Consider the following 144,179-nt stretch of genomic DNA (forward strand, 5'->3'; position numbering starts at 1 on the left):
TAAAAACTTCAAAGGCAACTAATTCCAGAAACAGCAACTGGGTGGGGGGAGCCCTACACATGCACAGATTAAAAGATAGATAAAATGGTTCTCATTTCCTGTCTTGAAATCTTTGTTTTAGGATTTAGCATTGTCATTACAAGTTTATAAAACATTAAGACAGTTGTATTTGGTCACACTTGGATTTTGAAGCTCTATATTGGGGCAGTCTGTTTTCCTGACATTCCCTTGGTTTTTAAGCTGACAACTACATGCATCTCATTCTCCAGTGATTGCTGGAGGAGCATTAATCTCAACCCAGTCAGTAAATTGCAGTTCTTTTAAAAACACAAGCATAACTTTTTTTGGGGGGGGCCCTCCTCTCTTGCGGCTGTTTGTTCTAGAAAAGCCTAATTTGACAGTTTTTGCCGTTAGAAAAGTGTGTTACTTTCCCCCCTCTTTTGGGGTGGGGTGGGGGGTGGAATGATGAGTTGAGATTTTTTACCAAATTTGTGAAGGAAGATTCTGGAGGGCACAGTCAGCAACTGAACTCACAAGAACTTAAGTCTATAAAAACAAGTATATATTTAGAGCTCATCCTCTCCTCTTCCACTGTCTCTTATCTCCCTCCCTGGACAGCCCCGTGTCAATAAGCAGCCCCAAGTTGTTTGCAATCCAGGCGGCTCTCACATTGTTGCAGGGGTGAGGAAGTGAGGTGGGGGCAGCGTGGAGCACCGGCTGCATTTGACCCGGCGGGAAGTCTGGGAGAGGCTGGAGACAGGCGCCCGCTCGGCTGCCGCCCCCTCCCCCCTCCCCACACACATGGTGACTGGCTGCAGCCTGCTGCTAGTGCAAGCCGAGGTGGCGGCGCAACTTAGGCTGTAGAGTGAGCGGAGAGACAAGCTGCTGGCCACTCACTCAGCCACTGCTGGTGTGGTGTGTGCTGCTGCTGTTCCTCCCCCCTGCCCACCACATGGCGGCTAGTTGCTGCGGTGGGAGACTGCCAAGTGGGTGCTTGCCTCTTGCAGTGGTGGCACAGCTGCTGCCAGCAGAGCCCATCCAAGCGTGGGGCCTGGGGCGATCGCACTGGTCGCCCTGCCCTAAGGATGGGCCTGACCCCACTCTCCAGTCATGAGTGCATTTGTCAGTGTGGTGCAGTTGGCTTCTGGAGTATGGGTGTCCTTCCCCTGGCCCCTCTCTTGCCATACGGCTCTCTATAGTGGTGGTTGTGCGGCTGTGCAGCATGGTAAGAGAAAAAACAATGGCTGATTGCATGGGGGAAGGTAAAAGCACTTCAGCCCTCCCCCCCCGCACCCTCCCTGATCCTGGGACCAGGGGCATAACTATAATAGGGCAAGGGGAGACAGTTGTCTGGGGGCCCACTGCCTTCGGGGGACCCCCCAGAAGCAAGTCACATGACTCACTCCCCCAGCCGCGCATCCGTCCACGCTTCCTTCAGTTGTATTCAGTGAGGGGGGAGCATTTTAAAATTTTGTCTCTAAGCCGACTCCAACCTTGCTATGCCCCTGACTGGGATAAATGGCTGTGTGAATGGCCTTCTTATGTGTTACAACTTCTGACCGACAGCTAGTAATCAGATCAGACAGCCAGGGAAATTTTATGGATCTTTGAATCATAAAAATTATTAACAATATGAAGGGTTTATATAGTACCTTAGAGTGTTTCCACATCTATACCCAGTCACCTAGGTAAAATAGTGCAAATAGTGTCAAAGATAAAAAATATATGCTGATTTAGAAGGTGGTGGGATGGGGCAATGGCTAGGAAAAGCCACAACACAGTGAGGCTCTCCCCACAAGCAGTGTGGAGAGCCAGATGGCATTTGGCAGATGACCTTGCAGCCCTCCCTGAGTGGCCGGATTTGCTATCCACACAATAGCCAGCTCCGGAATGGAGCCGGTTGGGGCTATGGAGATCGGGGGCTACCTGGCCCCCAGAAGTCCTAGAATGCCCCGCATGAGTGCACGGGGCATTCTGGGGAGACCCCCGAGGCCAGGAGACTTATTGTAGCCTCCCAGTTGGGGGTCTCATTACGAGTCACGGAGCCGCGCTGTGGCGACACACAATTGAGAAAATGGGGTTAGCGAAGTGCTCGCTCCACTAACTTTGTGTACGGGGAGGGCTACTTTGGCGGGCTAGCTGCCATTGAACCACTGGGCTCGCCCACAAGTCCGGTGGTTCTCACAATGGGGGATAACTGGGATGGGCTTCCTTAGCCTGGTTTTCCCCCTTCATGAGAATAGCCTCAATATTATGTTGGCACTAAGCATATGTTCCTCATGTAAAGTTACCTTTCTCACATAAATGCTGCAGTAGATCCCATGAAATAACGCACTCTTAAACGTTCCTGCCACTATTGCCTTTACTGCACCTATGTATCATGGCAAAAAATAAAACTCAAAAACCATTATCGTTGAACCAATAATGTAAACCCATGTTTTCAAAAGGCAATAATTGGGATTATATCCGATCCCAGTGCTCTTTGGCCAGGAAGCCCAGGTTCTAAACTTGGGCTAAAAGTGAGGGGGGGAGGATGTGCATGCACCTCCTTTCTCACTCCTGGCTTGTGTGGGCAGCCATTGAAATCATAGAGGCCAGGGTAAGGAGTGACCCAGCCCCCAGAGTTTCCACAATGCACCGTTTTGCTCACATGGTGCATTGTGGGATATCTGGAGGCTGAGCTTTGTTTTCCCAGCCTCAAGATTGCTGCACCACTCGCCGCAGTGGCCATTGTGTGCACAGGCAAGCGGTGTGGCTAGGAAGAAGCAGGCAGTCCTGAAATTTTGCCTTCCCTCCCCATCCCCCACCGAAGTGGTCATGTGAATAGCCCTATTGTCTGAATAGCTTGGGCCCTTGTTTTACCAACACTGCAGGCTTAGTACAAGCTTCTGACTGTTGGAAATTTCTACACTTTAAAAAGAGTTATACTGGGAATCAAGACAGGGAAACAGTTGCCTGTTTTTTAAGCTTTAGAATTTAGAGAAGATTTAAGACTTCTTTGCACCAATAGGAAAAGAAGGACTGTTTGAAGTAGGACCTATTTGATTCAGGGGCTGCCTTGGCATTTTGGAGGGGCCTTTCTTCAATTTGCTATTTTGTGTGGTCATTCATATTCACGTTGGGGTGAATTTTGTGGGGTCATTCATATTTTGTGGGGTCATTCATATTTTGTGGGGTCATTCATATTTTGCTATTTTGTGGGGTCATTCATATTCACTATTTTGTGGGGTCATTCATATTCACTATTTTGTGGGGTCATTCATATTCACTTTGGTCCAGTCCAAAGGGATTCCTTTAAATCAAACAGAAGCTTTGGCCCTTCCCTGCCACTCTCCCAGCCTGTTTAGTCTACTTATCGAAAGCAGTAGGCCGTACTTTATTTCCAGTGATGGAGCAGCCACTTTGCTGGAGGTTTCACTTTTGAAATGACTTCAGACAGGGTTTTAAAAAAAGGTTTTTTTCCATTAGTCCTGTTACGGCACAGAGTTTCTTGTAAATGGTAGTCTTACAATGGCCATAGCCGGGGTGTAGCAAGCTTGGTAGCATGCCCAGGGACAGACCCCACCACCGCGTTTCTCTTCCTGCCATCCCATTTCTCTTCTTTCCCTCCCTCACCACCCTGTTTCTCTCCCCACCTCACTGTCCAGGGCAGCATTCCTCCTGCTACCTTGTTCCTCCCCCTGGAAGGAACTAGGGCCACACTACACACACACACCCCTGCATCCTCGTGGTCAGTGCTGGAAAGGAAAGCCTGCCATCTCACCCCCTTCAGCCCATGAGTCACATGCTTCATGCCAGCTGGATGAAAGGAAGCATCCACCCAGTGTGAAGCAAGTGTTTCATAGGCTGGAGATGGTGCAGAGGATGTAGTGCCAGCCTCCGCGATGGGGGTCAGGGAAGTGTGGCAGGGAGAAGAACAAGGCAGTGGGGGTAGGAGAAATTAGGCCAATGGAGTAGAGTGGTGGGGGAGCACTATGGTGGCCCTCTATGGCCCTCCTGCACAAGGACTCTCATCCCCCCTTGCTCCATTGTCTCAATGCACCTGGCCACAGCCCTAGAAAAGACAACAGTACCCCAGAAGCCCTGTACCTTTCCCTAGACAGCAGGGTTTAAAAAAAACAAAAACTCTGCCCAAAGTCATTTTAAAAGTGAAACCTCCGGTAGAGTGAGTATTTGTTTATTTGTTTATTTGAAGCATTTAATATACCATCCACTCCAAAGACTACAGGCGGTGTACAATCACATGCATATAAGATAACATTAAAAAGTACAATCAAAAATTAAATTAAAAAGTAGCTGTTCTCTTGCAGAGTAGCTGTTCTCTTGCAGATGGAAATTTCATTTGATGGCAGAAGTGCGAGAAAGTGCTTTGTCAGCTCTGTGAGACTTTAACACGTACCAGTGAAGGGGCACAAAGCATTAGAAAACACATTCTACTTGCAACACTAAACGTATGTTGACCACGCAATCCTAGCCTCCCATGATTGCACCAGTCTAGTTCCATTCGTCATTATAATTGAGTGGAATCTTAACACTCCACATAAAAGCTGAGCAGAAAAGAAGAACAGACCCCCCCCACCACAAAGAGAAACAAGACCAGAGCTGCTGAATGGGTATAAAGCAGATGGTGGTGCTTGGGCACTTCCATGCAGAGAAGTTGAAGGCAAGAGCGAGTGGTGAATCTCTTTCCCCTCCTGTATTCGTTCCCTCCTCCGATTGCTTTCCTCCTGGTCAAGCTCTGAAATCAATAGGAAGTCCCTTTTGAACAAAAGTGGCTGGAAGAAGGTGGTGGAGGAAGTGGGGGAAGGATTCAGGACTCCCCATCTGCCTGCCACTGCTCTGTTTTAAAATGGTACCATGCTGTATACCTGTTTGTCAAGCTGCCAAGTACCCAGGTCACAGGACCACAGCAAATACCTGCTTCTTCTCACAAGCCTCAGAGGTTTCAGGGTTACACCACAAGAAAGGGGTTAGTTTCAATCACACAACCCCTACTAGTGCTCCTTTCTGGTTACTCTGAGTCATAGGATATTCACCAGCAGCACAGGCTCTCCTCGGTTACTGGCTCCTCATCATTGGCCTGTTCAATCTTAGATAGTTGCTGACAGCAACTCTCAAGATTTTGGCCCCAAATGAGATCTCATTCCAAGATCTCATGAGACTTCAATACCTTGTAGCAACTGCTATTGGACAGGGCCATTCTGGAGGACGGCTGACTGCAGCCTCACTGCTACTGCCATCAAATTGGGCAGCTACACAGGGTGAGCGGTATGATGGCTGGGCTCTTCCCTGGACAGGGGTAACTTTTTTCACATTTTCCCGCTCCACGCCTGTCATGTCCCTACACTGTTCAGCACAATCTGCATTCTAACACACAGTGTGTGCTGCTAACGCATTTATGGATCATGGCTACAATGAGCCAGTGTGGCTCACACTTCTGCCATCAAATCAAGGTGATGCCCAAGATATCGGCAAGCCTCTCTCCCTCAGCCCCTCATTTGTAATATGGAGATAGCTACACTGACCTATCTTAAAGTAGGAGAGCATAACATGGGCCCCCACAGAGACCAGCTCTGGCCTGTGAGGACTGATGGAGCACCCAGGCCAGGGAGCTCTTGTCCTCAGCTCCTGAAAAGACCAACAGCCTGAGACAACCATTTTAAATCTTCTGTAATTTGCGTCTTTTATAGGGTTGTGTGTTTTGTCTTTTTTTCTGTTTTGTTTTTGGCTCGAATCCGAAATACCCCCGTTTTGTTCTTTGTTCGAAACCAGCCAATCTGAAACACCCCAATTTTGTTCTTTGTTCAAAATTGCAAAATCCGAATCTGAAACGTTTTGGATTTTAAAAAATAGCCCCAGTGAAAAACTAGTGGGTGGGGGTGGTAGTGCCCAGTGGGTGGAAACTACCACCCAAATTTCAGAGGAATTGGGCAAAGGGCTGGGTTTTGGTGAATTTTTGAAGTATTGGATTTTTCCCTTAGGGAAGAATCGAGGTTTTAGCAAAAGTATAGCTTCATGTTGGGGGGGAAGGCGTGGCCCAGAGCAGAGTAGGGTGGGTGGTAGTACCCAGTGGGGGCAAGGAAGCTGCCAGAATTATTTCAAAGCAATTGGGCAGAAGGATGATTTTTAAAGATGTAATGGAGTTGGCGTGTCTGTAAAGTTCTTCCCCATAGGGAATGATGGACCTCCATAATTCCTGCTCCATAACTGCACTTGGGGGGCACCAGGGTGGCCCAGAGCGAGTGGTGGTGTAGACTACATAGGGTGCCAACCACCCCCATGGGTTGCTAACCCATGGGGTACTGGGTTCTGTTGTTTCTGAGATGTTTTGAGTGTAGATTCAGATTCTCTGGTAGCATATGAGAGTGGATTCATGGTTTGTCATTGAAAATCTCATATGCTACCAGAGAATCTACACTCAGAACACCTCAGAAACAACAGAACCCAGCACCCCATGGGTTAGCAACCCATGGTGGTGGTTGGCACCCTATGTGCACTACACCACCATTCACTCCCGGCAATCCCAGTGCCCCCCCCCGGTGGAGTTATGGGTCTTCTGAAACCTCCATTATTCCGGGGGGGGGGGAACCTTAAAGAAGCGTAAACTTCCAACAATTCCTAAGAAATCAGCCCTTTGCCCTATTCCTTTGGAATCTGGGTTGTGGCAGGCACCCCTTGGGGCACTGCCACCCAACCCACTGTTTTGCCCCTCAGGCCCCCTTTCTGCCACGAATCTGCCCCAAAGACATGTCAACTTCAGAAATTCTTTAAAAATCAGCCCTTTCCCCAATTCCTTGGGAATCTGGGTGGCAGCAGGCACCCATTGGGGCACTACCACCTGAACCACTCTTCTGCCCCTAAAGCCCCCTTTCTGCCCCCAATCAACCCCAAATAACATCAACATCACACATCAACAACAGCAGAGCTTTGGAAAAAATCAGGCAGATTTCCAAAGGTCATGCACATCCACATCCCTCCCGCCCAAAATGCAATTGATCTACACACAACAGGGTGAAACAACAACAATGAAATGCACACTGCCCCAATGGCCAATGAGGGTAAAATTTACCCTTAAATTTGCTTAAAAGGAATGAGGCAGTTGCTAGCAGATCAGCCCATGCTTTTGCTGGACAATCTGCGGGCTGGAAGGGCTGGACATTCAAACAAATGACAAAACTAAAAATGGAGACTAAAGGAGAAAGACTTTTTGCGATTGCAAATGGAGTTCCAAAACAGCCGAAACAACAAAACGTTTTGCATCCGAAACAGGAACGTTTTGTTTTGCCTACAAAATATTCTGTTTTGAGCATTGGGTGTTTTGTTTTGTATCCGAAACAGCCGAAATGTCCTGTTTTGTTCACAAAACATTTTGTATCCGAAATGAAACGCACATCCCTAGTCTTTTAATATTGTAAACCACTTTGGGTGCCTTTGTCAAGGCAGAAACGTGGTATAAAAATGTTGTAAATAAATAAATAATAAACTATTACTGTAAGTATTAACAGAAAGATAATGGGTTGTATCTAAGGTAGGTAGTCATAACGTATCTCCCCTTGATGTCAATGGGACTTAGTCATCATTGTGTCATTGATTTTAATAGTGCTTGGACATGATTTTAATTGGATAAACCTCACTGAAGTGCTCTGTAGATATAAATTATAGCTGAACAACTGTATACATTATTAATTATTATTATTTCTTGTTACACATTTAGACAGGTGTTATTGACTGGTTTGTTTTATCTAGACATTGAGTCTTTCCCAAGGACCTGGGATGGCTGAATTTTATTAACAATGTTGTTGCTGTTATTTTTATAGATATTGTCGCAAAATATAGGCTGTTCCCAGTAAAGTTGCTTTTTGTAATTGGCTGATGGTGATTTCTGTGTCCCCTATGGTGTTGAGGTGCTCTTCAAGGTGTTTTGGAAATGCACCTAGGGCGCCAGTTACTACTGGGATTACAGGTGAAACTCGGAAAATTAGAATATCGTGCAAAAGTCCATTAATTTCAGTAATGCAAATTAAAAGGTGAAACTGATATATGAGACAGATGCATTACATGCAAAGCATGATAAGTCAAGCCTTAATTTGTTATAATTGTGATGATCATGGCGTACAGCTCATGAAAACCCCAAATCCACAATTTCAGAAAATTAGAATATTACATGGAACCAATAAGACAAGGACTGAAGAACAGAACAATATCGGACCTCTGAAAAGTATACAGTGTACTGTGCTTGATTGGCCAGCAAACTCGCCTGACCTGACCCCATAGAGAATCTATGGGGCATTGCCAAGAGAAGGATGAGAGACATGAGACCAAACAATGCAGAATTGCTGAAGGCCGCTAATGAAGCATCCTGTTCTTCCATAATACCTCATCAGTGCCACAGGCTGATAGCATCCATGCCACGCCATGCCACATTGAGGCAGTAATTGCTGCAAAAGGGGCCCAAACCAAGTACTGAATAAATATGCATGCTTATACTTTTCAGAGGTCCGATATTGTTCTATTCTTCAATCCTTGTCTTCTTGGTTCCATGTAATATTCTAATTTTCTGAGATTGTGGATTTGGGGTTTTCATGAGCTGTACGCCATGATCATCACAATTATAACAAATTAAGGCTTGACTTATCTCGCTTTGCATGTAATGCATCTGTCTCATATATCAGTTTCACCTTTTAATTTGCATTACTGAAATTAATGGACTTTTGCACGATATTCTAATTTTCCGAGTTTCACCTGTATTTTGGTCTTCTTCTGCCACAGCCTTTCAATTTCAGTTTGTAGATCTTTGTATTTTGTAATTTTTTCTATTTTCTTTTTCTTCTGTTCTGCTATCCCCTGGTATTGCTATGTTGATTATTTTGTCTTGTTTTTCTTTCTTCTTGACTACAGTTATATCTGGTGTATTGTGTGGCAGATGTTTGTCTGTTTGTAGTCGGAAGTCCCATACTATTTTTGCATCTTTATTTTCTACAACTTTTCCAGTTTTATGGTCCCACCAATTTTTGGCTACAGGTTGCTTGTATTTTTTTTCCAGATGTTCCAGTGTATCATCCCTGCTACCTTGTCATGCCTTTGTTTGTAGTCAGTCTATGTGATCTTTTTACAACAGCTGATTAGGTGGTCCACTGTTTCATCTGCTTCTTTACAAAGGCAGCACTTGCTGTTTGTTGTTGATTTTTCTACTTTTGCTCTTATTGCATTTGTTCTTAGTGCCTGTTCTTGTGCAGCCAGTATTAAACCCTCTGTTTCTTTCTTCAAGTTGCCATTCTTAAGCCATTGCCAGGTCTTGGTGATGTCTGATTTTCCTCTTATATTGTGCAAATATTGAATATGCAGTGGCTTATTTTTCCATTTTTCTGCTCGGTTCTTGACTTGTTCTTTCTTGTTGTTGTTGTTATTTCTCCAGAAAAATTTCTCCAGGAAGGTTATCACACAGATACCTGGATATGGAGTCCACATCTGCTCTGTGTCCCTGGCAACCCTAGTAATTAAACATCAAGCCCATTTTATCTGCACAGAGCTATCTAAGGTTCTGTTTTGTGGTCATGCTAGTCTGTGACAGTATTTTGCTACCACAGAGAGAGACTGAAAATCATATTTCTCTGGGAGATACCAGAGGGCATCCAGAAGAAGAAGAAAACATCTTGATGAAGATCAGGCACTGACAAGTTCATAAAGGAATTCTCACGCTAAGCTGGCACAAAGAGGTTTCTGGTTTCCAAAATTTTCAGAACAAAATGTTATCTGGAACATGTCTTTTGGTGCTCCTCCAGCATATTTTGCTTTTGTTGGCCTGAGCCAGGACTTGCTCACGTAGTCACTATCGGTCTGGACAGTACAGAAACCGCTAGCCTTGTTCAGTGTCCAGGAGGATAACCGTAATAGCGAACTACCCAAACAAAGTTAGGCATGCTGTTATCAGTGCAGCTTATATGCAGAATGGCATGCAGTTTTACTAGATTATGCCGTACTGTAAAATATTTGTATAATGAAGCTATTCACATGACCACATGAAAGCAGGCTAATGCAGCCCAGCCTGCTTTGACGCAGTCGTGAGAACCACCAGGCTCACGGGTGAGACCAGTAGTTCTCTGGTGGCTAGCCCGCCTAAAATCCCCTCCCCTTAACCCACGTTAGCAGAGTGAGTGCTCCACTAACCTGGGTTTTCTGGATGTGAGGCACCGTGCCACCGCGACTCGCGAGGAGACCCCTGACTGGGCAGCTCCATCAAGCCTCCCGGCCTTGGGGGTCTCCCCAGCATGCCCCATGCACTCATGGCGGGCATGCTGGGACTTCCAGGGGCTGGGCAACCCCCGATTCCCACCGCCTCTACAGGCTCCATGATGGAGCCAGTAGTCGTGTGGGCGGCTGATCTGGCTGCCCAGAGTGAGTGCACCGCTCTTGTTCGAGGAGAGCGGGCTAAGCCAGCTCTCCCTGCACTAACTCTCTTGGCACTTTACACTAATTGTGTGAAGCGCCTCAGTATGTGTGGTGTTTTTTTTAAAAAGCTGAGTTTTGACATGATTTTTAAAATTGGTGTCAATAAATGCAATAAATTTGCATTTCAAACATCCTGAGAGTGACAGTCTCAGTTTTCACTTTTTATTTCTTTTACCACAAGTCCTGGCCTGACTCGTGAGCTTACTTGTCACAACAATATCCAATATTGAGCCCTATCTCAATTACGAGCTGTAAGTATTAGAGTATTGCTGTATCTAATCTGGAAAATGCTTGAGGCAACATTGCAAACATGTCCACAGAAATTATGAGTCCCCAAACATTTTTATTAGGCTGCTTTTCCAGGCATACCTATTTATGTCAGTATTGATACAGTGACCATCTGAAAAAAGGGCATGGGGACTGACTTTCAATTTACTAGGTTTTCACATGAAGGAGAGTCTTACTTCGCCAAAGCCACGCAGGTACATGGCTGTTGACAAGTCTGGTTTGAGACTAGGATGGTGGAGATGAAATTAGTTACACTGAGAAGCTTGAGAACCTGAGATCCAAATTAGATGTAATGATTATGCTGGAAGCCACATTTGCTAAAGCAAAGGTCTACTTTGTTTCAAAAAACAAAACAAAACTGGTCTTGTGGTGGCAAGCATGACTTGTCTCCTTAGCTAAGCAGGGTCTGCCATTGCATATGAATAGGAGACTTGATGTGTGAGCACTGTAAAATATTCCCCTTCAGGGATGGAGCTGCTCTGGGAAGAGCATCTTTGCTTTGGGAAGAGCATCAGTTCCCTCCCTGGCTTCTCCAAGATAGGGCTGAGAGAGATTCCTGCCTGCAACCTTGGAGAAGCTGCTGTCAGTCTGTGTAGACAATACTGAGCTAGATGGACCTATGGTCTGACTCAGTATATGGCAGCTTCCTATGTTCCATATGAGAGGATCTGATTTTTACATGAAAAGAGGCGCATAATTGCAGAAGTGCAGCTACAGTTGAACAAGGTGGGGCTCTAATGTCCCTGAGCCCCTGAGGCAGGGAGGGGCTTGTTCTTTGCTCTCCCCTTTGGGTTTCTCTGAAGAAGAAGGTGGAGGGAGGGCAGGGGCCCATATTCTACTTTTGTCCCAGGATGCATGCACTCAACCCTTGCCATGCTCCTGCATGGTTGAATAGCTGAACCCTCTTCCTCGTCAACCTTTCCTCTTGGTAGGCCATTACCCCAGGACACCTTTGTCCCAGCCAAGCTCATTATTAAACAAATGATTACAGTTTATTTGCCCCTTAGAAAAGCATGCAATTTCTTAACTGTCCTTTATGCTTTTTATTTATACTTTCATTTCTAACAGAAGCATGACAGTGAGGAAATATTTTGAAAAAGCTTTTGTTAGCTGTGGTTCAGTCTGTTGTGGGGTTTTATATATGGCGATAAGATGTATTTTTGTACTTCCTTTGCAAGTATAACCTGATTGCTAGATAAAGCTGTTCAGGTACTCTAGATTTTGAAAAGATTAATTTATGCAGCGATCCTTCTCTTTCTTTTTCTGTTTCCACTTGTACTGCATGCAAGGGGACTATGAGTTTGAGCAGGTTTCTTTTCTAGTTTGCTGTCTCTTGCTTCAAGAAGGCAGGGCACCTTTGCTTGGGAAATTCTTGATCTTCTGGTAGTTGCTTCAAGCAGTGGGACTGTCTGAGCAGGATTATTTTCTAATGATTTACCATGTTTTTGCCTGGCTAGACATTTTTGCTCAAAAGAGCCTTTCTCATCAGACAGCTGCTTACTTTGACACTGCAGTTAAGTGTCCTGCTGGAGAGTAGTGATGGTGGTGAATTAGGGAACTTCTGCTGGCAGCTTCTTTCCTCTTTCCCAAACTTATCAGTGGTGGTGTGAGTGAGGAGAGAAAGAATCAAACAGCAGATAAGACTGGTGAACACTGAGAGCCTATCTTAAGCTCCCATAGTTCCTGTCTGCAATGATGGCTTCTGAGCCTACAGTATTCAGAGTCTTAATTTCCAAAGGGAATGTTAAGAACATTGTTTCTCTGTTTCTGAGGAGGAATAAAAACAACAGTATTTTTCCTCAGGAACAGAGAAACTTTAATACACCAAGTTTTCAACAGCAATAGAGGTTCTGAGTATGCTCTCAAGCTGAGGTGTTGCTAGGTACTTAAAAAATCTGGGCCCTGGACCCACAACTCTCTTTTGATAATTAAACTCTATCATACTCTGCCACCCAAGAATAATTTAGAGTATCTAATACAATAATACAGCACCTATGAAGGTGAAGCAGCAGAGAGCTAGGTACCGCTAGGAGCTCATGCTCTGTGCAGGTGCCTCTAAATGCTGGTTTGGAAGAGGTCATGGAAGAGGAGGGAGGTGGCTGATGAGTTTTGGGGCTCTGAGCAATTTATTGGGGGGCTGTGCCCCATAGGCCACATTCTAATGATGCCCCTGCTCTGAAGTCTTCACTGCAGACAAGAAGCAGGGGAAATAGGATGACTCCTCAGCGTTTGCCAGTTTGGGGAAAGTGGAGGAGCTCCCCTGAGCTTGATCTGTCTTGGAAAGATTGAGCCAGTTACGAAGGGTGATGAAGAAAAATTGCCTGCCATTTCTGGGGAGAAGAGAAGCACAGTAGAAGCAGCAGCTGAAAGGGGTTAGATACCTCACCAACAGATGCTCCCCTCTGCACTGCCTAGTCTTTCTGAAGCAGAGAAAGAAGATCTGTACTCTCACTATCACCATCAGAATGCGGGAACAGCAAGACTGTTTAGAAGCAACACCTGTTATTTTGTATGATCTTTCAGGATTACGAGTTAGCATGGCTGAGGTTTTCTTCTTCTTCTTCTTCTTGAGATTGATCTGCTGTGAACAATCTACCATTTCCTGTCAACCTTTTAAAAGTTTGTGGTCTTAATGTACTTAGTGAAAAGGAAGGTTTGATCTGATTATGGGAGATAGGGCAGTGATCTTTGATGACTGTCCCTCTTGTTTGCTCTTGGTGAGAAAAAGAGTATAGTACTTAGTTTGGTGGTAAATGTCTGCCAGGTTGGAAGTTGGCTTTGCAGCAGTTCTGTCTATCATTTTTCCTTTATGAATAACGAAAGTGTTTTGTTTGGTTTTGTTCTGCTAGTTAGTGCTCTTTTTGAGCTAAGACGTGACAGTAATTAAAAGGCCTGTGCATGCTCAAAATAATCAGATCTGATCCAACCAGACCCAACAGGGAAATTGTTGAGGGACAGACATGAAACCCCCCCCCCCCAAAAAAATAATAACCACTCACCTGTCAGGGTTGGTCAGGTCATTTTGGGAATTTGATGATTTTCTGGCATTTGCTCAAGCCCTCCTGCCCTTCTCCTGCTTTCCACTGCCCTCTCCCCATCTGTTACCTAGGGATGTGCACAAAACCGGTTTGCCCGGTTCGGTTCGAATTCGAACCAGGTTCGAACCAGGAGGGGGTGGTTCGGTTTTGGTTTTGCTCGAACCTCCCCCTGGTTTGGTTCAAATATGAACCAGTTTGAACTGGTTCAGACACCCAAATATTTCTAGGATGGTAGCTGGCACCCAGGGGTACCTGCCACCCAAACCCTAAAGAAAGCGGACACTCGTACGATTTTTTATGAATTTTTGAAATTTATTTTAATTTTTTTCTCATAGGGTTAAATGAAACTGGAACCAGCCCATTATTCCATATTGTGGAGCACCCATGGGTGCCAACAACCATGCAAACCCCAAAGCAATCAGACACCCCTATGATTTTTTATGAATATTTGAAATATTTTTAATTATTTTTCTCATAGGGTATAATAGGTCCCAAACCAGCCCGTATCCCCTATTGTGGAGCACCTAGGGGAACAAAAGTGGGGCAGATGGTAGACAACCAGGGGTGCCTACTATCCACAAAGTTCCAAGGCAATCAGACACTCCTCTGATTATTGGTGAATTTTAAAATTATTTTGGAATTCCTCATAGAGAATAATGAGGATTGCAGCAAATGTATAGCTTCATGTCAGGGAGAAAGGGATGTCCTAGAGTGGAGTGTGGTGGGTGGTAGTTCCCAAGGTGGGCAAGGAAGCTATCAGAATTATTTGAAAGGAATTGGGCAAAAGTGATTTTTGAAGTTTACGTGACTTTAAGTTTTTTCTCCATAAAGAAGCATGAAGGTGTCAGCAAATGTATAACTTCATGTTGGGGGGAAAGGGGTGTCCAAGAGCAGAGTGTTGTGGGTGGTAGTGCCCAAGGGGAGCCAGGGGAGCCAGGTAGCTATCAGAATTATTTGAAAGGAATTGGGCAAAGGGCTGATTTTTAAGTGATTTTTGAAGTTTATGTGTCTTTAAGGTTAGCAGTGAGAGTGGATTCATCATTTGTCATTGAAAATCTTATATGCTACCAAAGAATCTACACTCAGAACACTCCAGAAACAACAAAACACAGTACCCCATGGGTTAGCAACCCATGGAGGTGGTTGGCACCCTTGCTCTGGGCCACCCCAGCACCCCCCAAGTGCAGTTATGGGGCTGCTGAAACCTCCATTCTTCCCTGTGGAGAAAAACCTTAAAGCCACTTGTGGGGTGCTGGGGTGGCTCAGAGTGAGTGGTTGTCTAGTGCAAAGAGGGTGCATCACTATTACATAAGTTTTGAAAATAAATGGAGAATTTGACTTTTCCCAGATACTTTGATAATAATTAAAGGATATGGAGAATAAACTGTGTCACTGTTTGGAATATATTCGAGTATTTCAGAAAGACAGTTAAAATGAGAGAAAGAGAGGAGGAAACTCCCAGTGGGCCTTAATACTAAGGATTTCACACTGATTCAAAGACAAACTCACCATTAGTAGCCATATTATTAAGACATCACATTTAACTCACTCATCACAAGAAACAAAGTAAGAGCAAATGAATACAATCCTAGCTCATAAGCTTCAGCTCATTATTCAGAAGCCCTGATTCTCTGTACATAGTGCGAAACTGAATATGTGTACAGTGATTTATATTATATTGAATTAAAAATAATACCTGCAGTCCCTTTGGAGGGTTTCCTAAAGGCTGTTGGGGGGGGGGTCTGCAAAGGTTCCCCCTCCCCCCGCTGGTTTCTAGGGCCTCGCAGGGACCATTTTAGCATGTGTCGTGGCCTTTAAAAAAATTTTTTTTAATGGCCGCTAAAAACAAAATGGCCACCACGCATGCTCAAATGGCCTCTGCAAGGCCTGGCCTAGGGCCTCACAGAGGCTATATGAGCATGTGCAGTGGCCATTGTGTTTTCAGCAGCCATTTTTTAATTTTTTAAAAAATTTTATGAAATGGCACCCCCCTTCAAGTAGCTCCCGGGGCACGTGCCCTGCCTGCCCCACCCTAGATATGCCCCTGCTGTTAGTCAAGCATTTCCCTGTTGCATCATTAGGTGGCTTACAAGGAGTCTAAAGAAAAAATGCAGTGGGTATTTTAAACCAGAAGCTGAAGCAGGACTTGCCTTAAAAGAACTATGATTCTCACAATCTGCTGTGCCTCCCAGGTCCTACAAAGAGCTTAAAGGGAGAAAGGTAGCTTAGCTTTTAAACCAGAAGATGTGTGGCTAGCTCCAGAGTTCTGAGGGAAGTGAAGAGGACATCTTGCTTCAAATGATTTTTAACTACTAGACTTGTTAAAGAATATTCTCCAATATATTTAACAGAATGGGTAAAACAATTCTCCAAAATATTCTCTCCTATGCTAAATAATGCAGGAGAATAGTCTTTTACAAGTCTAGTCTAGTCTACATGAAACCACAGGATAAGGTCATCTGGAGCATCGTGTCATCAGTGTGCTGATAATATCCATTGTCATTTTTCCTTTCTCTGTTCAAGTATGCACTGACTTGACTTCTTTGAATGGCTGAGCTCAATAAGGGACTGGATGAGGGCAACCAAACTGAAGCTCAACCCAAGATGGGAATTGTGATGCGGGGCAGTTCTGTCACACAGAGAAATGCTGGCTTTTGGTGCAGTACACTGCGCCTTAAAAAGCAGACACACAGTTTAGAAATGCTTCTGGATATGGCACTATTTTGGAAGCTCAGATGCGGCTGTGGCCAGGAATGCCTTATCAGCTTTGGTTAGCACAGCAGCAGCACCTTTTCTTGGAGGTGAAAAGGATCTGGCCGCTGGATAATGATGGTAAACTCTGTCATGCTTCTATGAAATTTGTTATTGTGAACCACTCTGAGTATCTTCCAGGTGGAAAAGTCTTATGTAGGGTCAATAAAAGATGATGACAAATTCAGAGAGGGTGTGCAAATTCATACAGACAGCACTAGGCAAGAATCAATGTGATTAAAAGAATTGAGCCTTCTGGTCAAGACGGTGATGTAACCAGTAGCACTTCAGCATGCTCTGGAGTCTCCTGCCTGATTTTCTTAACCTGAACTGTTTTACATCTTCACAACAGCAGAGACTTGCTCATTAAACAGTAGATTATTTCTCCTTTTCTATTGGGGGAGTCCCACTGGTGAGTTTCATAATGGCTTTAAAGGGAGGCAGAAATAAATAAATTTTAGCCTCTCTATCTTTTCCTCCAAAAAGGTTTCCAGAGGAAGAAGGAGATATTATGAAGTTTCTTAAAACTATGTCTGCTGACTTAAAATCCGACTTTAAAAACATCACAGCTTTGATTACTTCACTTCAAGCCTCTGTTGGCACCATTACTGCCAGATTGGGGGTGTTGGGAAGCAAAATCTCTCACTTATCAGATAAAAGTTCATCTGCTGATTCTGCTTTGGGCACATTACAGATAGTCAATAAGAGCCTACAAGCCAGGGTGTGTACCCTGGAATTAGAATCTCAGCATTCGGATTTGCTAATTTGAGGGATCTCAGAACATCTGGGAAAGACTGACTCTATTAACTTCATTAAAGAATTCCTTCACAAAGTATTTTCCCTGCTGGAGGAATATGAATTGGAAATCAAAAGACCTTATTGTATAGCTGTTTCTCCCTCATGTGCTACCAACAAGCCTTGTCCATTTATTGTAAAGTTTTTATAATCCACGGTTAATGATGATCTTTTGAGGCATGCTCAAGAAGTAAAAGAGTCTATGAGGGATAACTCTCGAATCAATTTCCCCCCAGATTTTCCTAAAGAGGTGGCTGATGAACGTTGTTACTTCCAAAAGGCTTGTCAGATGTCTAGAGAGAAAAACCTACAATACCATTTTCATTTTCCAGCAGTGTTTTTTGTTTATTATGAGAATAAATTGATATCCTTCCATGATTCTCTAACTGCTGAAAAGTTTATTTCTACTCTGAATCCTGCAGGAGCAAAATAATTGATTTGACTACCTCTCTCCCATTCATGTTTGAACATCTGACAATGTGAACTCTTTTCTTTAATTGTAATTGGTATCTCTGTGTAGCTATTTCAAGGTCCCTGTACTAAATCCTGTTTTGCAGTCTTTATCCTGAATTGAATTGCTTTTTTTTACAGGGGTTCCACTGGAGTGCGCTGTGAGCCATGATTACCATGCTAGACTCCAGTACAAATGGGACTCCCCACCCCTTTCCCCATTCCATTTCATCTTTTTCTTGTTTGTTGCTGTATTTCCCCTCTTTATTGGGTTAATTGGTTTTGGTATTAAGTTTTGCCTATCTATCTATATAATTCTAAGACGTACCCATGGCTAATCCCATGTGTGGCAGCTCTTGCAAGAGATTGCAAGTGAGCTGCCAGGAGGAGGAGAGGAAAGCGAGAGTGGAAGACAGACAGTCATGGAGGGTGAGAGAAAGTGTCAGAGAGAGAAAGCAGCAGCGGCGGCCAGGGAGAGGGAGATAGAAAGTGGCGGCGGCCAGGGGGAGAGAGAGAGAAAGCAGCAGCAGCTGGGGGGAGAGAGAGAGAAAGCGGCGGTAGCCAGTGGGGGAGGGGGGGGAGAGAGAAAGTGGCGGTAGCCAGATAGGAGAAAACGGGGGAGAGCTGAGAGGGAAGGAGGGAGGAATGGGAAAAACTAGAAGCACAGATGCTTTGTGCCTGGGCCAGCTAATTAATAATTATATACTGGAGCATTAGCTCCCTATTAAGCTTTATTTACTTACCTCCTTATTCTTGCACATATTTATCATTTTCTATGAGCCAGTTCAGCCATCTAATGGTGCAGCAGGGAAATGACTTGATTATCCAGCCAGAGGTTGCCAGTTTGAATCCCGGCTGGTATGTTTCCCAGGCTATGGGTAACAACTATATCAGGCAGCAGGGATATAGGAAATATGCAGAAAGGCATCATCTCATGCTGCATGGGAGATGGCAATGGTAAACCCCTCCTGTATTCTACCAAAGATGACCACAGGGCTCTGTGATTGCCAGGAGTCGACACTGACTCAACAGCACACTTTACCTTTACCTATGAGCCAGTTCAGGTTTCTGCTGTTTTAGCTCTTCGTGGTGATATTTTTAGCAATTATGGTAGTTTCCATGGTCAATAGATGGCATCCGCCTTTGAAGCTCCACCAGTTGTTGGCCAAGTTGGGGTAGATGGCTATTGAGGTGTTCTCTTTTTTTCTTTTTTTTACAAGGAACCCATATTTTGCCAGTTGGCCAGGTTGGGGTAGATGGCTATTGAGGTTTTCTTTTTCTTTTTCTTTTACAAGGAACCCATATTTTGCCAGTTGATAAATTGCTTTTGCAATGGGCATGGGTAGGGAACATCTATGCAAGTGAAAATTCTATTGGGGCAAAAGGTGTGGCTATTTTAATTCACAAATCGTCTAAGTTTTGTTGAACAGGAAATAATAGATGATTAAGGTCACTTTCTTATACTTATTGCTAATACGGATGGTCAATGCTTGGCATTAATCAATTTGTATGGTCCTGTCACGGAGTCCCCAGAATTAATACATAGTTGTGTTGAACATCTACATTCTTTGACATTTGATCACTTGGTTATTGTAGGGGATTTGAATCAAACTCTTGATCCCTTTCTTAACCATAATACCTCCCACCCCACCCCCCAATCTAGGCTACATTCTCGAACCACACTTAACAACAACAACAATAACAAATATTTACATACCACTTTTCATCAAAAGTTTTAAGGCCTATATATGTTTGATTTAGTAGATATTTTATTTATTTATTTAATTGTTAAATTTATACACAACTTTTCATTAAAAACAATCTCAAGGAAGTTTACAGAAATTAAAAAACATAATAAAAATGACAGTTAAAAGTATTAAGCTAAAAATATGACAACCAATCAGATTTAAAATATATAAAATACAAACATAAAAACTGTACATGGATAAAAACACACAGAAGCAGCAATAAAACAGAGCTGGTCTTTTGGTAGCAAGCATGACTTGTCCCCTTAGCTAAGCAGGGTCTGCCCTGGTTGCATATGAATGGGAAACTAGAAGTGTGAGCACTGCAAGATATTTCCCTCAGGGGATGGAGCCACTCTGGGAAGAGCAGAAGTTTTCAAGTTCCCTCCCTGGCTTCTCCAAGATAGGGCTGAGAGAGATTCCTGCCTGCAACCTTGGAGAAGCTGCTGCCAGTCTGTGAAGACAATACTGAGCTAGATAAATCAATGGTCTGACTCAGTATATGGCAGCTTCCTATGTTCCTATGTAAAGACCTGGATAAAAAGCCAAGATTTAACAAGCTTTCTAAAAACTGTGATGGAGCCGTGATGGGTTGGACGTAGGCCAATAAACTGAGACTGAATCCAGACAAGACAGAGGTAATGTTGGTCAGTAGGAGAGGCAATCAGGATTAGGTGATTCTATCTGTTCTAGATGGGGTTGCACTCCCCTTGAAGGAGCAATTATACAGCTTGGGGGTATTACTGGACCCGGCTCTGCTTTTGGAAGCTCAGGTGGAGGCGGAGGTCGGGGTGCCTTTGCACGGCTTTGGATAGTGCACCAGATGCGTCCCTTTTTCGAGAAGGCAGATCTGGCCACAGTTACCCATGCCTTAGTCATGTCATAGCTGGATTACTGTATTGCACTCTATGGGGGGTTGCCCTTGAAGAATATTGTCATGGCCCAGACCTCTGTGTCAGAAGAGTCAAAGGAGGAGCGGGAGGACTTGGGTGGGAGTACAGGCTCAGAGGCACAGCAGTAGGATTGGGCTGTGAGAACAGACTCTGGAGCTGAGCTGAGATGGCAGCAGACAGAGCAATCTGAACAGCTGGCAGAGATGAGGGCTGAGGAGACTGATCAGGAGGAAGCTGGAATTTCACCAGTGTTAAGAAGACGTCTCAAGAGAAAGGCTCAATGGGAGACACTCAAGCGCAAGATCTCACAGGAGAGGCAATAGAAATGCTGAGTCAAGAAAGCCTGGTTGCCTGCCTGTTATCTCGAACCCTATATCAAGCCGACACGGTTTCTAAGTCAACACTGTAAGCAACATTGCCTATCCCAGACAGTGTCCATACTTAAGACTTATTCAACCTTTCGTGTTTCAGCCTGTCCTTGTTCTGTTCATTCCTTGTTCTGTTGTTTTCAGTTATTGCTCAGTTTTTGTAGAGCGGGGTACCTAGTTTAGTTAAAGGGGCTTTATTTTGTTTATGCTACTTTTGTTTGTGAGTCATTTTTTGCTTTCGTTCCTGCAGCTAGGCTGCTATTCTTATCTCCAGACTTTCTGTTTGACTCACAGAAGTAGAGCTGAAGGGATTGTAAATCCTGTCAGGTTAGCCGAGCCAACAGATTTACGACAAATATCCGGATACTGCAGCTAGTGCAAAATGCAGCAGCTGGGGTTCTATCTGGAGCTGCCTGGTGTGATCATATCACACCTATTTTGAAAGAGCTGCACTGGTTACCAGTGTGTTTCTAGGTCCAATTCAAGGTTCTGGTGTTGACCTTTAAAGCCCTTAATGGTTTGGGCCCCAGATATCTGAGGGATCGCCCAGATATCTGAGGGATCGCCTGCTTCCTGCTTCGCCCACTTGACGAGATCATCTGAGATGGCTCTGCTCCAGGTGTCGACAATGAGAGAGGCTCGCTGGACAGGGCCTTCTCTGTTGCTGCCTCCAGACTTTGGAATGCTCTCCCAGTGGTCATTCGCTCCTCTCACTCTTTCAAGAGGAGTGCAACCCCATCCAGAATAGGTAGAATCACCTAATCCTGATTGGCTCTCCTACTGACCAACATTACCTCTGTCTTGTCTGGCCTCTCCTACTGACCAACATTACCTCCATCTTCTCCCGATTCAGTCTCAGTTTATTGGCCTACATCCAACCCATCATGGCTTCCAATCACCGATTCAGGACATCCACCGCCTCCCTAGGATCAGGTGATGTGAGATAGAGCTGAGTGTCATCTGCATATTGCTGACAACTCCGTCCAAGTCTCCGGATGACCTCTCCCAGTGGCTTCATGTAGATGTTAAGCAGCATGGGGGACAAAACCGAACACTGCGGGACCCCACAGGCCAATGGCCATGGGGCTGGGCAGTAGTCCCCCAGCACCATCTTCTGGACCCTCCCCCCAAGAAAGGAATAGAGCCACTCCAACGCAGTACCTCCAATTCCCATACTCAAGAGGAGGTCCAGAAGGGTACCATGGTCGATGGTATCCAATGCCACTGAGAGGTCCAGCAGAACCAGCAGGGACGCACTCCCCCTGTCCAGTTCCCAGCGAAGTTCATCCACTAGAACGACCAAGGTAGTTTCAGACCCATATCTGGGGCAGAAGCCAGATTGAAAAGGGTCCAGATAATCCGTATCATCCAAGACCCTCTGCAGCTGAAACGCCACCACACGCTCTATCACCTTGCCCAAAAAGGGTAAAGTTAGATACAGGTCTATAGTTGTCCAGGTTGGAAGGATCAAGGGAGGGCTTTTTAAATAATGGTCTTACCACTGTCTCCTTGAGGCATGGTGGCATCCCGCCCTCCCTTAATGAAGCATTAATGATCACCTCCAACCATTTGCCTGTACCCTCCCTGGCAGCTTTTATTAGTCATGAAGGGCAAGGGTCAAGAGCGCACAATGTCACCTGCACACTGCACAGGATCTTGTCCACATCCTCAGGATGCGCCAACTGAAAAGAATCCAACACAATAGGACCGGATGGTACCAGAGGCACGTCTGCCGGAACTGCCAAAACTCTGGAGTCCAGGTCAGCACGGATGCAAGTGACTTTATCTGCAAAGTGATAAGCAAACTGATCACAACGGGCTGTAGATGATTCCTCCCCCATAACCTGTGGGGATGTGTGGAGCAATGTTTTTGTTCCGTTGGTCTGCACTGAGCAGATGCAATGGAGGCGGAGAAAAAAGAATTCTTTGCTGCCCTCACCGCCACAGAGTAGTCCCTAAAATGGGCTCTAACCCGTGTTGGGTTGGATTCGGCACGACTCTTCCTCCAGCGTCATTCCAGCTGTTGTCTAAGTTGTTTTAACACCCTAAGCTCAAAGGAAAACAAAGGAGCCGAATGGGCTCCACCAAGCCGGAGAGGGCATTTAGGAGCAACTGTGTCAACAGCCCGGGTCGTTTCTCCACTCCAGAGATCAACCAGGGCCTTGACAGGGTCAGCAGCTCTGTAAACTCCCTGAGGGCCATCTGGAATCCAAGCGGATCCATAAGCCTCTGGAGGCGGACCATTCTAATCAGTTCACCACCCCTGCAGAGGGCAGATGGAGTAGTCAAACTGAACCCCACCAGATGATGATCTGTCCATGACAAGGGAGTTAACTCAAACTCTCCCATCTACAGATAATTTATTCCCTGGTCAGCAAAAACCAGATCCAGAATGTGTCCTGCCATGTGGGTAGGGTCCGATACCAACTGAGACAGGCCCATGGTTGCCATGGAGGCCATGAAATCCTGAGCTGAACTTACTAGGGGGGCCTCAGCATGGACATTGGAATCCCCCAGAACAATAAGTTTGGGGAAACCCAAGGCCACCTCCAAGACCACCCCCGCCAGCTCAGGTAGGGAGAGTGAAGTGCAGCAGGGTGATCGGTACACCAACAGAATCCCCAGCCTATCTTGGAGGTCCACCCTCAAGGACAAACACTCAAAATTCTGAGATTGCCTGACCGGGCACCTGGAAATGGGGAGGATCTCTTGATAGATTACAGCAATGCCCCCTCCCCAGCCCTGCAGGCTGGGCTGCTGCATGCTCAGGAAACCTGGAGAACAGAGCTGAGAGAGACCAACCCCACCCAGCTCATCCAACCGGGTCCCCATCACACATACCAGGTCAGTATGCTCATCCACAATCAGATTGTGGATGTATGGCATCTTCTTAATCCCTCTCAACAGAATATACTATTCTTTCTCCTGTTTATAAAAATTGTATTGGGCTGGATTATTTGTTGACATCTTGTTCTCTAGTATCTCGAATTCAGGCATGCAATATTGACGCCATAGCAATTTCAGATCATGCCCCTGTCATCTGGAAGGTTATTCCAGCATTTAGGTGGTATATGAATATATCCTTGCTGAATGATCTATAATTTACTAGACAAGTGGAACTGGAGATGGAAGATTTCTTTTTTCTTTTTTCATTTTAACAGGTGCTCTACTACATCATTATCCCTGATTCTGGATACTTTTGAAACATTTTTGCAGGACCAGATCATTGCTTATTCATTATATTATATTATATTATATTATATTATATTATATTATATTATATTATATTATATTATATTATATTATATTATATTATGATATTCTCTGTATTATAAACAAACAAACAAACATTTTAAAATGCAACAAAGAAATGGTATCTCTTGAGAAGCAAGTTAAGGATGTATTAAGCTTATATGCATTACATCCTTCTCCTGCGTCTTATAGAACCTTACTTATGGCTAAATATGAACTTCATAACTTATACTCCTTAGAAACTGGATTTTTGTTGAATTGCATTAGGCAAAGATATTGGCAAAGTGCGGGGATCTGGTAAACATTTGGCTTCTAGACTAAAGCAGGTTAAACTGTGTAATATTATAACTTCTATCTATAATACTCAAGGTAATGTCTATTCTGATCCTAAATGTATAAATCAGCATTTATTTATTTTTAGTTTTATTCCAAGCTATATAGTAGCAATATATCTAATTCTGATGGTGACAGATAGTTTCCTGCAAAAGGTGCATCTTCCACGTTTAACACAAGATCAGATCGACCTTTTAGCTACACCTCTTTCTCTACAGGAATAAATAAATCTATGTAATCCAGAAGGGCCCCAGGGCTCAAGTGTTAAAAGACATATTCATTTTCTGTCTCCAGTTTTATTGGAGTTTTATAATGATGCTTTTGTAAGTAAGTATTTCCCTCCTTTTTTCAATGAATCTTATGTAACTGTTCTCCTTAAGCCCAGTAAATATCTTTTGGAGCTAGGACCCTGGCAGCATCATTGTCAGCTGCAATGTCTCAGTGACCATTGGGGGGTTTTAGGGTCATGGATAATAGTGATGGGCTCCTACCCTCTTTGTTCTTCCAGTGTAGTCTCCATTTTGTCTCTCCAGAGATGGCTGTTGTTGTTTTTTTGGTCTCTCTCTTCCGTCATGAGCTACAACTGAAAAAAGCTGCAGAGTGCAGACTTTTTCACATTTGTTTGTAACCTTTTCTTTAAATAAATCCTTGTAGTTCTTTAATACAAAAGAACTATCTCAAGACCTCTTGCTTTGCTGTTTTCTCACTAAACTGTTTTTGCTTTGCTATTTGGGGACTGAAGTACCATTCTTCTCCTACAAGATCCTGGTTAATGCATTAGCTATGGACTCATCTCTCTGTTAAATGTTGATGTTAAGATATTGACAGCTACACTGGCACATAGGGTGCAGGCTTTGCTCCCTACCATTATTCATCCAGTTCATTCTGGGTTTATATCTTGCCACAAAGGATCAGATAATATTAGATTGTCGATTGATGTATTAGCCTTATCCTTGGAGAAACAAGAACTGGTCGTTATAATTTCTTTAGGTGTGGAGAAGGCATCTGGGGTTTTTGAAACATGTTGTGATTATATTTGGATTTCCCTCAAGCTTTTTGACTTGGGTTACTATGCTATACATGGCTCCTTATTCATGATTTGTCACCAATGGGCTGTTGTCTCTTTCGATTAGGCTAGAACGGGGCACACTTCAGGAATGGCCTCTATCTCCTCTTGTTTTCAATATGGTGTTAGAACCCCTGGCTTGTGCTATTAGAGAAGCAGACAAAGGGTATTACACTAGTGGGATTGAGCACAAATTGGTTTTATATGAAGATGACATTTTATGTTTTATTGATAATGCAGGGGTCCCAATTCCTAATCTTGTTTATTTAGTTCAAAAGCTTGGTAATTTATCCTGTTGCTCAATAAATTGGGACAAATTAGATTTGATGCCTTTAGGTTCAATAGATTTTCCTGATGACTGTAGGGTTTGGGGTTTTAGCTAGTGTCCAGTCTTGTCTATTTAAGCATAGTAATTTCTAGGAAACTCTCTCAATTAGTAAATTTAAATTTTTCCAGGCTTTTGGTTCAAATGAAAAATGACTAAGATTGGCCGGCTGCAATTCTGTTGAGTATTGCAGCCGGCCCTGGTGGCGCAGTGGTAAAACTGCCGCCCTGTAACCAGAAGGTTACAAGTTCAATCCTGACCAGGGGCTCAAGGTTGACTCAGCCTTCCATCCTTCCGAGGTCGGTAAAATGAGTACCCAGAATGTTGGGGGCAATATGCTAAATCATTGTAAACCGCTTAGAGAGCTCCGGCTATAGAGCGGTATATAAATGTAAGTGCTATTGCTATTGCTATTGCTATATGCCCCCCCCCAAGGGGGGGGGGGTTAAGATGCATTAATGCTGAGGCTCATATATTTTAAGAGGTCTTCCAATTCTCATAACTTTGTTGTATTTTAAGCAAGTTTATAAATTAGTCAATGACTTATGGCAGGGACACCTGCCCAGATTTTCACTTTTTAAATCTCAACTACCTGTTGAAGAATTGGGCATTTATTCTATCTTCCGTCTTAGCATGGAAAAATGAGAACCAGGTTTGGTCATGCCTTGGGCACAGCTTAAAAATTGTTATTTGATCCCGTTGAAATCTTGGCAGGTGTTTGTTTAATCATTTGTTCACGGATCTAGGCCATTGCTGGTGGTTAAAACTTCAAGGCATATATGGAGAACCTTGGGTTCTAAACATGGTTTTGATCCTTTCCAGCATAAAAAGCTTATGCTGTGGAGAATCCTTATTTGAAAATTGCTTGTAAATCTTTTTATTGGGCTCACTGTGCCTCCCACAATGTCATCACACTAGAGAGGTTTGTCACTTCTGAAGGTGTTTAAAAATCTTTTGACATTTTGAGTGCTGTTTGATATACTCTCAAATGCTAGCTGGCAGTTTATTCAGCTAAAACATTTACTATCACGGCTCTTTGGTCCTGATGCAATTGCAGCTTCGAAACTCCAATTCTATTATTAGACCTGTAAAATCTATTGGATGCACCTCAGCCTGTAACCTTGCTCTATCAGAAGCTTAAAGTTATTGATACTGATTGTATCCGAAATCTTTGGAACAATGATCTTGAATTTATTGAATCAATGGTGAGTTGCTTTGAAGGCAGTGAAACATACATGTCTCTTTAGATCTCAAAATGCAGCTAATACAGCAGAAACTTTTATTTTGCGTTTAATGGACACCTAAGAGAATGTTTAACAAGGATGGCTGCAGACTTTCTAGATGTTGGAGGTGTAATCTGTACAAGGGTATACTTGCTCATATGGTTTGGTCGTGTCTGGTTATTATGCCATTTTGTCGTGGAATCCATAAGGTTGTTAACATGACATTGCAGCAAAAATTGCCTGTCAAGGACAGTCATGTTTTGTTGGGGTATATCCCCAGCATATGGAATCTAGCATTATATCAAGCATTGTTCATTCTTCAGGCTTGGGGGGTTGCCAAAAGGATTATAATACAACACTGAAATTTACTCCTGAATTGCAACTTTGGATAACTGACACGTGTTCCCTGTAAGCATTTGAACTGGGTTCCCCCCCCCCCACCCCCTGATGGAAAGGTAAAGAAGAGGAATTTTCAGCAATTTGGCCGAATTTTAATGAATTGTTTATGCTTTGAAATGAACATTTATATCCAAAGAAAAAGAAGGTCCCATCCCACCCCACTTCTTTTTCTTCTTCATTGGTTGTATCTTATTATGTTCAAGTTATATTTAAAGGATTTTCCCCCCAGTTATACTCACATATATTATTACTATCATCAGTCATGCTTTATACACTGTTGTGATCTCATTGCAATGAAAAGAAAAAGAATGGAAGAAGGACCTTGCAAATACTGTCTTAGTTGAGCTACTCTCCCTGTTTGTTTCACCCACTTGTAATATGGGGATAACACCACAGGCCTGCCTTACAGGGTAATCATGCATAATAATATGCAGAAATAAATAAGGGCTTCCCCATCTCTTACAACTTTTAAAAGGGCAGTCAAGACACATTTGTTCACCCAGGCTTTTAATTAGATACTACTTTAATTGTGTTTTAATTGTGTTTTGACTTTTTAGTTTTAATTGTTGAAATGTTTTAATCTTTTATTGGCTGTTTTTGTTGTTTTGTAAACCACCCAGAGAACTTGCGTTTTGGGTGGTGTAGAAATGTATTAAATAAATAATAAATAAATAAATTGTTGCACTGCAAATTGTATGGAGTAACAATGGCATGGGAAAATATCATGTGATGTGTTTGTGAAATAGGTTTCTATTTATGTAATCAATGTCACATCTGATGAAAGCTGCTAGCAAGGTGGCGGTGGGGCAGGCGCCTTGGAACACTAAATCAAAAAGAGTTCAAGATTATAAGTCAAGTAGTGTCACCTACACCTGTGGTTTTTCTAAATGAACTATACATAAAACACTTACACTCAACTGAAGTGTACTGCATTTATAGGTATAAGTGTCCCAAATCCATCCAAAAAACTTAGTTACATCATCATCAAATACTTAATAATTCAAAGTTATGGATGTGGAGTGTTCAGACATACAGAACGAGCATGCATATGCCTAAACCCTAAAGTGCTATAAACGTGGACAAAAAATTGAGTGCAGGGCTTGATTCTTCACTGTTTCATTACTAGGTTTACATGCTTACTCGCCTGTGGGTAGTCACTCCAACTGAAAGGCATTTCAGTTGCCAGCCCTGAGCTAATAACTAGTGCTGCTCCTCTGAAAAACCACCTACACTTTAGATACATTTCACAATGATCCCACAGAAATTGCCAGGTTGCAAGATTCGAAAGAAGATTGATCAAGAAAAGTGCTCTGGGGTTGTTTATATTTTGGAAAATGAAATATGGATCTTATCTCTGGGACAGTCTGAAGTACTGTGATGAGTCAAAAATAATACACAACCGTATGTGTTTATCACAGGAAATCAAAATAATAGAAACTTTCCTGTAACAGGACACATCACAGCACAGTTGTTTCAGCTCCAGGCAATCTTTTTCAAATGCAACTCCAGAACCCCCAAGTTCTGTCACTGAAGAACATAGGAAGCTTCCTTTTACCGAGTCAGACCCTTGGTCTACCTCTCTCAGTATTGTCTACATTGACTGGCAGTGACTCTCCAAGGTTTCAGCAGGAGCCTCTCCCAGCCTTACTTAGAGATGCCAGAGAATGAACCTGGGACCTTCTGTACACAAGCACTTGATCTACAGTCCCATCCCCAAATGGAAATCTCTTAGAGCAGACAGCATTCACATGGTAGTTATCCATTCAAATGCAGATCACAGCAGACCCTGCTTAGCAAAGGGGGCGATTCAGACCAGCTCTCCTCCCCACCTGAAACAAATCCTTCACGCTTTACATTTTTTTCATCCTTCTCTTTCTCATCATCTGGTAATGGATTTTGCATCAGCAAGAGGGAGGGCAGAGAGAGCACAGTAGTGAGGGCAGAGAGCAACAGTGATGCTGCTCTCCACAGCAGGAGGCTGGAGGTGGCATTTGAATCCCCTCCCAATGCAATGCTCCCCAATGTAGCATAATTTTAGAATGTCATTATGTTTGGGACAATGCGTTGTAGGGGAATAGAAATGGCAGCTCTAGCCTCCCAGCAATGAGAAGGCACCCACTGCTCCTTTCTTGCTGCTATGCTGCTGCATGGTAAGGCCACTTGGGTCACCCACAATATGGGGTAGGGATGGTGGTACCAATATAGGACATGGTGTCCCTGGGCACGTGAATCCCTCAAACTTGCCACAGAGTTATATTTAAGGTGCTTCCAGATGCAGAAATCTCAACCTATGTTCTCCATACACAAGCAAGCATGCAAAGCGGGGGGGGGGGGAGGAACTGGGTATGCAGTAGAGTCTCATAGTATGACATTAATTTTAACAATCTAGAGTCTAATACACTTAGCCTCCTTTTCTTCCTTAGGGTTTTTGGGGACACAGAGAGAACACAATTCTTAGCCAGGCCTCATTGTTCCAGTTGGCATTGCCTGCTAGGAGTGGGGAAGAGAAAGAGTCCTATTTACTTTCCCAAACTTAAATGTACTTTGATTGATTGATTAAGTGCCATCAAGTCAGTGTCAGCTCTTAGCGACCACATAGATAGATTCTCTCCAAGAGGATCTGTCTTCAACTTGGCCTTTAAGGTCTCTCAGTGGTGCATTCATTGCTGTCATAATCGAATCCATCCACCTTGCTACTGGGTGTTCTTTTCTTCTCTTTCCTTCAACTTTCCCCAGCATTATGGACTTCTCCAGGGAACTGGGTTTTTGCATAATGTGTCCGAAGTATGATAGTTTGAGCCTGGTCATTTGTGCCTCGAGTGAAAATTCTGGATTGATTTGTTCTTTGATCCATTTGCTTGTTTTCCTGGCAGTCCATGGTATCCTCAAAAGTCTTCTCCAGCACCAAAGTTCAAAAGTGCCAATACTTTTTCTATCTTACTTCTTCAAAGTCCAGCTTTCGCATCCATAGAGTGTCAAGGGAAAAACCATTGCCGAAAGGTTCTAATCTTTGTAGGTGTAGACACATAAAGGAATCTAAATATCCTTTCCAAGTTCTTCATTGCAACCCTACCAGGTGCTAGTCTGCAGCGTATTTCTTGACTGCTGGATCCTTGATTGTTGACGGTCAATCCTAAAAGGCAGAAGCTATTCACCACTTCAGTGTCTTCATTGTCAATTCCGAGGCTGGTTGCTGTAACCGTTGTCATTAGTTTAGTCTTCTTTACATTTAGTTGTAGTCCCATTTTTTCACTTTGCTTTTTGACTTTCATTACTAGAGCTTGCAGATCATCTGCATTCTCAGCTATCAGAGTGGTGTCATCAGTGTGGTGCAAGTTATTGATGTTTCTTCCTTTATTCTATTGAATAAAGAAGGAGAAAGTATACAGCCTTGTCTTACTCCTTTGCCGAACCATTCTGTTTCATCATGTTCTGTCCAGACTGTGGCTTCCTGTCCTGTGTATAGGTTTCTCATGAGAACAATGAGATGTTCAGGGACGCCCATTTTCCTAAAGATATCCCACAACTTCCCATGGTTGACACAATCGAAGGCTTTTCTGTAGTCAATAAAGCACATATTGACTTCTTTTTGGTATTCTTTGGCGTAACAGTACTTTATAGTACTTTATAGCATTGCAAAGGCAAAGGCAACCCACTCCAGCGGTTTCTCAGTGCACTAAGAGGCATTCACAGCTGGTTCTCATGCATCCCTGAAGTCTGAACAAGTAGAAGATACCAGTCAACATTGAGCTGTGTTTAAATACAATCAGAAATCACAAGGAGCCCTGGAGGTGTTTTTGTTTGTTTGTTTGTTTGTTTTTAACAACTCACAATATCACCAGTCTAGGAGAGTTCAGTTTATTATCTTGTTCCCAGAAAGGAAGATGCAAGAAAATTTGGATACAAATAAATAGTATACTTGGAAAATTTGGATACAACAAGTTAAATGAGCTGTCCTCCTGAGCTGCCTAGGAGGCCCGTTGGCCCTTAGGGCACCTAGAGTGAGGAACATTGAAGGCAACATGTTCTTTGCAACCACCACTCACCCTCATTTGTGCACCACCACCCCAAAAAATAATACGGGGTGGGAGATGGGAGGAGGCAGAGGAGAGGAACTGGATATATGCCATGCAGTAGAGTCATACTCTGTAATTTATCAGCAGTCAGCACTCACTGCAGATTCTTTCAGTCAGAGAGGATTCACCTAGCAAAGTCCAGGGTAAAGGCAAACACCACATCAATGATGCTGAGAGGACTACTGCTCCTCTCCAGACATTCCTTGAAGAGGCTGACTGCTCTCTCCGGTTTAATTACAGGCAGCTGTTTGGGCTGGCAGCTGACTTCCCTCCCCTTCAGGAGAGGGCAATGTGGTCGTGTCGTGGTGGTTCATTTTTTGATGCCCATTAACCCTTGATGCCCCTTGTCAAGGCCAATCTGGCCACTGGCTTGAACCGGCCCTGCTTCAGTTCATTTCCAGGCACATTTACTTAAGAGTAAGCCCTGTTTAACTCAAACTTACATTTAGATAAGCCTATGCTGATGTAAAAAGGTAAAGTTGTGCCTTCGAGTTGTGCCTGGTGCCCACAGAGCCCTGTGGTTTTCTTTGGTAGAATGCAGGAGGGGTTCCCCATAGCCTCCTGCTGCACAGTGTGAGATGATGTAGTGCATCAGATATGTTCATAGTAGTGCCACTGTGTGAGCAGCAGCTCTTTTGGGGTGGTTTGTTTATTTTTGCTGCATTGCAAAAGGCCACTGCAAACCCACTCCCTTCTTCAGTGCTCCCCAAAGCCAGCTGTGGCTTCAGTGAGCTGCTGTGCATCTGTGAGGTACCCAGTGATGAGCAGCAGCTCTCTTGCTCAAGCAACAGAAGTGCAGCCACTCTGCCAGCAGGAAGAGGGAGCTTTGTGAGAACTGGGGAAGGTTTTGTTTTTGCACGGGGGCATCTTCCTCATTTAAAGGAGAGAAAGAAGATGAGAAGGAGTGGTGGGGAGACTGCTGGGAACAGCTGACCCTTCAATTCCCTGGAGAGGATTGGGCCAAGTGAGCAACTCCAAAGGAGGAGGCGGAACTGAGTGGCTGCAAATCCTCCCCTTCCAATTTGAAGAATTTGGTGTGGGCTTGCCACAATGAACTGGTGATCCTGCATGGTTACCCTGAGCAAGACTGCCATAGGAAGAGAATCCTGTAAGACATCTGATCAAGTGGCTCTAGCCCATGAAAGCTTATGCTCTAATAAATTGGTAGAGAAGGCCCTGAGAGCAGTAGTGGCAGAAGTTGATTGTTTCGGTCAGCCACACCATCTCTCCACCCAACTGCAAGTAAGGTGAGTACGGGTCCAAGATGGGGAAATGGTGGCAGCTTCAGGGCAGTTGGGAACTTCTAGTTCGCCTAGTGCAAAGCAGCAGAAGCTGTCAAAAGCAAGAGAGAAGATGCTGAGAGCAGCAATGATGAGAGCCTATTGTCTCTTATCAGCTACAGTATCTTTTCACTCACCTACAGCAGTGGGGAAATGACTTGGTTATCAAGCCAGAGGTTGCTGGTTCGAATCCCCACTGAAACACCTATATTGGGCACCAGCAATATAGGAAGATGCTGAAAGGCATCGTCTCACACTGCACAGGAGATGGCAAGGGTAAACCCCTCCTGTATTCTACCAAAGGCAACCACATGGTTTTGTGGGTGCCAGAAGTTGAAATCAACTCGACAGCACACTTTACTTACAGCAGGGAAGATGAGTCCTGGCCTGAGGGGGGAAGGACAGGAGTTGGATAGTGACTGGAAGCTTCTGCATGGCCCAGTAAAAGGCAGATGGTGCCTATGTTGTAGATGTGCTAAGATTGTGCTTAGCAAGTTTTCTTGGAAACCACAAAGAATCATTAAAGACAAGTTAGGAAGATAAAGAAAAACAAAGCATTATTTTCTGGGTAAGCGAAAATAAGAATGAACTGAAGAAAAAAAGATGAGTGAGATTTTAAAATGAACGAATCAAGTGATTAGGAATGCTAAGAACACACTCAATCCATTCCTAGATATCAAGGAACTATCCCAAATTATTAATACAAACTTATATAGCTGGTTAAATATAATGGCTGGATATAACATCTATATGAATTTGGCATCCATGTGGGCTGAGCTAATAGAAGTCATTGGAAACTGACTGAATTAAAGCGCAGACTTTTTTAAAAAGAGGGATTTATTTAATTTTATTTATTTATTTATTCGATTTCTATACTGCCCCTCCAAAAATAGCTCAGGGTGGTTTACACAGAGAAAAATTAAATAAATAAATAAGATGAATCCCTGTACCCAAAGGGCTCACATTCACAATATAAAAAGAAACATGAGATAGACACCAGCAACAGTCACTGGAGGTACTGTGCTGGGGGTGGATAGGGCCAGTTACTCTCCCCCTACTAAATAAAAGACAATCACCATGTTAAAATATGCCTCTTTGTCAGGTTAGCAGGAGTTATTAAGAAGAATAAGATAGGCTGGGAAAGTCTGCACTGATACTGGAGAACAGTTACTGTTTTGGAATGGACTACCAGTACTAGCAAATTACTGTTTCATTGAGTACTACTGTGAATGAACTTGAATTAATATATGTCAGGATCACCTAAACACCAAGGATCTCCTCTCAAGGAAATTGTTGTGCAAGGCTTCTTTAAGACACATACCAGAGCTTCCTTTAGTCTAAACATCCATTTTGAGATTGTTTGCCTGCACGTTTGCCTTTTTCTGTGCATATATATATTCTGTGTAGGGCTGTGCAATGTTGGATTGGGAAATTTGACAAGTTCTCAATATGGGCTATTTCAGAGGATGTTGGAGAAGTTCCTGATCTGACCCATTTTGGTTTGGACTTCTCTGATGTGTTTTGGAAAAAATCAGAGCTCTGCGGATTTCCAAATGGCTGTGAGAGTTTTCTTTTTTTCCCTTTGTTGTGATTCTCTGATGTTAAATCACTTCCCCTTAGATTCTCTGGTGTTAGTTTACTTTTCTTCTGGGTTCAGTGATTATCCCGGTTACTTTTAAAATGGATTTAAAAGTTGGTCTGATTCTGACTCTGACTCCAATCTCAATATTCAGAAGGGTACAAAGGACCCTTGTGGGGTCAAATCCAATCTTAACATTTGTGTTCATGCACAGGTCTAATTCTGTGCCTTACATCGCCTCTTGTCAATCTTTGGTGTGTTCCCCTGTGTCAGAAAACACCTCAGCTGCTGCTAAGTATTAAGCCATCATGCAAATAGATGCTCCCATTGCCTAAGGATATGCCACTATCAGAAAGCAACATCAAGTATTTGAATTTGGTGTTCTAAGGAATTAGAATACTATTTGGCCAGGATGTCTGCTCAATCTAAGAGGATGTTTTTCAGTTAGATACAATCTAGATACTGTACATCTAGATACAACCTCTCCCATTTAAAAGAAAAAAGAGTTCAGCTTTTGCCTGGTTTTGAATTTTTCTTGTGTGCTCCTGAGATGACTTGTGCCATGGTTTTTCCCCCTTTCACCTTTGTTTTGGGCTCTTAGCTGAGTGCACTACATAGCACCAGAGAGAGTGTGCAGAGTGCTGCACTGCCCAGCTGGGTAGAAGAAAGCTCCATTCATGATGCAAGCTTTTTATTTCTGAATTTCAACATACCAATCAGCATTCTTGAACCTCCTGTCTAGTTTCTTTCTTCCTATTTGGTGTTAGACAGATATAGGTTGATAATGATATATTTTGAATATTTGCCTTTTTATAATACCTTTCACAAGTGTAAGTAGTTTCTCTTAAATCTCTTTGAATAAACTAGACTTTGGATTCCTTGAAACACGGTCTGTGCTGGAAAATGCTCAGTTCTGCCTCCCCATATTGCCTGCTTAGGCTCCATACTTCAAGAGTTTTGAGGCATTTTTGATATTATTTTGAAGTTTCCTCTCACCAGAAGATGGTGGCAGCGATGCTGAGAGTTTTCACGAGCAGAGTTGTGGCCAGGGTATGCAAAGTCAGCACATAACTCCCCCCCCCGCCCCATTCATCACAGAGATCCTCTCAGAGGAGAAGGAAAATGACATACCCATGCCCTCAACTCTTGCCTGTAGGCTTCCAGGGGCATCTGGTGGGCCACTGTGTGAAACAGGATGCTGGACTAGATGGGCCATGGGCCTGATCCAGCAGGGCTATTCTTATGTTCATCCTCTAAAGCTGCCCCTGGAGCAGAGGCAACATGGATGAAGCTATGGATGAACTCCATCACCAGAGGCCAACTGCTTGCCTGGGTGCTTGTGGCCTTCCTCCCAATGGGCCTGACCAGGAGGAGTAGTAGGGCAGCTCAGGCTTTTGCTCTGAATGAAGGCCAACAGGAGATCCAGGGCAGGGTGGGGCTCCTGGCTGCACTGTAACTTCTCCATTTTCAGCCAGCCTTTGCTGCTTCAATCACTGCTTTTTTGAACTCTTGCCACTGTATTGGTATGGACAATATAGGAAGACTATCAGAAGAAGATATAACTAATGGGAATTAATTGGTTACTAATTACAAATACTACAGTATTTGACTTAAGTCAAATTAAGATGCGGGGATAGATAGATAGATAGACAGATAGAAAGAAGCAACAAGTTTTCATCAGGTAGCATAGAGCCTAGGTAGACTTTCAGTCCCATTGTAACCAAGAGGGCTTAGTCTGGATGCTGCCCATTATGTGCAATGTTACAAAAGAATTGTTTTAAGTTATTGAGCCAAACTGTTTGAGACCACAAAGATGTATAATCCTTTATGCTGGAAATGTAATTTGGAAGTAGGAACATTTTGCTACCTGTACTAGACTTGACAGTATGGCCAGAATTACTGGACAGAAAATAGAAATATGTGTTTATAGGATTACAGACTGTTATATTACAATGGATCGAGACATTTATGTATTAAGTTGTACAAAGAATATTGATAAAACAATAACATCAGTGTTCCCTTATTTGATTTATTTAGCAATAACTGTATATGCCCAATGTCAGACAACAAATATGGTGCTGCAGTTAGAAGAATGGGAAAGCTGCAGTTAGAAGAATGGGAAAGCTGCAGTTAGAAGAATGGGAAACAAACCTGAATGAATATAAAGTATTGACAAAATTACCAGTGGGTATTTGAATAAAGGAAGGGAGACAAAATGGTAATCTTTTAAAAAGAAAGAAAATTATTTATGTTTTAACTAGAAAACCAAAACATGTGCAAAGGTTAATTATGTACATGCTTTTGAATTGCTGTTAACTGTTGTGATAAGAATAAGAATGAAATAAAAATGTGTTAGTCCTTAAGGTATCATAGGATTTTTTGTGGTTTTGCTGCAACACACTGATATGACCACTCCTCTAGGTGTATTTATTTATTTATTACATTTTATACCACCACATCCAGAGGCTCTGGGCAGTGCACAACAACAAAGCAAAAATCAGCAAACAATCATTTAGAACAATCAACTTAAAACAATACAAAAACAAAAAATATGAGTTTCAGAGAGCTAGCTAGCACTTGCATGGTTCAGTTTCCCTCTAGGTTTAAGACCTATGTGATAAATACAATAAATAATACTACTTTATTTAGTTCATCCTTTGTATTTCATTCCTGTTAATGATTTGAAGAGCATTTTTGGTCTCGTTTAAAAATTCTATTATGGTTCCTGTATTAGAATGCTTACACGTTTCCAGACAACGTATGCTCTGTGAAAAGAAAAAATATAATTTTATGCATTTTAAAAAGCAAATATATTTATATTTATTTATGTAACATATTTATATACTACCCAAAACTTATGTTTCTGGACAGTTTACAACAAGACAATAGCAACTGAAACAAAATAAAACATTAAAACATTAAAACAATTTAAAATTTAACACAATGCTAAAAACTATAAGTCTAATTAAAAGCCTGGGTGAACAATTGGTATGAAGATGAAAGATCTGTTGCACGGTGCAAGTAAAGTGCCTTTTTAACCTTTCTAGGTTAGCAAAAGGTAACAGAAAAAGTGTAGTGTGGTAGTGAGGAGCTTGGGTTATAAGTCAGTTCAAAGCTCAGCCACAATCTTTTTAAGTGGCTTTAGGCAAAACACTGTCTTTCAGTCTCAGACAACCTCCCCGCTCCCCTGACCACTGTCCCATTGACGAGCATGGGAAATGATACCTCCTAGAACTAGGAAAAGCCTAAATTCACAGACAGAAGTGGTTAAGCTGCTTGCAAACTACAATCCCTCACTGACTGTGACATGAAACTCCCAGACCAAACCATGGAAGATAGAAACCTGCTGATTTTGCAGGTAAGTTCCGGATCTCACCCAGGCTTCCAAAAAACCTAAACCCTGGGAAACCATCTTAATGCCCTGGAAATGTAGAAAAGATCTCCAACTGGGAAGCATGAGGAATGAGACCTCAGAGACATAGGAGCAGACTAGAGTCACATAGTGGTGATGGCTCCAACAGGGCCGTGAGGGTGGGTGGGGGGAAATACCTGCAAAAAATGGTGAACTGCTGGCACCCAGGATCCTGCAGTAAGCGCAGGGGCCTGAGGGGATCCTGTGGGGAGGCCACACTGTCCCCCCTACTGAGCTGCTATCTGCAGATGTCTGGCAGCCATTTGAATACAGAGCATGGCACTCAACTGCCATGCTGACTGTTCAAATGGCTGCCACATAGGCATGGACGCCGTCTGAGCAGCCAGGTCGGGGTGGCCTCCCGGGCTACCCACCGGATGGCAGGTGCCACCAGTGCTGACATTCTCACGTTTTAACAGGTATTTCCCCTTGTCCTCACGGCCCCCCACCACTGCTGTCACTGTTGGAAGGTTTGCAAAGTGCAAGCCATTTTTACTAGTGCGTAGTAGTAGGTTTTTTTAGTAGTAGTATAGTAAATTATTTGTCAAATGCTTTTTTGCACACATTAGTGGTTTCTAACTTACTTGGCATTTGGGGCTTCTGCTTATTTTCTGTTGCCTTTCAATAACCTTTTCAAGTTCTTGACCGCACTTGGAGCACGGTTTCTTGCAATTCTTTCTAATATTTTCAAATCCTTCCTGAAGGCATGACCATTTACAGCTTATCTGATAAAAAGCATATTGCACGTTAATATGGAAACCAACTGCAGTATGATTGCCTGTATTTTAATAGGAACGATAAAACACACACAAAAAGTTGTACATAAATATTTATTTATTTTTATTTTACATTAAGTATTTATTTAATGTAAATTTATTTACTGAAATATTTAAATATTTATTTTTATTTTACATTAAATAGTACAACCATTTGTTGCAAAAGTGTGGTGAAAACTAAGAGGGAGATCTAGCACTTTTTGTTTTAACTAGCTTGAAACCTTTCTTAACACTTAACATACAGCATTGCTATATTTGGTTTGAAATTTTTAGCATAGACTCTATTGTAAAACATTATCCCATTCTTGTTAACATTGTTATTCACAGTCACACATTGGTACTCATCGTTATTTCAAAAATGGATTCGAAGTCATTCCGAATTGTTAACTTAGGGGAATGGGCAATTCACAGCAGAATAACTTTGACCATGACCTAATGCTGCTAATTACAGCTAATTACAGGTTAAACAGTAGAGACTGGATTTGCAAGGATATAACATGACCATCTGACCAGCACTTTAGGAAGACCAGATACCTAGATATTATTGCAGACACCTTTTTTGGATGTCCAATATCCAGTACATGAATATAGATAATATTCAGCCTCTAATATACAGTAAGCATCTAATATAATAGAATGTTGAGAACAAAAATGTGATATAAATTTATCTAGCCTGAATAAATAATTTTAAATAACTCTCTAAACCTGAATAAATTTAGGATGTCAGAAATATGACCTTACCCATGTGGTAGGAAAAGTTGTATTTTCCTGAAAAGAAGAAAATAGCAAAAATTAAAAGTCAGTATCACTAATGATGTTCTTCATATGTAAAAAGAATTTGAGGAAAAGCTAATTCACTTACAAATTCTCTGGCCATACAGCTTGCAAGATCATTTTTCTAAAAGAACAATATTGCAGCAAATTTGTAACTATGACCATGCTATACATTCAAATCATTTTTAAAAATACAAATAATGGCAGCAGCAACAACATGTATATACTTACTTTAGTAAGGTTAGCTATTATTCTTGTCAGCTCAGAGACCGTGCATTGTCCTCTGACCTGTACCAAGATCAAACAACAGAGGAGTACATAAGAAAGCATTGTGAAGTTCAAGTGCTACTACAATGATGTTGGCAAAATTGCTGGAGAAACTCCTTTAAAGACTTGCCCGAAATTCCCTTTATAATGGGGTGACAGGGGGAAGAGAAACTGGTCATGGAACTAAGTGCCCACTTTCACCTCTTTTGCGTCGAAAGTACATTTTAAGTGGAATTAAGTCTGAAATTCAGTCATCTCTTTTGTGGTTTTCTTTGCATGGGAAATTCAAAGATCTTTACCCAAGTGATTAATTTGGCCAATATTGAATAGTAGGAAACAATGGTGAATGATTTTCTATGAGGGCTGTTTTGCTAGATCTAGTAGATTCTTCCTTTTGTAACAACTGAAACTTTCCTTGAATACCAAGAAAGTATTGCATCTGCATAGTTGCATTCTGAAGATGTAACTTCCCCCTTGAGTCCAATATACTTCATGACTTCATGAGATTTTGTTGAGAACATAAGTGGAAAACCCATGTAATCTGACATCTCGGCTTGGCAGGACTGCACCTTTGATGTCTCTGAAGCTTTCAAATTCTGTCTTGTGGAACTTTGATCAGATCTCAGGTCTCAAAAACTTGATTGATGTAGTATCATCTTGAAAAGGTCTAGCATTTTGATTAGACAGCCCATGTGAATAAATGATAGAAGACATTGTCTAAAAATGAGCCAGTGTAAATCCAGAGCAATTATGGTTCCTTTAAAGATACTCCCCGCTCCATCACCAAACTGCACATGCTGCTTTGGATATGCTGTAGAATCTCTCCTTTCTGTAGAGAGGAGTTCCTTTGCTCCTAAAGAACCATTTTGTTATCCCAGGTCCATCAAGCTGCTTGAGTTACAGTGTACGCTGAGTGGAAACTTCCTGAATTTTCTTGAAGACAAAACTCATCAGCCACAACTTTTTCATCGCCTTCCTCTCCTTCAAAACTCCATTTGTCATTCCTTAAAGGTGAACACTGTCTTCTTCCAGTTTCTATAGCTGCCTCACACCTAAAGAATGAGCAGCTTCCCTGGGGTGGAGCAGGGAATCTACCCTCTTCTCCTAAGGATTTTGTTTGTATGCAGATATGATGATAAATCTGTGAAGCATGAACTCTCAAAACAGGTCATTCCAGTGTTGTTATAGGCAGTGATATATTTGGATCACTCAAACTGGTAGCAATATCCTCTGCATACAACATTACTTTATGGTTATACCATAACTAGAATTTCTTGAATAGTAAACTTATCTTTCTGATAAAGCGCCAGGTTAAATGGTAACTCCTGCATTGATTCTTTTACTGATTTAAAGTTCTCAGACTGCTTTCCACTAATCATAATTGTCATGTTCGAATGTTAATGGTAGGGCCAATGTTAAAACATGTTGGGACTTCTAGAAACACTTTTCATGCTTATCACATGCTTTTGATGTCAAGAAAAACTAAACTTTGTTCCGAGTTTCCTCACAGAGGATTAAAAAAAACTGTTTGTAACTGTATGCTTTTTTTCAAACATGCTGAATCACCACCTTGAATGCAAAACCTGCATTCTGAACTTGCCTTAATACAGATTACAAACCTCCCAACCACAGCCTATCATAATTTACAATGTACAAAACTACTATCAGTAACAAATGAAAACAGAGGAATGGACATAGTGTAACAAGCTAGAAACTAAATGGAGGGTGGAAATTGGAGGTGGAAGTGAGAAAGTGCTTTGTTTCCACTAGGACAACTGCAAGTTATGACTCAAAATTTGATTATCTTCAAACATCTCAGTGGGTTTTAGTTCATCTATGTTGGAATCCGACATTAGCTTGTGCAGTTTTCAATGCCCTCCTCCTTTAGGAATCTTATTTATGACATCATTCCCAGTGTATTTGCCACCATTGTCAGTGCAGAGGATCTGTGGCTTTCTCCCAGACTTGTTGCTCACTCTTGCAACATTTTCTTTTAGTCTTTCTAGTACTTGTCCCTTTTCACATAACGGGTATGTATATGTGTAGCTAGAATAGTCATCAATGAAAGTAGGAACACATTTATTTCCTCCTGATGCATTAACTTGCATAGGTCCACAAACATCACTATGAATCAGATCCAAAGGATGCTGTGTTTTTGCATGCAAGAAAAGCAGGTTGTATTGCCTTTGCAGCATGTACACTTTGATTCCATGCTGCAGGGAGCTATTTTTAGATCCTTTACCAAATCCAACTTTTCAGCCTGACATATCATTTTGGCATCTCTATGGCCTAACCTTCTGTGCCACAAATTCAGACATCCTTTGTGTGTGCATTACTTCACAGTTTTGGCCTTTTCAGTTTGGTCTATGACAACTCGCGATGGCCAACTCACCATGACCAACTCACCGTGGCCGACTTGCCACTGGTCAATTGGACGTGGCCAATTTGCCACCAGTCAAATGGATGTGGCCAACTCACTGCCGGTCAATTGGACACAGCCAACTCGCTGCAGGGAACAATGCCACTCCCCCTGCCCGCAAGCCCGTCCTGTCAATTTGGCTTTCGATCCAGAGGAGACAAGTGGGAGGGAGGCGAGAGGAAGCTAAATTTCCACCTACCACCCACCAAAGCATGTCTTTCATGTTCTGTAGTGGAAGGAAGAATCTCTCTGCATTCCTACCTGTGGGGTTGTGTCTCATGAGAAGTGAAATGTCAGGTGCGAAGCCTGCACCAGAGCTTCAGAGCAGGTGAGCTGCCATTTCCCTCCGCACATTGTCCCTTTGCAGGTCTTCCCAAAGCAGCAGCAGACCTTGCTGCTGAGTTCGCTTATTAAAGCAGACTACCTCACGTGTATCCCAGAGATATTAACAGAACACTTGGGGGATCTGGTGTGTAGTTGAATTTTGAATTGTTTAGCAAAACTCTTAGGAGGAGATTTCCTGACCAAGTTGTGTGTGCATGTTGTATTGTTGTTTTTTAATTCTCTGCAGGAAAGTACAACTCACCGCACCTTATGGCCCAGCATAAAACTGCTTACATGGCAGAGAAGATATCAAGATGCCATGCCAATCGTTCTCTCTGCAGGATTGTGCAGACTGTTAGGCTTTTATCTATTAATTTATTTTTGCATGAACAAGAGACTGGGCTGTAGTCTGGGCTGCATTATCTGCATGTTGAAAACTGGCATATCTCCTAGCATCCTTCCCATATCACTTATCTCACCTGGGCCGCATTATCCGCATGTTGAAAACTGGCACATCTCCTAGCATCCTCCCCATAGCGAATATAGCCTCTTGTTGGACACTGTGGGGTTTCAAAATAACCACACAGTTGTCAAAACATGCTTGTATTTGGTGTGGTGTTAGACTGTCTAAGAATCTCTCTGCATTCCTACTTGTGGGGTTGTGCCTCATGAGAACTGAAATGTCTGGTGTGGATCAATTTCCCCACTCTGTTTCTGGGCCCAGCCCTGTACAACTGCCAGAGCTTGGATAAGTTTATACATGCTCAGGCTTCTAGATGTCTGCAAGTCCACAGTATAATTGTTACTAACTCCAGAGTTCATATTTGTCACCAATCTGAATTATTTATCATCTCTGGAGAGGTGACCAGAATGCCATATTGGATCAAAATAGCCCCTTTTTCATATTTGCCATCAATCTGATCTATTTGTTACTGAGCTGGATTGTTAATATCCCTGGGATACACGTGAGGTGGTCTGCTGCTGCTTTTGGGAGACCCGCAAAGGGGCAATATGTGGAGGAAAATGGCAGCTCGCCTGCTCTAAAGCTCTGGCGCAGGCTTCGCACCTGACTTTTCACTTCTCATGAGGCACAACCCCACAGGTAGGAATGCAAAGAGATTCTTCCTTCCACTGCAGAACGTGAAAGACATGCTTTGGGTGTGGTAGGTGGAAATTTAGCTTCCTCTCGCCTCCCTCCCGCTTGTCCCCTCCAGATCAAAAGCCAAAGTGACAGGACGAGCTTGAGGGGTGGGGGGAGTGGCATTGTTCCCTGCAGCAAGTTGTCCCTGCGGTGAGTTAGCCGCATCCAATTGACCAGCGGTGAGTTGGCCCATTCCCTTTTCAGTCACACATTCTACTTCAAACAATGCATTCTCTTGTAAAGCTGCTTTTGTAAGCAATTCCTGTTTATGAGTAATGGAACAGTGCCCCCCTTTAAATTTTACTCAGTAGCCGCTTTCTGTAGCATATTTTACAGACATCAGACTTGTTTCTAGAGGAGGCACATACAAAGCTTTTTCAATTTTTAATCCAATGGTTTTTCCTTTCTCCAGTTTGCAGAGCAACTGTGCAGATCCTTTGCTTTCTGCATACATCAGTTTTCCATTTGCCAAATATATAGGGATTTCACAACTTGTATGTAGGTTAGGGATGTGCGAAACATTTCGGGTACAGAATGATCTGTACCCGAAACAGTGAATTTCGGGTGATTTGGATCCAAACCGAATCACCCACGAAGAGCCCCGAATAATTTTGGATCCAAAACGAATCACCCCTGTTTCGCATCCGAAATATTTGGATGTTTTGGTCCTCCATTTTGTGGCCAATAGATCCCCCTCCATTTTGAGCAATGACGTCTATTTGAATTTCCCGCCTTTTTGCCTCCCATTGATTTCAATGCAAAAAGGTCTGATGTGATGTCTGCTCAAATTTCGGGTCCCAGGGGCAAAATAGTGGGGTGGGGAGGTAGTGCATAATGGGTGGAGGTTACCACCCCAATTGCAGAGGGATTGGGCAACGGGCTGATTTTTGGTGAATTTCTGAAGTTTTAGTGTCTTTGGGGCAGATAGGGGGCATAACGTGGGATCTGGGCCAAAAGAGTGGGGTGGTAGAGCCTAATGGATGGAGGCTACCACCCCAATTGCAGAGTGATTGGGCAGAGGGCTGATTTTTGGTGAATTTCTGAAGTTTACGCGTCTTTAAGGTTTCCCCCCATTAGGTATAATGGAGGGTGTATCGCTTCACGTCGGGGGGAAAGGGGTGGCCTAGAGCGGTGTGGGGTTGGTGGTAGTGCCGGGTAGGGGCAAGGAAGCTACCTGAATTTTTTCAAAGGATTTGAAGAGCACCTCAACACCATAGGGGCCACAGAAATCACCATCAGCCAATTACAAAAAGCAACTTTACTGGGAACAGCCTATATTCTTCAACGATATCTAGAATAACTATCTATAAATAAATATCTATAATAATAATAGCAACAACACTGATAATAAAATTCAGCCATCCCAGGTCCTTGGGAAGGACTTGATATCTAGATAAAACAAACCAGTCAATAACACTTGTTTGACTGTGTAAATAAATAAATAAATAAATGGCTCCTGAACTGTGGGAAATGGAGCCATGCTTGCAGTTGGCCAGGAGTGAAGAGTTGGCTTACAAAGCTGACAAGCTTTTCGGGCATCTCCCAACCTGCGGTTACCCTTCCCTTGGGGATTTCTAAGGTAAAGCTAGGTGAGGGACTCGCCAGTCAATAACCATCCCTGTCCATAGGGTAGGTTGACTCGGCAAGTTGATCAGGCCCATCCAAGAAGCAATGGACTGAGCAGTGGCTGGCTAAGGTGGTACAAGAGCATGGGGTGTGGGTTGGCTGGATGTTAGTATTAGAGGCTTCTCCCCTTTGTCCCACGTTGTCCTGAATTCTTACCCATGCTTGAGAAGTGGCTGAAAGACAGGAAACAGAGAGTAGGTATAAATGGAGAGTTTTCACAATGGAGGGAAGTAAGAAGTGGGGTCCCTCAGGGATCTGTACTGGGGCCGGTGCTTTTTAATTTATTCATTAATGATCTAGAAGCAGGGGTAAGTAGCGAAGTGGCCAAATTCGCAGATGATACCAAACTCTTCCGGGTAGTGAAATCCAAAATGGATTCTGAGCAGCTCCAAAAGGATCTCTCCAAACTGGGGGAGTGGGCGACAAAATGGCAAATGCAGTTCAATGTTAGCAAGTGTAAAGTGATGCACATTGGGACAAAAAACCCCAACTTCAAGTATATGCTGATGGGATCCGAGCTGTCGGTGACTGACCAGGAGAGGGATCTTGGGGTTGTGGTGGACAGCTCGTTGAAAGTGTCGACTCAATGTGTGACAGCTGTGAAAAAGGCAAATTCCATGCTAGGGATCATTAGGAAGGGGATTGAAAATAAAACAGCTAACATTATAATGCCCTTATACAAAACTATGGTGCGACCACACTTGGAGTACTGTGTACAATTCTGGTCACCACATCTTAAAAAGGATATTGTTGAACTGGAAAAGGTGCAGAAGAGGGCAACCAAGATGATCAGGGGCCTAGAGCACCTTTCTTATGAGGCAAGACTACAACACCTGGGGCTTTTTAGCTTAGAAAAAAGACGACTGCGGGGAGACATGATAGAGGTCTATAAGGTCATGCATGGTGTAGAGAAAGTGGAGAGAGAGAGATTCTTTTCGCTCTCACACAACACTAGAACCAGGGGTCACTCCATGAAATTGATTGTCAGGAGGTCTAGGACCAACAAACAGAAGTACTTTTTCACACAACGTGTGATCCACTTGTGGAACTCTCTGCCACAGGATATAGTGACAGCCAACAACCTGGATGGCTTTAAGAGGGGTTTGGATAACTTCATGGAGGAGAGGTCCATCAATGGCTACTAGTCGGAGGGCTGTGGGCCACCTCCAGTCTCAAAAGGCAGTATGGCTCTGAGAACCAGTTGCAGGGGAGAAATGGCAGGAGAGAGGGCACGCCCTCAACTCCTGCTTGTGGCTTCCAGCAGCATCTGGTGGGCCTCTGTGAGAAACAGGATGCTGGACTAGATGGGCCTTGGGCCTGATCGGGCAGGGCTGTTCTTTTGTTCTTATGTTCTTAAGTGTGATGCAGCGGTTAGAAGTTTATTATTATTATTTATTTACACAGTCAGACAGGTGTTATTTATTTATTTTTAATTTATTTTTACATTTCTATACCGCCTTTCATTAAAAAACAACCCCAAGGCGGTTTACTGGTTTGTTTTATACAGAAATCGAGTCCTTCCCAAGGACCTAGGATGGCTGAATTTTATTGTCAATGTTGTTGCTGTTGTTATAGATATCGTCGCAAAATATAGGCTGTTCCGAATAAAGCTGCTTTTTGTAATTGGCTGGTGGTGATTTCTGTGGCCCCTATGGTGTTGAGGTGATCTTCAAGGTCTTTTGGAACTGCACCCAGGGCGCCAATTACCACTGGGATTATTTTGGTCTTTTTCTGCCACAGCCTTTCCATTTCAATTTGTAGATCTTTGTATTTTGTAATTTTTTCTATTTCTTTTTCTTCTATTCTGCTATCCCCTGGTATTGCTATGTCGATTATTTTGACTTGTTTTTCTTTCTTTTCGACTACAGTTGTATCTGGTGTATTGTGTGGCAGATGTTTGCCTGTTTGTAGTCGGAAGTCCCATAATATTTTTACATCTTCATTTTCTTCAACTTTTTCAATTTTATGGTCCCACCAATTCTTGGCTACAGGTAGCTTGTATTTTTTGCAGATGTTCCAGTGTATCATCCCTGCTACCTTGTCATGCCTTTGTTTGTAGTCAGTCTGTGCAATCTTCTTACAACAGCTGATCAGGTGGTCCACTGTTTCATCTGCTTCTATAAAAAGGCGGCACTTGCTGTTTGTAGTTGATTTTTCAACTTTTGCTCTTATTGCATTTGTTCTTAGTGCCTGTTCTTGTGCAGCCAGTATTAAACCCTCTTGTTTCTTTCTTCAAGTTGCCATTCTTAAGCCATTGCCAGGTCTTGGTGATGTCTGATTTTCCACTTATATTGTGCAAATATTGACCATGCAGGGGCTTATTTCTCCATTTTTCTGCCCGGTTCTTGACTTGTTCTTTCTTGTAGGCCTGTTTTCTTTCATTGGTGTTGAATAGTTTTGCATTATTGACCATTTTAAGTGCATCTTCTTCACTGTCCTTGATATATTCTTCAAGGCCTCTTTTCTCCTCCTCTACTGTTTGATAGACTTGCAGCATTCCTCTTCCACCTGAGCTGCGAGGGAGGTATAGCCTATCGACATCATTGCGGGGGTGCAGACCATGATTGATGGTCATGATTTTCCTGGTCTTACGATCTAGCGTCTCTAGCTCTGCCTGGGTCCAGTCTATTATTCCTGCACTGTATCTGATAACAGGTATAGCCCAGGTGTTTATGGCTTGTATGGTGTTCCCGCCATTGAGTTTGGACTTGAGGATTTTTCTAACTCTCCTGATGTATTCACTTCCCATTTTTCTTTTAACTTCAGTGTGTGCGATGTTATCAGCCTGGAGAATGCCCAAGTATTTGTAACGTTCTTTCTCTTCCAGGTTCTTGATCTTGCTTCCATTGGGCAGTTCTGTTCCTTCTGTTTTTGTTATTTTTCCTCTTTTCATTATTAATGCACCACACTTGTCTAGTCCAAACTCCATTGCTATATCGCTACTGAATATAAGGACAGTGTTTAGCAGTGATTCGATTTCTGACTGGGACTTTGCATACAACTTCAGATCGTCCATGTACAGCAGGTGGTTGATTTGACTTGATGTTTTAGATGTTTGGTATCTGAGGCCTGTTTTGTTTAGTATTTGTGAAAGTGGGGTCATGGCAATTACAAACAATAGAGGGGATAGTGAGTCCCCTTGGAAAATGCCTCTTCTAATGCTAACCTGTCCAAGTGCCTCGCCATTGATTGTTAACTCCACATGCTCATTGCTTTTTAAATAAATATCTGAATGTTTTTGCTGACACCAGTTGTTTCTAAACATTTTAGTATCCATGTGTGAGGCAATGAATCGAAGGCTTTCTTCTAGTCAATCCATGCAACACTTAGATTGGTTTTTCTTCTCTTGCAGTTTTCTAAAATCATTTTGTCAATCAGCAGCTGGTCTTTTGTGCCTCTGGTGTTCGGGCAATTTCCTTTCTGTTCAACTGGAAGCTGTTTGTTAGTTAATAAGTGTTGCATCACTTCATCTGCTATTATTCCAGTTAATAATTTGAACATGGTTGGCAGGCAGGTGATCGGTCTATAATTACTTGGAACTTCACCTTTTGCTGGGTCATTCATGATGAGATGAGTTTTCCCAGTTGTTAGCCATTGTTCAATATCACCGCCTTTCATAATGTGATTGAACTGTTTTGAGAGTTGTTTATGAAGGCTTGTTAGGTCTTTAAGCCAAAAGCTATGCAGTTCATCGTCACCTGGCGCAGTCCAATTTTTAATTTTCTTTGCTCTTTCACATATTAATTCTGGTGTTATTATTAGATCTTGCATTTGTTGGTTACATTTTTTGACCTCTTTCATCCAGCCTGCTTTTTTATTATAATCTATTGGATTGTCCCATAATTTCCCCCAGAATTGCACTGTTTCTTCTTTATTTGGTGTTTCTAGGTTATTTGGCGTTTCTAGGTTTTTGACCCGGGCGACGACCGATCCGGTATAGATTTATTAAAGTTACATCTCACCATATTGTTGATGGGAGAGGCACTCTTTGTCTGGCTCCTCTGGTGAGACCTGTCCAGTATGGTTGGACCTCTGGCATAGCTCTCCCCTTCCTCAGAGCACACAAGCCCCACAACCACGCCAAGGTAGTGCCTCACTGGGGGTGTATTATTATTATTATATTATTATTATTATTATTATTCCCTCTGTTTTAAACCCTCTGTTCCTTTCTTCATACTCATCAGAAGAAATACTCTGAAGAAATACTTCTGAGAAATACTCAGAAGAAATACTTTCAGAAAGAAATACTCTTTGTCCCCAGACCCCAGGCAAAGACGACACCGACACAATTTGTTGGGTGAATTGGTCATAACTTTATTACAAGAATCAACTGTGAGCAAGCGAACTTGACAGTGATGTTCAACCACCCAGACAGTGCGGGGCCTAGCATTGGCCAGGTTTGGACCCCGAGTCCACCCCTGACCATGCTTGGGCGACACACCCTGGCTCAGGAGAGCATCAGGCACTGTCCTGATCCGTCTCCTTTCAACCAACCCCCAATCGAGGGTCTGGAACCTTCTAGGCTTTGCACACCCCGGACCGCGCAGCCCAAGGATCTGCAAAGTCCTGAAGCCGGTTCATGGCAAGTCGTCCTCCCTGGGCCGCACAAGCCACAAGGGAGCGACTGACCAATCACCAATTAACTCGTCCCAAGGGTGCTCACCGAAGTTAAACCCAACTATTTCCCACCAAAACCCGCACTGTCCCTGCCACACAGGGAGGTCAGCCTAGCTTGGCCTTCCTGCCCCACCACTCCCCAACAACTTCCCCAAGCCCCCTCTGAATATTGGATAGGTACAAATCGCAGCCCTGAACAGACAGGTGGACCCCGTCAGGCCTAAACAAGTGCGGCAATGAAGCCGACAGGCCGGGCTGTGCCAACACCCAGCCCCCATCCTCAAGAACGAGCCGGCCAATAGCCTTAGACGCCTTACGTCGAGCTCGTTCAACCCCCCTTAGAGAGTGCACCCCGCGCCAAACTCTGCGCTGGAGCCACTCGACCCACACAATCCTCATCCCTGGAAATCTATCCCGCAAGGACCCAAAATCAGAAGAGGCTTGTTGAATGATGGAGAGACCTGATCGCTTGCCCAAGTCGTTCTCACCCAAATGCACGACCAAAATATCCGGACAGGAACACCTATCAACATAATCTAACAGAGTTGGGAGTAACTGTCCCCAAAGCATCCCCCGCATACCCAACCAAGACACTCTGGACTGCTGTCCCAGACCGAGTTGGGTCCCAAAACGTGAGGCGCTGGCCCTCTTGTATGCCCAAAACACCAAGGAATGGCCACACAGGAGTACTCTCACAGGAGCCGCTGCCCCGCCAGCACCTCTCACCGGAGCCGCTGCCCCGCCAGCACCTGTTAAAAGAACAAACAGGTAACAAACAGCCGCAACTGTGCCGCTTTAGTGCACATAGCGTAAAAAAGCATCAGACTTCCACCGTCCAATCCTCTGCACATCCCTCGCCTCCAAACCCAGGCCACTGGCTGTAGTAGCTGCCCCAATTCTAAAGGAGTGCAGGCTAAACCCCAAGTCTGACACACCAGCACAGGCCATAGCCTTCCTCAGAACAGCCCATAGCTGATACTGGGTTAAAGGATCCCCCCTCTCATGGACAAATAAACACCCAGATGCCTTGGGACCACCTGCTACACACTGCCGTAAGGCCATCACTGGACACATTCCCGGGTCCGAGGCAGCATGGAGCCTAATCACCTGCCCCTTCCCCTTCTGATCAGTCTTGGAGCTACGGAGTAGCAACGTGACTCCCCTACCCTCAAACGACAAATCCCCAAACTGCAGGCAACGCCCCACAGGTGAATGCCTACCCCGTGGCAAAACTTCACTGGGTCTAAAAGCCCCAAAAAAGTAAACCAAGGAGGCAGCCTTCATTAATGTAGCTTCCCAAGGGGAAGAGCAACAGACAGGTAAATGGCGAATCAGTGCAGCCACCATGTCCAAGGTTAGTAGCCTCCTTTTATCCGGGCCCCTGGGCTGCTGCCGCGCCCACCCCTCCAGCATGCGTTTAACCCTAGGATCACCTGTAGTGTCCTGCACCCCCTGCACTTGAGCCTCGAAGGCCAAAGCGGAGACGTAGCCTCCCATGGTCGAGACCGCCTTACCTGCCCTAAAAAGAGACACCAGGAACTGCATAACATGTTCCACAGGCACAGGCCATGCTTCCACAAGGCCCTCTTGTCTCTTAAACGTAGAGAATGCCCCTACCTTCGCCCGATAACTAACCCTGGTACTAGGCGCCAAGGAGGCATCGATGGCCTGCCGCGCAGCTACGCGCCAAGCCTCCACAGGGCTTCCGGCATGACCTCCGGGTCCCGCATAGCCTCCGGCACCAGTTCCCGAAACCTGTCCAACTGAAACCGAGACAGGGCATCAGCGATGTCATTCTGAAGCCCTGGAACATGTCGCGCCACAAATAAAATGTTGGCACGTAAACACTGCAAAACAAAAGCTCTAACCAAGCCCATGACCCGAGGGGACCGTGACGTCTGTGAATTGACAACCTGCACTACTGCCTGATTGTCGCACCAAAACTGAACTGTGGAGTTAGAGAACTCCCCAGCCCAAAGGTGCACTGCCACCACAATGGGGAATAGTTCCAAAAAGGTAAGGTCCCTAGTGATACCGGCCCTCTCCCAACCAACCGGCCAACACCCATAACACCAGCGCCCACGAAAATAAACGCCAAACCCCGCTCCCCCAGCCGCGTCTGAATGGACCTGCAGCTCTGCCTCAACTAGCTGCTCTGCCCTCCAGAATGAAACACCATTAAATTGCTCCAAAAACGTGCCCCATACTGCCAAGTCTGCCTTAACCCCCTCCGTAAGCCTTACCCTATGGTGAGGAGCCCGCAAACCGGACATCAGGTCGCAAAGGCGCCTCAAAAATGCCCTCCCGGGTACCACCACCCTGCAGGCGAAATTCAAATGACCAACACCACCTGCAGCTCCTTAAGGGAAACCTTCCGCGCCACCTGCATGGCCCCAATAAGACCCCACAGCGTCGCCAACTTCTCCAACAGGAGACGCGAACACCCAACCACCGTATCCAACTCGATACCCAAAAAGGACAGGTGATGTATGAGGCGGTACTCGCCTGGAGCCTTCTTCGGGACAACTCCCAACGGGGAAACCCTCAAATTGTCAAAGGGGGGAAGATCGAAAGGCCCAGCCACCCTCCCGGCAGCCACCTCCTTACCTATCTTCCTGGCCACTACCACCTCCATCCCTTTAACCGATTTAAGGTTATCGGCCATAAAGGCCACCCTATGAGATAACGTCGGAATCCTAAAACCTTCTTTAAACCCTGAACTCAACAAGGCAGCAGCCTCCCGATTAGGGTAGCCTATTAACAGCTGCTCCAAAACGTCCAGTCTAACTGGGCTGGGCCCCTTTACCCGAAGGGGGTGCGGGAGGGCCCCCCTTCTTGCCCCCATCGAACCTTGGCTTAGATCCTGCCTCGAAGCCACGAGCCCTGGGGCACGAAGAGCTCGGGTGCTTGGCACCACAGATGCTACACACGTGTCTAAACTTACAGGCCTGTCTTCCACAGCGGCCACTGCGATTATACTCCCAGCAAACCGACTGGGGTTGAACCCACGGCTGGCCCGCAACAGCGGGAAAAGACAGTGCCGCTGCCTTGGATAACAGATGCCCGCTGTCCGATCTCTCACCGTCCACTGGCCGCGTCGGCGACATGATGAGAACCCACAGCTCCAAATGAGGCGCATCCCATGGCAGGGATGGATCCAAAGCGGCTCGCATCCTAAAATTCTCATCATATCGGACCCAAGCATTGCCAGCAAAGTCCGACACAGCCCGATGGATAATGTCCATATACTTAACTAACACCAGGGCTCTGGCCGGCTGTGCCAGAATGACCACCCCCATATAAATCGTAAAACCCGAAAGCCAGTTATTCCAGGATTTCTCAACTGGCTTACGCTTCGTCACAGCGTGGTCTTTACACGACTCACCCTCCTTATGCTTTACCTCGGGTTCCCTAAATAACAAGGAGAATATGTCAACGTATTCCCCTTTCAAAATCTTCTCCTTAGTGGCCAGGAAAAGGTGATCCCCCAAAGGCAACCCCACTGCCCCATACGGAGAATGCTGAGGTGTAGGCATAACCCCCCTAGGATACCAACCTGCACCCTGCATGGGTGGCAACCCAGGTCCACTGGAAGCAGGCACGACCCCTTGCCACACCTGCTCAGCCACCCCTTGCGTACTCGGCCCCACCCCTGGCAAAGGACCCACCAACCCACCTGGGTATGTATGTGTGACCCCCCAGGGGGCAGGGCCCCAACCCCCAGCGGCTGGCATCGGCCAGGGAAACCACGACCACTGGCCGGTACCGCCGTGTGGTGCAACAGATCCAGGCTCACCCGGCTGAGCAACAGCCGACATCTCCACCACCGCCGAAGACTCCTCCTGCTGCAACGCCCCCGGAACTGCTGCCTCATCCAAAACTACCACTGGCACATCACTCGGGCCGCTTAGCCTCTCCTCCATGGCCTTCAGTCTGACAGATAAAGAATCAATTAACTGAGTCCTTGCGGCCCCCCTCGTCCGAGTTCTGCCCCCCTTACCAGAAGGCCCTGCCCCCATATCTGATGGCAGCGCCTTGGCCCGCTCCAAAGCCTCCAGCCGCTGTATCATCCCCTTAATGAGGGTCATTTCCCCATCATCCTCATCCGACGATGAAGACTGGGGTGCAGGACGCTTAGGAGGCTTGATCGGCTTCCCCCCGGCTTTCCCTTTTGCCTTCCTGGGAGGCATGACCACTCTACCCTTATTTGATTTTATTACGTACGAAATTGTTCAATACTCCTTCTGTCTCTACTGGTTTGGTGGTGTTTTTTTTTAATTAAATTAATAAATTATTTATATATTTATGTATTTACTTAATTATTTTATATCTATCTATTTATTTTTAATTAGATATATCGACTAATCCAAAACAAGCAGCATTCCCACTGATCACACCCCACAGTGCTAGGCTACACTCCTCCCAGGCAGCCATACCCAGAAGGCCCAACAGAGACAGAGGGAAAAAGCCTTAAGAGCTGTCAATCACCCGGGCCTGTAAGAGCTGTCAATCACCCGGGCCTGTCAGCCCGGCAACAGCCTCCCAGGGAGTCCCTAGCACCCCCTAGTGGGCTCGCAGCCCAAGCAACCAGCAGCCTAGAACAATCCCCCCACCCGGGGGCCCCTCCAGGCCAATCAGCCCAAATACCGGCCGGACGGCCCCCCCACCGAAGGCTAGATCGCCACTGCTGCCCCACGTGGCTGCAGACTCGGCCCAACACCCACAATGCTGCCGCTGCTGCCGCCGTCAACCCCCGACCCAGCCTCCCCACAGGCCGAATCGGCCAAAAAATGCCACCGCGGCCGCAGCCGCCGACCACCAACCCAACCGCCCGGGTCCCCACTCCCCTACGGTCCGAGTCCGGACCGCCTATTAGGGCCGAACGGGGCCCCAGCAAACCACTGAAAAACTCAAACGTCAAAAACTCGGGCAGAACTGAAAAGGAAGGGCGGGGAGACGCCGATAACGGCCGTCAAGCCCCGCCCCTCCGGCCCGAGAACCAATCAGTCGTCTTCCTTGCCTGTTGCCGGGGCTGGGACAAATCGCCCTCCCCAGGCAACGGGCCAGAGGAGGGGCATTCTTCAGTATTAAACCCTCTGTTTCTTTCTTCAAGTTGCCAACAGTATTGATGATAAAATTCAGCCATCCCAGGTCCTTGGGAAGGACTCGATGTCTGGATAAAACAAACCAGTCAATAACACCTGTCTGACTGTGTAAACAAGAAATAATAATAGTTATTATTATTTTACATATTTTTATACCCCCCAAAACATACGTCTTTGGGCAGTTTACAACAAGATAAAAACAAAAGTAAAACAGTTAAAAACAAAAACAAGAAATTTAAAACATAACCATTTAAAATTTTTAAAACAATATTCTAAAACAACTTTAAAAACAATAAAAACAGTATCAGTTAAAAGCCTGGGTGAACAGATGCGTCTTTAAAGACTTTTTAAAAATTGTCAGCGATGGGGAGGCTCTTATTTCACTAGGGAGCACATTCCAAAGCCTCAGGGCAGCAACGGAGAAGGCCCGTGCCCGAGTAGCCACCAGACAAGCCAGTGGCAAATGCAGATGGATCTCTCATGATGATCTCAATGGGTGGAGGGGTTCATAACGAAGAAGACGTTCCCTTAAATACCCAGGGCCCAAACTGTTTAGGGCTTTATAGGTTATAGCTAACACCTTGTATTTTGCCCAGAAACATATTGGCAGCCAGTATAACTCCTTCAGTACGAGAGTAATATGGTCTCTCCGAGATGACCCAGAGACCAGCCTGGCTGCCACATTCTTAACCAACTGTAGTTTCTAGACTACATAGAGTGCATTACAGTAATACAGTCTGGAGGTTACCAGCAGATGTACCACCATAGCCAACAGTTCTGCAGCACAGTCTAGGGGTAGCTTCATGATGGGATCTAGGCAAATTTAAAACTACTGTACACTTCCCCCAAGCCAAGTTGTTAAAGGCAAACCCTCAAATACCTGCTAGAAATCACAAGTTGTAGGAAGACAGGGGATTCTTTGCATTATCCCTATCATGCATATTTTATGTGAGCATAACAAATTCTAAATTACCTGATCTGTTATCATTATCTCTTCCTGAGGCTAAAATTTATGAGGCAGAATTACGGTTTCCCTTTTCTCTCTGTCACTGAGTTGTGATCTGTCTATCTCATGATTGGGGACATGAAGGAGCATGTTTCATTTCCTGTTCCAATGCTCATTCCCAGTCTTCTAATGATATGGAGGTGGGGTCCAAATTGCCCTCTCACATACAATCTATTTCAGAGAAGAAAAACGTGCTGGGAAGGGGAGCGAGATGTACTTATGCATGTCGCTAATTCAGCAGTAGGTGGGCCAGCATGGGCATATCACTCAAACTGGCCCCAAATCTATTAATTTCCCTCCTGAGGTATTTATGCCTCTTCCCCATAGCCAGTGCAAACATGGCTGTAAGTAGCCCTGGAAAGATGGAAAGGAGGAACTACTCTAGCTGGAATCTCTGAGGCAAGCAATGTTTTCTCTCTGGAAGTTTTCCAGATGGTGATTTTTGGCTGCTTCATTACGGTTTATATTTGTTTATTTATCATATTTATATACCACCTGATATGTGTATCCATAGGTGGGGTACATAATTTAACATGCAGCAATTATAAAATAGGATAAAACAATTTTACAAAATTAAACAAAACTGTTTAAAATTAACTAAAAGCCTGAGAAAACAGCTGTGACTTAAGGATCTTTCAAAAAGCAGACAGAGATGGAGAAGTTCTTATTTTGACAGAGATTGTATAGCCCTGGGGCAGCCACAGAGAAAGTCCAGTCCCTAGCAGCCACCAAACAAACCAGTGGCAACCTTAACCAGACCTTCTCAGATTATCTTAAATGGCAACAAGGTTCATGACAAAGGAAGCATTCTTTTAAATACAGTGGATCCAAGCCATTCAGGGCTTTCTAGGTAATAACAAGCACTTTGTATTTTGCGCAGAAACATTTCAATAGCCAGTGCAGTTCTTTTCAAGTCGGTATTATATGGTCTCTTTGGCTTATCCCAGATACCTGCCTGGCTGCCGCGTTCTGTACCAATTGTAGTTTCTGGACTATGTACAAAGGCAGCCCCACACAGAGTACATCACAGTAGTCAAACCTGGAGGTTAGCAGTAGGGATGTGTGAGCTGGCTCGCTTCGACAAAAACACTTCAGTTTCTGGGCATTCTTTTCTATAACCATAACATCTGTGGGTCCTTTTCTTGGGGTCCAAGTCTAGAGTTTTGACTGTGCTTCACCTGTGGACAGGTAGTAGACAAGTTTCTTCTCTGGGTTCTACTCTGAACTTGTTTGTTCCCCAGGGATAATTGTGCATTCATCATTTTGCCTGCCTGGGAATGCATATGGCACAAATAAAAATTTTGATATTTGTAGCTGTTGTCATTCTTTGGGAAGCCCATCCTCACCTTTAAGCTTACAGCCCACAAAATGGAGGGCAGAAGCAGGGGGGGTCACCTGGTGTAGGTGACCTCAAAATGGCGACATAGTATCTGTTTCTGAGCCACCATTTTGAGACCCGCTTCTGGGGAGCTAGCTATTGCAGATGCAATCCCTGTTCCATTTGTTAGGGGATGTGAGCTCTCAGGCAATCAGTGGGTGGAATGGACAGGTGGAAGAAGCAGGTATATAGTTAGAACACTGTGCGCAAGAAGCTGAGGCAGATTTTGGGTGTACTGCCTGCAGTGGGTTTTCCCAAGTGCATATCAGTGCCCAATCCAAGCATTTCTTCCTGTGCCTCAGAATAGGGAAAATGTATTATGAAATTTTTTTGTATACATAGCTTGTGCATTTTTAGGGTGCTCCAGTTTCTGTGCATTGCTAATACTTTCATTGCCATTTAAATCTGAATTGTAAAAATGGACAAGCCTCTCCGTCACGCTTTCTCCCACATGCAAGACAAATACAAACTCAGCTAATATTTTTATTTATTTATTTATTTACTTACTTTATTTATTTATTTATTTACTTATTTACTTGAAGAATTTAATATACTGCCCACTCCAAAGACTCTGGGCGGTGTGAAATGACATGTAAATAAGGTAACATTAAAAATTACAGTCAAAAATTACATTAAAGATTGCAAACTAAAATATATAATGGAAAGGAAATAAAGTAGACTACAGGGCAAATGCCCTGTGGAAAAGAAAGGTCTTCAATAAGGATTTAAAGACTGGTAAAGAGGGGGCTAGATGAATCTGAAGGGGAAGAGAATTCCAAAGAACTGGGGCCCAAAGAAGTGGAACCCAAAGAGGCCCTTTCGTGGGTCCTAGAACGCCGAACCTCTCAAAAACCAGGCACTGACAAAAGGGCCATCTGAAGTGATCTAAAAGGATGGGATGTAACTGAATAGGAGAGGCGGTTCTGTAGGTAAACAGGTGCCAAGCCCCACAAGGCTTTGAAGGTCAGAACCAGGACTTTGAATTGAATTCAGAAGTGAAAGGGTAACCAGTGCAGTGACTGCAGGAGAGGTGTTACCCTATCATATCTTTTGGCACCATAAGTAGGCGAGCTGCTGCATTCTGGACCTGCTGAAGCTTCCTGATCGTTCTCTTACATTCCAGATGAAACAAGAGCTAAAAAAAAATTTTTTAATAGTCTATGCAGATAGCAGGCTTTATTTTAAATGAATGAATATTGCAAGGATGCTCTTGGGGGCTAGTTGCTTCTGGGCTACTACACCCATCCAGCAGCAGCTTCACTGGTTACTAGTTTGCCTCCATGCTAAAGTTCTGGTTCTGACCTTGAAAGCCCTATACGACTCTGGAATGGCCTTCCAGAAGAGTTTTGCCATGCTCTCTTCCCCCAGGGTTTAAAAAATAATAATCTTAAAACTCATGTATTTCAAGAGGCTTTTTAATGGCTTTTTACTGCAGCTTGTATCTGATGGGTTTTTAAAAAATGGTTTAAAGACCATTTTTGAGTGTGTTTTATTTGATCTATTAATTTTATACTGTTTATGTTTTATCTGTTTTACTGTTTTGTTTTTAACATCATCATACTGTTTTTATTGTTTTCTCTATTTTACTGTTTTGCTATTGTGGCAAGCTGCCCTGAGCAGTATTGCATGGGAGGGGTGGGGTAAATAAATCTGAAATAAATGTCTACCACCACATTCTATGAGGAAAAGTCAGTCAGCTATGATGCAGACAAAAGCTGTTATTGGTGATGCTAGAATATTTGAAAGGGGGTCTTAATTCCTGCCACCCCAAATCAAGATGGGAAGGATGGAGTGCCTGGCACCAGAAAAAAATTCCACACATTGTTGTGGTCCTGTACTGCCTTATGAAGCACTTGAGCCATACTGTATTGCTAAAGGAAGTCCCATTATGTTGCAGTCTTAGATCCAGAGTATAGAACTCTCATGGCATTCAGCTCTGGGCAATGCGGTCAGCCTCCTGGAGTGCCAGCAGAAGCTTCCTTGCCTGCAGTGCTGTGTGACCCCCTTTGCCCATTGGCACAGTGTCTTTCTGCTCCTCATCCCCGCCCCCACCCCCCATGCTCTGAGCATCAGCTGGTCTTTAAAAACAAAACCAGAAGGGAGTCCAGTGTTCCTTCTAAGGCATGTGCATGCACACAAGGTTTTTAAAAAAATGTCCACTCAGTTAATTTTAGATCCCACTCGGGCTGAATCAGGAAGGCCCCACTTTTAATGCTTTTGTGCACATACTCTGCCTTGATACTTCTGCCCATAACACAACTCATTCTGCACACAGAAAAAATTAGAACGCTGGGACCATAGACTATATAAGATGCTAGTGACTCTAGCATCTTCAGTAGTCCATGGGACCATAGATTTTAGAAAATGCTACAGTGTTTAGCAGATGTATAGTCTAGCAGATGTATAGTCCCTTCTGCTTTGCTTTCTCTCCCTTGCACTTCCTTTTTAAAGTCCCAGGGCCAGCTGGCACACAGAGCACCAGAACAGGAAGAGGAGAAGGAGGATACTCAGGGACGTAGCAAGGTTGGAGTGGGCCCAGAGACAAGATTTTAAAATGCGCCCCCAGCGCCTCAAAGTCCAGGGCCTCCGGACACCCCAGGCCCCCAAGGATTTAAGTCTGATATTCCAAAATAAGTATGCTGCCTGCAAATACATTTCACTGAATACACACACGCACATGTCACAATATATAGTGATATACATTGAGTACTATACATTTGTATTACTTTTAATGCCTAGAACACACTAGAAAGATGAATTATTAAAATGGGCCCCTCGCTGCAGATTAGCAAAGGAGACTTTCAACCATGCAGGGTGAACCTATGTTTGTTTTCCCAGAATTCTGAACAAATTCAGTCAAGTTTGATTGCAGGAGGTTTTTCACAGGAGGCTTTTAAAGCCCTTTAAGACACATCTCCTCTGGAATGGAGGTGCTGCATTCACATGTTGGCCAGATTTACCCTGAAGTCCCTGCAAGTTATTGGGGAGCAGTTCACACACAAGAAAAATAAAATAAAAGCACCACACATGCTTCACAGTTCTCACTCAGACCTTCTGGGTTGCAAAACAACTTGAACATAAGTGCATTTATAAATGAATGAATGAATAAATAAAATTAATAAAATACTGTTCCAGAAGTTTTTGCAATTTTCTGCCATGAAACAAGCCACTTATAGGACTTTTTAGATAGGTTTTTTTAAGTCAGCAAATTTTCCAAGCTGTTTCAAAATAAATATTCAGAGACTTCTCGGTCCCTCCTCCCCCCCCCATATCCAAGCCCTATGGCAAGCAGATCCCTATATATGGGGGGGGGGGCGGGAAAGGTAACCACAAAAAGGAGTTCACACTCTACCTGGCAAATGCTGGTCTGGGTTAAGCAGGGCAGCAAGGGGTCTTCTGCTGCCGAGAACACTCTGGCTGCCTCCTCCTTCCTGGCTTGCTTGGGCCCTACTCGAGTTCAGGCTTCACTGCGGCCTACACGGAGGCCTCCCTGGAAGCTCCGCCCACCCGCTGATCAGCTGAGAGGCGGGAGAAAAGGAGCTCTTTGCAGCTTGCCTGCTGCTTCCATTGATTGCGGGCCAGGAGAACAAGCAGGAGAGACAGCGAAGAGGGCAAGTGGCTGAGGGGCCTTGGGGCTGGGCAGGGGGCAATGGGGAGTCACGTGAGGTGCCTCTGGGGTGCCCCTCCAGGCAGTGGGGCCCCCAGACAACTGTCTCCCCTTGCCCTATCATTGTTACGCGCCTGAGGATACTGATAGAAGAGAGGCAAACCAGTGTAGGTAGGTTTCAAAAAACTTTTTGTTGTGAGCTTAAGACTGTTCAACCTGACCTGCAAGCTAATGTTGTAAAGCAACAGACAGGTATGGATCAACTCACAGGATAATTCTTCCAGCAGTGTTGCCAGCCTCAGATGCTTCATTATGTAGTAGAGGGCCAAGGCAATGTGGAGTATGCCAGGCACTCCATCTTCCCCATCTTCTGTTGGGCCTCAGAGACCAAGGGAAAGCATGGATACATGGAAGACAATCTGTAAATGAGCACATTTTGTTACATTGCACAATATCATTACCAATCATGTGGTACAATTGTTAAGGCATCAGCCTTAGGTTTCAGTTCCCCAGCTTTGTGGAGCTTGAGCTAGCCTTAACTCTGGAGAGTCTTTCTTTGGTGTTTGTTTGTTTGACATATTTATATTTATGTCTAAAACCTATGTCTCTGGGTGGTTTACAACAAAACAGTACAAATTACATTGGAATCTGGGGGTTATTACCAGCATATGTACCACTGTTCTGAGGTTGTTTATCTCAAGAAACAGATGCAGCTGGCGTATCAGCCAATGCTGATAGAAAGCACCTCTGGCCATCGCTTCAGCCTGGGACACCAGGGAGAGACTTGGATTCAGAAGCACTCCCAGACTGCATACCTGTTCCTGCTGAGTAAATGTGATCCCATACATAACCAGCACATCAAAATCGTCTCCCAATTTCTGACTCCACACAATCAGTACCTCTGTTTTATCTGGATTCAGTCTCAGTTTGTTCTCCCTCATCCAGCCCATCACCACCTTCAGGCAGGCATTTAGGGAGGCCATGCCTTCTCCTGATGCTGTTGACATGGAGAAATAGATTTGGGTATCATCACCATACTGATAACACCTTGCACCAAATCTCTTGATGATTTATCCCAGCAGATTCATGTAGATGTTAAAAAGCATTGGAGACAATATGGGGCCCTGAGAGACACTATATAAAAGCTCACATTTTGTAGGGCAACAGTCTCCAAGTGACACCATCTGGAATCTGTAGGTAGATTCCAAGCCACAGCCTACCCGAAAGCCAGTTTGAAATTGATCCAAATAATCAATTTCCTCCAAGACTGTCTAGAGCTGGGAGGCCAGCACCCACTCAGTTACCTTGCTCAACTACACAAATTTGGAGAAAGGCCTATAGTTGATTAACTCTGAGGGATCCAATGCAGGCTTCTTCAGAAGAGATCTAATGATTGCCTTCTTAAAGTAAGGGTGCATCCTGCCCTCCTTCAGAGAAGCATTTATAATCTCTACCAGGTCTTCTACAACAACCCCTCTGCCAGATAGTATCAGCCATGTTGGTCAAGGGTCAAGAGAACAGGTGGTAGGCCACACCATTCCAAGCAGCTTGTCAACATCCTCAGGAGTCACAAACTGAAACTGATCCAGCCTAACCACATAAGAGGAGTTTCTGGGCACCTCTGCATCAGACATAGCAGTAATTGCAGGGTCTGAGTCTAAACTGGCATGAATATGAGATGTTTTATCCACAAAGAACTCATTAACAACGTCACAGCAGGTAACTGATGGTTCCAAATTCTGATTCAAGGGAAGAGGGGAATGTATTGGTTGCCTCCAGCTGGACTGGGCCACATAGGGACGGGCTTTCTCTGTTGCTGTCCTGAGACTCTGGAATTAGCTCCTTGCTGAGATAAGAGCCTCCAAATTTCTAACAACTTTTAAACTGTACCTACAGGCATATCTCTTCTCCCAAGCTATTTAATTTGACTGTGGTTTTAAACTGATTTAAGGTGTTTATCTTCTGTGTTTTAACTGTTTTATGTTGTTTAAACTGAACCAGAGACAAAGGTTTGGGGCAATATACAAATTTGATAAATAAATATGCCTAATACCTGTAGCTCCTACTACTAAGAATGGAAACAGTCTCACTGAGATACATGCATACTAATAATCATGTACCATTGAGTACATATACTTCATGATAAGTTGTCTAGTATATGGACCAGGATTAATAAATGTCACTGTATTAACTATAAACCATCAGTGGCATGTAACATAAGCAGAAACTGAAGACCCTTGCAAACTAGGCTCCAATGAATGATTCAACAAAGAATAACAGTTGTGAGTATGAGTTGAAGAGCGGAAATATTTCAGTTAACACTACCACAGAAAGGCAAACATTTCCGTTAATTGTGATTTGTGCATGCAGGTTTATGTAGCATGGCCTTCTTGACAGGGCAGATCCCTGTAACACACTTTACTCCTAGGAGACAGCACAGAAAAAAGACACTCCTGGGAGACAAACTACGCACCATGTCAGAGACACCATAGGACCTATTGTGCTTATTTTATCTATCTATCTGTCTGTCTATCTATCTATCTATCTGATTGATGGTGATAGGGATTGGGACTGTGGCAGGGGCAAAAGGCTTAGGTTCCTCTACCCCCACATTGCAATCCCAATCTGGATCAGGTCTGCCACAGCCCCTATTTAGGGGACACACACACACACACTTCAGAGCTAATAGTATGTTTGATGTAACATGTAGTTTGGCCTGCAATGCCTGGAAAGACATGCCACAATATATGTTGTTCTAGAGCATGTGGACAGTTTGGAGTTGTAATTTTACATATCACCTTCTTGAGCCTTTCACCATGATTTGTGCCTCTTTGTTCTTCCTCCTGCAAGTGCCAACTTTCTAAGCAGTTCCTTAGGAGCCAGACTTCTTGTCTCCATTTCTCGGTGTTGCTATTTCCATGAAGACTGAAACTTGGAAATTTCTACCCTTATAGAAATTTCTACCCTTATACATTATTTCCACCTGTAGTCAAAGCTGGGAGAAAACCTGCCTAGAGAGCAGGAGGCTGTTGGTTCGAATCCTCGCTGGTGTGTTTCCCAGAATAAGGGAAACTCCTATATCGGGCAGCAGTGATATAGGAATGGGCTGAAAGGTATCATCTCATAGTGTGTGGGAGATGGCAATAGTAAACCACTCCTATATTCTAGCAAGAAAACCACATGGCGCTGTGGTCACTAGGAGTCACCACCAACTCGAAGGCACAACCTTTCCTTTAGTGCTAACATATTCAAACCCAACATGCAGATTCTCATACGATGTATAAAGCTTTCTTTAAAAAAAAAAAACCAACCCCACACTGATTTTTATCTCTCTCTTTTTAAAATTATGCACATGCCACCTTTCATCCCTGCATTGTTTTCCTTATTATTTGTACGTTGCATGATTTGCACCTGAAAAGAGAATGCAGGAGCACCTGGGTCATGCAAATGGCCAGTGTGCATGTGTTGGCCCAAAAAATGGTTGCTGCATTCACGCAGAAGGCCAAAATGGGCCGAACCGGTCCAGGGAGACTTGAGGAGAGGCCAGTGGGGGAGGGGGAGCTGCCGGAGATCCCCTCCCTGTGGTCGCCACAGCAGCCCCCCCCCTGCTGACGCAACCCTCGGCAGTTGTAGGTCATTTACTTTTAAAACTTAATTTTATCCCCCCACCACTCCCCTCAAACCAAGTCCAAACTGGCTTGAATTCAAACCGAACTGGGTCCAGCTCCAGGAGGTACTAAAATTGAAGATGCCCAGTCCAGTTCAAATCCAGTTCAGATTTGAACCGAACTGGGTAAAGTGGTTTTATGCACATCCCTAATAAGGATCCACATTTGTGTTTGCTCTTTTTTTTGTTTTGTTTTTTTGTTTAAAGACAATGTTCTAAGTCTACCTACAAGAATGGAAAAACCAGCACTGTTATCAGATGAAATGCGTTCTTATTATAGAGACATTGCAGCACTGAAAGGTCATGCTGGAAAGTCATGCTGCTCCAGGATACTGCATAAAGGCAGCAGTGGCCAGCATATTGAAACATTTCAAAGAGTAGCTACGTGTACTTAGTCACACTTTGCACATTATCATACACACGTTTTTCCTAGAGAGACTGTAGGACAAGTGTATTGCTCATTAGCTGTGGCAATTGAAAGGCAGTATTCCTTTCAACTGCTTTCAGGTTCATCCAGTCCTCATGAATGCCTATAAAATAGTGACTGAGCACGGGCAAGTTGTGCTCTGTATACATTTCTATAAATGACTAAATACTGCTTACTCCTCTGCACTAATCCCCTGTCTAGGAACATAATTCTGCAAAACTACTGTAATAAATCACTTCCTTATAACACATTTTCATCAACACCTTGTGGTTAGGCTGTATTTAGTGATCAGTGGTTTCCAACCTGTGGGCCTCCAAATAAAAGGTAAAGTGTGCCATCAAGTTAATTTTCAACTCCTGATGCCCACAGAGCCCTGTGGTTTACTTTTGGTTGAATACAGAAGGGGTTTACCATTGCCTCTTCCTGCGCAGTGTGAGATGATGCCTTTCGGCACCTTCCTATATCGCTGCCGCCCGATTTAGTAGCAGTGGGGATTCAAACCAGCAACCTTCTGCTTGTTAATCAAGCATTTTCCCGCTGTGCCACTTAAAGTGACTGGGAACCTCCAGATGTTGCTGAAATAGAACTCCCATCATCCACAGTCACAATAAATTGTAGCTGGGGCTGATGAGAGTTGTAGTTCAGCAACATCTGGAGGCACCTAGGTTGGGAACCACTGGTTTAGATAATTTTAAAAGGGCATTAGACAAATTCACAGAAGATAAGACTATTGAGGAGGTGGTATGCCCCTGTACACCAGGTGCTAAGGAATAGCAGCAAGAGGGGACAGTTGCCCTCTTTTCCCCATTTGCAGGTTTCCCAAATGCACCTGGTTGGCCACTGTGTGAGGCAGAATGCTGGACTGGATGGGCTTTTGGCATGATTCAGTGGGGCTTTTCTTATGTTCTCCAATGATTCATTTTGGAGAAAATGTATCAAGTCCATAACTATTAGGACTACGCAAAAGAGCCACCCATATCTTTGTACATATTAAGTATGTAGTACATTGCTCTGAGCTCCTTGGAGGAAGAGCTGAATATAAAATGTAAAAATAATAATAATAAAATAATATCTTTGGTGGCTGCTTTGGCACTTTGGGGCTAACTCTCAGAAAAGCAAGGAGCTTTGTACCTTAAACATCGGTGATCATAAGACTTTTATTTATCCATCCCTCTTACTGCTTCTATTCTATTCTATTCTATTCTATTCTATTCTATTCTATTCTATTCTATTCACTATAGGCATGCTTCCCTCACATCAGTGCTTGGTAGGATTGCTAATTAGTAGGCTTTGATCTGTTAGAATTAAACCTCTCTTAACAGTTATATATGCAGTTACTTCCATTTCAAGCAAGCCTGCATTTCCAAAATGCAAACAAAACAAAAGCCTTTGAACATGGTATGAACAGTATCTATAAGCAACTGTATTTTTGTATAAACCCAATTTCTGTGAAAGTATCATAGCATCTATGATTGATTTCCCTTGACTTGGAAAAATTGTTGTATATTTTGTGTCTTAAGTGTTTTTGCCATTAGAATTTTTGTTTCTTTGCTTTAAGAAATCTTTTGCTTAAATGTGGTCTTTTTATAAAAATGATTTTGCATTCAGATCACTTAATTATTTGTAATAACAGAAGTCATTCGATCTGCAAAGTGATTATTTCATACCCTAGAGTGTTATGTTTCATTCCTTGCCTCCTGGGATCTGGTTGCCATTGTGAATGTGAATCAGCATAGTGTTAAATCAGCATGTCTTAAAAGTCAGGAAATTATTTAGGAAGATATGTTTCTCACATGTTGCTGAAACAAAAAGCACGAGCTTTTCAAAATTAAGCACATACAGAGTCCATTTATTTCAGCTAATTGTTAAAGGCTTACTTTAACATCTGTTGAAATTGATATGTAAAAGTGATTAACATTGGCTAGATCATGCACCAATACATTTTAATTTTTTTCCCTTGAAATTTAGATCAGGTTTTTTTAAAAAAATATGTGCAATGATTAAAGTTCTTCATTGAGTCTGTTGTATTAGTTGGTTCTGCTGTTACTTACACCTTGTAACTAGTTGGGATCGTTAGCAGAGACATGGGGCCAGGAGAAGGAGAAGGCAGTGAGGGGCCTATTGGACCAAACAGAGGATGTGTGTTTGTTTAGATCTGAATCAAAGTTTCAGTGGTTGAATTGCACCAACTCTTTTCCACCCTGAATTGGCCACCAAAGCTTTGCAGAGTCCTACCAACTATATACCACATTGCTGCTTTTTGCTATGGCATTCATTAGCTCCTTTCCACATCTTGGAGGGTAGTTTCTTATGCTCCTGCGGTTCCTAAAATCTTTGCCCCCACCTTCTGATGAAACTTTCAATGGCATTCCTGCTCAGGGTCAGCCTGTCCATTAGGTGAACTAGGCAGCTGCCTAGAGTGCCAAGTGGGGAGGGGCACAGGCAGCCTGCATCACATGCCACCTGAAGACCGCCCACCCACTTGCTCATTCAGACAATGGGTACTGCCCACCCTTCTGCCCACCCGCTTGGATGATGGGAGGTGCCCTGCCTGTACAGGCCAAGGGGATGGGGGTGCCAAAGCCAGGCTTTGACTGGGGCACCAGCAATTCTTGGGCCAACCAAGTTCCTGCTGAACCTGCTCTGGGACACTTCTAGAACAGTGAAGCCTTAGCTGATATGTCCTGGAAGCATGAAAATGCTTCATGTTGCATATGATGTAAATTCACTTTTTATGTTAGTTGCTGTGTTTTCTTCTTCCCCAAATGATGTTTCTTAATATGCAAAGAGTTAAAGAAAAACCCTCTTTGTGAAGCTTTATATGCCCAGGATGATCATCTGTTAATACGTAAACTATTGGAAGAAACATTAATAGGGTGCATCTTTAGTGTACCATGCTGCTTCCACCCTTGGATTAATGTTCAGACCTTGTTCCTGAAAAAACAAGTTGGCCTGCCTTGAGGAAAATTGAAGCTCTGGATAACTATGAAATTATTAAGAAGTGATTACAGCTCTCCTGATACTTGTAGGTTAGGACCTCATCTGCAACTGCAACCCCATTGCTCATCTTTCATATAAAACCAATGTTGCTGCAGTTACTTAATGGAAATCTGCAGCAGCAGATTTTGGATAATAATAATAATAATAATAATTTTATTATTTATTGAATTTTTATACCACCCCTCCCAATTTGGACCAGGGCAGTTTACAAACAAAACAAAAACAGTCAAAATCAGCCATCAACAACAAAAAAAAAATCCTAAAATGCCATAAAACAATCAGTTAAAAAACAATTTTAAAACCCTTTTAAAAACCAATCATTAAAAGCCCCTTACAACAATTTAAAAACCCTGGAAGGCCAGGGCCAGGCCAAACAGATACAGTGAGGGAAATAAGTATTTGATCCCCTGCTGATTTTGTCCGTTTGCCCTCTGACACAGAAATGACCAGGCTATAATTGGAATGGTAGGTTTATTGTAGCTGTGAGAGACAGAATAACAACAAACAAACCCTCAAAAGCCCAGTGCCCAAAAGTCAGCGATGGATTTGCAATGTAGTGAGGGAAATAAGTATTCGATCCCCTATCAACCAGCAAGATTTCAGGCTCCCAGGTCTTTTCACTATATGCAGGTAATGAGCTGAGATGAGGAACACCCTCTGTAAGGGAGTGCTCCTAATCCCAGCTTGTTACAGTACCTGTAGAAAAGACACCTGTCCATAGAAGCAAGCAATCACTCAGCTTCCAAACTCACCACCATGCCTAAGACCAAAGAGCTGTCGAAGGATGTCAGGGACAAGGTTGTAGACCTGCACAAGGCTGGACTGCGCTACAAGACTATCGCCAAGCAGCTTGGTGAGAAGGTGACTACAGTTGGCACGATAACTCGCAAATGGAAGAAACACAAAATAACTGTCAATCTCCCTCGGTCTGGGGCTCCATGCAAGATCTCACCTCGTGGAGTTGCAATGATCATGAGAACGGTGACAAAGCAGCCCAGAACTACACGGGGGGAACTTGTCAATGATCTCAGGGCAGCTGGAACCATAGTCACCAAGAAAACAATTGGTAACACACTACGCCGTGAAGGACTGAAATCTTGCAGTGCCCACAAGGTCCCCCTGCTCAAGGCAGCACATGTACAGGCCTGTCTGCAGTTTGCCAATGCACATCTGAATGATCCAGAGGAGAACTGGGCGAAAGTGTTGTGGTCAGATGAGACCAAAATCGAGCTCTTTGGCATCAACTCAACTCGCCGTGTGTGGAGGAGGAGGAATGCTGCCTATGAGCCCAAGAACACCATCCCCACCGTCAAACATGGAGGTGGACACATTATGCTTTGGGGGTGTTTTTCTGCTAAGGGGACAAGACACCTTCACCGCATCGAAGGGACGATGGACAGGACCATGTACCATCAGATCTTGGGTGAGCACCTCCTTCCCTCAGCCAGGGCATTGAGAATGGGTCGTGGATGGGTATTCCAGCATGACAATGACCCAAAACACACAGCCAAGGCAACAAAGGAGTGGCTGAAGAAGAAGCACATGAAGGTCCTGGAGTGGCCCAGCCAGTCTCCAGACCTTAATCCCATAGAAAATCTGTGGAGGGAGCTGAAGGTTCGGGTTGCCAAACATCAGCCTCGAAACCTTTCTGACTTGGAGAGGATCTGCAAAGAGGAATGGGACAACATCCCTCCTGGGTTGTATGCAAACCTGGTGGCCAACTACAAGAAAGGTCTGACCTCTGTGATTGCCAACAAGGGTTTTGTCACCAAGTACTAAGACATCTTTTGTGAAGGGATCGAATACTTATTTCCCTCACTACAATGCAAATCCATCGCTGACTTTTGGGCACTGGGCTTTTGAGGGTTTGTTTGTTGTTGTTCTGTCTCTCACAGCTACAATAAACCTACCATTCCAATTATAGCCTGGTCATTTCTGTGTCAGAGGGCAAACGGACAAAATCAGCAGGGGATCAAATACTTATTTCCCTCACTGTAAGTCCTGAAGGTCAATAAAGAGTTCAAATTACGGATTTCTGCAGGGAGCACATTCCACAGCCCAGGAGCAGCTACAGAGAGGGCCCACCTCTGAGTTGCCACCAGACGTACCGGTGGTAACTGGAGACGGACCTCCTCAGATGACCTTAACATGCTGTGGGGATCATACAGAAGAAAGTGCTCTCTGAGGTAACCTGGACCTAAGCCATTTAGGCTTATATTGTATTTTGCCCTGAAACATATTGGCAGCCAGTGCAACTGTTTCAAAACAGGAATAATATAGTCTCTCTAAGTTGCCCGAGAGACCAATCTGGTTTAGGTATTTTGAACTAACTGAAGTTTCCAAACTACCTACAAAGGCAGCCCCACGTAGAGTGCATTGCAGTAGTCGAGCCTGGAGGTTATTACCTGGTGCACCACTGTTTTGAGGTCGTCCTCTTCAAGGAATGGACGCAGCTGTTGAATCAGCCGAAGCCGATAGAAAGCACTCCTGGCCATGGCCTCCACCTGAGATACCAGAGTGAGGCCTGGGTCCAGAAGTACTCCCAAGCTGCGTACCTGCTCCTTCCAAGGGAGTGTAACCCCATCCAGCACAGAGAGATCTAACTCATCTCTCAGATTCTGAACCCCTACAATGAGCACCTCCGTCTTGCTTGGATTCAGCTTCAATTTTTTATCCCTCATCCAGCCCATTACTGCCTGTAGGTAGGCATTTAGGGAATGAACAGCATTTCCTGATGATGCAGATGAAAAAGAGAAGTAGATTTGGGTGTCATCAGCATACTGATAACACCCAGCACCAAAACTCCTGATGACCTCACCCAGCAGTTTCATGTAGATATTAAAAAGCATTGGTGACAGAATGGAGCCGGGGGGGGGGGGGCTTTATATAACAGCTCCCGTTTTGAGGAGCAACTTTCACCAAGCTCCACCATCTGGAATCTATCCGAGAGATAGGAACGGAACCTCCTATCTCCAACTCCCCCAGGAGACCCAGAAGGATACCATGGTCGGTGGTATCCAACGCCACCAAGAGATCCAAGAGAATCAACAGAGTCACATTCCCTCTGTCGATTCCCTGTAAAGATCATCCATCAGTCTGACCAAGTCTGTCTCAACCCCATAGCCCGTTCTAAAGCCAGTTTGAAATGGGTCTAGATAATCAGTTTCCTCCAAAACCACCTGGAGCTGGTCAGCCACCACCCTCTCAATCACCTTGCCCAACCAAGGGAGATTGGAGATTGGCCTATAAACTATCCATTGCTGAGGATCCAAGGAAGGCTTCTTAAGAAGAGATCTAACTATTGCCTCCTTCAAACATGGAGGCACCCTACCCTCCCTCAGTGATGCATTTATGATATTAACTAGGTCCCCTCCAACAATCTCTCTGCTAGATCGAAACAGCCAATTCGGGCAAGGGTCCAGAGAACTAGTGGTAGGCTACGCTGCCCCAAGCAGCTTGTCCACATCCTCAAGAGTCACAGATTGATACTCACCCAACCTAACACTGCAAGAGGGTTTGCTGGACACCTCCTTCATAGACCCTGCAGATATAGTGGAGTCCAAATCGGCCCGAATACAGGAGATTTTGTCAGCAAAGAACCCACCAAAAGAGTCACAGCAGACCACCTCCGGGTACTGATTTAAAGCAGAAGGAGCAGAAATTATAGCTCAGGATAGCTCTGTCAGACACGAACCCGCAGAGGCAATGCGTGCTGACCAAAATCCCTTTTTTGCTGCATGCACCGCCACCACATAAGCCTTCGAATGGGTCCTGTACAGCATCCTGTCAGATTTGAGTCCAGTTCTCCTCCACTTGCGTTCCAGTCGCCTACCCAGCTGTTTCAGCCCTCACAACTCCTCAGGGGGCCATTTTTGAAGCAGGTCTGGAGGGACACTTAGGAGCAATCGTGTCTACTGCTCTGGTGAGTTCCCTATTCCAGGTTCCCACTAGGGCATAGACAGAATCACCGGCCGCATCCACTTCAAAACCCTCCAAAGCCTTTTGGAAACCTACTGGATCCAGCAGCCTTTTTGGGCGGACCATCCTAATAGGTCCATCACCCCTGCAGGGGTGGATTGTGGCTGTGATACCAATCTTAACCAAGTAGTGGTTTGTCCATGACAATGGGGAAACCACCGGATCCCCCACCCAAGGAACACCCCCCTGATCCAAATAGAAGACCAAATCGAGTGTGTGGCCGGCAACATGAGTTGGTTCAGAAACTAATTGGGATAGGCCCATAGTTGTCATGGCCGCTATTAACTCCTGAGCCACACCAGACAAGCCAGCCCCAAAGTGGATATTGAAGTCCCCCAGCACGAAAAGCCTGGGAGACTCCTACACCAACTCCGCAACCAGCTCCGTCAGCTCAGTTAGGGAGTCAGTTGGGCAGCGGTGTGAATGGTACACCAACGGAATCCCCAATATATCTCTCGTTCCCAGCCTCAAAAATAAACACTCAATATAAGTCAACTGTCTCACATGGGCCCTGGTAAGGGAGATGGTATTCTTGTGGACCACAGCCACTCCACCCCCCACCTCCGCCCTAACCTGCTCCACAACAGAATAACCTGGAGGAAGAAGCTGAGCCCACACTGGACCACTTGCCTCCCCCAACCAAGTCTCAGTTATACCTGCCAGGTCAGCTCCCACGTCCATGATCAGATCATGGACAATTTCGGTCTTATTCTGAACTGACCTGACATTACACAGGAGCAAGGCCAGGCTCTGTGGGTAGTTAGTGTTTCTCTCTAAGGCCTGAAAGTTGACAGAGCAGTTGGAAGTGAAAATAGTTACTAAATTACTAAATTCCCTTCCCCTGTAATGTCCAGCTGCTCTGCCAGCACCAAGTCTTCTATCCCCCACCACTACAGCAATAGGCTGCCGGATGCACCCACCGCACCATCCCACTCAGGAGAGCCCAAACACATCTCATCAGATAGGCCTGGCACAACTCAGGATGATAAAAACAGCCCTCTAACCCAAAACTCCACCCACCCACGATATAGCCTCCCCCCCGCCCCACACCAAAGGCCCAGCCCCAAAGTCTGGTCCTCTTTGGCGGCTGCCTACAAGCAGACCACCGGCCATGCCTCAGGTGTGGCTTCAGTGATTCATAAGCCTCTGGCAACCTAGCAGCCCTTCCTGCCATGAAGTACTGCTGGGCTAACACAGCTGTTAGATATCAGGCTCTTCTGAAGGCAGCAGCTGGAACAACGCCACAATACCTGTGGTGAGATCAGTAAGGAGTCCCACAGTTGCTTGTGGTGGTTTCACTATTCCCAAACTGAACCTTAGTGCAGTTTCAGTTTTAAATCACTTACTGGAACCTACTGGAATAAGTGGAGAAATCTTTTAGCACCGTATGTGATCTGATGTTTTGTTTCCATGCAGAGGGAGAAAGGGTCTGGTTTGGTCAGGCTGGCACCATTGGAAGCTTGTTTCCAAAGTAAATTGGAAATTGGGACTGTAAATTGGGGAAAGCATTAAAGCCCTCTACTCCTCCACCATAGTTCTGACTGAGACCCTGCTTGCACATGCTGTGTGTGTGTGTGTGTGTGTGTTTCATACAATGGCCCAACAGATGCCTCGGGGAGACCATAGGAAAGAGCTGAGTGCATGCCCTCTCTCCTGCTGTTACTCCCCTGCAAATGGTATTTAGAGGCATCTTGAGCCCTGAGACTAGAGGTGCCCTATAGCCCTGAGACTAGTAGCCAAATATCTCTATCAACTTTCTGCATCCCATGCACAATTATATAGACCTCTATTAGGTCTAGGTCCAAGTATACAAGGAGCCGGGTCTCACGATCAGTGAGACCCGGTTTGGTGAGCTGAGCGGGAGAGCAGGCTAAGCCCGCTTTCCCCGCAGACAATCAGAGTGAGAGCCCTGGGCAGCCAGATCGGATGCCCACATGATGGAGGCGGCAGGGGCTGGGGGGAGCAGGGGCCAATTGGCCCCCAGAAGCTCCAGCACACCCTGCACAGGGCATGCTGGCGAGACCCCTGGAGCCGGGAGGCGGCTTTTCATCTCCCCTCCGGGGGTCTCCTCATGAGTAGCTGTGGCACGGAGCCGTGCCATGGCTACTCACAAAAAAACCACCCAGGTTTGCGGAGCACTCACTCTGCAAACCCGGTTTTAGGGGAGGGGTACTTGAGCAGGTTACCTGCTCTAGAACCACCAAGCTCACAGCCGAGCCCGGTGGTTCACACGATTGCAAAAAATCGGGCTAGCGGAGGCAATCGTGTGAATAGCCTCTATGTCAACTGGAATGCCTTTATCCACACACCTGTTGACACTGCCATTACAAACGAAAAGGAGGACTGTTTGGGACCATCTCTGAGGTACAGCCTTTATCTTGATTCTTTCCAATCTTTCCTCATCTGATACCGCTCACAATGAAATTGATTCAATGACATTACAGATATTAAGTTGTCTTAGTGACTTCACTCTAATTTAGAAAGCTGATTTTGGCTTGGCTTGTAGAACCTGCCTCCATTACACCAAAATAATCCTGCGAAGGCCAATTTGACCAAAGTTTGAAAATTGCTATTACTTGGTTTTGTATGCCATCCTCATCTGGAACCAAGAGGAACCAAATAAGAGCCAAATAGGACCTGAAAACCTGCAAGGGGGTCAAATAAGTTGCTGATTAACTACTAAATTCTTCTTCTTGATTTACTTAAAGTTAATTACAGATTTTATATTTCATATCTCATTCAATGTAATAAACCATGCTCCACAAAGTAATACATTACGTATAAATTATAAGAAGGCAAAAGCATTTTTAAAAAAGTAAAATAATCTTATCACAATCAATTACATTTGGAACAAAAGAAGTTGAAAGTCTCTATTTTCTTCTTAAGTTCTTATTGCAGATGCTAGACAGGTTACTTTGTCATGCAAAGCCAAGGAAGAATTTTACCAAATATGAAATGTGACAGGAACTTTGCAAAGACTTCAAACTTCCTTAGGTGAGAAATTATTTTCCTTGCTTCTTCAGGCTAGATGGCTGATCATGGATGGATCCCAGACAAAGCAGGTTCACTCTTGCCACACCAATGAAAATTTTTGATCATTGCCAGATTACCATGTATATTTGAAAATACTCTTCAGCATTAAGTGGTAGATTTTGGACAAAAAGAGTTTGGTAATAGTTGATTTGTAATTTCAGCAATTCAGCTAAATCCATACAAGATCAAAAGTTACTCTCCACAAACATAAAGGTCTCTGGTAGGATGAAATTTCTTCTGTACATATTCTGGTAAGTGGCATCAGTTTAAATCAATCCAGGCTGTGAAGTTGATTTGGCTCAGCAAGTAGCAGTGATGGTCAAGTGCGGGAGATTGCTTTGGAGAAACAAAAGAAATAAACTGCCAGTAAAAACTATAGTAAAGGTTGCATAGAGACAACTAAATTTCAGACTTGAAGGCAGTATTGTTTAGCTGCTGTTGACTTTGTTTAGTTGTGGTCCCCAAAGGAGTAACTCTGGGTCAAATGGGGTGGGATATGCCATGTTTTGGTCCACAGACCGGGTGATGCTCCAGGTGATTTTCAGTAGCAAGTATTTTATTCTGGCTTCAGCAAACAGTTACTGTGCCACCTCTGAACCCTTTCTCCCATTCCCTCTGGGCAGCCAGGGTCTTCCTTCACAGTTGCACCACCTTACCTCACTTCAGGGCCAGGGTCTACAGAACATCACATTGCATCACGGTGTACATCACATTGCAGGTGTAGCCCCACCTAACTCTGCCCCTGAACCTCCTAGCAAACTCCCTCTGCAAGCATCTATGGGCCTTGGCTTTCCCTATCTATGAGACCTATAAATGATAGGCATGTGCACGGACCGGTTCGGAGGCCATTCTAAAGGCCTCCAGACCGGTCCGGACACGCGTGGTTTTGGTTCAGGTGGGAGGTTCTAACAAAGTACGGGGGGCTTTACTTACCCCCCAAAGAACGTCACCGTATTCTTTTGAGTAAGCGGGTGGCATACCTCCTTGCCGCCTGCTTCATTCCCCCTCTGGCGCGGCTGTTCTCCTTTAAATTCTCAATCGGGCGGCAGGGTATCTTCCAGTCCCTGCCGCCCGGCTCTTCATCAATGTCCCCGCTCTGCTGCCCCCTGTGCAGTCCCAAGACCCCTGCCGCCCCTTCCCTTCCCATTTCAAGGGGTCAGCAGGAGAACTCCCCTGCCGACCCCGTCCCCTTCCCCGGCTGCGCTGCAAATGGCTTCTAGCAGCCGGGGAAGGGGACGGGGTTGGCAGGGGAGTTCTCCTGCCGACCCCTTGAAATGGGAAGGGAAGGGGCGGCAGGGGTCTTGGGACTGCACAGGGGGCAGCCGAGCGGGGACATTGATGAAGAGCCGGGCGGCAGGGACTGGAAGATACCCTGCCGCCCGATTGAGAATTTAAAGGAGAACAGCCGCGCCAGAGGGGGAATGAAGCGGGCGGCAAGGAGGTATGCCGCCCGCTTACTCAAAAGATTATGGTGACGTTCTTTGGGGGGTAAGTAAAGGCCCCCCGTATTTTGTTAGAACCTCCCACCCCAGTGCCGGACCGCAGCTCCGCGGTTCCGTGCACACCTCTAATAAATGATATTGAGCTGATCTCACTTGGCAGGTACCCTCTTGCTCCAGATACTCCATGGGCTCTTTTCCCCACTCATAGTGCCGTGTCACCTGAATCCCAGCAGACTGGTCTTGGCCAGGCATCACCCTGCAAAGGTGAGATATCACCCACCACCCACTCTTCAGGCACATCGCTCACTAATAATAATAATAATAATAATAATAATAATAATAATAATGGCAATAAAATTCAGCCATCCCAGGTCCTTGGGAAGGACTCGATGTCTGGATAAAACAAACCAGTCAATCACACCTGTCTGACTGTGTAAACAAGAAATAATAATAATCGCAATTCCAAAACAACTTGAAGAGCACCTCAACACCATAGGGGCCACAGAAATCACCATCAACCAATTACAAAGAGCAACTTTACTGGGAACAGCCTATACTCTGCGACGATATCTATAACAATAACAGCAACAACACTGGTAATAAAACTCAGCCATCACAGGTCCTTGGGAAGGACTTGATGTCTGGATAAAACAAACCAGTCAATAACACCTGTCTGACTGTGTAAACAAGAAATAATAATTCAATTTCTATACTGCCCTTCCAAAAATGGCTCAGGGCGGTTTACACAGAGAAATAGTAAATAAATAAGATGGATCCCTGTCCCCAGAGGGCTCACATTCTAAAAAGAAACATAAGATAGACACCAGCAACAGTCACTGGAAGTACTGTGCTGGGGGTGGATAGGGCCAATTACTCTCCCCCTGCTAAATAAAGAGAATCACCACAGTAAATGGTGCCTCTTTGCCCAGTTAGCAGGGGTATTACATACACATTCATTTTGTGTGTGCCACCACTCTTTCCCATCAAATTGCTTTTGCAAGTGTTGTAGAACTTCGTTCTCTAGAAAAGACCTAGCATGGACAGCCCTATGCTGCTGCAATAGACTTATTGGATAGTGCCCATGATGAGTAAACTGTTCCTGACTCCATGACCAAAATAGTGTAACTTATTTTTCATCTGCAAAAAGATAAATGCTTCTTCACAGTTGTTCATATAGCTCTTTAAAAAGAATAAAAGGACACAAGACTACTGTGTATCCATCTCACTGGAATGGCCCGCACTTTAATAAATTTTTTTTGTCATCTGTCAGTGAACAGTAAACTGTGACAAGCTGATTAGTGTATAACCACAACTGGTTAATGCAACCCACCTCCCATGGAAACTAACAACCACCACATGGAACCAGTGGGTTTCACCCACTGACAACAATCCAACACAGAGCTAGTAGATTTGCAGCCTGATTTTTGTATTTGCTTTACTCATATGTAAGTCCCTGTGAGTTCAGTAGAGCTTTCTCCAAAGTAAGAATGTATAGAATTGCAGCTCTTACTGGTTTTACATTTATTTCAGTTCTATGTTCGGATTGTGCATGCCAGCCATGCTAAAGTCTAAATTGGGTTATGGCCATGTTGTGGTAGAAGTATGTTCTATTGGTTTCAAGGAAATAAGATAATTGCCTGTTTTTGAATTGTATGAACTCCTTAGTTTCCAGTAAGAGAAGCAGTGCTGGCAGCTACTTCTTGGGGCTGTGGGAGAGGCGGGGGATGGAAGGGAGCCAGGGTAACCATGGCTAATAGTAGGCAGGTCCAACCCTAAGTTAGAAAGAACCAGACCATGGTTTTCTCCATCTGTCATCTGTAAAGTTTACTTGTCTCAACCAAAATCTACATCATCCACACCAGCACGTGGCAGCTGGCTATTTGGTGCTAGTTTAGTGCTAAATTAGCCCCTTGGTTTGCTGTGAAGAAAGAAATCCTGCCCTTAGACTGGTTAATTGTAGGGGAAGTAGCAATGCCCTCTCAAGCCCATGCTGCCTCTTCTCTTCAGTAGGTCCACCCGGTCTCCTATCAGCATTGCCTCCATTTCTCCCCCTCCTTGCAATTTCAGCCCTCTCCTCCTCACCCCATGTAGGACTAGGCTAAGAAGATCAACCAAAGTGTGTGTTGGGGGGTACGGATTGGAGTCTTGAGTGCCTATTTGCAGGTAGCACCTGCATACACACATTTCACACCACTTGAAATTATCACAAAGTATTTGGCCACACACAGAACTTTTCTTCCTTTCTTCTCACAAATATGCACACACAGTAAATTCTTTTTTTTTTTTTTTAAGCTTTATTTCACCCTTTCTCACCCTATAAACATTTCTGGAATATGTCCTTGGGATGCAATCCTATGCACACAGCAGTTACTTGGGAGAGAGCCCCAATGAGTCCGTAAGGCTTTACTTGGAATAAACTGTATAGGATTGGGCTGCAGTTCTGTGCAACATTTACTTAGAGAATCCTTTATCAGATTTGAAAATTAAAACATATAAATCATTAACCTGTCCTAAGAACTTAGGTTGAGGACCTCTTCTTTCAATACTACTACCACTCACAAAAAAATAAGAAACACAAAAATAACCAACCAACAGCAAACAAAATCAGGCATAAGGACTAGAGCATGCCTGCACAAGGGGCTGGATCCTGCAGGGACTATTTTACCGGCCCCCAGGTAAGAATATCTTGCAGCAACACAGGAGCTGGAAACTGCTTTATAGTGCCATCCTATGCATGTCTACACAGAAATATGTCCCACAGTGTACCCAGAGAGGCTTACTTCCCAGTAAGCATACCTAGGATTGCAGCCAGAAAGCAGTTTAGGGAGAGGAGATGGCATTTGTTTGGGATTGGCATGCACTCCAGGGAGCCCACTGACTGAGTAGGGCCAAGACTTATTTTCTGCTCACTATCCTTGGTTAAAACTATGGATCCCTTGACAGGGGGAATAGATCCAAAAGTAACTAATAATATTTTTAATATAATATAAATATTACATTAAAATTGACCTCGGCCCCTGCACGACAAGTTGTGGTGGGTTCCGGCCTACCAGGGCATTGGAGTTGTGCAGCCCTGGACTATAAAGTGGTGGAGCTACTTGATTATTTTGGACTGGCCTGGTTTCCAAATTGTTGCCCATGAAGAGAAGGTAATAATCTCAGAATTCTAAATTATTAATATTATTTTTTTAAACTGCATTAAAGACAAACACATTTCAAACAGGATAAGTCTGAAATTGTTCATTTAGTAATTTCAGTTAAAATGCCTTTTTAAATTTGGAAGCTATATCCCCCTGCCCTCTCCTTCACCCTCAAGAGAGGTGTTTGCTTCTTAGTAAAAGAACTACCCAGAGGAAGTGCCAGTCCACCATTATCTCCCACTTGCCCCCTCATTCTCGAGACCTCTGATCGTTGCCAAGATCTGCTAGAGGTATTTTTAAAAAGAAAAAATCTCCAAGCAAATGCTGGAGAAATCCAGTGCCTCCTGAGGGCTTTGTTGGGGTGCTGAGTGAGGAGAAAAGGGCTGGCTTCGCTCTGGAGAAGGGGAAGGTGGAGAAAGATAGTCAGAAGTCCTACCTTTGGGATTCCATTTGTTTGCAGCCTGAGTGCTCCCATTTTGTACACAGATCTCCAGAGAGTCTCCTCAACTTGCCTAGAAAAATCACCCTGCCTGGAAAATCAGATGACTGGGCTGGCCTTGTTTTTTGGCTATTGGTCAGAATAGGTGCCTGTAAGCTATTCTGACTTCTGATTGGTTGGGGTCAGGGCAAGCCTCTGCCCACCCTTTTGGGGGTGAGAAAGGCAGATCCTGATTTTTGGTGGGGCACTAAATATGTAATTTGGGTAGTGACTAATCACTTCATTTGGGGGCAAAAGGATTTCCCTCCCCTAAGAGGAAGGAAATGGCTTTAGAATGGAATTTAGAAGAAAGACCAACAGCTAAGGCCATCTACTGGCAAGCAGTGAAAATGCAAAAGCAACATTCAAGCAAGAGAGACACACAGAGAGAAAGAGAGAGAGGAAGAGATGGTATGTGTGGTGAAAGAACTTGGGGCTGGCAAGGAGGGTGGCAATGCTTCCTCTGCCCCAAATGAGGAGCCTTCATTAAGGAGAAGATATCAAGATAGAAGATATTATTATGAAGCTCACCTGGAATTCAAGGATTTGTTTCTGCTTGTTCTCTTAGGGCTCTGAGTGAAAGTTCATATCCAAGAAACATAGCAGCACTCATTGGGAATCCTCGCACTGCATTCACTGTGAGGCCCTTGAAAAAGACCTGCTCAGAACAGGAAAGGAAAGTTAAGGTTAGCAAAGGCACCTATCAGTTGGTACAGAAAACACTAGTGTAAGTAAGATGGACTTGAAAACAATGGCTGTTGCTAGAACAGCCTGTTTGGGGGCTACAAACAGTAGGGATGTGCAAACAGGTTCAGAAATGAACCTGTTCGACTACGATGGCTCGATATCAGACTGAACCCCACCCCCCGGTTCAGTTAGATATCGAGCTGACCCCCTCTCTGGCCTGTTTGGTGGGGGTTTCTAAGTGTTTTTAAAAAAACTTTTTACTTTTGTAAAAAGCAGAAATAGAACTCGCTGCTGATGCCACTCTCAGGGCTTCTCTGAGGCCGCAGGGTGTATGTGTGTGTGTGTCTCCAGAAGTTCCCCATTCCCCCGCTGGCCTCCATTATATTCCAAATCACTTGGTTCTGGTGGTCCATGCAGAGACCCATTGGACATGCACGGTGGCCTCCAAAATGGCTCCTGCTGTAGGGGTGAGGCCCAGAACAGGCCAAAGACTGCCAAACTGGGCAATTTGGAATATAATAGAGGCCAGCAGGTGGAGGAAGTTCTGGAGGACAACCGCCCCCACCATGTAGCCTTGGAGAAGCCGAGCAGTGAGTTCTATTTCTATATGTATATGTATATGTATATATACCTATATCTATAGATATCTTCGCAAACCCCATGAACCAAACCAGGGGAGGGGGTTTCAAGGAGCAGGAAACTGAACATGTCCAGTTCGAGTCCGGCCTGGACTCAGACTGAACTGGGAAACCTGGTTTTGTGCACACCCCCAACAAACAGTACCCCACTATGTGATTTGGAACTGCAGGCTATCAATCTCAATCTCATATTTGGCAAAGCTCTCAAGTTGGTTGCTTACATGAGCAAACATGGGGTAATTCTTACCCAAGGTAACAAGTGACCGTAAGGTATGACCCTATGGCCCCTCTCTAATCAGAGAAGGAAGCTGGCTAAGCAGACACAAGTTAAGGAAATATACTATTTCTCAAGAGAATAGTAAAACTCCCTTTTCTTGGCATAAAGAATTAGTTTTGCTAATCATTTTTACAGGAATTCAAATAAGGCTGAGCCCTCCCACACTATCGCTGCACTAATGTTCTGTCATGGACCAGCAGGAATGGTCGTTAGTTCTCAAAAAAAAAAAAAAAAAAAAAAAGGTCGCTAGTTCTCCAAAAAAAAAAAAAGCCTTGAGCTCGCCCATTCACTCCAGCCCATACATGTTGTTCAAAAACTTTCAATTTATTGTTCATTGAAATCACACCTACATCAAATCAAGCAATATGAATTCTTTTGTCAACCACAGATGTCAGCCCCAGAATCAAGGAAGTGTGATCCATGGATGGCCCAAAGGCATGATTTCCCTATTTCCAGCTCAAACACTAACAAATAGTGTGTGCGCGCTTTAGCTATAGCCATAACATCAGCTACAGCTTTTGCTCCAGCCTTGATTCCAGCTTGGATCCTAGCCTCCAGTTTGGACCTGTCTCCAGACCCAAATCACACACCACGTTTGGCTACCCTAAAGAATCGGACCTTAGGCATCCAACCACCTCTGGATTTTTCTTGGAACCAGACATTATCCTGGTTTCCCAGCTTGTGAGTGGCACGTTTGCCTCTCCTTTGCCCTGCCTTCCTGCCTTGTCCCTGTGAGGAGACCCGCCAACACATGCTACCCTGCAAGTGTGACCGACATACCATCAGATATTGAATTAGGTATTACTAATTGACTATCTTTCTAACTCTCCTCAACGTCTTCTCTCTTTTCTTTAAGTCTAAAGCTTCTCTTCAGGCCCTTATTCTAGTTAACCCTGAGCAGATTCTGTAATAATTTGAACCTTAAGCTAAAATGCCTCTTTGTGAGATTCCAAATTAGCATTATTAGTTAATATTTTATTGCATTCTTGCCTGCTTAATCAATTTTTATATTCCTGTACCCCTAAATCCCTAAATAAATCTGATTGTACCATATCTTTCTCATTATTTCCAGACCAACACTTTGCGGAAATTGATACTCTAACACAGGCATCCTCAACGTTGGGCCCCCAAATGTTATTGGACTTCAACTCCCATAATCCCCAACCAAAGGCCACTGGGGCTTGGGATTATGGGAGTTGAAGTCCACTAACATCTGGGGGCCCAGCGTTGAGGATCCCTGTTCTAACAGACTATTCACTATAGTCTCGCTAATTCCCCACACAAGCCCAAATGTAATCTCAGGGCATTCTGCCACTGCTCCAAAACAGTTCTGCTAACATAGTTGACATCCAAACTAAAGAAGCACTGGTAATATGTGAACATAGGAAGCTGCCTTATACCAAGTCAGACTATTGGTCCATCTTACTCAGTATTGTCTTCACAGACTGGCTGCGGCTTCTACAAGGTTGCAGGCAGGAGTCTCTCTCAACCCTATCTTGGAGATGTCATGGAGGGAACTTGGGAACTTTCTGTATGCAAGCAGGCAGGGGAATAGCTTACAGTGCTCACACAAGTAGCAGGGGCGTAACGAGGCTGGAGTGGGCCCAGAGAAAATTTTTTAAAATGGGCCCCTTGCTGATACACACACACTCACTTCACATTTGACTTGCCTTTGGGGGCCCCCTCGAGGCGTGGGGGCCCCCAGGCAGCCGCCTCCCCATGCCTAATGATAGTTACGCCCCTGACAAGTAGTCTCCCATTCAAATTATTCTTATAATTGATATTGTTAATATAAATATACTGCTTTTCCACAAAAAGGTTCTCAAAGTAGTTTACATAGAAAAAAAGGGACTGATGATTGAGTACTGAATGGGTACAATCATGTTCCTTTTAGACAAAATAACCTTTGATACATTGTACTGGGATTTCTCTAAGGGGATAATGCCAATTTTTTCTTGAGAGCAGACATTAAATCTTTTTCCACATCTGTGAGTTGCTACAAGCAATGAAAGTTGGCATTGAAAATAATATTATAAGATTTATGTGATGAGATGCAATGTTGGATGATGAATAAGTGCTGAAACATCAGTTATCTGGAGGCAAATGCTGTTTTATATTCACGTATGCTTTCGCATGTCACAAGTGCAGGCTAAATGAAATCTAGCATAGGAACTCGCCAGTTTATTTAATGAGGTATGCAAATGGTGTCCAATCTGTTATCAGATAAACTGTGCATGCATGAACTGACTGCATGGACTGAACTTCCTCCCCACACTGGAATGGCAGGGACAGCCTGCAGCATAGTGCTCACCCCATCTGCACCCTGCAACTAATCTTTGACCTACTATTTCAAGTGGCATTGTCTACTGGAATGTGGTAAAAAGATGCAGGGTTCAAAGGGGCCAAGCTAGATGTGATATCCCAATTCTGCTTACTTTTAAATTTACTATGGAGCTATGCTGACGATCAGTGGAAAGCGGGCTAAGGGTGCTTAGCCCGCTTTCCACTGATCATGAGACTCACCGGGCTTGCAGCTGAGTCTGGTTGAGTCAAAGCAGGTCACCCGCTTTTGTAGCCTTCCCCTAAGCCCGGGTTAGCGGAGTGAGTGCTCCGCTAACCTGGGCTTCCCGATTGTGAGTAGCCACAGTGCAGCTCCACGCCATGGCTACTCACGAGTAGACCCCCAGAGGGGAAGCAAAAAGCTGCCTCCCGGCTCCAGGGGTCTCTCCAGTATGTCCTGTGTGCTCACACAGGGTATACTGGAGCTTCCAGGGGCCGCGTGGCCCCTGAACTCCCCAGCCCCCACCAGCTCCATCACGGAGCCGGCAGTTGTGTGGGCGGCCGATCCAGCTGCCCAGGGCTCCTGCCCTGCTCGTGTGCGGGGAGAGCGGGCTTAGTCTGCTCTCCCCACTCACTCTTACAAACCGGGTCTCACTGAGTCGATTTTTTTTTTTTGTCCAAGGGTTCTAGGAGTTATGCAGGATGACAATGGAAAAATGATATCATTGACGGGTCAAATTTAAATAGTGCCGTAACATGCATAGCAATATCAGACCACAGAAAAGTAGCAATGAGGCTACTATTGATGGCTTGGAAGTTCCATTTAAGAAAACTAGCCAGTATTCAGTTTGTTGCCAGAACTGTGTTCCAAATATAAGCGGATATTGTTTTGATAATCCTTACTTTTAGACCCTCACTGTGATAACTTTGGGAGATACAGTCAATAACTCCTCTGTATCTGTTAAAAGACACACCATCTGCTTGAAGGCGACTCTTCACAACATCCATAGGAGTGGCACTTCCCCAAGATATTGCTCCTAGGAAAAGAGGGGGGAAAGGACAGGAAAGCATCAAACAATATTTATTTATTTATTTATTACATTTATATCCCGCTTTTCCTCCAAGGAATCCAGAGATGTATACATGGTTATGTTTGTCCTCACGACAACCCTGTGAGGTACGTTAGGCTGAGAAATATGCAGCTGGACCAGAGTTACCCAGTGAGTATCATGGCTGAATGGGGATTTGAACTCGGGTCTCCGTGGTCATAGTCCAGCACTCTAACCACTGGACCACAGTGGTTTACCTAACTCATTCATTGAAAGAGAATGACAAAAGTCTTTAAAAATCAATCTATATAATCAAAATTTAATTATAATTGAAGGCAATGTGAATTTTACTATCTGGTTCAATTGACTTAGATTTATTTATTATGTTTATATCCCCCCTTTCTTCCATCATAGAACTCAAGGCATTCTATAGGGAATTCGCAGATGTTCACTCATCCAGATGCTGAGTAGACCTAGAGAACTGTTGCAAAGTAATTGTATTATGTGCCCTCAGACCATGTTTTGGGGACTACTCCTAGTTTGCCATTTCTTAAATTGCTTCTCTAGGTAACAGCACATTTCCTGTACCTCTCAATGAGGGCTGTCGAACAGGCCCTATTAAAGGGGTTCCCCAGTAAAGCCCAAGTGTGCTTTACACAAGTTTTCAGGGCTAAAAATCATAAGTGGCCATCATAAGTCAAGTACATCCACTTTTAAAATCATCCCAGACTGTCACATTGAGAATCACCTCATGTACTTGAGGCAAGTTTTTACAAGGTCAATATTCCTCGCAATGGGGAAAACAAAGCAGGCAAACTACAGGAAGCAGACTTTGACCTTGGACTCACTTTAAAGACGCCTCCCCTATCCCTCCCCTCCCCTTCCAATAAAACTTTGGCTGGGATATACTCCAGGAAGTGAAATACGAGTATTGGGAGATAAGCATGATGAAAAGAAGTTTGGGGGACTGATGCTTATCATTATGAGGTGGTTTAGTGGGAAACTATTTATTTATTTATTTAATCATATTTTTATACCGCCTGATATTTACATCTCTAGGCAGTGTACTAGGTGGTAAATTATGAGTGTGGCTTCTGGGTATTACCTGGTGGGGGCAGTTAATTTAGATGGTGCACTCCTCTGCTAAATGATGATTTGTATACAGGATTGATGTGTAGGCTATTAGACTGATTAGCAGAGTTCTCTCATAAGGGCTGTGCTAGATCTTAGGAGATAATGATGTCATTCACACAATTAAAAATGGTGTTCAACCTGGGTGTTGGAGCTGTGTGTGCTCCCAATTTTCAGTTGTGTAGAAGCAAGGTTAGAGGAAAACCTGGGTAGAAGTGGTTATGTGGAAGCAAAATAGGAGGAAAAGCTATTCAGGTTTTCCTCCCACCGTGCTACCACACAATCGGAAATTGGGAGCACACACAACTCCAAAACCTGGGTTGAACACAGTTTATTATTGTGTGAATTACCTCAATAATTGTAAGTCCTCGGGGAAGAGACAAAAGCATTAAGAGCATTGGCTGCACAAGCGTTGCCAACCCATGCTGCTTTTACATTTTAGCACATAACCAAGTGCCATGGTTAGGGTGTCAGACTAGGAGGCTATTCACATGTGCAGCAGAAACTGGGCTAAGGGAGCCAAGCCTGGTTTCTGTGGCGAGAGTGAACCACTGGGAGCCGTGCAGCAACCGGCGGTGCAGCGGTGAGCCCTCTTAGGTAGCCCGTCACTTAACCCAGGGTTAACTGATCGTGTGTCTGCCGTGGCTGCCTGACCACCTGGCGACGGGTGAGTGATCATCTGCGGGGATCTGCGGGATCAAACCCGCTCTCCCTGCAAACCTCCTCTCTGCACTTCACACTGCTTGAGGGAAGCGCCTCTAGGAGTGGGGAGGCCCAGGTTCAAACTTCTCATCTCATTGGGTGACCTTCCAAGAGCTCCTTGGAGAAAGGGCAGAATTTTAAAAAGTCATGCGTCATTACAAGACATGCAATACATGCAGAAAGATGAAGCACGGGCGTTTCATTCACCTACTCCTCTGATCCCTAATGTTTCATTCCCTTCTGCAGCCTGCATCTAATATGTGAAATGGCAACGTTATAGTTTGTTGGTTTGTATTTCTGTATGATTTGCTCATGATAAACAATCTGCATATTGTTTTTCATTACGTAATACATATTTTTTAAAGGAAGAAAAGGCAAAGGGTTTGAACAAATGTGCACAGGTAGTGAGTGATTTGCTTGGAGCAGATATGCTAAAGGGATGCATCCATGATCTCCTTAAAAAAATAACAACACTTGAAACATTCCTTTAACCAAATGAGCCAGCATAGCATAGTGGTTAGAGTGTTGGACTAGGACCGGGAAGACCCGAGTTTGAATCCCCATTCAGCCATGAAACTCACTGGGTGACTCTGGGCCAGTCATGTATCTCTCAGCCTAACCTACCTCACAGGGTTGTTGTGAGGATAAACATAACCATGTACACTGCTCTGAACTCCTTGGAGGAAAAGCAGGATATAAATGTAAATAATAATAATAATAATAATAATAGTTAATAAATATAGGCCATTTGTCAGGTACTGCTGTTTGTAAAGAGGCCATTGATATGTTTGTGAGGTGAATTAAGAACTTTTCAGATGTGTTTAGAAAATCTTAAAAATTATTAAAACATCACATATGCTTATGTCCCACACAAATAAGAGATGCCATTTGAGAACACTTAATATAGAGAGTTTGTTTTGCTTTTAAACATGTTTGAGCAAGTGCTTCGTACATCTGGAATGTGTGTTATAACTAAACCTGTGACTTCTCAGACAGAAATACACACTTGGTGCCAGTATTGTGAAATACTGTACTAGGGTATCTGTTCATGCTAACCAGTAACTACTTTTGTTTTCAAGTGAGCCAGTGTCAACATGCTGAAATTATTGTTTAGACTTAAGCACCTGTCTTCACTTGAGGGAAAGTTCATTTTCATATGCTTTTTAGAAGAAGTAAGTGTAAGGGCCAGGAGGGGGCATAATATGTAGTGTAGATTAGAGCTGATACCTAAACAGTCTTTTGGGGATCAAAGATGAAGAATGCACTTTTAGCAGATGTTCTCAAACCTGGAAAGCAGCACTTTTCTCTTTAAAAGGGGTCAGGAGTGTGGTGGGGGGTGGGGCGGGGAGGGTCTAGCACTTTCCTCGAGCTCTTTTTACACTGGAATTCCTTCCCCACAAGCAGCCATTTGTTCCGCAAGCAGCTACTTGTAGTCTTCTCTAGGGTTTCCCCAGGGCTTTGGAACATGCAAATCAGAACCTCCCCATCTCAAGCTTTTTTAAAGCAACTTTTGAAAATCACCTATTTTATCAAGTTTTTAGTATATAATTTTTTAAAGTTTTATTGATGGTTCTTTTACATTGTTTTATATGTTATAAGCTTTTAACCATTGTTGGGTTTTAATTGTAAATTGCCCAGAGATTTTATATAGGGCGGTATGTAACTATGACAAACAAACAAACATAAATAAATATTCCAGGTTTATGCATATCTGGCCCTGACATCGTCGCATTTGTTACCATCAACAAACAAGCCCACCATCATTTTCCATAGTGCTTGAACGTCTCCAAGAAATTTCATCTATTTTTGCCCAGGTTCGGGACACTATTGACACCTCAGACAAAGCTGTGTGGAAGCCACCAAGGTCTGGCTTTCAAAGCTACAGGGAACTGTGCAGCTCCTGAACAAGCCCAGAGGGCATAACACAGGAAAGTTCTGGAACTTGGAAGCAAGCAGCCGTGCAGTCCCTGAGCTGGATTGTCCAAGCTGACATAAAGTGTAGGCAGAATTCTTTACATATTGTAAGCCCTCCTCCTAATCCATGTGACTGTAAGCAGGTTCAGGTATCAGGGATGGTGGAAGCTAGGGAGCTGTGACAGGTCACATGGACTGTGGGTAGAGCTAAGAGAAAGAGAGATAGACGACAAAAAAAGAGTCTCTCTTAGCGCCATCTTAATTCCAAGAAGCTCAGGGCTTGAACAGCTCACTTGCTTCCCAGGATTGGGAGCTGATGTTCCGAGACTGCTGTCTTAACAATCAGCCTTTGGAGGCCTTTGCATAGCTCCAAGTCCAGGACTTGGATGAAAACCAGAGAAACACATTTCATTTTTGTTCAATTAACTTAGGGTCTCCCCCTCATCAAACCAGCACATTGTGACACTAGAGTAATGGAAATGCAGTTCTGCTCTAGTGTAGATGTAGCTTTATGAGGCTATTCTCGCAACTGGGCAGACGGGGGTGGGGGAGGCAGGGTGGAACCTACCTCCCCCGCCCCCAGACAATCCCTGATGTGCACCATCTTGGGTGCACCATCACACACCCACACAACCCACACTGCTCTGTGCAGCACAGATCTCTGGAAGCTAGGACTCATCCCGGCCTCCAGGAATCCCACAATGCACAGCACGAAGAGCGTGGTACATGGGTGAGGTTCCCCTGGGAGTTGGGAACATTCGGTACCCAACTCTGCATGCAGCCCGAGCATACACATAACCCCATACCTGGGGTAAAGGGCACAATCACACCCTTTAACCCAGGTAAAAGCCCATGTACAAAACCCAGGCTTGTGTGGAAGGCAGCACTGGAATCGGGATCAATCCCAGTGCTTCACATGTGTAGCCCTAACCAGGTAGGGCTTCCCTAACCTGGGTAGGGCTGCTCGTGTGCACACTCTTAATATGTAGAGGATCTCATCTTGGGAAAGAGGGTCATGTTGAATAGTATGACATTTCCATCTTTTCCAGCCCCCAGGAGTCCATATATTAATATAAATTCAAGCGTATTATGCACACTTGTATCTGGTGCTTCTGGGCCTTCCCCTCCCAATGCACATTTTTGCACAATGCATTCATATGAAAATGAAAATTATGGGGATGGGAAAACATAACAGGAGAGGGAAAATCAGCTTTCCCCATATTGCATGTCCTCAAACCAACTAGACCATTTTTGGTAGTATTTATATATAGTTTTTATATTTACTACTGGTACTGCCGCAGGTATGAGAGTTTTAGGAATGATATGAGTGTCAATCCAAATTCAATACAAATCATTCATCTCATTGATGGAGAACAGAAATGGTCATACCTGCAATCCCACCAGCCATCCACACAGAAAAGGGACTAGGAGACAGGCATCCATCTGGAGAGATCCATCCACAGAGAAATGTATAAGGGATAAAGTAGAGGCAATATCCGGGGATATCCCTTAACATCATTGCTGAAGAACCTCGGTATATTCCTGCTACACCTTCCTGACGAAGGATTGTGCCAACACAGTGAACTGGACCTCTGTAGGCAGCCTGTACTGAAACACCACCTGTCCTGTGCTTCAAGTTTAGATTAGCTGCAGAAGCATACAAACTCATTAGTAAGAGTTAGATGTCTTAAGACTCCTCAGAGTTTTGCTTTTCTTAGTTACCTCTCTGTTTGATTAAGAGGCTGCTTTACCCATAATGCAACAGCAAGCACATGCTTCCCACAACAAGTATATACAGTAGAGAACCTTGGCCAATTCCAGCTCTCTGTTCATCCCACTATATGATACATGTGGGTAAAGACATATATTTGTTTGGTGGACAGAACTGGTGCAGACATACATGTAAAACAAGCTTAATCAAATGTAATTGGATTGTTAAGATATTGTAAAAACCAGTAAAATTTTAAAATGAAAAAAAGAGGTAACAAGCTTCTGAGCCTGAATCTGCTATATCATCCAGTGCGGATAGAACCTTCTCTGCATTCCCACAGGGTTCTGAAATGGGGAACAAAGAGAGCACAATACATTCTGGGATGGCATGTGAGGGTGTGCTTCCAAATCACACCTCTATACACACTATAAAAACCCTGTAGAGGGCTGATTCCAATTAATACCACTTACACACAATAAAAGGATGTGATTGCAGGCTGGTTAATCTGTGAGAGGACAGCTGGTCTTGTGGTAGCAAGCATGAATTTTTCCTTTTGCTAAGCAGGGGTCCACCCTGGCTTGCATTTGAATAGGAGACTACGAGGCTATTCACACGATGGAGGAAAACCGGGCTAAGGGAGCCCAGCCCGGTTTTCCTCCATCGAAAGAATCACGGGGTCATGGGTGAGCCCGGTGGTTTCACGGCAGCTAGGCTGCCAAAATAGCCCTCCCCTTAAATGAGGTTAGCAGAGTGAGCACTCCACTAGCCCTGGTTTTTTAAATTGTGAGTAGTCACAGTGACTCACGAGGAGACCCCTGATTGGGAGGATACAACAAGCCTCCTGGCTTCAGGGTCCCCCCCACCCGAATACCCCACGCACTCACATGGGGCACTCTGGGACTTCCAGGGGCCAGGCGGCCCCCAATCCCTGCCACCCCAACTGGCTCTGTGACGGAGCTGGTAGGCGTGTGGGCGGCCAATCCAGCCACCCAACGCTCGATGACTGATCATCTGCGGGGAGAGCGGGCTTGACCCGTTCTCCCCACCAAATGCCTGCCAGCATTTATAAGAGTTTATAAGAGCTCTGGAACTGGTGCCCATTCTAATTCAACTTTTCAATGTATTCTTAGGCTAGCCTACCAAATTCTCTCACTGACACAGAAATGTACACATGAGAGATGGCTGAAGAAAAACACTGTTCTTTCCCATAAAACCCTGAACTAGGGGTATGCCTTTGTTTTGCAACAAATGAACTGAAATGCATGGGGCCCATTTGATTCATTCATTATTAGGAACCATTTGTGTCCAGAGTCACAAATGAGTTCTGAATAAAAGCTATTTATTCACTACTCATGCATTTTATTTGTTTCCCTTAGGATCTAAATCATAAGTCTGGTGTGTGTGTGTGTGTGTGTGTCACTTTCCATCCCCATCAGCTATATTCTCCTGTTCAGGGTCTTGATACCTCCATATCCATTCTAGAGGAGTAATATCACTCCATTGGATTCACCAGCTGGGTTTAAAGAATGCCCTATATCTGAGAATGACTGGTGGGGATGGAAAGCCCTCTTTCTACAAAGAAGCCTGGGTAAAGATTGCCATTTGGTCCTCCTACCAAGCATTTTACAGCACGCAGGATCTTTTGCTCATTGATTTCAATGAAACAATCCTAGCTCCATTCAAACGATTGAAACAGGAAGATGCTGAAAATGCATGATGGGGGACAAACAACAACCAATCATGGAAGTCACTGGGGCAAGAAGATTCCTGGGGTAGTTTAGTGTTTGCTCTCCAGCAAATGTCCTCAGGGACATATTTGTGTGTTGCTCAAAGTGCTTTGGGGCTCAGTAGGACACGCTTCCTGTTTATACTCTGAATTTGGGGGCAATAGAGACCTAGGTTAGGGCCGGGGTCGAGGTATTTGACCCCAGAAATTTGCCAGAATTCCAGTGCTATTGCTGTACCACCATGGGTCAGAATTCTTCAGCTTTATTGGGAGGGGGTGACAAAAGCTGCAGAGGATTCAATTCAAGGGAGCTGGGAGCTTGCCAAGAGCAGTGGCAGCAGTTGTCTTGTTTTTTAAGTATAAACATCTCTTTGGAGAAGTGGTCAGTAGGAGGAGACACGTCACCCATCTGTCAGCCTGGCAGGCACCACTTACCTTCCTGGAATGCACCCAGGATGCACCGCATCACATGACATGCCCTTCCTCAGTGCATTTCAGCAAGGAAAATGGTGTTGACAGGGAGATGGACAGACAGTGCATCTGCCACTGCTGCTGCTGCATCTGTCCACTTCTCTGAACAGTTTGTTATACCTTAAAAAAAAAAAAAGAGCTAGAAGACTGCCACTGCTACTCTTGGTAAGCCATCCGACCCCTCTTGGATTCCTGCAGCAAATTCAAGGCAAGCCCTCATTTCTGCATTGCCCCTCCCTTTCAATGCCCCTCCCTTTCAATGCTGATCGAAATCACAGAAGACATGGGGAAGGCATTGTGATATAGCTATAACCCAGTTTCATTTTTAAATGCATTAATGTACAGTCATTCACACCAGACATGTACAGTACATGTTCAAGATACCTATGCACACATGCATAACATGTCTGAATAAGACTTCAATATGGGCTTAAAGAGAAGAAAATTCCATAAAGCTAGGTGATCATTTATTTATTTATATATTTGATTTATATACTGCATCTCCAAAAATGGCTCAAGGTGGTTTACATTTTTATGACTGCTTGCTTTTAAATAAATGACCTTTTTGGTTCCTCTTTGGATTTTCTAAGTCATGCACATGTTCAGACATTAACACTTTATTTTAAACTTCCTAATTCTTATTTATTCCTGTATTGTTACTAGGTAAAATAATGGTATGATTCGTGTTTGTATATTCTAATTTCCTGTGGTTCAAACATTTAAAAGCAAACAGCATAATATTGCTTCTCTTCATAAGAACAGACCTGCTGGATCAGGCCCAAGGCCCATCTAGTCCAGCATCCTGTTTCGCACAGTGGCCCATCAGATGCCACTGGAAGACAGGAGTTGAGGGCGTGCCCTCTCTCCTGCCGCTGTATCATTTCCTCACCTTACTTAAGGTCAGGATTCTGGTCAAGTATTTACCTAAACAGTATTTGCATGTCATTGGCATGACAAGTTAAGCAGCTTTTGGGATTATTTTGTGAGAATTGTACCAAGTACAGTTCATTTTTTGGGATTTGGGAACACACAGTTCAGTGAAATATTTTGCTTCTGTTATCCAGGTTAATATATACTCCCTTGTTGGAACAGCCGTACACCCCAAACCATAATTTTCCTCATGTTCATACTTCAGTTAACACTACAAACAACAGTCTTGAAACCTTGTTTTTACTTCTCTCTCTCCATGGACAACCAGGTAATAATCACCTTGAGTTTGGTTGACAAACAGAACAGAATACAAAAACAAAACAAAAACACAACCCTGGAAACATGCAGTGATATTTGTTTTTGCCTTCACATCATTGTATAGTCAGGTTAACCAGAAATGTTAACCAGAATCAGGAAATTACGTTGAATTGGTGTATTGGTCACCTGTAGCTTTCCATAGTAGCTTTCCATAGTAATATGTTGGTATCAGAGCTAGAAATCTACTTGGTTTGTATTGTAGTCAAACTGTGGTTATTTTGGCTGTAAGTTTCCATACTGCCCCATCAAGTGGTTTTTGACACCACTAGTGTTTGGTTTTTTAAACACAGAACCTTTTTTAAAAGCCCAGTGTAAAAAATTAAATATAACTCTAAAATCCTGCTTGTATATGTTGTGGGAACTAGAATCAATATTCCCATTCTTGGGTGGATAGCTATAACTGTACTGTGTTAACCTGCTTTTAGAATGTGAGGGATGCTTTAGCTAGTGAGTTGCCCTGATTTTTGCTGCAACCAACATTTTAATGTTTTGAGTCATTGCTCTCTTGTGCATTGAACAGCCCTGTAAACAAGACACTAAGGGCCCGAGGAATAAAAATAGTGCACAATTCATAAACTGGACATCTGTTTTGCTGCTCAGTAGGCATTCCTGAGAAAGGAGGAGGAGAGAAAGTGGGAAGATGTAATGCTAGATCAATTACACTAGCTCTTTTCATTTAAAAAGTGTGCGCTGAAGTTGGGCCCAGCAGATTGATACAACTCCCAGGATAGCCTCCAGGCTGGGTAGATTCCATATAGAGGAGTAGTGTGGTTTTGCAGGACACAGTTCTTAAGATCCACTTTTCCATCTGCACAATGGCAACTAGTAATGGTCTACAACAGTAAGCCCATTGTAAAGCAGCTCATTCATTAAACGTATTGCACTAGCATGAAAGCAACTTTGCTAATGGTTGAGAGAGGCGTTACTGTCTTCTCACAAGATAATCACAGAGCCAGCTGAAGAATTACTTAATCATTGTGATAATACTGTAAAGCATTCAAGCTATTAGTAATGTTGCATTCATGCTAATGCAGCACTTATAACATCTGAGATGCTTTAAATGTTCTTCCAATGATGGCTCTGTGATTACCTTATGAAAACAGCTACATCTAAATAATATCAAAGCTTGAAGAAGTCAGCTGACTGTGTGCAACATGATAGTCTTTACCAGTTACAAGCTGATTATGGTGTAGACATTAGAGATGTGCATGAAACAAATGTTTTGATTATTTTGAATTTGAATCAAATTCCAAAAATTCAATTTGAATCTGGTTAAAATTTTTGATTTGAACCAAATTCAAATTGATCTGACCCTGTTTTGGCACCAATCAGGGGGCCTGAATAGTTTTTAAAAGTGCTCAATGGCTCTCAGATCAAATTTGAATCAAATTTCAAAAAATCAATTCGAATTCAAATTGCCCTTTTAAGGAGGGATTCAATTCTAAATTGAATCACTCAAATCACCCAGATTCACATTGATTTGAATTCGAATCAATTTGCACATCCCTAGTAGACATTAAACAATGTGTTATATGAATAAATTCAAAATCAATAAAATGTAATGCTATGACATGGTAAAGTGTCAAGTTGATCTCAACTCCTGGTGCCCACAGAGCCCTGTGGCTTTCTTTGGTAGAATACAGGAGGGGATTGCCTCCTCCCATGCAGTATGAGATGATGCTTTTCAGCATCTTCATATATCGCTGCTGCCCAATATAGTACAGCAGGGATTTGAACCGGCAACCTTCTGCTTGTTAGTCAAGCATTTCCCTGCTGTGCCACTTAGGTGACTATGACATGGTAAGGCATGCCAATTTATATAACTGATGACAGTGATGCTGCTTGTGCCATATTTCATGAAAATATGACTTTTCTTCTTCCTTGAAGAATTACTTTGAAGTTAGGTTGATTATATCCAGATGTTGGTGTTAGAAGACAGGAGACTGAACATCAAGCTCATCAGGCATACAGACAGGCATAGCAACCACTCCATATGGCTTATTTGCTGCAAAAACTTGGGCAAATCTCGACTGCTTCCTTTTAATTATTTGGGGAGCTATATACAGAGAGAGTATCTTTAGAATGACAGTTCTGCAGAACTAGGAGTAGTCAGCTGATCACATACAGTAGAACAAACTAGAATGTAGATTAGAAGCACAACTGTAGAAGAGAAAATAGCAAAGAAGTGTTGGGTTCATACCTTCAAGGAAAGTTTGTGTCTGCATTTGTAGTCGTATCTTTACCAGATCAACTGGACCACCTATGCCTACTGAAACAGCCCCTGTTGCCATGCTTGCTAAAGCCAAGTCCATGAGAGTAGGAGGATGATTACAGTTCCCATAACGATGTTGACTAATGAGCCTTTGGGTATTGCTGAAGACACCAAATACCACTGAGTTGTAGACTGCGATGCTAACTAGTGGGAAGGACATGCCTTTGAAGAATCCGACAACCTGCAGGTGAAATCAAACAGATTTAAATATTGATTTGAGAGAGCAAGCTTTAAAACCAAAGCATTACTAGGGTAAGACAACTGGCTTGTTTGTTTTTCAAAACATCTGGCTTAAAGTGCTTTTACACTTTTAAGTATAAGTATATTCTTGTTCAGCACAGCAAATTATCCTTTCAGGAAGCTGTGAATGCTTTTGAAGCAAGCTTTTGGAAGAAACTATCATTGTTGAGTAAATATTTTCTGGGCCCGGATGAAGAGCACACGTTTAAAATCTGTTGGACTGGCTTCTTAATACATTTGTGATCTGTATCTGTTTGGTTCTATTGCTCATTTTGCTTTGTGTTGCTGCCCTCTTCAGTTGCTTCCTGGATAGGTTTCGCACATATTTTCACAATTTTATTGAGTTAAATGAATGGGAACATTTCTCCCTTAGTTAAGTTCTGGCTATTTTTAAATTAGCAGACTGAAAATGGAGGGTGAAGGCATTGATTATATAAAGCCTGTAACTCAATTAATCTGATTGCTTAGAGTGAATGCCAAATGGATCTTGATTCTGGCAGCTGATCAAATACACCTTATGACTGAAAAAATACGTAGATTAGAAAATGAATGTAAAACAGAATGACAAAGTTTTGTAAAATAGACAAAATTGGTGCTCACCACATTTTTAGGAGGAGGAGTGGGAATATTGTAATGCAAAAATACTGTACAAAATAGAAATACATAGAAATGAAATCATTGAATTGACTAATTCTAGAGCTGACAAAAGTGGAAATATATTGAATGGTCAGATTTATGAACTTAAATTCTCAAAATTTTGTAATTTGGAATATGTTTACACATGGGAACAGTCTGAAGTTCAAGGCTTGTTGCAACCTTTTGCACATACAAGATCTGGATTAAACATTGAACTCAAACTTTACTTTTCAATCCATCTGAATGGCTTTTGCTGAATGGTGGCCAAGCTGTAAAAGACAAAGAGGTCATTCTGATGAAAAGCCCTCCAGGGTAGGGCTCAATGTGAAAACTGCCAGGATTGCTCCCAATCCCGATGCTCCTCTGCCAAGTAGCCTGGATTCTACACCTGGGGTAAAAGTGAGGTAGGGGAATACGTGTGCATGTCCTACCTCACTCCTGGTTCGTGTGGGTAAGTGGGCTGCCAGCAGCTCCTTTCAGGCTGCTGACAGTCATACTCACTATAGAGCCAGGGGGAGGAGCAACCTGGCAGGAGGAATTCCCCAATGCACCGATTGCACACACAGTGCATTGTGGGATTCCTGGTGGCTGGGCCTCCTTCCCCCTTCTCTAGAGTTCCATGCTGCTTATAGCAACACCAATCATGTGGGCATGCAAACTGTGGTGCACAAAATAAGGCGTTTGTGTGGGGGACGGTGGGTAGGATCCTGCCTTTCCCCCAGCCCTCCTCAGCCCCAGCAGAACTGGTTGTGTGAATGACCTTAAAGACTACTAAACATTTATCCCTGATGGCAAATAATTCAAACTGTTACCATTCACTACCAGACCTTATTGGATATAACAAAAACACACTGACAAGTAGTGGCTCTCCAGATGGCCCAGTGCCAGGCTGCTCTGGGCACTGGGGCAGGAGGTTGCCTTGGGCCAGCCAACCCAGCTTACTAGGTGTGGATGGCAGTGGATGGAGTGGTGGTGGCAGCAGCTCTTCCTCTCTCCAGGAGTAGAAGAGGAAGGACCCGCTGCTTAAGCTGCCCCCGTCAGCGGTAGCAGCTCCTTCCTACCATGGACAGAACAAGAATTGTCAGTGCTCCTTCCAAGTTTTTGGCAGCAGCTTCTCACATCCCGCTGGTTAAGGGATTTGCTCCCCAAAGCCCCTGTGTCCTTGTAGTTGCCTTTGGGAGGAAGCCCACTGGGTGGTGGGAGAGGGCAGGAAGAGGAAGAACTGTAGCACGAATTGCATAGCAGCTCCTCTTCTCCTACCCTCCATCCAGACCACCTGCTTTGCCCCTGCTAACAGAACAAAGAGGCACCTTTTAAAAGTGGGATTCTCTTTATTTAGCAGGGGGAGAGCAACCAGCCCTATCCATCCCCAGCATAGCATCCTCCAGTGGCTGTTGATGGTGTCTGTCTTATTTATTTCTTTTTAAAGATTGAGCCCTTTGGGGTCAGGAAGCCATTTTATTTATCTATCTATTTATCTATCTGTCTATTTATTTATTTATATAACTATGCAAACCACTTTGGGAACTTTTGTTGAAAAGCAGTATATAAATATTTGTCATGATAGGTGGTGATGCAGGGGCTGGAAGGATATTCCCATTGGCCAATGGGGGCCATCTGACAGCATAGCAACAGCATGAGTTGATTCGCACCACTATTAAATGTGGTCAACCAGCCCTCGAGTGGGCATGGGCTCTGGGGTGCATGTGTGTGGGTTAGGGCCCTTGGGGTCATGTTGAACTCGGTCATCAATCATGCCAGCTTTGTTCTCCAGCATTTGGATGCAACTTTTTATTATGGGCAGCTTCAGATGTTGAAATCATTGCTTTCAATAGACAAATCTTTGCCATCCATACAAGACCAATATTGGTTCAAAAAAGAACCCCAGTTCAATAAAGACAGATTGCCTTTCTCTTAGTGCTACATTTTAGAAGGTTAATTCAGTAGCACATATTTCTGTTGTGGTTCTGACTTTACATCTTTGCTTTTCATATTTGCCTGTGTGTTTCAGACAAAATAGTATACTTACACTTTCATTTCTGTACACAGTGAGGACACAGTTGAATGTACTTCCATAGCCTTGTCCAGCTTGTAAGCGAGTCTGCAGAATACAATTATGAAATTTAATGGGAAAGAGTATGTTTCCAATTGAGCCAGAGCTGTGCTTCACAAACAATGCATGCTTTTATTGGACAACAATTCTTGCTTTGTCCAATAAAACAACAAGGCAACAGGGCAATAAATAAACCATGCATCTTTTCAGTTTTGACACAGCCAGAGTCAAATCTAAGCCATCCTTGAATAACTAAACTCTCAGTTGTCAACATGGGTCGAAATGTAGAAAACAAGAACTCTGAAACTTATGTAGGAGCATTAGGGCCAAACTAATTGTTTCAGTAAGCCTATCAATTTACAAGTGTAACTTTTCTTTCAAAATAAAAAGAGGCCTAATCTGGATTAGGACTATGGCAGGGGACAGTGGTTAAAGCCCCCTTCCTGCCTTGCTATGGTCCTATTCTGTCTTAGGTCCCACCCTCCCAGCTACTATTTCTGAAAGAATAGCAAGGCCTGCCAACGTTCATGACAACCCTAATAAGGGTGTGCGAAATGATTTGGGTACACAATCATTTGTAACCTTAATCTGACCAATTCAGGTGATCTGTAGACAAAACAAATCACCCCTGTCCTCAATTGCCCAGATTCGGGTACAAAACAAATCCCCACCGCCGATTCGGATCTGAAAAATTCAGAAATTTGAACCTCCATTTTGTGGCCAAAGTGGGTTGGGTGGTAGCGCATAATGGGTAGAAGCTACCACCCAGAGAGGGTTGTGGTGGGTAGTAGTGCCCAATGGGTGCAAGGAAGCTACCACTCAGATTTCAAAGAAATTGGGCAAAGGAGTGGTTTTTTAATGCTTTTTTAATGCATCTTTAAGCTTTTCCCCACGGGGAATAATGGGGATACCACCCAAATTTCAAATAAACTGGGCAAAGGGGTAATTTTTAAAGAATTTTTGAAGTGGTGGTCTTTAAGTGGCGGTCTTTAAACTTTTCCCTGTGTTGATAGAGGAAAATAGTAAGTTAGACCAAAAAGATGAGGAGCTACTGGACTGGCTGGCCTCCAAACTACAAATTACATTAGGGTTTATTCTGGGTGACCTGCAGAAATATAGCCCCCTCTCTGGTCTCCCCTAACAAAAATTCATTGGAGGGGGGGAAATTACTCTCACAACATAGTGGCTGGTATCCTGACTAATGTAGTATGCATGTTCTACTGCTACTACTACTGCTACTACTACAAATATTTATATACTGCTTTTCAAAAAAAGTTCCCAAAATGGTTTACATAGAGAAATAAAAATAAGTAAATAAAGATGGATCCCTGTCACCAAAGGGCGCACAATCTAAAAAGGAACAAAAGATAGACACCAGCAACAGCCACTGGAGGGAAGCTATGCTGGGGTTGGATAGGGCCAGTTGCTCTCCGCCTGCTAAATAAAGAGAATCACCACTTTTAAAAGGTACCTCTTTGCTCATGTAGCAAAGGAAATGTGCTTGAGGTGCTGGAATCAAGAGTAAAGCAGCAGGGAGTGTATATGTGTGTTGCTGATCTCCTCTTCCCTTTGTTTTTGGCAAAAAGCACAAAAATATGTCCCTGAGGGTCACACAGTGACAAAGAGCACTTCAGAGCGAAGGGGAGATTGGTAAAAATTAGAGATGTGCAATCTGGGTGATTCGAGCTTGAATCTGGGTGATTTGAGTGATTCAAACTCAAATCAAATTGCCCTTAGAATAAAGGGCCTGATTCGAGTTCAAATCAAATCGACCCTGATTTGGCCGAAATCAGTATGAGTGATTCAAGTGTAATCCCCCCCCCCCCCGGGAGAGCTGGTCTTCCATTTGAGGTTGGTGGGTGGACCAGCCCGCCTCCCTGGACTTAGTACACTGTCCCACAATGGAGGATTGGTCTACCCGTAGACCAGTCCTCCAAGGTGGGTCAATTCGCTAAGTCCGGAGTGGAGGGTTGACCAGCTGGTAGACCATTTTGTGCCATGTTTTTTCCAGGGAGAGCTAGCAATCTATTTACCAATTTAGGTCAGCAGGTAGACCAGCTCCCCGCCCCATACTTAGCATGTCGGTCTACCTCAGGGGACTGGTCTACCCAGCAAAGAACTGGTCTACCCGCTGATCCCAATTGGTAGACCAGCTCTCTTCAGAAAAAAATGGATCTGAATCACTTGAATCAATTCAAGAGATTCAAGATTAATTCGTTGAAACAGCTGGCTGTTTCAATTGGTTCAACAAATCAATTTGAGGATTTTGCCATTTTATCTGAGCTCAAATCGAATTGTAAAATCTGATACATGCACATCTCTAGTGAAAATCACCCCGCTGTGCTTTACCGGTACTACTTTAGTCTGTAATGCAGCAATTGCACGGCTATTTTATTTATTTATTTATTTATTTATTTATTTATTTATTTTGCTGTATCAGTGCTGCATTAATCAGGATGTTGGTCAATTAGTTGTATGTAAGTGGCCAAGTTGAAATTCTGGAATCAGCATGTTAAGAGCATAAGACATGGTGCGGCAGCCATGGGGAGACTACATGTGAGCATTGTAAGATATTCCCCTTAGGGAATAGGGACACTTTGGGAAGAGCAACTGCATGCTTGCATGCAGAAGGCTCCAGTTTCCCTCTCTGGTATCTCCAGATATGGCTGAGAGAGACTCCTGCCTGTAACCTTGGAGAAGCCGCTGCCAAGCTGTGTACTGAGCTACATGGACCAATGGTCTGACTCTGTAGAAAGCATCTTTTTATGTTCTTAAGTTATATTATAAATCTACCTGTGAAAGGAGAATGCACCACTAGCTGCAGGCCACTACTGGTGAATCGAATGAGCTTAATCAATCAGCTTACAATTGTATTTGTTTAGTTCTGCTTTTGAGGAGTAAAACCAATTGCTGTGACACATGATTGCAAAAAAAAGAAAAAGAATAAAAATGTTCTCTGGAATCTCATACAGAGAGGAGATCAGCATGTGCAAATAATTGATTTATATGGGATTTGAATGCTAACCACTGTCCTCAGACCCATGCCAAAAAACCCCCACAAAAAAAAAATGTGGAATTTAGTGCCTGTTACACATTTAAGGCCTGCATTTTATAATCTGTTTGGTTAATCATACCAGATCTTCTGAGAAACAGGTGTGTTATCCAAACATGCCTTAAAAGCTAAAGTCCAGGAGAGGGCCAAGTGTCCATGTCTATGGGTTGTGAAAGCTGTAGCCCTTATTTGCCCTCTCCACAGATATAACCAATCTAGCACAGCCACATTAAGATCCAGAACATACTGAAACTACCTTCCAAATTCCTTTTATTCATTGACCAGCAAACTGATTTCTTGTTCCCTGAAATCAATGTTGGCAAATCCCTCAAATGGCCATACCAGGCTCAAAGTGTTGCAAAGAGTCAAAGTACTCACTCTGAGCACAGCCTACATGGCTTACTTGTCGATCTGAAGAGACCTGATGTACTGGAACATAATCCACATTGAAATACACTCAGCTATTCAGCATGGTTGCCCATTCTCACTCCTTAGTCCTCAGGATGTGCCTTTGCTATGTGCATCAGTAAAGACTGAATTACTCTACAACTCCACTTTCTAATTCACTCTTTAAGGCCTCCCCCCTCCCCCACTGATTTGGAACCCTAACAAAGCCGCCTCGTTGCTATTCCCCAGCTGCATCCAGATCCAAGGGCGAAGAAGGTGCCAGCTTGACAGTTGTCTTTTAAGTACTGAAAGATGCGTTGCTCGTTACTTGGCAGTGCTCAAGCAAATGTAGAAAACGTAGCAAAAAATGTTCCCACAAGATCTATTGTCAGCTCATAGCACGCACTCCCTGTAATGACAGCATCACTTTGCCAGAACTGGAAAGCACATATTCCTTCAAGACTTACTTCCAGAGAAATTCACGCACAGCACAACAAATTGTAAATACACAAATACGATTAGTGTTCTGGCACCGCTTCTGCAGGAAGGGGGAGCATTCAACCAAGCACTGTACTCTTGGTGCTTTTTTCTTTAAAATCCTTCAAGCATACACAGGCATAATACTGCTCATGGGAACACAGGCCTGGATACTGGATCTGTCTCCTCCAATATCCTGCCTCTGACAATAGGCAGCACCTCATGTATCACGGAATGTACAAGACCCCTAAACTTGACAAATCGGCTCCTGTGAGAGTCTCAGGGTTGATTCCCACATGAACTTGTGGGGCTTCTTTCTGATCTGTGGTGACATTTTCTTTTATCACCATGTATTGAAGTAGCTCCTTAGAGGCACAGATCCCAATTGCTTGTGGTGGCATGCTAAATCTCTGGTGGTTCTCTAGTTACTTCCCCATGGACGTTTTCAATCCATGGTTACCAAATAATGACCACACAATAGGAAAAAAATCCCCAAAGCGATCTACAAGTATGTAACCTCAGTTTCAAGCTCTAGTATAATAATATGGACCATCATATCTAGCCCACATGATAGAAATGGTAGAAAAAGGCTTCCTAACATACTTCCACTCAAAAGATTACTTACTGCTGCAACTTAACTCTGCTGCATAAGACACAGATTTTCCTGTCAAGTACAACTGGCTCAGCAGGAAAATGCTTGACTAACAAGCGGAAGGTTGCTGGTTCAAATCCCCACTAGTACTATACGGCCAGCAGAGATATAGGAAGATGCTGAAAGGAGGAGGCAATGGGAAACCCCTCGTGTATTCTACCAAAGAAAACCACAGGGCTCTGCGGGCGCCAGGAGTCGAAATCAACTTGATGGCACACTTTACATTTACCAGGCAGGCCTGACTCATTTTATCTTAATTTATGTCTTGCTGAGGTTAATGTGGGTATTACTGAACGGGTTGCTAAATTTTTATACGGGGCTATGAAACTGACCTCTCGTCATGGGGTTTTATGAGGCTGATTGTGTATCTTTTAGTTTTTTTATCCTGTATATTTATCTATGGTAACTGTCTAAAGTTTTAATTTTGTTTGGCTTACAGCCATAAATAAAATGACTAAATGACTAAATGACCTTACATTTACCTTACAACTAAGTTAAGTGTCCCTTTCTTTTGGTCATGCTTCTACAGGTTATATGTGCAGTGAGGGCCTGCTATCCCCAGACAAAACCTCACCAGCTGAAACCTCTTGACAACTTCTGTGTGTGCAACTTCCCTTATAAGTTCTCCAAATTTTTGAGGTATTTTTAAAATTTACTTATTACATGTATATCTGATTTTCCCCTATGCAACTTAAGACAGCATACATAGAAGTTCCCAGGCAACTTTCCATGCAGATCCACACATGTTCTGCTTCAGCATTGTTACTGCATCATGTGCCTTTAGACCATGCTTGAAGGTGGCACATTATGACACACTTACTGAAGGTAATCAGGCCAGGATCTGGTCAGTGCCTGTATGGGAGACTGGGAATCTTCTAGGTTCCATCCTTTCTTCCCTGTGCCAGGCGGGTCTCTGGTTCTTCTTTTTTTAAAAAAGGTTTTCTTGTGTAGAAGAGACTGAGGCTTATAGTAAGCCTTGCAAAACTGGTTCAAACTTGGAGCCAAATTGTGTGAACAACTGCTGTTCTCACAGTTCTCACAGTTCTCAGCCAACCATTAGGACTGGAGAACCAAAGCCTCTTGCCCAATTGATTACTATTAACCCATCAAAGATAAATGAATAAAGACGTCACTTTCCATACATTTGAGATTAGCAGTTCTTACAACCATTCCAATGTCAGAACTTGACATTTATATATATTTTTATTTCCCCCCTCAATCTTTAAAGATCTTTTAAACAATTCCTTTACACAAGGGATATATAATATACTAGCTGGCCTGGGCACAGAGCATCTGCACCGCTAGTTCTCCTTTTTTTCCTCCCCCCTCTCCTCCCCTCGTTCTCGGCCCCCTTCCTGGTTCTCGGCCCCCTCTCATTCTCATCCCTCCCCCTCCTCTTCCCTCTTCCCCCTCCCTGTTGCCTCTTGCCCCACAGAGAGGCCTGAAATGGGCCGAGTACAGCCTAACCAGTCATTTGGGTGGCAGGCGGGCTGAAAAAAGGAGGTTTTGCTGCCCTCTCCCACACATGCTTGAAAATCCTCCTTGTGAGTAAGCTGGTTGGAGGAGATGTGCACTTTCCCACCAGCTTGCAGTGGAGGCCACAGGTTGGAGGGAGGTGTGCTCCCACTGGACCTCCCTCCCCCCTCGGCCGCCACTTGCTCGCCCCCTTACCCGCCTGCCTGTCCGCCATTTTCTCACTCCAGCCAGCCACCTAGCCAGCTGCTGTTACTGCCCACTGATTCCTCTCCCCCTCCACCCACCCACTCACCTATTCACCTTTTTATCTGGCTGCCCGCTGGCCACTTTCTCTCCCCACCAGCCGCCAATTTTGCTCTCCCCCAACCGCCGCTTTCTCTCCCCTTCCGCCTGCCCATTCACTCACCTGCCCATTCGCCCTTTCTTCCCCACCACCACTGTCACTTTCCTCTCCCCCTCCTGGCAGCTCGCTCATGAACTCTCACAAGAGCTGCCATACATGGGGTTAGCCACAGGTACACCTTAGATAATTGTAGATAGATAGATAGATAGATAGATAGATAGATAGATAGATAGATAGATTACAGAGCACAATCTAGGAAAAGATACATGTAAATCTCATGTATGTTTAACTATATATTTAAATTCCACTGGCCCACATGCTGTGCAGCAGTAGGTGGCAGAAGAAGGACTGTGCATTCACAGGGAGTCTTCAGCATCCCTGCATCAAAGGCTTTTTGTGCAGCCGAGTGAGCATGGAGGGGGAGGGGGAGTGATTTTTCACTCCTGGTCTCTCCCCGCTCAACAAAATACCTTCCATTTGCAAGGATATATCCCTGAGGGTCACACTGCCCTCAGGAACATATTTCTGCAAGTGGAAATGTCCTTTACAGCAAGAGGAGTGAAGCGAAAATAGCTTAACTCCTCCTCTGTGCCCACTCAACTGCAGAAAATGTCTCCAGTGCAGAGATGCTGAAGACTCCCTGCGAATGTGCAACCCTTCTTCTGCCCACATACTGCTGCGCAGCAGATGGGCCACTAATAGGTCTTTCCCTTGGTTTACACTAATCCTGTAAGCCATATGTATCTCACCACAGACAGATTTTGTATTATCCCCATTCTCTTGTTGACGACTCTTCCACTTTTGATCATGAGAATCAGCCCACTGTACTGAAATTTTAACAATACGAAACTATGTACCTTTACTGTGTCGAGAGGATGTCCCACAATTACCGCTGCTGCTCCTGGAGAATAAAGTAAACCAATTTCATAAGAAGAAGCAACCCAAAGACAGTGTCTAGCTCTTTACTTTGTAGAACTGTATGCTTTACCTGCACTCTAATTAAATGTTCTATTGCAGTTCTTCATAGCTGTTTAATAAAGTGTGGCCCTATTTTCAAACTATTTTATATGCCATGTCTCTTTGGGGGCATCCGGGTGCAATGCCTCCTGTTTTGTTTCTCCCCTCCCCTTTAACCACTGAATTTCATCAGACTTACTTCTAGGAGAAATTTTGGCTCAGCCTGGCCCCTAATTAGCTCAGAATGTTATCCACAAGCTGTGATAGTGGGCTATTAAGATCAATACTTAGCACTCCATTAAGTACACCTACCTCAACATTTAGTTCTGAAAAAAGAGCTTTTCCAATTAAAATAAGGTATGTATGTATTTATTTAACTGATAATTCAAACTTTTATGCCTTTTTGAGATGACATTACCAAACTTTTGCTTCCTTGAACAGGTTCAAGATAGATTTCCTAATTCAAATGCCTGGTGGTAAAATTGATGTAAATCAATGGGAGGAACTCTCCTTCCACAGACAAGTGCTGAAAATGTGGGTATTCAGGAGCATGGCCAGGACGTGAATTAACATGGGGTACATGACTAGCTGTAGCCACCTAATGGCGCAGCGGGGAAGTAACTTGCCTAGGTGTTTGTTGTACACCGCCCAGAGCCTCTGGATGGGGCGGTTTATAAATGTAACAAACAAACAAACAAACAAATAATGAGCAAGAGGTTGCCGGTTTGAATCCCTGCTGGTATGTTTCCCATACTATGGGAAATACCTATATCGGGCAGCAGCAATATAGGAAGAGGCTGAAAGGCATCTCATACTACGCAGGAGAGGGCAATGGTAAACTCCTCCTGTATTCTACCAAGAAAACCACTTGGCTCTGTAGTTGCCAGGAGTCGACACCGACTCAACGGCACAACTTTACTTTACTTTACATGACTAGCTGGGATTCTTCCACTGCCATTCTCTCTGTGTCACATTCACAAGTGGAATGTGAGAGTGACATGCTTTTGTGATATAACATTTTCCAAGAGCTGAAAGTTATGTAGATTAAAGGAGAAGCCTTCAAACTTGTCAACAGCCTGAAACAAAGTAGATGCAAAATTAATTAGAAACTTAAGAAACAGTAAAACATCTCAAATGATACACAATCTTATGTGTATCATACGATACACATAATAATGTTGGCACTATAAAAAGCTAATGAAAAGGAAGAACTGAAAAGCGGCTGATGTGAAAAAATGGGTTTGTTAGTCTTTGGCACAGCAGTGGGAAACGTATACCTTTAGGAAGTTCACTTATTTCAAGTATGATAGCCTGAATAGACAAATCAGGAGCTTTCCAGATTTTGAAAATATACCTATTTGGCATCTACTCACATGGTTTATGGTTTTTAAATTATTGTATTGTTTTAACTTTTATATGTGTTATATGTTGAACTGTTTTAACTTTTATATGTGTTTTAATTGTTGTTAGCCACCAAGAGACCTAAGTTTGGGCGGGGTTTAAATAAAATAAATAAATAATAAAATAAATTTTTAAAAAGGAAATGCATAAGCTAGTTGAGAGCTTATCCAGAGGTATGTTGCTGAGTTTCATAGATTGCCACTGAAACTTTTAAAATGAAATTCACAGTGGTGGACTCCAGTTCTGGCCAACCTGAATAATTCTGACAGACTGCCTATAGATGGGTGATCTAGGATAACAGTGCCTATTTACTTATTTATTTATTAGGGCAGTGGGGGAAACATATCCTAATAAGCTCATCAGTCTTTGAGATGTGGCATCAACCATCTATAGTAATCTTCTTCTTAATTAAGTAGAAAACTGGACAGAACAAAACCATGCTAATGGGCAGGAGTCAACTGGTCAGCTGAAAGGAAAAACTGCACTTTGTTCTGAGCCCTCTGATTTCTAAGTATACACAGCAACCGTGACTAGCTATGAGAGGCATTTGTGGATCTTACAGTAGCTTTTGGTTTGATGAATGGAAACAGATTCGGGGCTATTTGTCTACATGCTAACATTGACACAAGGCTATTAAGACTTCAGAGATAAATACAGGTTGATGCTTGCTGGTGACTTATTTTTAATTTTTTTGTGAACAATATTGTTAATGGATTTCAAAGTCCTGTTTTTTCTACATTCTGTACTGGATCATAAGCTATCAAAACTGTATATGTGGATAATATGACACTTGTCTCAGTAATACAGGCTAGGTGTGCACGGAACTGGCTAGACCGGACCCAAACTGGACCAGGCCAGTTCGGTCCAGCACCCCCTCAAACCCTCCCCGATTCAGTCCTGTCTGGGGGGGGGCGTTTCTTGAACCTTTAAAAAAAAAACACTTACCCCCTTCGGGGGAGTTGTTTGAGGCAGCGGGGGGGGGGTGTCCGTGGAGGTTCCCACTCCCCACGCCAGCCTCCCTTCATGCCCATACTGGCTGGCTGGCCCGCTCTCCAGCCCATTCGGGCCTTCCCTCTCCAGCACAGTGAACATTTTGGAGGCTGCCACACCTGCACAATTGGCCTCTGCGTGGCTGGAGAGCCTGCTGGCTCTTACCCTGAAGAGGGTAAGTTAATTTTTTTTAATTTAAAAAAATACAGTTCGCAACCCACCCGCCCCCAACAGTCGGGGGGTGTTTGGTCCGGAACAAGGGATGGTTCGGTTTGTCCCTGAATGGTTCGACATCCAACCTGCTTGCACATCCCTGATACAGGCTGGGCTGCAGTATCCTTTAAGAAAATTTGGTAATCTGTGCCAAAGAAAAACAATCAGGAGTGAGCTTTTAGCAAAATTAAAGTGATATCTTTGGGAAGGGATCAAAAATACACAAAGAGTTGGTTTTGATACAGAACAAGTTATGAATATAATTTTGGGTATAATTAAATGAGATGGTATCCTAGAAAGGGCATATTAAAAGCCTCTAACACAAATTTAACCCGTGAAAAAAGTATAGTTCTTGTATTAGAATTCTTGGCAGCAAGAGAGACAGAACTATGTGGATTGAACAATCTAAGTACAAAATCATTCAAAATCAATTATTGGGAGCAATTCTGGTACACAGGTGGTGTTAATGCATGCAGAAAAGATCACCTATCAGTTAATACCCAAACTATAATTGTGCAGCTTTTGATTGTGCTGTATAGCAAACAATAAGTTATCAAAAAAAAATGTCTATTGGAACAACCTAGTACTACTAGCTAGGCCAAGCAGGGCAAATTAATAATGAACAATTATGCTATGCTCCCAGAAGTTACTGATTACAACATTGTTAGAAAATAGATGAGAGACAATGGCTGGCATGTTCTGCAGTATTAGGTGGATAGATCAAGAGCTGCACACTCACAGAGAACCTGTGCAGAGAGGCTGCTGTGGAGTTCTGCCAAAGGCTTGGAGGGAAGGTGTGGAGTGATTTTTGCTGTTCCTCCAAAAGTACCATTCAGATCAGGAGAAGTATTTATAAGATTTATATAACAAGGAGAATATTGGCACATTTTTGTTCCTTGCCATCTGACTGTCTGTTTTCTGAAAAGGCTGGCCATGCAGAACGTTCGGTACACAAATCATATTCTGTTTATTATTTTTTATTGATTGAAGCATATATCCCAGTTGGAACAAGGAAATATTTTTATTGATGTTGATATCTTGGATAGTCCCTTTACCTGATTAACTGAATAACCATAATAATAGTGCTCCTGCAAGTATTAGAAACCTTTTGTGATGACCCACATTTTAAAACAAATGAATGGAATGCATAATATTCAAATTGCTTTCTTTCCTTAGAATTCCCAATTACTATTGTAGTATAAAGATCACAACCTACATTAGAGAAGCCAGCAATCCAGTGAACCAAAGGCCCTCTTACTTCACCTTTTCAGTGTGGTAGAAATTCTGTATTAACTTACTTACTTACTTACTTACTTATTTATTTCGATTTCTATACCACCCTTCCAAAAATGGCTCAGGGCAGTTTACACAGAGAAATAATACATAAATAAGGTGGCTCCGTGTCCCCAAAAGGCTTGCAACCTAAAAAGAAACATGAGATAGACACCAGCAACAGACACTGGAAGTACTGTGCTGGGGGTGGATAGGGCCAGTTACTCTCCCCCTGCTAAATGAAGAGAATCACCACTTTAAAAGGTGCCTCTTTTTTTGCCTCATATGAGTCAAACATATGAGGCAAACACACCGTCTCTCTACTATGTGTACATGCAGTGCAAAAGGGGACGTTTATTTTTGGTTATGTGACAGCATAGTAAACATTTGTTCCTAATAAATCATAGCTATAACTAATGCTTCCTGCACTGTAAAAATGGCAGGTCATTTACATTTTCCTTTGCATTAATCTTGGTCATTTTTCAGCTTCATCATGTAATTTATTACTACTGTATAAGATCTGAGATGCTCATCAGACAGCTAACAGCAAAATCAGCTGTCACAGATCAATGGCTCAGAACATGTTTGCTTAGAAAGAATACTGCATATGCTGGTTTTGGTATTTGCCAAATGGGCATTTGTCAATTGAAAAATCACCACTGGAGCAAAGAAGTGTTGTGTTCAACAAGCACTTCAGTGTGGATTGATCCAGCTCAGGAATCCAGCTCAGGATCCAGGTCACCTCTCCTTTTTGGGCAAGGTGTTGGAGAGTGTGGTAGCGTACCAGCTCCAAGCATCCCTGGATGAATCTGATTACTTAGATATTTCCAGTCTGGCTTTCAACCTGGACAGAAACTGCCCTGGTGGATGATAGAGGTGTGCACTAAACCAGTCTGGGTCCAAACTGGACCTGAACTGGACTGAGCAATTTCGGTCCAGCACCCCCTCGAACACTTCCCCATTCGGGTCAGTGTGTGTGTGTGTGTGTGTGTGTGTGTGTGTGTGTGTGTAAACAATTTTTAAAAAATTGTATGTACCCCCCTCTATGGGGCTTCTCTGAGGCCAAGGGGGTCCTCCAGAGGTTCCCACTCCCCCACTGGCCTCCGTTATGTTTCAAATCACCCTGTTTGGGCAGTATTCAGACCATTCACCCCCATTTCAGTGGCCATTTGGGAGGCCGCCACACATGCCCAATGGGCCTTTGCATGGCGGGGTCATGACCAAGCCATGGCCAGGTCATGACTGAACAGGGTGATTTGAAACATAATAGAGGCCAGCAGGGGGAGAGGGAACCTCCGGAGACCTCCCTGTGGCCTTGGAGAAGCCCCCTGGAGGGGGTAAGTACAAGAAAATGGTGTGTGTGTGTGTGTGTGTGTGTGTGTGTGTGTGTGTGTGTGTGTGTGTTTGCAAACCCCCACCCCCTCCTGAACAGCCAGGGGTGTTTGGTCCAGTGCCGAACTGAACCTGGGGGGTTTGGTTCAACACCGGGCCATTGAACCGAATAGGTTTGATTTGGAACCTACTTGACATTGAACCTGTTCACACATCCCTAGTGGATGACCTACATTGGGAAATACAGAGAAGGAGTATGACTCTGTTGATGCTCCTGGACCTCTCAGCTGCTTTCAATACTATTGACCATGGTATTCTTCTGGGTCATCTCTCCAGGCTGGGACTTAGGGGCACCACTCCTACCTGGTGGCTCCACTCATACCTGAAGGGTCATATGCAGAAGATGGTACTGGGGGATCCCTGCTCCACCCCTTGGCCTTTGACATATGGGTGCCACAGGGATCTATTCTGTCCACTGTGCTGTTTAGCATCTACATGAAATCTCTGGGAGAAGTTATCCGTAAGTGTGGGCTGTGGTGCCATCAATATGCTGATGACACCCAGCTCTACCTATCTTTTAACTCAGCAGACATTAGGGAGGCAGCGGATGCTCTGAACCATGACTTGGAAGCTGTTCTGGACTGGATGGGGGCAAACAAGCTGAAACCTAATCCAGATAAAATGGAAGTGCTCTGGGTTGGTAAAACTCATAATCTGAGTAGTGAGGTAAATCTGTTCTTGGATGGGGGTCACACTCCTATTGAAAGACAAAGTCCGCAGCTTGGGGGTATTTCTGGACCCGATGCTATGCTTGTAGGCACAGGTGGGAGTGCTGTGCAGAGGTGTTTTCTACCAGATATGGCTGGTATGCCAGCTGTGACCCTACCTGGAGAAGTAGTACTGATGTGTTGGTAACATCCATATTGAACGACAGCAATGCACTTTACGTGGGGCTGCCCTTGAAGATGGTTCGTAAGCTTCAGCTGGTCCAGAATGCTGCTGCAAAGATGCTCGTTGGCATAAGTCACTTCATGAGTGAGACAAATCTGTGGCAGCTTCATTGGTTACCTGTCCGCTTTTGAGCTAGATTCAAAGTGCTGGTTTTGAACTTTAAAGCACTACACAGCTTCGGGCTGGGGTATCTTTCAGACTGCATTCACCCATAGGAAGCTGCCAGGGCCCTCCACTCATAATCTCAGGCTCTACTCATGGCCCCGCCACTAACAGAGATCTGATTGGCAAGGACTGGAGACAGGGCCTTTTTAGTTGTGGCACCTCGGCTTTGGAATGCCCTCCCTGAAGAACTCCGCCATGCTCTGTCCCTCAGTGTTTTAAAAAAAACAATTAAAAAGACTTATTATAGAGACTTATACATGTTTTATAGGCTAGGTTCTAGAGAATGGCTAGGTTCTTTAGTTTTTCTTGGGGAAGCGGAAAGCCCATTGTAATTACATCTGCCCATCTGCTTCCAAGTCAGCTTTGGGTGTCCAGGCATTTTATAGCTCTCAGGGGGCCCACTCTATCTCTGCTGCACTAAAACTGTTTCAGGCTAAAGTTGGGTCACAACCTTTTTATGGAGCCCAGTTGGGGCTGGTTGGTGTTGTAACTGACATTGAAAAGGTACAGATGAGATTTTTAAGGAACATTTTTCAAGAAGCGTGATGTGCCTCATCATCAGTTCTGTGCAGAGATTTAAGGGATTTCTTAAAATGGAGACTAATATTTGGAAATGCACATTTGTGCATTGGTTCAAACTTCACTTTTCCTCACCTGGCCTAACTCCACTGATATTAATTGATAATTTTAAGTCAAGTTGGAAAAAAGCACTGGTGCTTAAGCTGCCCTTTACTGGGTTTTCAAGCGAGGTTTTATTGTCAATGGGCCATGAAAAACCCAGGAGAATATTGGTGCAACGTTTGATAGATTTAGATCTCCAAGAGGATATAGGCAGCTTACCAAGAGATGTTTTTCTTAGCAGTGGTTCTCCTCTGCTGAGCCCTGCAAGCTATCTATATTCCGTCACAGTTCCCAAGCTAAGAAGAGCCTTGACATTAGTTAGATTTAATATTTTACCTACAGCTGTTCTTGAAGGCAAATTCAAGAAGGTTCCTTATGGGGCCAGGGTTTGCCTGTGTGAAGCTGGGGTTGTTGAATCTTCTATTCATGTTTTATTGTACTGTCCATATTATAGAGATGCTTGGGCTTGATTAATTTTACCATTGCTGTCAAAATATCCAGGGCACTCGGATGCTTTCTATTTGCAGATTTTATTGTCTGATAAGAATAATGTCGTTTCTTTGAATGTTACAAAATCTTGTTTTGCTGTCTGCAAGCTACTATCTGAGTTAGCTGGATTATCATTATTTTAAGCTTCCTTAAAGTCTTAGATGATTTGTTTGACATCTACTGCTGTTAATATTGTCTGGTCATTGACTGTATTTTTAAATAAACTGAACTTGGTTTGACTAGTTTGGCTATGCTTGCAAAGGGAAACCGATAATTCCCTTTTCAAGCAAGGCACTCAGACCAGGTCAAACCAGTTTGACCTGGTTCAACAGCACAAACCAAACCGCTGGCTGGTTCTAACTGGTTCGCGGACTGGCGGTTCAGTTTGAATTCTGCTCGAATTCAAACTAAACTGCTGCAAATGGTTCGGTGCACACTCCTAGTTTGCACACAAGTTAACTACTTGCACTGCAAGCACAGCAGTATGCAGCTATATTGAAAATATCTCTGCATGGCAACTTCCATTGCTGCAATATAATTTGTTCCCAAATCTGAAGCAATCTAGATCTAGCTACTCGATCTTGTGCATCTTTCTTTGCAAAATCCTGGATTTATTGCAATATTATGTTTTATGACATAGCCATGTAGCTTAGAATGTGAACTATATAAATTCCAGCATCATGTATAATTTGGGCTAGTCTAAGACTTTTTGGCACCTGATTCAGAAAAGCCCAAATGCTAATATTAATGCAAATGAACAAGCAAATAAATATAAAGTGGCTGGCATCCCTCCTAGCTTCTCTAAATATTTCTAAGGTAAAACAAAGTACTTAAAAATAGGATGCTTAAGTCAGTTAATCTTGCAATCTCTTTGTAAAGATAGAACAGAGCAAGTATGCATCTGAAGGTATGAGACTAAAGAGCAAAATAATTTGGAAATAATGCTGCAGCAACATCATTGCCTATATCTTGGGATGTGATAGAAATTTCAGGCAGGAATTTGCAGCCAATAGCTTTACTAGAGCAGGAATAACTTTTCTAACAATAAGAGTAACTACTTCTTTTCTTTTGGGAATGGAAAGAGAAAGGGCAGATTTATTTATTTTTTACACTAAGCTGCTGTCTCTTGCCACATTCATATGTAATGTGGAACTGCAGGTCCAATGGACCCCCAGTTCCACTCCCTACTCCCCCTGCTTTCCTGTCTGAATTTGGAGAGCACTCTCTCTGCAGTCAGCAGTCAGTGAGACTGCAGAGAGGAGGGGGAACAGGCTGTGCTGGCTTCTTTCTTGCATGAAGGATAGCCCGCACAGCGAATCATGGCCAGAGTGGGGGAGAAGCTTCCTCCCTTAGCTCTAATCACAATTGTCACAGTCTGTGATTCCGAATTTGGACGATACACAGTCTGTGTGGAAACTTGGGTTGGGGCAACAAACCTCACTACAACCCAAGGGTTCAGATTGCTGTTTCAAAATGCAAACCTCAGGTGGGTCACCTCAGAGTTGCATGCATTCAGATGAAATGGTGAGATAACCTCTGTCCCCTTAAACTCCAGTTCCACATTAAGTGTGAATGCTGCCTTTCTCACAATATATTTGGGATACATGCTTTGTGGGTGGGTGGACAAATTATTCAACAGGACAATTTCTTAAATTTCCAAGGGCATGCCCAGCCCCTCTTCCTTCCCAACCCCTTTCTTCCCTCACAGCTGATTGTCCCATCCTATTCTGCAGTCGAGAACCCATGATATCCTACAGACTGCAAGGGAAGGCATGACAGGTCACGGTGCAGAACCCTGGAGAACTCTGAGTAAGTAACTTGCTCCAACAAATGTCATTGTGGAATGAGGACTTTAAAGCTTCCAGACTCAAACACTCCCTTCCAGGATCTGCCTCCCTGCCTGAAAAATGGAGAGCTTTAAAGGGGCAGCCCTCTGACCTAAAGTCTCACAGTCCTCATCCATTCCATCACATCTCTCTTGGCCAGTTGCCAGCACTGGTGTGCAGGCCTGAGAGATTGTTCAGGATCACCAGCAGTGAGAATCCCAGATGTTGTTGACTACAACTCCCAGAATCCCTAGCTGTACTGGGCTTTGGCTGAGGATACTGGAAGTTGTAGACAACAACATCTGGGATTTTTTGTTAGAGGGAACACTGGTCACTAGGAAAGGGAGTGGGGGGAAACTGCTACTATTATACTGCTATTATAGAAATATATGATGTGGCCACATTTGGAATACAATGTACAGCTCTGGTTGCCACATCTCAAAAAGGGTGTGATAGAGCTAGGAAAGGTGAGAAGAGATTAACCAAAATAAACAGGGGGCTGAAGTACAGTGTCAAAAGGAAAAGCTATTGTGTTTGGGGCTTTTAAATTTAGACAAAAGGTACTAAGGGGGCATATGACTGAGGCTTATAAAATAATGTACGGTGTGGAGAAAACTTATAGAAGATTTTCTCTCTCCCTCACAATGTTAGAACCAGTCACCATCCAATGAAACAGACTGAAAGGAGATTTAGAAGGGACAAAAGGAAGGGCATAACAGTGCATAATTAATCTAACAGTGCATAATTAATCCTCAGAATCCACTGCCACAAGATGTAGTAATGGATCCTAGCTCAGCTGGCTTTAAAACGCAATTAAACAAATTCATGGAAGACAAGTCTATCAGTGGCTACTAGTCTTGATTACTATGGGCTATCTCCAGCTGGGAAGAAGCAGCAAGAGAGGGACTGGTCTTAATCTCCTTCTTGTGAGTTTCCTAGAGGCATATGCAAGTCCTTTCTCCAAGCTATGTTCAACACTTGTACCATGAGTGTACAGTGTACACAGGTATATATCTGTACTGAACGCAGGTATAGCACTGCACTTCCTATTTGTACCATGCACTTGAGGGGTTTGTACCCAGGTTCACTTTTTAAAAGAATGCAGGTACAGTCATGCATACAAAAGCATGTGCAAATGTATGGACATCTGTGCACTCGTACAACATAATGAGCACTCATTCAACAACTGTGCACTCATCTAACACAATGTCTTATTTGGACATTATTTTTAAAAGCCTGTATGCAAGTACAGACATCTTGAAGTGGACCAGAAGTTCCACCCCAGCACATTACTCACCTCTTTGCCTGTGCTGCTCATGATGACGGCAGCATTTGTCTGAAGAGGCGACAGACTGGGGCACTCAAGGACCATGAGGACTGTGGGCAAGGAGGCAAGTGATACATTGGGGCAGGAGTTCAAGCATGCTTTGAGATACCTGTTCTCAGGTACAGCCTTTTTAAAATAAGGTCTAAATAGAGCTATAATGTCTGAAAAGGGATATTACATACCTGCCAACATGTCCCTATTTTCCTATTCACCTGAATGGGAAAATGGGGACAGGTATGTTATTATTTCCTGCTCTGGGGAACAGCACACTGGACTAGACAGGCTTTGGCCTCATCCAGCAGGACTTTTCTTATGTCCCTTGTCAAGGCACGTGGTGTGAAAGAACCTGTTTGTTGAGGGACTCTGACTCGGGTTCAGTGAGTGCCGACTCTGGGTTTTTTAGCTCTGGGGTCTCCTGGCTGGCAGGCCCAGGCTCCAGCTTGGTGTTGGGAATTTGCTTTAGGTGTGTGGATGGTTCCTCTGGCCAACCTGCTCCCCCTTCCACAGTGTTAGACTTTGAACTGCAGTTCAGGGTGGGGGTCATGATATGGGCAAACCAAATCATATCCCTTCACCTCTCCTTCCCTCTTCCATCCCCCTGAACGTAGAGCAGTTTCCCTCACTCACTGGAAATCATGGGTGTTCTGTTGCACTGCAGTATTTCCGCAACTTTACATCACAGAGGAGCTGCCCTACAACACAACTCTTCTGGTGCTGTTTACATGCATGCCGCAGTGCAGGCAAGACTCCTATCACCCACATCACATTGCCCAATGTGCTAGCCATTGTCCCCAGCAGGCAAAATTGAGGTTCCCGTGCACAACACCATCAGTGCACATGCACCAACATTACGAGAAGGAAGAGAACGCTCAAAATAGATGGACTTTTTCAGAACACTTGCCAAGAAAACTCAGAAATGCTAAGCATTTCTAAACTGAGCTGAGGACAATTCACTCATCACTATACTGTGCCATGCTATCACCATGGCACCCACTTCTGAATACTATGCATTTGAATGGTATGCATGCATGCACTGTTTCCTTGTGAAGCTTTGCTGGCCAGTAGAGGCAAACATTGGATTTTGGAATCCGGTGGGAATTTAGCAAAATGTATTAGGAAGAAGGGTGGTGGTGGTGGGAAATAGTCAGGTTGTATTTCAGCAAGGACGTGCAGTAGTAAGGACTTAACACGCTGGCAATTGTCCATATTTTCTTATCAGGATTTCTAGACAGAAGCTGAGTTCATGAAGGGAGTAGATGAGTTGTGCATTCTGACTGGCCAGCGTAATGTTCCAGCTGTTCAAACATCATGGTCTACCTCCACAGAGTCTTGGCTACAATGAAAGAATCACCTAAGCAATTTTTATCCAGATGTATACATTCTTCTCTGAACCAATGGTTACCTATGAGTATGAATGATACCCTGGACATAAACAGGGCTGCATTTATAACAAGCAGACACTGCTTCATGAAGCTGCAATTACTGCTTAATTCAGAAAGTCTCTGCACACATGGGATATTCTACTACACATGGAATACACGATAACTGAGAAATGCATAGAATGCCATGCGTGTCTTCAGATCAGTTTAGAAAACAGCTAATCACTCAGTATTCTGCTAAATATGTGCCCCTTTTCTAATACTCTTCTGCTGCATTTCACAGAAGGGTCACTTACCTCCTACCCATCCAGCTACAAAATCATCCAGCTGAAGGCTGCCCATATTTTTTTTTAACCAGTCCTGTTCAATTTTATTCTTGATCAGTTTGCAGTTCACATTCAGCTCCTTCAACACCAAGCAAGCAACAGAAGAGAATCTGAATATATCTCTTTCAGTCTGTTTTTTTCCACATCCCACAGTGTCCCAGAGTGACTGCAGAGCAGTAGTTTGTTTCTTTGACAACTTTCAGCAGCCTCAGAACTGAAACAACTCTAGTTCCAAATTCGCACACTGTGTGTGCCGCACAGCCTTCAAAGCTGACAGTGACATCATACTCACAGAGTTTAAAGGAACAGTGCAACTAGGGCCCAAGGGCACAGGAAGAGTCATATGTTACCCATTAAATGCAAATAGAGCATTTAATTTACATATGCAGCTGAATTATTTCTATGACAGTTCAATGGAGAATAATTTAGTCATCAGTCAGTACTTCCTTGGATTTTGAAAGCAGACACTATCACCTTTTCTGCAACCAAAATTTATAATGTTATGCATGAAAGCTAAGGTGGCCTGACACAATACAAGCACTCCTAGAGCCTAGGTGTGGTTTGTTGGTTTGTTTTTGGTGGGAGGGTAAAGGAAAATGTGATTTTGAAGCAGTAGTTCTCAGCTGCCCAGGGAAGTCCCAACCCTGGAGAATGAAGTCAATGGTGAGATGACATGAGAAGGCCTACTTTCCAATTTTCTTGACAAATCATCATTCAATATCACAATGGAAATTGAAGAAGTTATATATAAGCATAGACAGATCTGTGAAACAGGTTGTATCAGGACATTTTGAGTAAATAACAGCTTTATATATAATTCTTTTAAACGTACCCGTCGTGAATCCCATGTGTGGCAGCTCTCGCGAGAGTTTGCAAGCAGCTGCCGGATAGGATAGCGATGGGAATGGGGGAGAAAATAGGGATGCTGGCTGGTGGCAGGCTGGCCCAGCCGCTTGGAGTAGGAGGCCGGCCCACCAGCCAGAAAGTGCTGGGGTGGGGGAGGGCAGAAAAGTGGGCACGAGGAGAAGTCGGCTGGCTGGCTGGCTGGCCAGAAAGCTGGGTGGGTGAGGGGGGGGTGGAGAGAAAGGCAGCAGTGGTGGGTGTGCTGGCTGGAGGTACAGATGCTCTCCGCCCGACCCAGCTAGTTAGATTTAATGCACTAATGCAATTTAGAATATAGAGGAGTTGTTGCTTCTTCATGCTGAGGTTTTTTAAAAAGTTGAAAATTAATTCTAAGATTAATGAAAATGTCCTTATATGCTTGCATTCAAGTACCGGCAGGTGTTTGATTTTTAAAAGCTGGTATGTAAATGCATCACTATTTTGATCATTCTTAACAGACGGACAAGCAGGAGGTTCCCATTACCGTAGACACTTGCATCTGAAAGCTTTGCTACATTTCATTCATCTTTCAATACTTCCCCACTTTCTTTTTGTTGCAACATATTAATATTTATACTTCTAGAAGGTGCTTGCAAGTAATAAAGGATATATTGACATAATTTTTCAGCTAGTAAATATCGGGTGGATGCTAATACTTTTTCCTGACGGAGATCCTTGGTAAGTAAGCTGATGTTCAAGTTATGTAGTCTTGATAGGATATAAGAGTGTCTCTAAATCAGCAAGAAGCTTATTATTTTGCCAGTCAGCTTCTGGCAACTACACAAGAACATGAAGTGATCTGAATCTCATGCCATGCAATCCCCTCACCATAGAATTCCCCAGCATAGAATTCCCCAGTTCCCTCAGCACTATAGAATTTGGTTCTTTGGGTTCTGTTGCAGCCAGCTAACATGGCTGACCTAATGAAATCTAAGTTGTGGATGTGTTTGCAGATTTGCCCCAAAAGATAGGATGGTAGTAACAAGCCATCTGAGGGGCACAGGGAGATGTTCTTACAAATGATGACCATTCACTCATTGCATTTTTCTATGCATTTTAAAAATGTTCTTTTCTCTTTTTCCACTGCACCTTTTAGCATCAGCCAATAGTGTTGGAGAATAAGAAAACAAACTAATATTCTCCTCAGCGGCTAAGACAGGGATGCATAGCTAGCAGAAAGAGAGAAAACGGACCAGCAAGACATGAATGCACAGAGATATTTGCACACAGACCAGGAGTGTAGCGACATTAGAGTGGACCCTGGAACAAAAGTGAAGATTAGCCCCTCTCAACTTCACATCCCAAGCATGGAGAGAACAAAGAGCAAGCTGCCATTCAACTGGCAGGACTCCCTCCCTCCCTCCGGGGCCCAGGTTCCATTCCGCCCCACCCCCACCATGTTCAATTATAGCTATACCCCTGAAACAGACTACTACGTCAATGCATATTCTAAGGGTAACCTTTTGCCAGAAGAGGAAGAACAGGTTCCCTAACCTTAGAATTGTGAAATACAAAGTAACTGTCTGAATGAAAAAGGTATTCGCTTAGGATGGCTAGGAGGCTGAAGTGCATGTTGCTGAGGACATATTTTTTATTTTGGTTTTGCTGGAGGATTTGTCCATCTTCTTGGGAGAGATGTTATATATGTCCAGTCCAATAGTGGTTAGGCAGGAATTTGAATATGGGTCTCCTCTCCTGCTTCCAAGCCCCACAGCTGATTCTCACCCTAGCCCAAGAATATCTTCAACAATGGTCCAGAAAGCTGCAACTCCCACAGCCCAATGATAATACTTTGAAAGTTGGGATTCCCTGGTTCACTTATAATAGTTAACACAGCAGGTAGCCAAGCAGTTCATTCTTGATCTATAGTTATCCATTACCAAATAAATCTAGAAGCACATTTAAAAGGGTATATATATATATATATATATATATATATATATATATATATAGGCCCCAAAGGTAAAATATTTCCAATTGTAAAATATAGGAACTCAGAATTAACTCTCCCTTTTCACAATAAGTTCTTGTTTTGTGCTTAAAAACAAACAAACACTTTGTCATTGTCATTATCACTTTATGTCATACTCATTAACTTAACATTTATTTATTCTTATGGAGAAATAAACTTTTACTCTTCAGAAGCAGACCAGTTAATTGAGTCACAACAGTGCAAAGAGATTGGCTTGAATCAAAACCATAATTTAAATGCAAACCAAAATCATCATCATCATCATCTGCCACACAATACACCAGATATAACTGTAGTTGAGAAGAAAGAAAAACAAGTTAAAATAATCGACATAGCAATACCAGGGGATAGCAGAATAGAAGAAATAGAAATAGAAAAAATCACAAAATACAAAGCTCTACAAATTGAAATTGAAAGGCTGTGGCAGAAAAAGACCAAAGTAATCCCAGTGGTAATTGGCACCCTAGGTGCAATTCCAAAACAACTTGAAGACCACCTCAACACCATAGGGGCCACAGAAATCACCATCAGCCAATTACAAAAAGCAACCTTACTGGGAACAGCCTATATTCTGCAATGATATCTGTAATAATAACAGAAACAACATTGATAATAAAATTCAGCCATCCCAGGTCCTTGGGAAGGACTCAATGTCTGGATAAAACAAACCAGTCAATAACACCTGTCTGACTGTGCAAACAAGAAATAATAATAATAAAAAGCAGCCACAGTAGTTGTAATGTCGTAAATAACAACTGTCTTTACCACTGCTCTGTGGATAGACTCATCAGTTTTCTCCAACAATATTCACACGAATGTTCTGGGCCCCCTTTCTTGAACAGGTGATCTATGAGCAACAGCATACCTGGACAACTTCTTCAACCCCTGACTCCCCCCCCATTTCCTAATGCTCCCCATCATTGCCAATGCACATGCTCTGAACTCCACATTTCTTGGTGATATGCATGTGTATTAGCATAAAGAAATGTCAGTGACAATTGGAGCCATCCAGTAACCAGCTGATCAGCACATGGTTAGGACTGAATAGGAATAGCACATCGAGGCTGAGTGGGGGGGGGGGGTAAGACTGACTTATCAGACAACTGAGTGCCACATAATTATGTCTCAGTTAGTATCCATCTTTCTGGTTTCAGTAGATGGTTCAGAAAACCCTTCTAGAAATCCAGCAGCTTGTGAAGATTTCCTCCTGATTTCTACCATCTGGATATTAACTTAAACCCTCAAATAATATAGTCATAGTCTTTATTAATAGTATTCATAGTCTTGATGTGTCCGTGTTTTGCATATTAAATCTTGGACTGTCTTTTTGAGACCATGTTCCAGATCTCCACAGCTGGCAAGCTGAGTCTCTACCCCCTGTGACTTATAGTGTGCCCCTCTTCCATGCATGCCACTGATTTTGGTAGGTTAGTAGTTCTTTTGCAACATGATACTAGCTCTTCTGCAACGTCAAGTAGGACTACATACGGTCAAAGTGAAACAGTAACTGGAAATACAGTACAGAACTAAAATTAAATGGAAGGGTTTGGTTTATGCTGACCAATAGCAGCGCAGAGTGAAGATGACCAGTCATAGGAGGAGACATGCCAAGTAATGACACACTGCTACAGGCTCATTGCATCAACAGATTAGCTGCTTCTCGTATGTCTTCTCAGCTGGCCCAAGGATCACTGGCAAAGCAGGACTAATAAGGCTTTCCTTTCAAGCTCCTCTTTAGCGAGTTCAAAGGGAAATATTGCCACTCAAACAATTCCAAGACTGCAATCCTAAATACACTTGCCTGGAAGTCAGCCCCATTGAATGCTGGGGAATTTATTTCTGAGTATTGCTCTGTACACCATCTGCTTGGTCAGAATGTATGACTGTTCTGCAATGCATTATTGATTGAGGTCTTGAGGTCTCTGTAATGTAAATGCCACATTCTCACAAAGCCATGATTCACTAGACCACGTTCCACAAGAATTTCTCTCATTTAAAATTTAAAAAACAAAAACAAACACCCTACTTCCCTGAGGGGAAAGTAAATTTCCAACCCTTTCTGTGGTCTAGTAAACTCAGCCCAAATCATCTCTAGGAAGAGAAATCCTGGCTATGACACCACACACCAAACGTATGGATTTAGAGAAATTCATTTGAATGATTAGTTTAACTTTGCAGTTAATTTTGCAGTTTTTGCTGCAGCAGGTGACTCTATTCTTTTTCTACAGTACAAAAGGAAGAGAAACTGTACACATACTGCCATCTGCTGTTAGCAACAACTAATTTCTTGGGTTAGGGTGAACACACCAAGTCTGTGCAATGCTACAGTATACTGAAATGGACATAATACAGGATATCATATTGGATCTTCTGACTTAAAACACCTCAGCAGCCTTTGAACAAGACAGGGGCCAGAGCAGAGGTGTCTAATCTTTCCCTCCATTCTCTTCTTTAACTAAATCCTCCTACAACTCTGAACATAAGAACAATCCAGCTGGATCAGGCCCAAGGCCCGTCTAGTCCAGAATCCTGTATCCCAAAGTGGCCAATCAGCTGCCTCTGAGAAGCCCACAGGCATGAGGTGAGAGCATGCCCTCTTTCTTGCTGTTGCTCTCCTGCAATTGGTATTTAGAAGCATCTTGCCTCTGAGGCTGGAGGTGGCCTACAGCCACCAGACTTGTAGCCATTGATAGACCAGTCCTCTGTGAATTTGTCTAAGCCCTGGGCATCCCTAGTACTGCCCTTCTGAGATATTTCTGGAATGAACCCAGATCCTGCATATAATCCAGAATCATTCTACCCAATGGAATTTGTGAGATCTGGCACAAATTCCAATTGTGAAAGAACCTGCCTCCATCCTTAATGGCAGCAACTCATGTTCCAAGTTGGGATAGGAATCCAGAAGGAGCCACATCATCAAGTAGCAGCAGGTCTGCTGTAAGGTATGGCATTTCAGACAGTGAATTGGGCATATCCTAGTCCGTCTACTCACACTTAGGGCACAAGGCTTGGGAACAATGCAGGTTCAGGCAGTCCAGCAGGCTAGTGGTAGATGCTCAGAGCAAGGCAGAGCGAGAGAAAGCACAATGGCTGGGTAGTCTTGATTTCTCACTATGCAGCAGAAGTCACAGTGTCATGCTTCCACTCAAGGACATTGGAGAGGAGTGAGGGGCAGGCAACTTACTAGAAAGTGGGGAGGTGCCTGAGGAGGAGCAGGTCAGTGATGTGAATGGGGAAGTAATTGAGACAGGCCAGGGCAAATGTTTGGTGCAGGAGGAGCCAGCAGGGCAGGGTGATCTTTGGAGAGAAGGGTCAGGATCTGAGCCAGAGTTTGAATGGCCACTATCTCCTGAAGGACACAGATGGGGAAAACGTCAGCAGGAGGTGAGGGAATTACGGAGGAGTAGTCGACTGGTGAGAAGACCAGGGGCAGAGCCACCACTGGGTGAACGGCATCTCACGGCCCCGACACACACCCCATGTCTGATGTCAGACACGGAGGTGATGGTTTCGTTCCTGAGTGGGGGCCGCACAGCCCCCATATGGGAGTTGAGTTAAATGGCTGCTCCTGGCTGTGCTGCGAATGCAACACCAGCCCAAGTCTAGCTCTCGAAGGAGCTGCGCAGCCCCTTTGGGAGTTAAATGGCTGGCACTGCAAACGCAGCGCCGGCCAGACTCCAACTCCTGAACAGAGCCGCTTGGCTCCATTCAGGAGCCAGACCACGCTCCCCACATCTGACGTCTGATGCAGGGTCGTGGCTAGCCCCCGCATCTGACATCAGATGCAGGGGCAGGGTGAGCGGGGCCACTGCAATGGCCGTACATGGGCTGCTGGCAGTCAGGCTCTGTGCCTGGAGAAGACAGCAGGAGCCAAATTGAATCAATGGCAGTTGGCGGGGGTGGAGTGTTGATTAAATGCACGTGGCTGCTGACTATAAATCGGGCAGCCTGTGCCTTGAACAAACTGCTGGAAACAACACGTCAAATCTGCTTTGAGCCTTTGTCGGAGAGATTGTGACTTTGGAATTTGGGCTTTTCACTTCTGTATTCCTGGTGAGACTGTTAAAACTGACTATTTAGCAGTAAAAATGAAACTTGGCTACTGGCTATTGTGTCATTTATTTCTGGCCAGTGTCTTCCATTGAGTGAACTCATGACACACAGATAGTCCCTATCCATGGATAGAATTTCTTCTTTAGCCCCACGACTTGAGCAGCTAACTCTGGGGATCGCTCTTGAGCAAAGGTCTGCTGATTAGGCAACGCTGGCTGATTTGCCATGTCTGAGGTGGTCCCATGTCTGAGGTGGCGAAACCAGGTGTAGCTCACAACAATCACACCATGGTCACTGCTCCCTAAAGGGTCCATGACACTGACATCACACACAAGGTCCCAGGTGCCACTCAGGATTAAGTCCAAGGTCATATTCTCTCTGGTTTGTTCCATGACCAATACGTCATTCTAGTTACATCATTCAGTGTATCTAGAAATTTGTCCTCTTTGTCATTACCAGACTGTGAATTTACCCCATTTATGTGTGGGTAATTGAAGTCACCCATTATTACTGCCCTGTCTCTCCTTGACACCTCCCTGATTCCTTTCTGCAACTCCCAGTCATTGTCAGTGTTTTGATCCGGAGGATGATAGGATGTCCCCAGTAGCACATTTCCTTTCAGGCCTTGTATTGTCACACAAGGGGTTTCTGTGGAGGACTCCAGTCCTCCTAGGTTTTCTAGCTTGTTAGATTCTATCCCTTCTTTAACATACAGTGCTACTCCACCTCCAAGGCACCCCTCCCTGTTTTTTCTATAGAGTTTATAGCCAGGAATAACACTGTCCCACTGGTTCTTACTGTTCCACCATGTTTCTGTTATGCCCACTATATCTTTTTCTTCATTAGCAACCAAGCACTTCAGCTTGCCCATCTTTGCTCGGAGGCTTCTGGTATTGGCATATAAGCACCTATATGCTGAATCTCTTACCTGGTGTATGCTATCTTTCTTTTGGCTCTTTGATCTCTTTGACCAGTTAGCATAGCCACCTGTCTGCTCTTTGTGTGGTTCTACTCTGTCCTCTTCTGTTTTATCTGAATCTTTTACACTCTCACAACTTAAGGGATGGCATTTGCTGAACCGGATACTGGTCACATCTAAGGTCTGAGATGCTGCTGCTGTTAAAAAAGGAGGGAGTAGCTGACTGTTCAGAGATGTTGGTGATATTGGTCATAATAGCTTTTGTCAACCAACCTATCATTAGTGGAAGGTTATGGCATGGGCGGGGGCGGGATCTTGCAACATCCCCCACTATATTAACCTGAAGTTCTGTTCTGCAAAAAAAATAGGGGGGGAAAAAGATTCTTTCCTTTCACCTCGTGTTTCCAAATTCTCCCTTTAGCCATGGTAGTTTTGTAATAACAAATGGCATGCTCTGTGTCCTATACTCTCAGAAACAGCTTGTTATATATAACACACCTGCCTTGTTACCATGGGGACAATTTTACTGAAACCATAACACACCTATTATTTTGTTGTTATTTGAAGTTGTACATCTTCATAACAGACAGTATTTTTCATTGGTTGGTGTTGTACACAGCCAGAGTCCAGTCATCATACCATTTTTGGTTGTTGAATTTTAACAGTAAATGCTTCTGGAGGATGCTGTGTGTATAAAAAACAAAGGTAGTTTTCCACAGCAAAACATAACATGTGGACAGATGATTATTGTAAGCTGAAACACTTAGCACAGAGTACAAAATTTGGGGAGAAGAATGTACTATGAAGAAAAAGAAAACTGAGGGCAGAATCCAGTTGAAGATAAGCACATTTCGGAGTACAAAACCATATTGCTTGAGTTCATCTTTTTAACAATATTCATTTAATCATAGAGCACTTTACTTTTCAAATCAGGAAATCAAATCAAATGAATACCTTAGTCACTAAATGAATGCAATCTAACTACTGACTATAACACTATTAAAACCATCATAATATCTGTTTGACAACTATATCTATCTGATATATAAATATATATATAATGATATATAAATATATAAACATAATATCTGTTTGACAAATATCTGAAAAATACAGCTATATCCCTCAGCACATACACACAGAAGGATCTTCCTAAGCCCAATTTTGTCTTTGCCAGGACACAATAAGGTGTGTCTGTCCTGGCAAAGAGATGGTGCTTAGTTAAGTGGTAAAGCACATGCTTTGCAGGCAGGTTCAGTTCCTGGCATCGTAGTATGTGGGGGGGAAGCCCCTCTGGAGATCTGCTGCCAGTCAGTCTAAAAAACACAAAGCGAGACAGATCAATAGAGTTGCCAGGTCCAGATGGTGAAAAAAGTTGATATCCATCACCAAAAAGGTGGAAATAGAGGATGCTTTTCACCAAAAATGTCTCCAAAAAATCTCCACTTTGCATGTGCATATGTTTTTGGTACAATGTGCATATGTTTTTGGTACTATATATACATATTTTGATAGAGATTGGATAAGCAGAGAATAAATACAGCTCACCACTGTGAAGCTGATGAGCAGGTGAGCTGTATGTCTGCTGAGTCTACAGCCTGGGGACAGAATTCTCAAGGCCCCTGCTTCTTAACCATCAATCCATCTCCTGGTTAGATTTACCACACACACAGTCCTCTGTCCTCCTCCACCACTGGTCACCCCCAGCCTGTCCTCCCCAGCTAGGCCAGCAACGTCATCTCTTCACTCAAGGCAAGGCAACCAGCTAGCCAGCCTCTTTGTATGTTGATGCAGTGACTCATGCACGGTCTCCCATTCACTTGCTGTTCTCTGTGACTACAAACATTTAGATACTGCTTTCCAACAGAAGGTTTCACAGCAGTTTTCAAAGAAAAATAAATGATAAGATGCTCCCCTGTCCCCAAAGGGTTCACAATCTAAAAAGGAATGGAAGGTAATACCAGCATCAGCCATTGAAGGGGCCCGTTGCTCTCCCCATGAGAAATAGAAGAGATTTGGCCTGCGAGGACTGTGGGGGCACACACACACACACACACACGCTCTTTCCCAGGAGTACAGAAAGACCAGTGTGCCCAGAGAGAAAGGCAAGAAAGGAGGCGCCCAGGCCAGGGAGCTCTTGTCCTTGCCTCCTGAAAAGACCCACAGCCTGAGACAACGTTTTATTAATCTTTTATTTGCTTCTTTTAATATTGTAATATTTGAGTGCCTTTGTCAAGGCAAAAAGGTGGTATAAAAATGTAGCAAACAAACAAACAAATAAACAGGCACTTTAAAGGATGCCTTTTTACTCACTTAGCAGGGGTTGCTGCTAACTTTGCTAACTGCTAACTTCTCACTGCCGCCGTCACCACCCCATGAAGGGAGCAAGCTGCGCCTGCCAGGCCTGCCTATCTGTGCTCCTGCATCACATGGCTCTGCAACCTGCCACTGAAGCAGAAACTCTACTCTAGCCTCCCCCATGGTCAGTAGGATGCTGGCAGACAAAGGAGACAGAGGAAGAGGAGCTTTTCATGAGAACAAAATATTCTGAGCAAACAAAATGATCCACCTGCTCCCCAGAACTTCGGACACCACAACAGATGCAAAAAAGGTCGTTTGGTCCCCCCAATAGTTGCATGTCCTCTATAAAAGTCCTATCAATAATCTGACTCCATAGAAGGCAGCTTCATTTGTAGATCTGTGTGCAACTCTCATATCCCCATCAAGCCCTCACTCATGATCTGGACCTTAAGTAACTTGAATGGCATGGAGAGAGAGAGGACAGCATTGTGAGATGTGAGCTACACAACAATCTCCTTATCACCTATAATGTGGTGGCATCTGACTAAAGCGAGGGGGACAAAAGAAAACAGCACTCTGTTGACCTGATGGGGGTTCCTTCAACACATGGTGATGCTAGGGAGATGCTAGGGATCACTGAACCATACCACTTTCTCTGCAATTATCATTTCTTGTTTACACAGTCAGACAGGTGTTATTGACTGGTTTGTTTTATCCAGACATCGAGTCCTTCCCAAGGACCTGGGATGCCAGAATTTTATCGTCAATACTGTTGGTTATTATAGATATCGTCACAAAATATAGGCTGTTCCCAGTAATGTTGCTTTTTGTAATTGTCTGATGGTGATTTCTGTGGCCCCTATGGTGTTGAGGTGCTCTTATTATTATTAAGTGCAATTATTATTATTATTATTATTATTATTATTATTATTATTATTACATTTTATATCCCGCTCTTCCTTCAAGGGGACCAGAGCGGTGTACTACATACTTAAGTTTCTCCTCACAACAACCCTGTGAAGGTAGGTTAGGCTGAGAGAGAAGTGACTGGCCCAGAGTCACCCAGCTAGTCTCACGGCTGAATCAGGTCTCCCTGGTCCTAGTCCAGCACTCTAACCACTACACCATGCTGGCTCTCTATAAAGCTGAAGCCCCTCTCTTATTCTAGATGTAGGATCTGAAAGAATAACAATTACTGATCAAAATGGCAATATATCCCCCCCCCATATTATTTTTCAAAGTGTGTGTGGGGGAAAAATATCACATGCAGATCTAAAATTATTACCTTCCTCAGTAATCCACTGGTGTTCTTTTTATGTGGAACTCTACAATTATACATGGAGATTTAAATCAGATATAATACAATCAGACAACTGGTTTCAAAAATAATGTGTCACTACATATATTAATTTTCAAGTTTTAAATATGGCTTTCCGGATACATTTCTGCCCTTTTTTCTCCTTGAGTCATTCCTTGCATTTCCTTTAGGCAGCACTGTGTGCTTAGATTTGATCATATTTTTAAAAGCAGAACCTATCCATCTGCTTTCCTCAACTAGTTGGGGGGGGGGGGAATTGGGAGAGACTTGGTTGAAGGACAGTCCTGCTACTGAAGTTCTTATTACATCAAATAAAAACAAAAGAGTTCTGCCCTCCTGGCAGAAACAATTTTGCAGAGGCGTAAGAAAAAATCATTTGGTGGTGGGTAATTCCTACATGGAGTAACCACCATATGGAGTTATTTTAAATCATTATATTTTTACATAAATATCCTACCTTTCTTCTACAATGAAGCTCAAGGGAGCATATATGGGGTTGCCAGACAGTACCCCATCATTGCTGAAGCACAGCAGGTCACGATCCTACTTTGCTTCAATAACGTTTCTGATCATGTCTTGTCAAGAGCTGGCAGATTTGGTCAGAGTAATGTTTGACCCCATCAGAGTGGCTTGAGGGTGCTTCTCAAGGTGCTCACAAGCTACAGCAAGCTAAACCTCCATGCAGACAGCTAGCTAAACCTCACAACCTCCATGCTACATCAAGCTAAAACTCACATGCTAAACCTCCATGCAGACACCTTGAGGTCATTCACACAGTCAAAAACTGTGTTCCACCTGGGTTTGGGAGCTGTGTGCGCTCACAATTTTCAGTTGTGTGGAAGCAAGGTAGGATGATGATCAGGGTAACTTTTCCTCCTACCTTGCTTCCACACAATCACTTCTACCCAGGCTTTCCTCCTTGCTTCCACACAACTGAAAACTGGGAGCACACACAGCTCCCAAACCTGGGTAGAACACAGTTTTTGATTGTGTGAATGACCTCCTTGCCTGTTCAGCCTCTGGTGGCCACTGGAAGGGTGGGACAAATGGCATCATCAGCAAAATAAATCATGAAGTGGATATTCTCCCCTCATGATACCTGCCATGATTATCAGGCTGCATAACGAAGGGCCAGTGATGAAGAGTACTGTGTGCGTACAGTTCTGGACACTGTATCTTAAGAAGGACATTGTAGAACTGCCATGGGGTGTGGTGATGGCCACTAGCTTGGGTGGCATTAAAAGGGGCTTATATAAATTCATGGAGGACAGGTCTATCAATGGCTGCTAGTCTGGTGGCTATAGGCCACTTCTAGCCTCCAGGCATAGATTTGATTGTACTTTTGAGTTGGTGTCAACTCCTAGTGATCACATTCCATGTGATTTTCTTGGTAGAATACAGGTTTACCAGTGCCTCATCCTGCGCAGTAGGAGATGATACACCTCCCTATATCGCTGCTGCACCATATAGGTGACAAATGTATTTACTAGGCAGAGTCTGGGAAGCACACCAGTGGGATTTGAACTAACGGCCTCTTGCACTCTAGGCAAGTTGCTTCTCCTCTGTGCCACTGCAGCTAGCCAGATGCCTCTAAATACCAGTTGCAGGGGAACAACAGCAAAAGATAGGGCACACCCTCACCTCTTGCCTGTGGGCTTCTTAGAGATGAAACAGGACGCTGGACTAGAAAGGTCTTGGGCCTGATCCAGCAGGGCTGTCCTTATGTTCTAAGAGGAGGCTCACAAGGCTGTGGCTGTCCCTTTGCCAGGTGTGGGGCAGCCAGCCATGGAAGCAAACCTTAACTGGGGAGAACTGTGGTTCACAGAGCAGAGACAAGGTATCTAAACCTCCATGCAGAGGAGGTGGTCAAATATGGGCTGGCAGTGGGTGAGGTGAGGTGAAGAAGGCAAGGCACGGCAAGGTAAGAGAGTCTGCATGATTACTCTGTATTGTTCAGACTAGGGAGCCAAGCCTAGAAAAGTTCTTATATAGGGTCAGCAGGGTCTATTGGCTCTGTCTCGGGCTGGATGTGGGGTGGTGAGCAATGAAGGCACTCCTCAGGGACTATATATACTAGGCTAGCCCTGCCCATTGAAGGTCCTGGATTGAAATCCCCCCTCCCTACTCGGTGCCTTGTATCAGTGAGCATTTTGTTTCCTATGTAATACCATCAGAGAAGAATAGAAACGAAGACTGGTAGAGAGAAGAGCAAAGCCCATTAAGTTAATGGGCTTTCCTCTTCTCTCTACCAGTCTTCATTCCTATTCTTCTCTGATATAAAAGAAAGAGACCATCGTGCAGACATTGACAACAATGAGGCTATTCACACAATGAATAGCTAGCCTGAGGCTAGCCTGATTTTCTCCCATCGTGTGAACCACCGGGCTCGGCTGCGAGCCCGGTGGCTCCTAAGCGGGTAACCTGCTGAAGAACCCCTGCCCTTAAACCAGGTTTGCGGAGTGAGCACTCCACCAACCTGGTTTTTTTACTCATGTGTTGCTGTGGCGCAGCTCTGCGCCGCGGCAACTCACAAGTAGACCCCCAACCGGGAGGCTGAAAAGCAGCCTCGCGGCTCGGGGGTCTCTCCAGCATGCCCTGCGTGTTTGCGCAGGGCATGCTGGAGCTTCTGGGGGCTGTGCAGCCCCCAAACTCCCCAGCCCCCGCCGGCTCCATGACGGAGCCAGCAGTCGTGTGGGCAGCCGCTGCGGCCACCCAGAGCAGACTGCTGCTCTCCCCACTAACCCCATAGAGGCTCTTCTCAGTAATTGTGAGAAGAGCCTCAATGACATTATTTATTTACCACTTTTCAACAAAAGTCCCCAAAGTGGTTTACATAGAGAAACAGAAATAAATACATATGGATTCCTGTCCCTAAAGGGCTCACAACCTTAAAAAAAATGTTATAAGAGCTAAGATGCCCAAGATGACTGTGCTTTGTAGGATTTTGTTATCACAGTATATACCGTATTTTATGGACTATAAGACTCACTTTTCCCCTCGAAAAATATCTGCCAAAATTCAGGTGTGCCTTATATGTTTTAACAGTTTAATATGTTAAAACTCTGAAAAATTGGATTAAAATTAAGGTGCGTCTTATAGTCCGTAGCGTCTTATAGTCCGTAAAATACGGTAGTTTGCCTGGTCAGGAAGTAGCATAGCCGTCCTAGTGTTATGTGTGTAGGGTGAGTAAGATAAAGGTAAAGTGTGCCTACAAGTCGATTTTGACTCCTGTGCCCACAGAGCCCTGTGGTTGTCTTTGGTAGAATACAGGAGGGGTTTACCATTGCCTTCTCCCGTGCAGTATGAGATGATGCCTTTCAGCATCTTCCTACATCGCTGCTGCCCGATATAGTACCAGTGGGGATTCAAACCGGCAACCTTCTGCTTGTTAGTCAAGCATTTCCCCGCTGCGCCACTTAAGGTGGTAGGGTGAGCAGGACATGCCTAATTCACCAACTGAAATGCCATACCTTAAAGCAGAACTGCTGCTACTTGGTGATGTGGCTCCTTCTGGATTCTTATCCCAACTTGGTGAGTTGCTGCCATTTAGGATGGAGGCAGGTTCTTTCACAATTGGAATTTGTGCCAGATCTTCTAAATTCCATTGGGTAGAATGATTCTGGATTAGATGCAGGATCTGGGTTCATTCCAGAAATAGCTTGGAAGGGCAGTATTAGGGACTAGTATTTTTAAGCCTGTTATAATAACGGGCGCTAGCTTTCCCTCCCCCCCCTTTTTTTTGTGTGTGTTTCTTTTTGTCCCTTCGGGGGTTTTTTTCACCCCCCTCGTCTCTCTCTCTCTCTCTCTCTTTGTGGTTTTTGCTCACTGTCTCTGGGTCTATGTTTTCCTGCACCCTTCCCCCCCTCCTCTCTCTTGTCTTGTCTGCTCTCCTTTTTGCCCCTGTTTCTTTGACTTTTTGCCCCTGTTTACTTTCCTCTCCCTTGCCCCTTTTTTACTCTCTCTGTTTTGTTTTCTTGTTCTTCGTTCTCCCTTATTTTGTTGTTACATATGTATGAGGCTATGAGTCTATGTTTTGTGTAATAAGTATTATTTATTTTTCTTGGTTTCCCCCCCTCCGCCGTTATAGTATTTCTTTATACACCACATTCTTGGTGAATATTTGTTCTGAGTCTGGTATTAGTCTTCCTTGTTCTGGCCCTTCCAGCACCCTGACCACGACGTCTTTAAAACTTTGCACTCTTGATAACGCGACATATAATTGTCCGTGGCTGAACACGGGTTCAGGCAGATAGATTCCGACCTTTTCCAGGGTTTGTCCTTGTGACTTGTTGATTGTCATTGCGAATGCTAATTTCACTGGGTATTGTCGTCTTCTTAAGGTGAATGGTAAAGGTATGTCTATCCCCCAGCTTTGTTCTCCATTGGGGAATAGTAATGGGTATACTGTGGGTTCTAGGTTGGGATCGAGGACACTTATTCTTTGTGTAATGTTATGGTCTGGGTTGCCTGCTCTAGGTTTACAGTGAATTAGTAGGTCTCTTTCCAGTGGTGGCTCTCCGTCATTGTTTTTGAATATAAATGCGACCTCATTATGCTGGGGTACATTGTAACGTCTTTGGTCATTTTCTCGGTCTTGGACTATGGTCATGGTTACTTCCCTAAGTGCTTCGCCTGTCTGTTCTGCGTCCTCTTGGCACTCTGTTTCTACTTGGTGTAGCATCTTGCAAGCCTCAGCAAAGGGATTGTTTTTTGCAAAATGTGTACTTAGAGCTTGCATAAGTTGTGGGTTGATTTTTGTGTTGGATTTATTATGTAATCTTCTTTCTGCGGCCTCTGTGGGGTCTAAGATGTATAGTTGCGCATATTGTCTGTCTTGGCCCTGCTATGGGTGCAGTGTGCCTGCTCGGTGGCAAATTGTACCGTGTATTCGGAAGCAGTACGGCCCGTGGCCTGGTGGTGGCACTATGTTTGCTCCCATGGAGGCAAATGCTAGTGCACTGTTTATAGATTGGACATTCTCCATGAAGTTCTTGCTGTTTTCATGTTGTCCCGTCATCAGGTGCTGGATGAGCGGGTCGGTTTTAATAGGGACAAGGGTCACTTTTCCCTTTGAGCAGCACTGTGTGAATTTCCGGTCTGTGGGTCTTTCTCCTTTGAAATGTTTTGCATTGCAGAATTCACATCTCTGGTCTAAATGTCCACATGTGTGTGGTTGGATGTTGTCTTCCTGGATGTTTGCTGTGTTGTTTATTGGTTTTGTTGTGTTTATTGCTGCACATATCAGTTGTTGTTGTTGTTGTTGTTTATGTTGGCTTGCGGTTTTTATTTCTTTCCTCTGTTTTTTTTTTTCTGTCTGCGTCTTGTTTGCGTTGTAATTGTTGCTCCTCTGGAGTCTGGCTTGCTCTCTTTTCTCTTCGTCTTTGAACATTTCTTTGATGTTCTTATTTTTTCTCCTCCATGGTTTTATGTGCTCTTCTTTGTTTCTCTCCTGAGTTTTTTTAATTTTTCAGCTGTTCTTGGTGTTCTGCTGTCTCCCTCTCTCTTTGTTGTGTGTCTATGATTTCATGTTTCCGTCTTTTGGGTTTGGGTTCTTGGTCCTCTCTCTGTGCTATGTCAGTGTTTGTGTTCTGCTCTAAATTTTGACGTGTGTGTGGCAATGTTGTTTTTAGTTTTTATTGTTATGTCATTTGGAGATGTTGTTGTGTGTTGGGGTGCACTGTCCTGTTCCCCTTTTTTCAGGTTTGTTTTTTGACATTCTAATTGTTGCTCTGTAGCAGTCTTTTGCCTTTTTCTTGCTCTTTCTGCTTCTGCGTATTGCTTTTGCTTTAGTTCTCGTTCCTCTGGACTCTGCTCTTCTCTTCTTTCTCTGCGTCTTGCCTTGGCTCTGTCCTTTCTTTTTGGAATCAACTTATTTGATCTTGTTGCGCGTTTTTGTTTTTCTCTTGTGGCCTTATTTTTTCTGTGCTGCATCTGCTGTGCTATTATTTCTTCCTCTATTGTTTGGTTGGCTCTGGTTTGTTTTGGTTCTTGTGGTTTGACATGTTTGTCCTGTTTCTGGTTTTTGTTGGCCATATTTGTTCTTTTTTGCTGGATTTTGTGTATTTTATATTTGGCTTATGTGTAAATTTTCTTTCTGGGTTCTGTAATGCTTCTGCAAGATGGTTTTTTGTTTTTTTTGTTTTTTTTTTGCTACTTCCTTGGCTGCTGCTTTAGGCTGGGTTTTTTTTTTTTTTTTTTAGGGTGGTTTTCCCTTCAGAGTTTTTTCTTGGTGTACTCAGCACAGCAGTGTCAATTTCTTTCTGTTTGGTTTTGGGTTTTTTTTTGTTTTTTTAATATATATAATTGTTTACTTTGTTAGTGGCTTGCCGGTAGGCAGAGTCAGTCAGGATGTTGGGGGTGGTCTGTATATGCTATCTCTCGCCTCACCTGAGTGTGTCAAGACTGCCTTTTTCTCAGTCTTGGCAGCTTTGAGGTATTTTGGTGGAGTAGGGCTATTTGCAAGAGTTTGCAGCTCTTTCTCTTCTCTCCGCTATGTTGCTCGTCTGCTGTGTGCTTATAGCACTGTAGGAGTGATCTGTTGGCGACCGTTACTCTGACAGTCTGTGGGTGCACGTGTAAATAACGGGTTTCCCCCCCTCCCTGGCTGTGGGTGGGGGACTGGCTTTGATTGGTTTGTTTTTATTGGGGGGGGGATGTGGGGACCGCCAGTGGCCGCTGCTCTATTTAGTGTATATCTTTTGCGTTGTGTTGTATGTGTGTAGGGTATTGTGCTTTGTGTCACTATTTGTTTTGATTTGGTTTATTGGGGTTGTGGTGTAGTGCTTGATGTAACTTTATTTATTTATTTTTTGGTTCCCGGAGCTGTTCGTGAAGAAGAGTTCGTCTCTATGAGTTGCTGCTGCCCAGTCTGTTGCAATGGACGTGAATGACGCAATAGGCGTCCTTCGTGTCCATACCGGCAGTCTGGGCAGAGGCTTACCACAGGGAGGAGCTCTTTCTGTAAGCTCTTCCCTTCTTCTTGGAGGTTGTCTGTTTGTTTGCTTGGTGCAGTGGGTAAGTTGGGTTTTGGCAGCTGGTTGGGCGGGAGGGCGATAGGTGGGGGCGATGCAGTTTGCAAGGGGTTTTTGATCCTTAACCTGGGGGGGGGGAAGCGGGGGAGTTGATTTTTGGCACCTTGGAGGACGGGTGTGCGAGGACTATTCCTCTGGTGCATCTTGTTTTGTTTAGCGCGGCAGGTCTCATTGGCGGCTTCGCCGCCCTCTCGCCCGGCTTCCCCGCTCTCCTTCTGTTAATTGGCCGCCTTCCCCGCCCTCCTTTTTGTTTTGTTCGGCTTCCCCATCCTTATTTTTGGTTTTTCCCCGTCGCCATTGCTCCTGGCGTATTTGGGGCGCCTGCCTCTGGCCATCTCAGTGTTGCCCGGCTTTCCCGTCCTACTTATTGTTTATGCCCCGCCGCCATTGCTCCAGGCGTTTACGGGGCGGCCATCTCTGGCCGTTTGGCATTGTTTCGGCCATGCTGTTAGTGGCCGAGGCGGCGGCAGAGCTCCCCTCCACAGAACACCAGGCTTGGTGCTCCCCTCCGCCGCTCACCCGGCTTCTTCTGGGCGGCCGTTTTTGGGGCGTCCAAGATGTCCGCCGGGTGCTGGCGGTCGTGTCTCCTTTGCCCTGTTCTGGGCCTGCGCTTCGCGCAGGCGCAGAACAGGGCAGGGAGGCACGAACACACGCTTGGTGCCTGTCCACGGACGGATACCAAGCGTTTTATTAGAGAGGATGCCCAAGGCATGCCCTTGTCCATTCTGGACTCCACAATCAAGTCTGCTATTTTGTCAGGCAAAGTAAAATGAATTCATTCCTGGCTCCACCAAAACGTTTTAAAGCAGAACCAAGTAATTTTGCTCATTCCTACTGTTTGTATGACAGTCCTCACACACAGGAAGTGGGCACTAAGGATGTTTAATAGGGTTCACAATAGGAAATCTGATTTTGGTATTAATTCCACTAGCAGCAAGTGGACACTGGCCCCAAGTTATGTCAGTTGGAGCTGATGATGTCTGCTGCCAAAATCATATTGCTTCTTTAGCATAGGCCAGGAGGGGGCACTATTTATTTCTACCAGGGAGGAGGACTAGCGTTTTATTGTTCTTGTCTCCTGTTCAATTGCTTGGCAACTGTAGTCTAAAATCAGTGGCTCATACTACATTTAGGGTGTGAAAATTGTGTGTGTGTAAATATATAATGCACACACAAAGGTACATTATCTAGATATTATATTTTCAGTAATAATGCACCCAAAATACCAATTACTTCCCTGTGAAGTGTGTTAAGAAATACATTGCACTCACAGGCCTCAATAAAGACAAGACACATATAGTTAGATGAACTACGGCCACTTTATTAATGTAGGTAACAGACATCCTGCAACGAGGCATGAAATTCGGAGTGCAGTTATCCCAACTAAGGGCCAGCCTCACAAGAAGGACCACCCAGCCCCAGGTGACAGACTGGGTGTTAATTCCGCCCAGAATGAAGCTGGACCTCATAACAGCCACAGGGTGAAACCTCGCTGAGGGGAGGTCAGGCAACCCCACCCAACCAGGCTACAAAACACTGAGTGCTGGGTGCTAGCCTCCCTCCGAGTAGGGACAGATCCTAGCCCAAGGGCTGCAAAACCTGGAAGGGCTGTTCCTCAGCTTGCCTTCCTCAGCTACTCATCTTAAACCGTTCTCCAGTCAAACCCCAGTTAATACATTTAAACTAAACCACATTCATCGGCAAGTGACCAATCAAGAGGTGTCAATCCTAAATCAACTTCAGTGAGAAGTAGCCGGAAAAAGGCCACACCACGGCCACTCAGGTGTGACCTAAAAAAAATTCCTCCTTGGCCCCAACATAGCAACCAGATTTCCCTCACTGAAATGGGGGTGAGGGAGGTCTGCTCAGTCTCAGAAAACTGAGAACGAACGTTGGAGCCAGCTTCTTAAAATGCTGCTCCAGCATCCTTATTGGTTGGCCTGTATCACGTGGTGGGTTATAAACATGGCGGCCTCTGTGCTTGCCTCAAGGGGCTGAAGGCACAATCCCACTGCCCATGATTGCATGAAGTGGCGAGGAGCAGCATTATGCTTGAAGTGGGAAAGCATTCAATCAGTAAAAGAAGTTCCTTCCGCTGGAAACATGTGTTATGGGACTGCTGAAATGTCTCCTCTTACTCTCTCTCCTGTAGTGTTTAGTAAGGTAAAATATGTGGCATGATGTCATTGTGTTACGGGTTCCCCAGCCTCTCTGGGAGTTAGTCAATGAAGAGGGCGGGGTTATTAAATGTTACTGAGGAGAGAGAAGGCAGAGATGTGGGAACAAATACACAGTTGGGTTTGTATTCGAATCAATTGGAACTGAACCATGTTGCTCCAAACTGTTTTGCTCAAACCACGTTTGATCAAACCAGTTTAGTGGTTCAGCAGCCAATATACTTGTAAAGGGGAATCCAGCAGGGGTGGGGGACTCTCCTAAAGGTAAGGGGTGGCCGGGTGGGGTGGTGAGAGAGGTAATAAGCTCCTTACTTGGCTGTTGTGGCTGCCATAGCCTCTGTGTTTCCAGTGCAAACTGGTTCGCCTGAACTCAGGGGCGGATTTGGCCCATAGGCAGCCAAAGATTTGCTGCCCCAAGGACAAGCGTAAGGGGGCTTACGGGGGACGAAAAATTAAAAATGCCACTGTGTGTCATTTGCGAGTAAGCCAGGCTTGAGTGAGGACCTCTTCTGCTGCTGTCCTCCAGTGCCCAACCTAACCTCCTGTGATGGTTTAGGAGGTGGGCGGAGCCTCCACCGCTACACGGCGGCATTTTTAAAGGTTGGTAAAAAACAGAATTAAGTTTCCTGCCAGGATGCTGCTACCTCAGATTTGCTGCCATAGGCAGCTGCCTATACTGCCTATGGGGTAATCCGCCATTGCCTGAACTGGGCCTGGTTCGGTCCGGTCCATGATCAAACTTCCAAACTAGCCCCAGTATGAGATGGAGCAGTTCGCAATGAACCATTCATGTACATCCCTAATGTGGAGAGCCACACAGAAGCCATAATAGAAGTTACATAGGAACATAGGAAGCTGCCATATACTGAGTCAGACCATTGGTCTATCTAGCTCAGTATTGTCTACACAGACTGGCAGCGGCTTCTCCAAGGTTGCAGGCAGGAATCTCTCTCAGCCCTATCTTGAAGATGCCAGGGAGGGAACTTGGAACCTAGATGCTCTTCCCAGAGCGGCTCCATCCCCTAAAGGGAATACCTTATAGTGCTCACACATCAAGTCTCCTATTCATATGCAACCAGGGCAGACCCTGCTTAACTAAGGGGACAAGTCATGCTTGCTACCACAAGACCAGATCTCCTCTCCTAGTCCAAGTTCTGACCTTGAACTAGGTCTCAGGTCACAATTTAGAATCCCATCATCCCTGACTATTCGCCACTGTGGCTGGGGATGATTAGAGTTGTAATCCAACAACAGTTGGAATGCCAAAGTTGTGTGTGGCAAAAGACTGATTCAGACATTATGCTGTATGAATGTGCAGATGTCTATACACTTGTACATGTGTTTGTGTGAATGACTAGACCTGTGTTCCTTTTTAAAAGTGAACCTGAATACATACAGGCCCTTCAAATACATGATGCAGTTAGGAAGTGTACTTCTGTACCTGCAGTCAACATAACATGCACATGACTGTACCTGTGTACAGATCTGTACCTGTGTACACTGTACATTTGTAGTACGTGTGTTGAACATAACCTGTGAATGGGCCTAAAAAGAATGGTCACCTACATAATGGCCTTTGTATATACCATTATAGAGAAAGCTCATGTGAATGTTAAAAGCATCATCCTATAGAGAAAAGTAACCCAAACGACATGCATTTTCTTTTGATGAGAATGTTTATGTGATATTATCTGATGTAGTGCATACTATAGCAAAAATGTCTCTTTCTTTTCATCAAAAGATTCTGAAAATGCTTCCCTACACCTTTTGCCACAGCTTGTGTTAAGCTCTTTTTAACACAAGTTTTCTCCCTAAAATAGTGGAGGAATAATTCTATAAGTACTAGGGATGTACATGAATCAAATTTTGCAATTTTTCAAGTTCGAATTGAATCATCTTGATTTGATTCAAGCTTGAATTTGCTGCCGTTGAATCTGGGTCGATTCTAGTCAAATTTGATTCAATTTTATTTGAATTTGAATCAATTTGGCCTAATTTTTAATGGCTGGGGGCACCAAAGCAGGTTGGGTGGCAGGGCCCCATGGGTGCCAACTGCCACCCAACCACCAAAGGAATCGGTAGGGATATGCACAAAACCAGTTTTTGTGGTTCACTTCTAATTAGAACCAAACTCAAACCAGTTCTATCAGTTCAGAACTGGCCCATGGTTTTGTTTGAATTAGAACCCTCTAGAACCAATTCTAAAATGTTCACCATGGGGAATAATGGGGCTCAAATAGGGCCATTATTCCCTATGGGTAGCACCCAGGGGTGCCAAGTGGGTTATGTGGTAGGACCCCATGGGTCCTATGATCTTTAAAAGATTTTTAATGTTATTATTTATCTCATAAGGAATAATGGGGATTAGATAATTTGATGTCACATAGATTCTACATAATGAATCCCTATGTAGAATCTATGTGCCATCAGAGAATCCAACACTCTTGACATGAGAGAATCCACATGTGCTGGATTCCCTGATGACACATAGATTCTACATCGGGATTTATTACATAGAAAAAATGGATCAGAGGGCTGAAACCAAGCTAGCTGGCCGCGCAACAAGCAGGAGGGAGGATTTGGTCTCCACCACACACTCACTACTACACTCACAAAAAAAATTTAAGCTCACTACAGCCAGCCAGGAAAATACTTAAATATTGTATTTTTTAAAAAATGAGAGGGGTGGGTGGGAAAGCAGGAGTCAGTCAAATCTCTGCAGACCACCAGTCCAGACCACAAGGCAAGGCAACCAAAGCAGCAACAGCTCCTCAACCTCTCTCAGGCAGCAGGCAGAGCAGCAGCAGACATGAGAAGCGCAGACAGAGAGAGATTCCAAGCCACAAGGTGGTCTTTAAATATACTTTGAATAACTCTCCTTGGAGCATCTCCCCTTGTTCCTCCCCACTGGCCAATGGGGTGACAGGTCTCCCTGAGTGAAACACTTCCAAAGCCACTCAAAGAGTCAGACACATCTAGCCAATCGGGATCTGCAGAACAGCCAATCTCTCCAAGTGACACAAGTGTCACAAAATGGATGATAGTCTCTTTCTTATAGAAAATGGAGGCTTGAGCCACTCAAGCCAATTAGAACTGGCTCTATTATAACCGGGCTTTGTCCAGTTCAACCTAGAACTGGCTCTAATTTTTATTTTAAAGTTTGGGCTCTACCTAGAACTATCAAACCTGGATGGTTCTGTCTAGAACCAGTTCCATCTAGGACCAGTTCACACATCTCTAGGAATCGGGCAAAGGGGTGGATTTTTAGGAATTTTTATGTGTTGTGGATTCTCAGTTGTGAAATGGCTTCTGCATAGGGGTTCCCTAAGAAGAAGTCATTTCACAACCAATAATCCACACATAAAAATTCCTAAGAATTCACCCCTGGAAGTTATGGCAGAATCTCAGAGGGAACAAAATGGAGATTGCTGGAGACAAAATGGAGGCTTGAATCAAAGGTGATTTTATTCAACCTCATATCTGGTAAGCATCCTCAAAGGTGATTCGATTCAGGAATGTGCACTAGGGGTGGGCCCGGACCAGTCCAGAGGCCATTGAAAAGGCTTCCGGACCGGTCCAGACCTGGGTGGTTTGGATTGGGGGTGGGGGGTTGCTTTAAGAGCGGCGGGAGGGTTTACTTACCCCTCCCGCCACTTTCCCGCTTGGCGCCGTAAGTGTTAGAGTAATTGGGGTGGCAGGATCCCACCCATCTTTGCACACACGTGTGCAAAGCATTTCTGGGAGCTTTGCCAAGCTTTGCAGAGCCGCAGCAGGGAAGGGGCGGCAGGGAGGAATCCTGCCACCCCAATTACTCTACTACTTATGGCGCCAAGCGGGAAAGTGGCGGGAGGGGTAAGTAAACCCTCCCGCCGCTCTTAAAGCAACCCCCCACCCCAGTGCTGGACCACAGTGTGGCGGTTCCGTGCACACTCCTAATGTGCACAGACTGGTCCGTAGGCCATGTTGGAGGCCTACGAACTGGTTTGCATGTTGCCTGGTCCGGTGGTCCAGCGCTGGGTGTGTGTGTCGTTTTAAGGGCAAGGGGGTTGTACTTACCCCTTCCACCGCTTCCCCCCCTCTGGCGCTCCATTTTAAAGTAAAATCTTCAGGGTGGCAGCGTTCCTCCCTGCCGCCCCTGCCCCCTTGTTGACTGCCAAACACGGAAGTAACGTCTGCGCATGCGTGTGCCACACAGCGTGTGTGATGTCAGCGGCGCATGCATGTCAGCAGCATGCGCATGTGCGGATGTTACTTCTGCGTTTGGCAGTCAACAAGGGGGCAGGGGTGGCAGGGAGGAATGCTGCCGCCCCGAAGATTTTACTTAAAAATGGAGTGCTGGGGGGGGAATCCAGGGGGAGGGGTAAGTACAACCCCCCTGCCCTTAAAACAACCCCCCCCAGCACTGGACCACCGGACCGGGCAACATGCAAACCAGTTCGCAGGCCTCCAACAAGGCCTCCACCCTTAAAGTGACCCCCCCCAGCTTTGGACCGCGCCGCCACGGTCCGTGCACATCCCTAAGTCAATTCAAGGTCAAATCACTTTAATCACCCAGATTCGAGTCAAATTGATTTGTCCATGAATCGATTTGCACATCCCTAATAAGTAAAAATCCTCCTTAATATAATATTAAATTCCTGTATATTCTGTGATCTTGACTGCATGCGAAGATGCTGTTGGCTTTTGCTAATTGCTAATTTTTAAAGTATTCAATGTACTCTCTTATTATTTGTATTATTTTATTCTTATTAGATTGAGTAGCTGAATATGAAAAGTTCTTGTCTAAGGAAGATTCTTGTCTAAGAATGTGAAGATACAACTGCACTTAACTTGCGGCTATTTTGAAAAATGTTCTCCAAGTTGCTGCATAATATTTCAGCTGTGCACTGATGACTAAGACTTAATAGTTGAAGTATTCCTGTGGGGAT

At 44.1% G+C, this 144,179-nt stretch overlaps 2 protein-coding genes and 1 long non-coding RNA gene across 16 annotated transcripts; 1 reads left to right on the forward strand and 2 right to left on the reverse strand.

Annotated features, from left to right (window-relative positions):
- Positions 1-36,728: 36,728 nt before the first annotated feature.
- On the reverse strand, positions 36,729-72,693 carry LOC128347301 (uncharacterized). 11 transcript variants are annotated; one of them, XM_053301742.1, is made up of 7 exons: positions 55,352-55,738; positions 45,206-45,222; positions 39,504-39,560; positions 39,361-39,396; positions 39,240-39,266; positions 38,307-38,447; positions 36,729-37,075 (listed from the first exon to the last, which is right to left on the reverse strand). In XM_053301742.1, the coding sequence occupies exons 1-7, from the start codon at positions 55,371-55,373 to the stop codon at positions 36,956-36,958; spliced, it is 420 nt and encodes a 139-aa protein (XP_053157717.1). In that variant the 5' UTR covers positions 55,374-55,738; the 3' UTR covers positions 36,729-36,955. The 11 variants fall into 11 exon arrangements, 7 of the variants coding, with proteins under 7 accessions (XP_053157717.1, XP_053157720.1, XP_053157721.1 ...); XM_053301745.1 differs by lacking the exons at positions 45,206-45,222; positions 55,352-55,738 and adding exons at positions 61,031-61,181; positions 72,556-72,693 and having other exon boundaries at positions 38,307-38,442; positions 39,361-39,560; XM_053301746.1 differs by lacking the exons at positions 45,206-45,222; positions 55,352-55,738 and adding an exon at positions 60,508-60,601 and having other exon boundaries at positions 38,307-38,442; positions 39,361-39,560.
- A 1,825-nt stretch (positions 72,694-74,518) lies between these two features.
- Positions 74,519-118,851, reverse strand: SLC25A48 (solute carrier family 25 member 48). 4 transcript variants are annotated; one of them, XM_053301747.1, is made up of 8 exons: positions 118,569-118,851; positions 106,207-106,250; positions 98,939-99,010; positions 95,962-96,214; positions 89,995-90,252; positions 84,713-84,846; positions 80,459-80,585; positions 74,519-75,203 (listed from the first exon to the last, which is right to left on the reverse strand). In XM_053301747.1, exons 1-7 carry the CDS (start codon positions 118,612-118,614, stop codon positions 80,466-80,468), a joined length of 927 nt encoding a protein of 308 aa, XP_053157722.1. In that variant the 5' UTR covers positions 118,615-118,851; the 3' UTR covers positions 74,519-75,203; positions 80,459-80,465. The 4 variants fall into 4 exon arrangements, with proteins under 4 accessions (XP_053157722.1, XP_053157723.1, XP_053157725.1 ...); XM_053301748.1 differs by lacking the exon at positions 118,569-118,851 and adding an exon at positions 110,127-110,226; XM_053301750.1 differs by lacking the exon at positions 118,569-118,851 and adding an exon at positions 108,919-108,970.
- Positions 80,357-82,580, forward strand: LOC128347303 (uncharacterized). Its single transcript, XR_008317494.1, has 2 exons — positions 80,357-80,613; positions 81,918-82,580. It is a non-coding gene; the product is annotated as an uncharacterized LOC128347303 (long non-coding RNA).
- Positions 118,852-144,179: the final 25,328 nt, after the last annotated feature.

The sequence above is a fragment of the Hemicordylus capensis genome, chromosome 2 (genome assembly GCF_027244095.1).
Source record: "Hemicordylus capensis ecotype Gifberg chromosome 2, rHemCap1.1.pri, whole genome shotgun sequence".
In the NCBI taxonomy this organism is placed as follows: Eukaryota; Metazoa; Chordata; class Lepidosauria; order Squamata; family Cordylidae; genus Hemicordylus; species Hemicordylus capensis.

Bases quoted from the DNA above. Each gene is read 5' to 3' on its own strand.
- LOC128347301 (XM_053301739.1), bottom strand. From the start codon at position 53,856: ATGCCTCCCAGGAAGGCAAAAGGGAAAGCCGGGGGGAAGCCGATCAAG. The intron at 50,416-53,462 runs GTGAGCCTGGAT...TTCTTTTAACAG, and splicing joins GTCGGCTGTTGCTCAGCCGG to GTGCTGGCGGGGCAGCGGCT.
- SLC25A48 (XM_053301747.1), bottom strand. From the start codon at position 118,614: ATGGGCAGCCTTCAGCTGGATGATTTTGTAGCTGGATGGGTAGGAG. The intron at 106,251-118,568 runs GTAAGTGACCCT...TTTATTCTCCAG, and splicing joins TGTAGCTGGATGGGTAGGAG to GAGCAGCAGCGGTAATTGTG. The intron at 90,253-95,961 runs GTATGAACCCAA...ATGCTTCTGCAG, and splicing joins GACACAAACTTTCCTTGAAG to CTAATCTAAACTTGAAGCAC.